Genomic DNA, 111,862 nt, shown 5'->3' with positions numbered 1-111,862 from the left:
TGGGTAGCAGATTGCTACAACTGGAATAAAAATGTGGGCTAGAAGGATGTGGAGTGGGGCAAGAGGTGACCAATAATGATATAAATAATTGAATAATAAATGGAGAACAGGCAACAGCTTTCCCTTGTAGAATTTCCAACAGTAGAATTCCAATGAATTAAATGTAAAGAAACAATGAAGTGGAAATAGAAAATTCCCAATAATAGGCAAATAGTACAAGAATCACTGTTGCAGAGAAGCAGCATCCATGGATGCTAAAATTAGTAAGTGAAACTGTGATGGGAAACAGAAAGTTTACATGGTCTGAAAGTATCTCCTCACAAGATTCTTTAAAAAAAAAATATATATATATATATATATATTTGACTGTGATGGGTCTTCAGTTGCAGCATGTGGGATCTAGTTCCCCGATCAGGGATTGAACCCAGGCCCCCTGCAATGGGAACATGAAGTCTTAGCACTAGACCACCAGGGAAGTCCCTCCTAACAAGATTCTTAACTGCAAAGGAGAAAATAGTAAACTTATGATGGAAAAACCTGGCAGGCATCCTCTTCACCGAAGGATCAAGGTTAACAACAATAATAAGACATACTGATGTCTTCCTGATAGGATGCACTGAGGCCATGGACATCACTTCTGCAGGATTCTAACAAAAATTCAGAACCTTAACCTAATCAGAAAAAAATATCAGGCCAACCTAAATGGAGGGCCATCTTATAAAATAACTACCAGTGTTCTTAAAAGATGTGAAGTTCATGAAAGAGAGACTAGGTGGTCACAGACTGCAGGAGATTAAGAAGACATGAAAATTAAATGAAACATGGGATCCTGGATTGAATCCTGGGCCAGAAAAAGGACAATAGTTGGAAAACCAACAAAATTCAGGTAAGGTCTGTAGATTACTTTATACTACTGTATCAATGTGAATTTCCCATTTTGAGCAATTACAGTTATGTAAGATGTAAATTAGGAGAAGCTGGGGGACGGAACTCTGTGTACTATTAATACTTTTAGAACTTTCCTGTAAGTCTACAATTATTTCAAAATAAAAGTTAAAAAACCAAGTACTAGAAATCAACTATACTTCATTTTTTTAAAAAAAAATTCTAAATACTAGGGAATTTTAGATTTTAAACAGATTCTGTTCCAGTAGATCTGGAGGGAGGCCTGCAGTGCAGTTTTTGTGAAAAGCACTCTGGTGACCCAGAGGCTGCTGGTCTCAATAGCATATCAGAGTAGCAAGACTTTTCCCCTTCTGCTGTATTAAGGTGAAACTGACATGCAATAAACTATGCATCAAGTCAGTAGTCTGATGATCTTAGACATGTGTATCCACTGAACCCACCTGGTTTGCCCTTCCTTTCTCTGTCAATCCTAAAGGAAATCAACAATGAATATTCCCTGGAAGGACTGATCCAGAAGCCGAAGCTCTAGTACTTTGGCCACCTTATGTGAAGAGGTGGCCACTCAGTGGAAAAGACCTGATGTTGGGAAAGTTTGAAGGCAAAAGGAGAAGGGGGCAACAGAGGAAGAGATGGTTAGATAGCATCACAGACTGAATGGACATGAATTTGAGCAAACTCTGAGAGATAGTGAAGGATGGAGGAGCCTGGCATGCTGCAATCAAAGAGTCAGACACAACTTAGTGACTAAACAACAACAACCTAGGTGGCACAGTGGTAAAGAATCTGCCTGCCAATTCGGGAGATGCAGGTTCGACCCGTGGGTCAGGAAGATCCCCTGGAGGAGAAAAATGGCAACTCGCTCCAGTACTCTTCCTGGGAAAATCCATGGACAGAGGAGCCTGGTGGGCTACAGTCCATGGGGTCCCAAAGAGTCAGACACTAATGAGCAACTCTCTAACACACACACATGATAATTGCCTTATATTTTCCACCTCTTAATGGGTTGTTTCTAAATAGAAAAACTCACTATTACTCCCTATCATTTTCATTAAATTTTTCCTACAATTTCTTTTACAGTCACATTCTTTAAAAATAATTTTATATTATTTAGTGTAATTTATAGTCACATGAATTTCAGAAAAGTCAGCTCCACGTATCTCCCCCTTCCTTGTCCTCTTTATCAAACAAATATGACTTGAATAACAAAAAACAAACCCCTTCCTTTCTTCTAATAACTAAATGTTTATCATCCTTCAAAATTCCTACTGCAGAATGAACCATGGCTCCACATCCATCAGGGAATAGAATCTAGATTTGTCTGATGAATCCTCTATCACCATCATCGGGATATCAGTATTTATGTGTACATATGTGAAGCAACAGAGAAACATTAAATAAAAATGGCTTTAATACACAATATGTTCAGATCATCACTCACTGTTTTATTGTAACTTTTGAAATAATCTTAATAATAATTTTCACAGTGGATTTTTAAGAGCTGCTAGGTTAATTCCATCATATTAGCCTTTGAAATTGTTTCCTCCAGTTATTTAAAAACTTCCTAAACATTTAAGTATACAGTATATTTTCACAAGAGACTGTATCATCTTTTTCCCACTACAAAAAAATTACATCTCTTCTCTAGCAATTTCCTTTGTGCAAGAAAGTAGAATATAGAGAAAGTCTAAACAGTATCTAAAGAGGCAGAGTTACAGAAAACCTTTCTTCTCTAACCATATTAAGCCCCAATTTTTCTTCTAGTTAAAAGGAAAACATGAGCCCAAACTTACCTTGAGTCACAACTGAAGTTAACACATGCTTATTCTTCTGTGACATACTTAATGTTCAGAAACCAAAACAGGAAATAATATTAAATAAGAATTTCCAGGTAAAATTTTTAAATGAATCCAAAGTTAAAAACAGACAAAAAGTTAAGGGGAAAATTCACATATATATGAAAAAGATTCCTTTTATTCTGCATTCTCAATTTCATCTATAGATCTTAACAATGATTTGTGAGGTTTTCAATGACTATTTAATAAAACTATGAAGTTCATAAAGAACATCAGAAAAATAAAATGATAAATTTACTGATGCAGATGAATTGGGGTATTACAATAACTGTCTTGCACAAACAGGAAAGTTCTAATTAATTTTCCACAAAATCATTCTGAAACATTTACACAAGTCAGCTTATTTAAAATAAAGACTATTTTAGCATTATGATAGCTATGTTCAAGACATGTATTTGTATACTTAACATTCTATCTGAAGGTATCTTTAAAACTATTTTGCTATTATACAGTATTAGTATCACATTGTATAATGAGTATGAAAAGAATATGAAAGTTCTTCTGCTCAGTACATTACAAAATCCTATTCAAATACTATGTACATTTTTGCCCAGGAGAATTTGAAAATGCTACTTAGTGACTTCTTAAGTCACTGGACTGATTTTTTGTTTTTTTAGTTTTTAAAAAAGATATTCCTTTAAAGATATGGCTCATTTAGCAAACAACCCAATTAGCAAATGGACACAGATATGGACAGACATTTCACTGGCGCATAAACAGATGGCAAAAGAGCACATAAAAGATATTCAATATTATTATTAATTAGGGAAATGCAAATTCAATCCACACTGAGTAAACCACATCCTCATCAAAGCAGCTGAAGTAAAAAATGGTGACAACGTCAAATGCTGGTGAGTAGAGAGAGTTGATCACTCATACATTTCTGGTGGGAGTGTAAAATGGTACAGCTACTCTGGAAAAGAGTTTGGCAGTTTCTTGTAAAGATACGGCTCATTTAAATTGGAAATCTTATCAGGTAGCTCCTTAACAATAGAGATATCTGTACAGACACAGCCATTTTAATAAACCAAATGTAAAGTGGGGAGTGAAAATAGAATAATAGCAAATTTTAGAAACATCTTATTTGGCAGGTTCCTGACTATCATTTCCATTCCCATGATAATCCTGCATCCCTCTAGGGGCAAGTGTTCCATGGGAGTATGGTGACAAAATGGCTCATGACTCACAATAGATGCTGGTGCCAAACTATTTACAGCTATGAGGATCCACAACTTTAAAAAACAACATGATTCTCGATGGCCTGTTTGGCTTCTTTGGGGCTATCCCTTTAGGATGGTTTAAACCAGATGACCTGGGTATGCAGGATGAGGACTATGGGACCAAATAGGTCCAGGGTGTGTTTCAGGCTTTTAATTCTAATTGAGAAACATGATATAAATTTCCCAAAGGGATTCAGAATCCTCCAGGGTAGATTCAAGCCTTCTAAGCTATCTCTGAGATTATTTAAAATCACTTAAAGTTGAGGAACCCCAGGGTTCAGGTATGGTCCCCCCCTCAAAGAGTTTTAAAATTACTGCCAAACTCCTGGACTAAATTATTTTTAATTAAGGACTGGTCCTCAGTATAAATGCCTTGCAAAAGGGACTATTTCTGAAGTTTCTTCCCTCTAACATGAGAGTGTTTGGCATTCCTCAGATTCTGTGTGTTAGTTGTCTGCAGTTAAATACACAAAACCTGTGAATAGAAAGACTTCAGTTAAAAAAAAAAAAAGGCTTCAGTTGTACCTTAGAAAGTTAGTGTATATTTATGGATGTGTATCCCTACACAAATAGATATGCAAAAATATAAACATAAGAAGAATTTAAAAATAAACAGTATGAAGATTCTAGTAATAGCTCTCATAATAAAGTAGTCCTTAATCCAAAAAAACATAGTTTACCGTATAAACAGAAGTTGCTCCCTGTCAATACACATATGTAACATCAGGGATAAAATGTATAGGTGAAAAAAAGTTGCACTTATAAACACAAAGTAAAAATTCACCCCAGGAATAGGAAGGCACAGAGTTTAAGTTCTGTGGAAGCAGACATGGGTTCTGCTTGCAGGGAACTTCTAGTTTGGCAGAGGCTTGCACAATAGCAGATAAAAGAGAATTCATCCCCTTTGTTCAGAGATGAAAAGGAAACAAAAAGGCAGATCAAATCAAAGATGATCTGGCGACTACACTAATTCTATACTGAAGTCATCAACACACTCATTAAGACCACGGAGAATACAGACATGGGGGTGATGGGGGTCCTGCTGCTGCTAAGTCGCTTCAGTCGTGTCCGACTCTGTGCAACCCCACAGACGGCAGCCCACCAGGGTCCCCCGTCCCTGGGATTCTCCAGGCAAGAATCCTGGAGTGGGTTGCCATGTCCTTCTCCAATGCATGAAAGTGAAAAGTGAAAGTGAAGTCACTCAGTCGTGTCCAACTCCCAGCAACCCCATGGACTGCAGCCTACCAGGCCCCTCTGTCCATGGGATTTTCCAGGCAAGAGTACTGGAGTGGGGTGATATTGCCTTCTCCGGGGGGTGAGGGTAGCTGGGTAAAAAGAGCAGAAAACGACTACAACATGACATTTTCCCCCACCTTATTAACCAGCAAAGAAGAACCACTATTTATCTTAAGATAGTATCACTTCTTTTTGCTAACAACTGTTTCCTAAGGTAACAATGAAGCAGAGAGAAAAGGAGTAGGACAGATATTCTGAATTCACTGAGTCTTCAATTTTCTTCCAACAACCTACCTTGGAGGTTCTCAGCTGGGGTAATTTGTCTCCCAGGCACATTTGGCAATGCTGGAGACATTTTGCCCTAGTAAGTAGAGAGATGCTAGAGGGTGAAGCTCAGGGATCCGCTACTAAACATCATATAATATACAGCACCCCAAAACAAAGAATTATTTGCCCTCAAATGTCAATGATGCTGAGGCTGAGAAGCCAAGGCGTGGATGGATCTTAAAAAATTTAAAAATCAGTAAGTCTAGAGTATAAAAGTGTTTAGAACCACTTTAAGAAGGACTGTACAGTAAGATTCTCCTCCTTGACAAGCTAGCTACAGCTCTCCTATGGATCTAGTAGATCCATAGTGAGGAAATAAAACATGCTGAGAAATATTAACACAGAAATAGTTTTAACTTCAATTATCAGCATACACATGAAAAATAAACTAGAAAGATAGGACAATATTTTTGCTCAATTGATTTTGATAATCAACAGTTTCTACAACCACAGAAACCAATATGGTCATGTTTGTGATTGAGATCAAATCTGACAAAAAATTAAATAAACTCCGTTCCTAAGAAAAAAGCCAGGAATACTAAAAATAAAACCTTCTAAACTAACAGAAGAAAAAACTTAGTGATTTTTGAGGAGATGCTAAACTCCAGTCAAAGATATTCAAAATTATTTTCCTGTACCCATTATTAAAATATACTTCTCCTTTATTTTGTGATTTTATGATAAGAAAGAATAATGTGGAAAATGAATAAACTAACAAACACTTAGGTGTTAATAATATTACAATGCATTATATCCTAATACAAAGGGAATGATTTCCCATGGAAATCATAATCTCTGAGAAGCAGTTAATAAGGAATAGCAGAACAACAGAGCAGCTTTCAAATGACTTCTATAAGAAAGCTTATAATTGGTCACTAAGTTTGTAAAAAAAAAAAAAGGATGTGAGAAACTGAAAGAATGAAAATATTATCTACATAAGGGAGCTGATTTATTATTGTAAACAAAACACCTTCGTTTAACAAAAATATTTCCAAATCCAATATCTGTGATCTTATCTGTCTCTGACTCTATTTTGGGCTTCCCTCGTGGCTCAGCTGCAAAAAGAATCCTCCTACGATGCAGGACACCTGGGTTTGATCCCTGAGTTGGGAAGTTTCCCTGGAGAAGGGAAAAGCTACCCACTGCAGTATTCTGGCCTGGAGAATTCCATGGACTGGATAGTCCATGGAGTTGCAAAGAGTCGGACACGACTGAGCGACTTTCACTTCACTATCTGTCTCTGAGATGGACATATGTGATAGCAACAGCAAAACTCTCTAAGAAAGTCACTTCATTACCATATGGAAAATAAACAGCCAATGGGAATTTGCTGTACAATTTGGAACTCAAACTGGGGCTCTATATCAACTTAGAGGGGTGGGATGGGGAGGGAGATGGGAGGGAGGTTCAAGAGGGAGGGGACATATGTCTATGGTTGATTCATGCTGATGTCTGGCAGAAACCAACACAATTCTGTAAAGCAATTATCCTTTAATTAAAAAATAGATGAATTTAAAATTTTAAAAAGAAAGAAAAATAGAGTCACTTCTTTGATTACATTATCTAGCAGCTAGCTCTGTAACTGTAGGACTTTATGGGATAAAGTCTGCTAAGAGGGAAATACATTATTGCTACAAATCTAAAAGGAACTCGGGATGGGGTGAGAAAGGAGGGAGGTCAAACAGGAAGGGGATATATGTATGTATGTATACAGACAGCTGATTCACTTCGTTGTACAGCAGAAACTAACAACACTGTAAATCAATCATACGCCAATTAAAAAAAAAAAAGAGGAACCCAGTCCACAAGTAGGGAGGGACAAATAACATGAGACGATGCCGGAAGGTGATCAACTCGTCTTAGGACGATTTTACACCTGGCCTGAAGCTTCTCACAACTCTCACCTCTCTACCTTGCTTCTATAAAGAGAGTATGACAATGGAGACCTCTCCCTAGCTCCTCCCTGTGACCTCTGGCTCAGTGTGTAAGGGGCAGTCACTAGCGCAACTGCATTCCCATCCCCTGTCAGCAGGGATCCTGGTGAGATGAGTAGACTGGACTAAAATAAGACATCAACACACAAGTAAAATACCCCAATGAAGGCAATTCTTGAGTCGCCAATCAACTAGGGCACGGTCTTCAAAGGAAGCTCTGTCAACTAGGCACTTAATAAAAACAAAAGATGTTTACACTAGCATCTCAACAAATAACAAACAGGAGAAGAAAGGCAAGATTTGTACTTACTACCTGCATTTTATAAAAAATGAGATGTTATACTTCAGGCAGAAATTTTTGAAAGAAATGCTATCTGAGAAGTATTGGGTTGGCCAAAAAGTTCATTCAGGTTTTTCCATAAAATGTTATGGAAACTTTTGGCCAACCTAGTACTTTCTTGTTCCTTATGAATTGATAATCTTTTTGGTTGTATTAACTAAAATTATTTTTTTCAGAGTTTCGCAATATATTAAAAAAGCTTAGATTTTAGTTAAACAAGGGAAAATTAAGGCAGTTCCTTTAAGCTCAATAAAGGAAACAACTGGCCATCAAGTAAGCCTATCTGAGAGAGACATACTGAGTTAACACTGGATACAACATTGAACAATTATGGCTTTCAACAAAAAATATTGATGTTTCAAAATTCCGTTTCCTCAGTCATTTTCTTTCTTTCTATCTATATGGATTTTGAGTAGCTCACTCAATTTTAAAGAATTAAGGGAACACTTTCCACATCATTTTGGAACAAACCTGGAATCATGAACTCAGACAATAAAAAATTACTTTCATTGTAATTAAAAGGAGGCCCAGTGTAAAAAGATGAGGGCCCGTGAGAGTCAAAACATAGTTGGAAATGGCTAATGTCCTTTGAAATTTGGTACAAAACGAAGATTTAGAAATTCTGAGGTATTGTTGCCTTACAATCTCTCACCAAGGTTTAGATTTTTTTTTTTAATGGATATTTTGTTTTGTTTTACAAAAAGCAGGGCTTTTTCTCTAGGGTTGCAAAGCTCAGTTTAAGCCTCCTCTCAGTCACGGTTGGTCTCATTGTTATTCCTGAGTTTTGGCTCAGCTGCACATCACGACGATCAGCCCTCCGTGGTTTCAGTCATTCCACCAGTGTTACGTCTTATACCAATTCATGGAGCGTTTCACGGCTTTGACCCAGTTCCCCATATTCATTTCATATTCTTGCCATTTCTTCTGGGGCTTGAAAACCATTTCACTTTGCCTCAGTTTCTTTAGCTCCTCCTTGTCACTCCAAAACCCTATAGATGAAAAAATTTATTCTCAAGTTTGAAGGTAAATAATGAGCCCAAAAGTTTACCTACAAACCTATGTGAACTGGTGCAAAGGTAAACAGTCACTACTTTAAAACACAATTCAAAATTTTTGTTGCTTTGAACTTTGTTAGACTGACTATCCCTGGGAATAATATACACTAGGATTTAACAAAAATCTTTTGGTTTCTAACTAGCAGAGTAATTTCTGTATAGAAAGGCACCAAATCATTTCTAGAACAACCATATCTTGCCATCATTTAATTTCATGACTAGCTATTAAGAAAGAAAAAAAAACCCAAGTAAGAAATAGTATACTTTCTTTTTATACAATTCTTAAAAAAAGATAAATTAAGATTTTTTTTTGGTCATGCTGCACAACTTGCACAGGAACTTAATTCCTTGACCAGGGATTGAATCCGGGCCCATGGCAATGAAAGCACTGAATACTAACCTCTCGACCACCAGGGAATTCCCTAAATTAAGATTTCTATCATATATCTTGGAAGTAAGAAGCAATTCCCTAGGATAAGCACAAAATTCAAAATTGGGAATTAATATAATAAATAGTTTCTTTTTAAAACTATCACATTTCATGCAAGGCTTTTAAATTTCAGTTCAAGGAAATCTTGTAGTTCTGGCATATGCTATTCTTTACAAAGAGGGACATGTGATTTATAATAAAAATCAGTAAAAAAACACATGACTATGATCATTCCTAGTCTTAAAAGGTAGGGATCTCTTGTTAATACACTTGATACATCCCACTCACTCTGAAGTATTAACATACTTGACAAGTCTCCAAAAGTATATTTTCCTTTTACCAATAAAGCTGACATATAAAATTCTTTCTTCTAACGTTTTCTGTCAGGTCACATTCTTCCTATTTACAAAGTCAGCATTTTAGATTGTATTTAAAGATATTAATTTATAGACGTTATTAAAAGACTAGAAATAGTTTTTATTAGTATACTACACAATTGGATTAATCTAGTCATGAAAATAAATATGTGCTTAAAATTCTTATTTTCAGAATTTATTATTTACACTTAAAGGCATATAAATTTTTATGAGTTATTTTATTAAATATGTATTGGAACACACCCAGTTTCTGGGTGAATTTTGAAAATACAGAGAATCTACATAGCCTTCATGTCTCAATTTTCTGAGAGAGAAATAATCCAATCAGAAATTTCAGATTTTCTAGGACTTATCTGGTGGTCCAGTGGCTAACACTCTGCCCTCCCAATGCAGCGGGCCTGCATTCGATCCCTGCTCAGGGAACTAGATCCTGTATGCAGCAACTAAGAGTTCACATGCCACAATTAAGACCTGACACAGCCAAATAAATATAAAATAATCATTATTTTAAAAAAAGAAAAGAAGAAATTTCAGATTTTCCAAGAAGGTAAAACTGCTCCCTATAGCTAGTAAAGTATCTTTGTTTTGAAATTAAATACAGATGAAGTAAATACAATCCAAGCTACTATGTTATGTGTGAAAATAATTTGCCTGTGTTTTTTATTTAGTAGTGTGTGCTCAGTCGTGTCCAACTCTTTGCTATACCACAGATTGTAGCCTGCTTCAAGAGAATCTGACATACTTAGTTTCATATGGTGATAAGTACAGAACAATTTGATTAACCTTATAAACAATATTGGAATGCTTATGAGCATTTGACTTACTGTAATGATAAGCTTAATTTATCCAATTTTCAAGAGTTGTTTACATACTTAGAACATTTGTCTTATTATAGTTCTAAGTTTGCTCAGTTAGGCATGTGAAATTATTAAAAGCAACATCAACTATATTAAACTTGAGTTGAAACATACAGAGGAACTTAAATTTTTGAATGAGAATGACAATTTAAGGGAAAGTTATTTTCTTCAACTTGAATTAGTCAAACATCAAAGAACAAATGAAAGTGACTGTTTCAATTTTATTCCAAGATAATAGATTTTTAGTAGAATAAAGATTAAGATGAACTTAATTTGATTTGATGCTTTTTGGGTCCATAACTTTAATTAATAAATAGCCTAAACTTTTAAGTGTAAGATATCTTGTTTTGTACAAACACTCCTCTCTTCCATATAGGAACACATGAAAAAACACTCCCAGAGTCTCAAGCATCATCCTGCTCTCTAGGGAACCCTCTAATTGGCCTCCCAACTAATTAGTGAAAACACTAATTGCCAAAGTGATCTGTTCAAATGTAGATCTATCCATATCCTTCTGCTTAAAATTCTTCAGTGGCTCGCCTATGCATTCAAGACCAATTCCAAACTCCTCTTTGTGAAGAGGCACCGTGCCCGGACGTATCTGTGCCTTCCCAGTGTCCCTCTGGCTCTCATTCTATCAGCACCAGGATGGGCCAGGACCTCTGCACCAACTGCCTTCACTGCTGGACCTCTCACCCTCTGTTCTCTCCTCACCTGGCTGTCTGCTAACCCCTTCAAAACCGAACTATACATTGTCTCCTCTGGGAAGACCTACACCTATTGCCTCATACTACGGCCGTTCACTGGGTTCTATCACACAATAATGGGTTGGCTTGCCTCAGTGCTCTCAATGGAGACTCCCATAACTGGGACTGTGTAATTTAAACTTTAGTCCCAGCAGTGACTGTGGTAGCAGGAGCTAGACAAATGTTCAACAAGTAGAAGAATAAAGTGGTTTCTAAGATGGCTTCCCTGGTGGCTCAGTGGTAAAGAACCTGCCTGCTAATGCAGGAGACACAAGTTTAATCCTTGCGTCAGGAAGACCCCCTTGAGAAGGAAACTGCAACCCACTCCAGTATTCTTGCTGGGGAAATTCCATGGATAGAGGAGCCGGCAGGCTACAGTCCATGGGGTTGCAAAAGAGTCGGATAGGACTTAGCAGCTAAACATTATCTAATCAGAAAGTTTACCCAGAGAGACTCCCATGCTAAAGACCAGAGCAGCTGAGAATTAATTTTCCTGGCCTCATACTTCTCACTGAGAGCAGCAAGAATGGAAGAGGTGCAGCTAGACCCCCCATAGAAGAGTATGGGTCATAGGAGTATTTTATGAGTGAAGGGCATGCATGTATGGAGTATATGGCTGCCAAGGCTTTCCAGATCTTTGGTGTAATTTTGTGCTTTGAGAGAAGAAATGCTATCTGCAAGAAATGGTTTTGCAAGACAGTTCTCATTTTCATAAAACCCACACATACCAACAGCAAGGCCAGCTAGAGAAGCTGCGCCTAAGCATGACATATCAACGTGGACGGGTCTGTCTATAGTCTCATTAATCAGGTCTGAAGTCATCTGCATAACAAAACTGTTCTTACAAACTCCTCCATCTGCCCTGTGGGGAGCAAGATATTGGAGATAAATTACTGTAACAAAAGCACAAAAACATTATTCTTTTTAAAAAATATCCACACATTTTTGTTTAGATCCTTGATTTTAAAGTTTAACTTTTTAATTCCAAATTTATATCACTTAGCATTGACCTGAAGATCACAATTTTAAAACATTTTCCTTGTCCCTGCCATCAGTTTTCCCACCTGCCCGGCTTGACCTGGGACTAGTGGCCAAGTGAATTAAGCTAACATAAAAATTCATTTGGACATTCTGGCAAAAAATACATGAAGCTTCCATGATAAAAGGATACCCACACACTCAAAAAAGAAACATTAAAGATTTTTATAATATACATCTAGGGGCTAAAAGCCTCTCAAATTCCATATTGGTCTATATTTTTCTTAAATCCAAAATTAGCTTTCCATCCTCTCCAATTCCTATGACCAAGAATTTCATTGCAAAGAAGGTAAGCATAAGTTCTTTTTGAAATCCTGAATAACCATAATGATGAAAATACCAATAGCAGCTAGCACTGATTTCTAATTTCTAATGAAATCTCTTAGAAACAAAGTGTACATACCGAATTTTTCTTACAGGAATATGGATCTCTTTCTGCATCATCTCATATAGCTGTTTGTTTCTAGTTAAAAAACAAAGAAACTACTTAGAGGCAATTCATATCATAATAATTTTCTATTTTTTCCAATCTAGAATAGTAAAAACTGTGGTTTTATTTACACGATATTTATAAAATATGCAAAAGAAAACATTATATTACGCTAACTAGACATCAAGAACTGATGCTCAAATAAGCAAGAGATTCAGGGCCTTCTGTTTTTCACTCTGATACAAGAGAACATACTTTTTCTTTCAGAACTGAATTTAATCTATTACTATTCTTGCAAATATAAATGTAAAGCAAGTATCCATTTAATAGGTATGGATGACACACCATAAATGGCCTTTTGTAAAAATCACAAAATATAAAAAATAATGATTTTATAATCAGAGAAAATGTAAACATTACAAGTGTTCCATTAGATCCATTCAAGACAGTTGCATTCTTAATTTTAATAAGCTATACCTGACCCATAACAAAAAGACCAAAGGGAATATACAGAAAGAATAATCTTGGTGAGTCAATCTTTGAGTATCACAGCAGCATTATTAGCTAGAATTCTCCTTCATGAATGAGAAAACAAAAACTTTTCAAAGTCCAAATTTTGAATTTTTTATTCATAATAAATTGTATTTTTAAAAATCGTTTAATTTTCAGATATCAAATCTAAAGTGGTACTATTAATTGTGGGAAAAAAGAGATACAAAAAAATAGCAAATAGCAATAAGAACAGTTTATATCATATAGTATGAACTAAGAGTCTCATGCTCTAATGACTGAGCTAGCTGGGCCATATACAGTATGAATGAAAACTAAAGGTATAAAGAGTTAAAATTAAGAAAAAAATTTAATTTAGTTTAGTAGAAATTAATAAAAGGAAATAGCAATACTGTGTAAGGAGGGGGTAGTTTAGGGCAGGTTCTGGTACCTGAAAGCTATAGACTCCAATATTGCTCGAACAAGGTGGTATTTATTGGTGGAAGGCTTCAAACCCATAAAAGAGGCACACGCACAGGGGTCATTTAATGGAGCCTAAAGTAAGAGACAATAAAAATATATAATTATTGCTCTAAATTATATCTATAGACTTGAAAGCATATTATAGTAAAACAATAAAAATTAGCCATTTTAGGAAAAAAAGAATGCTTAGAGACAGTTTTAACATAAATGACAGCCCCCAAATTATGCCAATTATTCAAATAACTTTTTGATAGGACTTAAGCAAGGTTGAGTCACAGATATTAGATTTGTGAGTCAGATCTTCTGTTTGTGCCTGTACAAAGAAAAGGGTTTGAAGTCCAGAGTAATAAATTATGAAATGCTTAGCTAGATACATGAGGAAAATGAAAAGCAATGCTAGTATTTCCCCTTTTCTCCAACTGCAAAGTGTTTACACTGAAATTGTCTACTAAGTAGAAAGGCTTTTTGAAGATACTAACTTAAGACTTCAAGAAAACTACAAGGCAAAAAATGTGTTTTTCAGTGTCATAATTTATATCCAATATAGTGTCAGGCTTTCAAACTAAACTCTATTTGTTAGTTTACATAGTATTATTAACTAACATCAGAAATTACTCAACCTAGCATGTGCCTTGAAAAGGCCATAATCTTGAGCTGGAATTATGCATTCATCAGATGAAGTTTGTATTCATCTTTGCATCGCCAGAAATGTGAGACGATTTTGAGACAGGAAACTGAACCAGAAAGTTCTCAGTCGGAGCGTGCCATCTCTGAAGGAAACAGGCAGAACAGTCCCAACACACCTATGCAAGGCCATGACGGAGGGACAGGCTGAGGCTGTCAGGAGATAGTGGTGCCCAGAAGCGCCTTCTAACTTCAGGGCCTGACACACCTTCACCTGGAAAACTTTCTACCACACCTTCTACTGGTTAATCCTACTCCGCTTCCATAATTTGGCTCAGCTTTCTCTGGGCTCTGGGAAAACTTCTCATCTCAGAGACTAGATCAGGTCCCCCACTATCCATTTTTTATGGGATCCTGTAACTCCTCATCATATCACGTGCCACAGTTTATCATCACAGTTTGTTGAAACTGCATCTTCCCCGCTACACTGTTAGCATCACAGGCAGAAACTCATCTGATGTGTTCACATGTATCTCTGGGGCCTGGCACTGCACCTGGCCCCCAGCAAGGGATCAGTACACATCTGCTGAATCCACGAACAAACAATACTTTTCCTAATGTCTCAATTGAAGAAATTCTGCTTTACGTCTTATCTTTACCATGACCTAGATGTTCTTCCTCCTGTGATTTTATTTTGATAATTTTCCACAATGATTAATACCTGTTGGTGATTTACACAGTAAAAGCTGACATACAGTAAAGCTGGTCTATATACCAAATGACAGAATACAGTAAAACAAAGATGGGTCAGACTCAACCAGTTCAATTAGTCCCTAGTAGTATGCTAGGGCTTTCCTGGTGGCTCAGATGGTAAAAAATCTGCCTTCAATGTGGGAGACCTGGGTTCGATCCCCGGGTTGGGAAGACCCCCTAGAGGAGGACATGGCAACCCACTCCAGTATTCTTGCCTGCAGAATCCCCATGGACAGAAGAGCCTGGTGGGCTACAGTCCATGGGGTCGCAAAGAGTTGGACATGACTGAGCGACCAAAAGTACAGCACAGTATGCTATTTTTTTGTTTTTATTTTTTGGGCACACCACGTAGCTTGTGGGATTTCAGCTCCTCCACCAGGGATTGAACTACCCCCTGACAGTGAAATTTCCCTGGACTGTCAGGGAATTCCTTTGCTATGGTTTTTTTCCTGCATAAAAATGACTTCTTCCAATATACCACATAAAATCTTGATAGAACTGGCTTGAAATCACTTTCGTACAAATAGCTATGAACATATTTTACCATTAGTAATAAGCCAACTTGAGGGGTTATAAATTCCATAGAAACCTAAAAATTTCTTTATAGGTTACAACATCCCTGCATTTGTTAATCCAAGTAAATCTCTCTTTGGGAGGATAAAACAGGAAAAACAATGTCCTTTTAAAAGGCCTGGTCACATCTTGCCAGGGCAGACAGCCTCCAGCCACACCTTCAATCTATCACTGCCAAGCCCATCAGGGGAGCTCTCCAGAATCATCAACAGACCAGAAACAACAGGACTCAGCAAAGTTTTGTGTGGTTCCCTGAGCAAAATCAGCAGACTCCTGCCTGGGGCACAGACTACCTGCCCCAGCAGGCCCTTGTCCCCAGCGGAACTTCAGCCTAATTTCCTGGGGGCTTGCAGGATGGTTCATGCCACCATGCCTCTTACCCTTGTCAATCTAGACCATAAAAGTAAGTTCCTCTGGCTCTAGTTGTCTTAGCATTGTAAGAATATTTTATGCTACACCATGAAACAGCCTGGCAGAGTGGTTAAGAACCTGGACTTCAGAGTCCTAAAAGCTAGCTGTGTCACTCACTGGCTGTGTGAGGCTGCCAGTCTGGGGCTTGAAAAATGGCTGCTTTAGACAAGGCTTCTTGTCCAAAGAATCTCTGTCTGCCAAGTGACAGAACGGCTCCAAACCTCAGTTTCCTCAGTTTCAGAATGGAATGATGCAAGTATTTTCTACCTTATTGAGTTACTGAGCATTAAATAAGACATCACATGTGAAGAATTTATGACAGTGCCCGAGACACAGTACATATTCACAGGTTAGCTGCCACTACAATTTTTAGTTTAAGATTTTTTTTTTTATGAGGACCATTTTTAAAGTCTTTATTGATGTGTTACAATATTGCTTCTAATATTTATGTCTTGGTTTTTTTCTGGCCAGTGGGCATGTAGCATCTTAGTTCCCTGATCAGGGTTCAAACCCACACAGTCTGCACAGGAAGGTGAAGTCCAAATCCCTGGAGCACCAGGGAAGTCCTCTCACAATCTGAATTTTAGTTGTCATTTCTCATTCAAACCCTTCCCACTACTACTCAATTTCTTCATAACTCTTTCACTATGCTTTCTCAAGATTTCCTTCCATTGTAAATCAACTCCCCTAACCCTTAAGTAACTCTGAGATGTGTCTTCCACTGATTTTGTGGTTGGTTGCTCTAACAAGCCTGGCTCTGGGCTAGACAAATGGCATTCAGTGGCAGGTCCTCAGGCTTCAACACTCCAGGACCAGGAGGACACTGTTCTAGTCTCCCATGACCACCATCGGCCACTGTACCTCTGCTGTCAGGGTTTGCTAAGGTCTGTATCAGCATCATGCTTTATCTCCCTTTACCTTTCCGTGGCTCAGACATCCCAGTCATTACAGAACTAGAGGGGGAGTTCACAGCCTCTGCTGGCCACAGGGAGAGGAGGTCTCAGCAAACCACCTGAATCCTTGTCTAAAGCAGCCGTGTTTCAAGCCCCAACCCCACTGCTGGCACCACAACTGCAGGGCATGAACACAACTGACTCAATGTCTACCAAGGCTTGAAAACACAAGGTAGCCCAATCAGAGTCCTCCCCTGGAAATGTGCGTGAGGAAACTCTTCAGAGGAAGCTGATGGGGAAAGGATGCACAAGGCGGAAGAAGGCTGTATTTATTTCCAAACTGTGAAAAGGCAGAAAGTTGAAGGATATGAATGACAATAAGCAGAAGCTATGAGGAAGAAAGGATACAGAGCAAAGCTGGTAAGGAGAAGAAAAAAGCAGAACCAGAGAGAGGCAGAAACCACAGAGAAGAACACTGAGAATTACCAAGTTAGCTGCTAACTCATCTCCATTCCCAATGCTCAGGAGTATGTGGATAGACAGCTCCTCTTGGGGGAGTGGAGGTAAGCAAGCCGGTTCCTTGCAAATCTAAGAACCCTCATTGGAGCGTGCCTACTCATCTGCTGAAGACTGGCACTTAGCTCAAGGTCCTGCCCACCCTGCTATGTACGGCCAATGTCACAGTAACTTCAGCATCAAGTAGACGATGACTGATGCTTGCCTCTGATACCTGTGAGGGGTGCTCTAGTTTAGCATGCACCTCCCTAGACAAAGCCACAGTGGCTGCACCAATCGATGCCACCCAGTGTACAACCCCAAGCTCTAGCCCCTCTGGCCCATTCCCTACTGTGGCTGTCCCACAAGTTCATCTGTCTGCGAAGTTCCTCCAATGCCCCTTTCTCAGCTGACACCCCTGAGGTTATTAGGAGCCTTTAATATCCTGCCTTCCACTATCTGCAGCTGTAACAGTTTTCTAAAATCAAAGGCAGTATCACAGATACATAACCCTTCCTTCCTTCCATTCTCCTAGCCCACATTTTCTCTAGTTGTTGATGCTGGCAGCTTATAAGTCATCTCCCCACTATTTTCTGAACAGCTTAGTATCAACACACTATTGTTGCTTGAATTAACTTTCAGTTTCCAATTGAGAGTTTCATTTTACATTAGGAAATAACTGTCCTGTGGTCCTCCCCCACCCCACCTCAGCACGTGGCCAGGTTACATGCATGGCAGGACAGGGATACTCTGTGAGTAACACAAAATTAAAACCCATATGAGTGATAGTGTCATCTAATCTTTAGGACTCTAGCATTACCTTGGGGTTTTAAATTATATATTTCATATTATTTTTACAGGGATATGAGTTGGTAGAGAAGTTAGAGACAGAGTTACCAAGACAGAGTCACAGTGAGGTCCCACAGCACGTTTTTCAAAAAGGGAAGGATCCACAGTCAACTAATTAAACCCTCCCTTAGAGAAGGCAATGGCAACCCACTCCAGTACTCTTGCCTGGAAAATCCCATGGGTGGAGGAGCCTGGTAGGCTGCAGTCCATGGGGTTGCTACGAGTCGGACACGACTGAGCGACTTCAATTTGCTGATGACAACTCTTCATCTAATCTTCCCCCTCAAACCTCAATCAGACAAATATTCTGTGTTCCCTGTCCTAGCATGGATGATCGTCAAGTGCCTCGCACTGCTCTGAAGAAGATACAATGCAATCTCTATATGTAGTCTATAACCTCTTAGTGTTTTAGGATAAAGTATACAGAAGGAAATTATCAGAGATATTAAAATAATGCTTGTTTAAAACTATAGTTTGAAAATATGGTCTATTTTTAGGGATTTAAAACTACCCTGACCTAATTCTATCTAATTCTTTTTCACGAGGTTCTACATTATATTATCCAAACTTTTATTTTGTTTTTGTTATGTTTTCTGGGCTATGATGCATGGCATCCAGGATATTAGTTTCCTAGTCAGGGATCGAACCTATGCCCCTCACACTGAAAGTGGGGAGTCTTAACCACTGGACTGCCAAGGGAGCCCCCATCCAAACTTTTAAATTTGGGGTTTCTTATAACTGATTGCTTGAGTATAGAATAGACTAGAAGGAGAAGAAATTTTTATTTTTAGAAAGAGGAAATATTTAGTGGAGAGATTTTGAGGAGTATTAACAGAACTAACTCCACCTCCCCACCCCCAAAAGGAATTTTGTTTATATAATACTACACCTGGAAACAGTTTTTAAAAGTCTTTGTAACAATATGCTAAAATTAGAGAGAGTATCACAGATCTTTCAGTTAAATACAAAATCAAATATTATAAAATCAAGCCTTTTACTGAGTTCACTTTTCAGTTAGGCAAAGTAAACATCATCCCACACTACAATTAACCAAAAGAAATTCTGATTTTTTTTTTTTAAAGTTAATGAAACTTATAAACAACAAAATATTGGTTGAAATATTGGTTGAAACTTATAAACAACAAAAATATTGGTGTAGTATATACCTTAATATTACTTTTCTAATTCTCAGTGGTAAACCTCATCTAAGTAAAGAATGCCAATTTACTGATCTATTTTCCCTCACTGAGAAACGGCTATTTTTAGTCATGATAAAGTAACCATGGGTCTTATGTAAAAGTTCTATAATAAACCTGCCAACTTTTAGTTTCCACAGAGATGGAGTTCTAAGCAGAAGCCAGGAGAATTTGCTCTTCCCTCTTGTGGAATTCATGCCAGATCAAAACACAACTTCTGGGATTTCCCTGATGGTCCAGTGATGTAGACTGTGCTTCCAGTGCAGGGGGCACAGGTTCAACCTTGGTTGGGCAACTAAGATCCTGCATGCAACATGGTGCAGCCAAAAATAAAAATGAAATAAAACACTGTTTTAAAAAAAAACACAAAACTGTAACAAACTTAAAGCTTGATAATCATTAAAGAAAAAACACAACTTCTCAGCCCTAGAAAGTACCTTTTCCCTCTTAGTTCTGTTCAGTGCTCACAGTTTCAGATAAGGGAATAGTAGTTATATAATATTAAGTGTGATTAAGAAGAGGGAAGGGGCTTCCCAGGTGGCTCAGCAATAAAGAATATGCCTGCAATGTAGGAAACACTGATACATGAGTTCAATCCCTGGGGTGGGAAGATCCCATGGGGGAAGAAATGGCAACCCACTCCAGTATTCTTGCAAAGATAATCCCATGGACTGAGGAGCCTAATGGGCTACAGTCCATGGGCTACAAAAGAGTCAGACGTGAATGAGCAACTAGACAGCAAAACAACAAGAAAAAGGAAATGTTTGTAATTGCAATTAACTTTTAAAAAAAATACCTGCAATCCACTAAAAGATGGAACAAAATAAACTCCTTCAGAATCTTCCAAGCTTTTGGCCATTTTTTCAGTTTCAGCAGCATCTGTGAACAGATCTGCAAAAACAAAAACAAACAACAACCAAAAAAAAAAAAAAACCCTAAAACAAAACGAAGAGGTTGGGGAGGGACAAACAGAATTATACTACATGACTAGTATTCATTGCATCAACATTTATTACAAATATTATGTGAAAGGTTGCTCACTTAAAAGGGTCAACAAAAAGGCAAGCAGCTCTAGTGTTATGTGGGTTCTCCCACTGCAAAGGTTTACAGCCCATGGAAGGAGTAAGGGAAACGAGAACCCTCATAGATGGGCTTTGTATGAGCAGGCCTTAGTTTTTTATTTAAATATATTTGGGCTGATTAAAAATCAATTCTATGTGTTTTTTGGCATTAAAAAAAATTCTCCTAAAGATAACACTCATTCTAGTTTTCTGATGAAAAGGTCAGCTACTGTAACAACTAGAACAGTCAAACATATTAACCTATAACAACTAAGAGAGTCAACTGAAAAACTATTCTAATGAGTTCTACAAAGGGCTGGTAATACATATACTAAAAGTCAGTCTTTATAAAACAAACAAAAATAAATCAAGATCCAATTTAGTATATTTTTTTACTGAAGTATATAATATAGGAAGATGAACACAGGAAGACAAACAGGTTCTAAGTATAAAGCTGGAAGAATTTTCAGTGTGGATACACTCAGGAAGCCAACACCAAGATCAAGATACCAATTGCTTTTGTTAAACAACACGCTTGTGAACTTCGTTCATTTTGTTACAAGCAGCTGTACTTCACTCATTCTCATAGCTGTATCATATTCCATTCTCACCAAACACAATTCATTCAACTGTTCTACAGCTGACATATATGTAGGGAGTTTCCAGTTTTTGGCTAATATAAACAGGCCACTTTAAATACACATGTATCTTCCTTTTGGTAAGTATCTGTACATATTTCTGGTTGTTATATACCAAGGGATGGAATTGCGAGTCCTAGGATTTTCACATTTACACTAGCTTTAGCAGACATTGCCAAATCATTTTCCAAAGTGGGTTTTTTTTTTTTAAAACCAATTTAAGGCTCCTGTCAGCCATATGAGAGTTCCAGTTACTCTATATTCTTACTAACAATTGATACTGTCTATGGTTTTCATTTTCACTATTAGTTGGAATTGCACAATAACTTGACTTCTTACTTCTCTGTTAGCTAACAAAATTGAAATATTTTTCACTGGCCATTCAGATACATTTGTTTGTAAAGTGACTCCTGAATAAGCATGTGAGAATGACAGCATAGATCAAGTGAAAAGGATCAACACTTGGTCATAATAAATATTGTTGGCCTTACACTGTAAAAATGAAAAATTTATTAAAGACAAGAGGATTATGGAACATTTATGATAAAACTACAATGCAGGAGATGCCAGAGATGCGTGTTCAATCCCTGGGTTGAGGAGATCCCCTAGAGAAGGAAATGGCAACCCACTCCAGTATTTTGGACTAGGAAAACCCATGCACAGAGGACCCCAGTGGGCTATGGTCCTTGGGGCCACAAAGAGTCGGACATGACTGAGCATTTATGCATGTGTGATAAAACTAACATTAATATGGATTGCTCAATAATTATTGCAAATTTTACTAAAAATGATAGTTATTTAAATCCATAAATCCATATTACATTCATTTGTTCAAAATGTCCAGATAACACTTCAAAAACTATTAAGAAAATACTGCTCTTAAAATCTATATATTTAAGAAATCATGTCCAAATGTCTAACTTTTAAAATCAAGATGTAGAAACTATACTAAATGGCAGGTTTGAGGAAAGATTCTGGTAACAGACAAGGAAACAGGGGGAAAAAAATCTAGTTTGTTCACATTCTTTACTGGTTATTCTGTTCTTGCTTGAGGAATTTCTCTAAATAATCTTCTACTTAAACTGTTCTCATATGAGCTTCTTGACAGCAAGTCTTTAGGAGTAAACAGACTTCACTCAATCTCTCCTACTGAATGCAACAAAGAAGCCTGGATGGAATCCTGGATGGATTACAGCAGAGCTATCTAAGGACGCAAAAGAATAAGCAGGCAGTCCAACCAGGGAACTGTCACTACCACCAAACCGGCAGTGAATTTCCTCTTCTTTATTTTCTCTGATATCTCCTGTCCTAGAACCAGGGACAGCGTGAAACCTGAAACTTGGGTCTGCACACTGGGAGTAATCATGAAGAGCTTCTGAGGAAGCCCTTTCTTTCTGATTTGAGGAGAAGGAGGAGTCAGGGGTCTCCTACAGAACAGAGAGTGGGGAAATAATCCCCTTGTTCTTGATTTTTGAATGATTTTTCATTCTACCTGAAAAAGAGAGAAAAAACATTGTATTTTCATGTTTTTGCAAAAAAAAAAAAGAGGAGAGATAAACCAAAAACCAATGAAGTGACTCTCTACAAGGGGAAGGAAGACAAGATGAAGGGATAGGAGAGGGAAGTCAATTGTTCCTTTTACGAATTTTACTTAGAAATCATATTAAAATTCCACACTAAAAAAAAGGTGCTCAAAAAGGATGCAGCAGGGAAAACTAAAAATGAATGATGACAAAAACAAATAAACCCAATTCTTTTCAAGTTAATAAACTCAGTGAAGGGAGAAGAAAAAGAATTAATCTAAGTAAATTTGAATAGCATGGTTTGACCATATACGCTTACTATAAAGAAAAAAAAAACTCTGCAAACAATCTTGAATGCTGTTTGTTGCAGTGGTATAGGTCTAGTAATTCAAATTCTTTGGTGTATATTTAAAGATTGAGCAAATGACTGAGCAAATAATATTGTGTTGGGGGCTAGGGTTCTCAGTGTGGAAAAAGGGAGATAAAAATATAAAACAGGGACCCTTCTCTCGTACACACACACACATTTCTACATTTCTAGCTCTAGTCATTGTTCTTATATATTTAAAAATTTTTTTTAATTTATGAAATTGTATATTTATTTATTTTGGGGGACTGCACCCCATGGCACGAGGGATCTTAGTTTCCCAACCATGGATTGAACCAGGTCCCCCCAGTAAAAGTGTGTTCTAACCACCGGACCACTAGAGAATTCCCTCCGTCATTGGTTTTAAATACCATTTCCCCCTAAAAGGAGGCAGGGCTCACTGGAAAACTTGATGGCAGATACGAAAAACACAAGATAAATTTATCATGTTGTGCCAGAAATTAAGCAAATGCTAAAAAAAAAAAGAATACAGATACGGAGAAGGCAATGGCGCCCCACTCCAGTACTCTTGCCTGGAAAATCCCATGGATGGAGGAGCCTGGTAGGCTGCGGTCCATGGGGTCGCTAAGAGTCGGATGACTGAGCGACTTCACTTTCACTTTTCACTTTCATGCATTGGAGAAGGACATGGCAACCCACTCCAGTATTCTTGCCTGGAGAATCCCAGGGATGGGGGAGCATGGTGGGCTGCCGTCTATGGGGTTACACAGAGTCGGATACGACTGAAGTGACTTAGCAGCAGCAGCAGAAGTCTTGTACAACAATGAAGAAAGATACTTGTTAAATTTGGATTTTAATGCCATTACTAAAGCATAATTTTCATTAAAAAAAAAGAAAGAATACAGATAGACATTTCTAAGCCAGTTTAAGGAGATTTTCACTGACCAAATCTGGGACTATTGAGAATTAAAACACATAAGTAAGAACTAGAAGTTATAACCTGCTGAATGAAATAAGAAACCATTAGTTTATATCAATAATAACAGAGGAAATGGAGGGCTCTTCCTAATATAACAACAGAATGTTAACTAATAAACAGAATGGAAAAATGGAACCAGAAAATACCATTTTTTGAGCCATCCCAGTAAAGACTGATCCAGGTATGAAACATCAATGAAACCTGAATTTAGGGGGTGGGGGAAGTTTGGTGAAAAAAGGGATATCACCTAATTGCAAATTATCTACCAACATATTACTTATGACAAAAAATAGTAATTATACAGCAGAGAAATCAGAAAATATCTTATTCATGTGAACAAAATTAACAGAACCAAAACAGGAATAAGGAACATTCTGCATCTACAGGTATGTATTCTGAGAAAGACACATTATCACTTATTTATAATTTCAACCCAAATACATTACCTAGATCTAGACATGAAAGGGCTTTCCAGGTGGCATTAGGAGTAAAGAGTCTGCCAGCCAATGCAGGAGACATAAGAGACATGGGTTTCAGGAGACAGGGTCAGGAAGATCCCCTGGAGGAAGGCATGGCAACCCACTCCAGTATTCTTACCTGGAGAGTCCCCATGGACAAACAAGCCTGGCGGGCTACAGTCCATGGGGTCGTAGAGACATGAAAAACCCACATTGAGAGACATTCTAGAAAATAACGGATATTCTTCAAAAATATCAGTGGCATGAAAAACAAAGCAAAGCTGAGGAAACTGTCCTAGATTATAGGAACTTATAAGCAATCATGGGCTTCCCTGGTGGCTCAGACACTAAAGAATCTGCCTGCAATGCAGGGGATGCATGTTCGATCCCTGGGTCAGGAAGAGCCCCTGGGGAATGGAATGGCTACCCATTCCACTGCTCTTGCCTGGCAAATCTCATAGACAAAGGAGACTGGAGGGCTACAGTCCATGGAGTCACAAAGAATCAGACACAACTGAGTGACTAACACACACACATATCCTGGACTGGATTCTGTAGTGGAAAAAGATTGCCATGAACGACAGGATTGGGACATATGACAAAATTGGAATGTAGACTGTAAATCTGATGAAAGTACAGGACCCAATGTTAAATTTTCTGAAGTTAATAATCTCACTTGAGGGATTCTTGTTCTTAGGAAGATAATATTCCTAAGAATATTAGGAAGAAGAGAATATTAGGTAAGAGGATATTCTTGTTCTTAGGAAATAACACAGTGAAATACTACAGGAAAAGGAGTAAGATACATGCAATCTATTACCAAAGAGCTGAGAAAATTACATAGATATTTATCTATTTTATAGCATATTGGGGGTTTTGCTGGTGGCTCAGTGGTAAAAAATGTGCCTGCCAATACTGGGTATGACAATTTGATCCCTGGGTAAGAAAAGCCCCTGGAGAAGGAAATGGAAACCCACTCCATTATTCTTGCCTGGAGAATTTCAAGGACAAAGGAGTATGGAGGGCTACAGCCCATGGAGTCACAAAGAGTCAGACATGACTGAGCAACTAAACAACAACAACAAGAGCATACTGGATGGAAAGATGAATGGGTGGATAATAGACAGATATAGTAGTCATGGCAAGATGTTGAAACATGGCAAATCTGGGATAAAAGGTATATAAGAATTTTTGCACTATTTTTATAATTTTGAAATTATTTCAAAACAAAAAGTTGAAACAGTTCTCATTGTCTCTTCCTTTCCTCTCTGTCTCTCCATATACATATTTATACCCTGGGTAACTTCAGTTCAGTTCAGTTGCTCAGTCGTGTCCGACTCTTTGTGACCCCATGAATCGCAGCACGCCAGGCCTCCCTGTCTATCACCAACTCCCAGAGTTTACTCAAACTCATGCCCATCGAGTCGGTGATGCCATCCAGCCATCTCATCCTCTGTCGTCCCCTTCTCCTCCTGCCCCCAATCCCTCCCAGCATCAGGGTCTTTTCCAATGAGTCAACTCTTCACATGAGGTGGCCAAAGTATTGGAGTTTCAGCTTCAGCATCAGTCCTTCTAATGAACACTCAGGACTTATCTCCTTTAGATGGACTGGTTGGATCTCCTTGCAGTCCAAGGGACTCTCAAGAGTCTTCTCCAACACCCCAGTTCAAAAGCATCAATTTTTCGGCGCTCAGCTTTCTTCACAGTCCAGCTCTCACATCCATACATGACCACTGGAAAAACCACAGCCTTGACTAGACGGACCTTTGTTGGCAAAGTAATGTCTCTGCTTTTTAATATGCTATCTAGGTTGGTCGTAACTTTCCTTCCAAGGAGTAAGCATCTTTTATTTTTTATTATTATTATTTTTTTTAGCATCTTTTAATTTCATGGCTGCAATCACCATCTTCAGTGATTTTGGAGCCCAAAAAAATAAAGTCTGACACTGTTTCCACTGTTTCCCCATCTATTTCCCATGAGGTGATGGGACCAGATGCCATGATCTTAGTTTTCTGAATGTTAAGCTTTAAGCCAACTTTTTCACTCTCCTCTTTCACTTTCATCAAGAGGCTTTTTAGTTCCTCTTTACTTTCTGCCATAAGGGTGGTGTCATCTGCATATCTGATGTTATTGATATTTCACCCAGCAATCTTGATTCCAGCTTTGCTTCCTCCAGCCCAGCGTTTCTCATGATGTACTCTGCATATAAGTTAAACAAGCAGGGTGACAATATACAGCCTTGACGTACTCCTTTTCCCATTTGGAACCAGTCTGTTGTTCCATGTCCAGTTCTAACTGTTGCTTCCTGACCTGCATACAGGTTTCTCAAGAGGTGGGTCAGGTGGTCTGGTATTCCCATCTCTTTCAGAATTTTCCACAGTTTATTGTGATCCACAGTCAAAGGCTTTGGCACAGTCAATAAAGCAGAAATAGATGTTTTTCTGGAACTCTCTTGCTTTTTCGATGATCCAGCGGATATTGGCAATTTGATCTCTGGTTCCTCTGCCTTTTTTTTTTTTTTTTTTTTGTGATTAAGGTTTTATTGCTTGTTACATCATTCCATACAACAGACTTTGGCAAAATAATATACTGGGAGTATTAACCAGATGATGGCAACCTTGATGAGGATGTTCGAGTGTTTTACGTAAGGTAGGAAGACGCACCGCTGCCACCATCGTCCCCCGGAATTTGTACATTTCATATAAAAAGAGTAAAAATAGTTCATTGGCATTTAACTAGCATCATTCTTTGTAATCTATGAACCATGACACACCTGAATAATTTCAGAACCTTCTGCATAAAACAAAGCATTTTTTTCCTACTAGCAGACGTAGCAATTTGTTTCTTCAAAAAACAAGCAAATTGGCACAACAGAAATTACGCACACAACACGAAAACAAAAGTTAGCGTATTCCAGTGGTCCTGAATTTTGATGTCTCCATCGTATTAATCCAAGCAATAAAAATGTGATTCAGCATTTAAAAATGAGACTGAGCTTCTTCACTGTAGTTATGCTTACGTTAGATTTCAATCGATTGAACTGACACCTATGTGAATCTAGCAAAAACCACGGCTACAACAATCTGCTCTCTTGCTAAGGAAACGTCTTTAAAAGTTTACTGTTCTTTAGAAACTCAGACCCAAGGTGCACATGTATAACTTGAGGGACCAACAGCTGACCTTTCCAGAAACCACGGCAGTAGTCGAAGTATTTTTGAAGCTGGGGAGCATATACTATCTCACATACATGTCAGTAACTTCCTGCTAAAACTGCACTAATAGTTTCCTCTATTAATGACTTAAAAAAAAATCTAGCAAGTACTACAGTTCAGCATTTGAAAGACTTCTATGTCTATTTGTACACGGATGCCTGGGTTGACACATACATTTGGGTACTGGAAAATGCACAAGGCTTAAAATGTAGTTTTATGTGAAACCACTTAGAACTCAGTTACCAAACAACTAAAAATACACAATGGATAAATAGGAATTTATTAAAACCACTGTCTTTAACAATATAAAAATTAAATATTAAGGCATCTTTTACTCCCATCTAGGTATATGCAGCAAAGAGAAATGGTTTAAATGGGAACAAGCACTTTTATTCAAATATTTTCTAAAGTATTTGGCAGATCTTTTTTTTTTTTCCTTTCTCTGATTCCACATATCATTGAAAGCTCTCAGGATCAAACATCATTACCCAAATCAAAAGTATTAACAGATATATATTTCTTAAAAAGCAGTTCACCCTTGAAAAATAAAAAGGACCTAGAAAGAATATTACATATAAAGTTCAAATACTAGTATTTAAATCTCTCTGAAGCAATTTATGCTTCAGTAATTAAAAGAAAGAAGGAACAAAGACTTAAAGATAAGAAGCCTATTAATACGGATCATACTGTGAACACATTGTTCATTCATATTCTCCAATGGGATAAGAATTTGAAAAGAGCTTAAAACTCCTTTAAAAAATATCATATCCACCGGAATAAGATCACATAAATTGACATTGATTATTTATAATTCCTCACATTTCTCCGTTTATAACTGGTTCCATAAAGTATTATACTAAACAGTAACATTTTCACCTTTTATTAAGGCAAGTTTGTGAAAATAATTTAATACAACCAGATTCCTTTTTCAACTTGAAACTTTTTTTTTAACATAAGAAACATACAAAACAATTGTTTTATAAAAAGCCACCTCAATACCAGAAAAGAGTAATGAAAGATTTTGAACCCCGTTTACTTATTAAAGGATGCTCTTCCTTCGTCTCAGATTCCAAGGGCTATTCATCGTCCTTAGAGCCAGTTTTGCTCAAATGCTTCACCACATCAACCCAGTTCCATCCTCGAGGAAGTTCTCCTTTGTGATCTGTTTTATCTGCCAGTTTACGTTTCTGGGCTTTTTAAAGTTGTTCCTTTTTATCTTTTTTCTTACTTGACGGGGCTGTGCTAGGAGTTTCAACTGAGATGATGTTGCTTATGGATGTAGCAGAATGAACGGGGTGATGGTTCTCCATGAACTGGTCCTTATGGTCCTTGGCGTACTCAAAGAGCGTGTAGGTCATGGCCGTCCCGAGGTGGACTTCCACCGCCTCCTGTAACTTGGCTAGTATGCTCTGTTTTACGTCTGATGATATGGTGTTGTTAAAAAAAGGCATTCATGGATATGGTGGGAGGTGTCTGCGGATAGGTTTCTGTCCAGGAAATCTCTATGAGGAAGGCTTTGGGATCTCCGTTTTCACCTATCTTGTATTGAAATGAAACTGGACTTAATTCCCGGAAACTTTCATCTCCTTCATAAATAGAGCGTAATGCCTCCAGTTCCATCTCCTGGTCCTCGTTGGCACCCATCGCCCCGGTCTCGGGGCGCACGGCGTTTCGCGACAATGAAAAGGAAGCAAGGGCCATGGCCCTGAGGCCAGGGCCGCTCCCTCTCCGGCGCCCTGGGCTGCTGAGACACACGCTTCGCGCGGCAGAAGAGTCTCGCGCCCCCGAGGTCCGGGCTGAGCAGAGCCGTGGGGCCGCGGGCGGGGGGACCGGGAGGCCGCGGCCGCCGGGGCGCCGGGGGACTCGGAGGAGCGGCAGCCGGGCGGTGACCGTAAAAGCCCCCTCCTCTGCCTTTTCTAAAACCAGCTTGAACATCTAGAAGTTCTCGGTTTACATATTGCTGAAGCCTGGCTTGGAGAATTTTGAGCATTACTTTACTAGCGTGTGAGATGAGTGCAATTCTGCGGTAGTTTGAGCGTTCTTTGGGATTGCCTTTCTTAGGGACTGTAATGAAAACTGATCTTTTCCAGTCCTGTGGCCACTGCTGAGTTTTCCAAATTTGCTGGCATACTGAGTGCAGCACTTTCACAGCATCATCTTTCAGGATTTGAAATAGCTCAACTGGAATTCCATCACATCCACTAGCTTTGTTCATAGTGATGCTTTCTAAGGCCCACTTGACTTCACATTCCAGGATGTCTGGCTCTAGGTGAGTGATCACACCACTGTGATTATCTGGGTCGTAAAGATCTTTTTTTTTTTTTACTGTTCTTCTGTGTATTCTTGCCACCTCTTCTTAATATCTTCTGCTTCTGTTAGGTCCATACCGTTTCTGTCCTTTACTGAGCCCATTTTTGTATGAAATGTTCCCTTGGTATCTCTAATTTTCTTGAAGAGATCTCTAGTCTTTCCCATTCTGTTGTTTTCCTCTATTTCTTTGCACTGATCACTGAGGAAGGCTTTCTTATCTCTCCTGGCTATTCTTTGGGACTCTGCATTCAATGGGAATATCTTTCCTTTTCTCCTTTGCTTTTCTCTTCTCTTCTTCTCACAGCTATTTGTAAGGCCTCCTCAGACAACCATTTTGCCTTTTTGTATTTCTTTTCCATGGGGATGGTCTTGATCCCTGTCTCCTGTACAATGTCACGAACCTCCGTCCATAGTTCATCAGGCTCTCTATCAGATCTAGTCTCTTAAATATATTTCTCACTTCCACTGTATAGTCATAAGGGGTTTGATTTAGGTTATACCTGAATGGTCTAGTGGTTATCCCTATAGCTTAAAGATGTTTTAAAAAAATAATAAAATAAAAGAGATCAGTTTACCAATTTACTTTTTATTATCTCTCTCAATTTCATGATTTGCATACCTTTGTCACTTTTGGCTTAGAAATTTAAAATGCTTCTCTTTATTTGCTTCTTAATAAGCATTCATCATTTTCCTCCAAGTATCATTAAGGAATCGATACCATTCACCATTGCAACCAAAAGAATAAAATACTTGGGAATATATCTACCTAAAGAAACAAAAGACCTATACATAGAAAACTATAAAACACTGATGAAAGAAATCAAAGAGGACACAAACAGATGGAGAAATATACCGTGTTCATGGATTGGAAGAATCAATATTGTCAAAATGGCTATTCTACCCAAAGCAATCTATAAATTCAATGCAATCCCTATCAAACTACCAAAGGTATTTTTTACAGAACTAGAACAAATAATATCACAGTTTGTATGGAAATACAAAAAACCTCGAATAGCCAAAGTAACCCTGAGAAAGAAGAATGGAACTGGAGGAATCAACCTGCCTGACTTCGGACTATACTACAAAGCCACAGTCATCAAGACAGTATGGTACTGGCACAAAGACAGAAATATAGATCAATGGAACAGAATAGAAAGCCCAGAGATAAATCCACGAACCTATGGTCACCTTATCTTCGACAAAGGAGGCAAGGATATACAATGGAAAAAAGACAACCTCTTTAACAAGTGGTGCTGGGAAAACTGGTCAACCACCTGTAAAAGAATGAGACTAGAACACTTTCTAACACCATACACAAAAATAAACTCAAAATGGATTAAAGATCTAAATGTAAGACCAGAAACTATAAAACTCCTGGAGGAGAACATAGGCAAAACACTCTCTGACATAAATCACAGCAGGATCCTCTATGACCCACACCCCAGAATTTTAGAAACAAAAGCAAAAATAAACAAATGGGACCTAATGAAACTTAAAAGCTTTTGCACAACAAAGGATACTATAAGCAAGGTGAAAAGACAGCCCTCAGATTGGGAGAAAATAATAGCAAATGAAGCAACAGACAAAGGATTAATCTCAAATATATACAAGCAACTCCTCCAGCTCAACTCCAGAAAAATAAATGACCCAATCAAAAAATGGGCCAAAGAACTAAACAGACATTTCTCCAAGGAAGACATACGGATGGCAAAAAAACACATGAAAAGATGCTCAACATCACTCATTATCAGAGAAATGCAAATCAAAACCACAATGAGGTACCATTATACACCAGTCAGGATGGCTGCTATCCAAAAGTCTACAAGCAATAAATGCTGGAGAGGGTGTGGAGAAAAGGGAACCCTCTTACACTGTTGGTGGGAATGCAAATTAGTACAGCCACTATGGAAAACAGTGTGGAGATTCCTTAAAAAGCTGGAAATAGATCTGCCATATGACCCAGCAATACCACTTCTAGGCATACACACTGAGGAAACCAGATCTGAAAGAGACACGTGCACCCCAATGTTCATCGCAGCACTGTTTATAATAGCCAGGTCATGGAAGCAACCTAGATGCCCATCAGCAGACGAATGGATGAGGAAGCTGTGGTACATATACACCATGGAATATTACTCAGCCATCAGAAAGAATTCATTTGAATCAGTTCTAATGAGATGGGTGAAACTGGAACCCATTATACAGAGCGAAGTAAGCCAGAAAGATAAAGACCATTACAGTATACTAACACATATATATGGAATCTAGAAAGATGGTAACGATAACCTTATATGCAAAAAAAAGAAAAAAGAGACTCAGATGTATAGAACAGACTTGTGGACTCTGTGGGAGAAGGCGAGGGCGGGATGTTTCAAGAGAACAGCATTGAAACATGTATATCTAGGGTGAAACAGATCACCAGCCCAGGTTGGATGCATGGGACAAGTGCTCAGGCCTGGTGCACTGGGAAGACCCAGAGGGATGGGGTGGAGAGGGAGGTGGGAGGGGGGACCGGGATGGGGAATACATGTAAATCCATGGCTAATCCATTTCAATGTATGACAAAAACCACTGCAATGTTGTAAATAATTAGCCTCCAACAAATAAAAAAAATAAATTAAAAAAAAAATAATAAAATTTTCTTTTTTATAGAATTACAGTCATTTTCTTTACTTTCTACTATTAAATTGTGTTTCCAATGCTTTTCCTTGGCCCTATGCTACCTTAGAAAAGATATTTTCAAATTTCCAAGTGGCTAAGTAGCATTTAAATACTGCTTTTACTGTTCATTTTACTATTCTAACTGTATTACATAATACTGTATTCTAACTGTATTACTTAACAAGCTGCAATGTTCCACTCTTGCTTTTCCAAGTATGGCACTGAGAAAAGGATTTGGTGGTGGTAGTTGTTGTGTGTGTCTCTGTGTGTGTGAGAGAGAGAAAAGGGATTTACACAGACTTGAAACAAAAATATAAATGAAACAGAAAGAAGAATGAAAAACAGAAAACAGGTACACTTTGTTGTCTATACTTGATTAACAATTTGTCCCACAAATGACACATCACAGAATTAAAAGCATTCATCAGTTCAGTTCAGTTCAGTCGCTCAGTTGTGTCCGACTCTTTGTGACCCCATGAACTGCAGCACACCATGCCTCCCTGTCCATCACTAACTCCCAGAGTTCACCCAAACCCATGTCCATCGAGTCAGTGATGCCATCCGACCATCTTATCCTCTGTTGTCCCCTTCTCCTCCTGCCCTCAGTCTTTCCCAACAACAGGGTCTTTTCAAATGAGTCAGCTCTTCACATGGGAAGGAAGAAAAAAAGAATACCATTTTGAAGCATCCAACAAAAATACTACTTTCTTTTGTAGACCAAGCATTAACACACATGAAATCTTAAAGCCTAGCTTAATTAGGGGCTCTTGGTATTAAGATCAATTCAATCTCCTAAAAGGATATCCAAATGTTCTTAATGTTCTTAATATATGAAAACAACGTGTTTACATTACAGTAAGAAAACTTAAGTCAGTTTGGTATAAGAGCAGCCCAAATAAAATAGAACAAAGAGAAGTCTGACCTGCTACCAGGAAAAAATATATTTTTATTTGGAATCACTTATTTGTATCCTTTGCTTTCTCCATTTTGAGATTTTCTGTTCTAGTTCTTTTGAGTAATTTCTTCACACAGAACTACTACAAGGCCAAGACATGTGCCTTCTGTACTTAATCTGAATGTCTTAGTCAGACCCTGGAAAACTGGCTATTTTTTTCTCTGTAACGCGTAGATGCAGTTCCACTTTCCAAACTTTACAACTAACTTACATGCTGATCTGATTCTCTCCTCTTTATAAACTATTCTATCTTGACTCTTTTCTTTATTCTTGAGATTCAGACAATTCATCTACCTATGACTGTCTTAGTTTGTACCCTTTTTAACTTGGTAAAGCCATTTCACTCTGAAAACTTAGGTCTTTTTTCAGTTCAGGAAAGTTTATTTTCAATTCTCTCTTCAATTTTTACATTTTCCTAATTCTGTTTCCATAATTCCATTTTCATACTCCAGAAAATAAAATATTGTTGGTCACATATTTTTTCCCCCTGATTTTTCCTCTATCAATATGTACCTCACATTTAGTTTGTTGTAGTTTATCGAACTTGGTCACCCTCCTTCAAGGGGCTGTGTATCCTTAAATATTTTGTGCTCTCTTTCAGGTCAGGCTTATTGGGGCTAGCAGGCAGTGGAAGGTAAGGGAAAGAACACCCTTGGCTCTGGGGTTTCTCAAACTATGAGAAAGATGAGACCTCTCCCTTCAGCCTGGAGAAGTAATCAGACAAATAAGTACTGGTGCCCATCTCTGTCAGGCTCTCCCAGGGTGATCAGGCCCAGCTCTTGCTTCTCTACAGCTGAGGGGATCTGCTCTTGACTCGGCCAGCTCAATCCATGGTGAGCATCTATAGCATCCCCAACAGCCTCCAGTATGTTCTCCAGTAACATTCTGTTGGTGTCCTCTACAGACCCTTTGCAGAGTCTCCTTGATAGCTCAAGGCTTCATTTATGGCTAGGCAGGCTCCACTCCAGCTATAGCCGTATTTATCTTACTGTTTGTCATTCCAGCAGGAAGCAAGAGGGATGCAAGACCATGAACAAAGACACTAGTCACTAGGAATAACATACAACCATTCACCATCACCTAATTAGTTCCTAGAGGAGAGAATGTTTATCTCATCTCCTCTAATGAGAAAGGCTATTATCTCTCTTGGGAAGATACCCAGAGAGAAGAAATCAGTTTTACTTTATTTCTAGTAAACAAGAGTCCTGGGTAACTTTCAATGTATGCTCAGTCTGAGGGGGATTTCCTGGAGCATGCAGATGTGACATGTAGCAATTAAAAATGAAACTGCTAGGGAAAAGATGTCTCCTGACCCACATCACTGGAGGACAACAGAGATGGGAACTGTCTCAGTTGTAGAAAAGAAATAGTGCATTCTTTCAGTTCCTTAAATGGCCCATGCTCCTCTCTCCTCAGGGCCTTCTTCACTGGTCTTCTCTGCTTGGGCTGCTCCTTGACCAGCTGCCTCCCTCATCTGTCCAATCACTCTTGTTCCTCCTTCAGGGCGCAGCTGAAATATCACTTCTTTAAAGAAGCCTTCTGGACTGGGAGTCTCATGCTCATCCGACGGGCTTTCCCTGCCTCTGATTTTAAGTTCCCGCTGTTGAGAACTTGTATTCCTACGTGTTTGACACTAGACTTGGGTCTGCAGGAATCATGACCTTTGAAAAGATCAAGGGATGTAGAGGTTTTTTTTCGTGGAAAAATTCTGCACAAGGCAGCAAATAGGTGTAACCTAAGACCTAAAGCTTCATGAAATTTGTTGATAATTCATGTTAACCCGCTGTTGAATGAGGACCTTAAACCGCAGGAACAATAGGAGTGCGACTTTATTGGTTAATACTAGTTTGGGCGTTTTGTTTTCCACATGGCAGACACAGACAAAGTGGGGGGTTTTCCTTGCCAGTGAATCGTGTAGAGTACACTGCCAGTCTCTTGTCTTCTCTTCACCATGGCTTCTTCTGATATCCAGGTGAAGGAACTGGAGAAGCGTGCCTCAGGCCAGGCTTTTGAGCTGATTCTCAGCCCTCGATCAAAAGAATCTGTCCCAGAATTTCCCTTTTTCCCTCCTAAGAAGAAGGATCTTTCCCTGGAGGAAATTCAGAAGAAATTAGAAGCTGCAGAAGAAAGATGCAAGTCCCATGAAGCTGAGGTCTTGAAGCAGCTTGCCAAGAAACGGGAGCACGAGAAAGAAGTGCTTCAGAAAGTGATAGAGAAGAATGACAACTTCAGTAAAATGGCAGAAGAGAAGCTGACCTACAAGATGGAAGCCAACAAAGAGAACCAGGAGGCACAAATGGCTGCCAAACTGGAGCGTTTGCGAGAGAAGGACAAGCACATTGAAGAAGTGCGGAAGAACAAAGAATCCAAAGACCCTGCTGACGAGACTGAAGCTGACTAATTTGATCTGAGAACTGACTTGCTCCCCCTCCCCTTCCTAAATATCCAAAGACTGTACTGGCCGGTGTCATTTTACTTTTGCCCTCCTGACAAATATTCTAGAAGCTGATGTAGGACTGTATAGGTAGATCCAGATGGTATGATGTTGTTCTAGGGGCTAAAGGGGAGAAACAAAAAGTGTTTTACTCTTTTTCTAAAGTGTTGAAGTCTTTCTAATGTAGCTATTTTTCTTGTTGCATCTTTTCTACCTCAGTACACCTGGTGTGCTGGGTTAATGGCTAGTACTGTATTGGCTCCATGAAAACATGTCTGTGAAAAGAGTATGTAGTGGCTTCTTTCAAATTGTTAGATGCTGAATATCTGTTCACTTTTAAATCCCAATTCTGTCCCAATCTTACAGACACTACTGTACTTGAATGGTTAATAAAGCTGCACAGTGCAAAAAAAAAAAGAAAATAAAGAAGCCTTCTGAGTCCCCATACCAGGCAAAGCCCTCCGTTTAGAAAAAGATCATTGATTCTATTTATACTTCTCCTTCCTGGTATTTTTTTTTTTCTGACACATTGTCTTATTTTATTCAAATAGCAGTCTGCTCACACATGGTCCAAGAACACTTGAATAATAAAGCAAATATAATCACATGTTAAAAATTGGTCTTCAAACCGCTTGCCTACGATCTCGCCAACATAAAACCACATCCACACCTCAGTGACCACCAAACCATTCAGGAGAGCTTCCTTAACAATGAGCTGTTTGAAGCTACGGGTTTTAGCACTGTTGATAATTGTTTTCAAGCTCTGAATTGCTGTAGGGATCTCAGCAGGGGTTGGAGGAACCAGTTCAACCTTGGCATAGTACCAAAACATGGCCAGTCGAGGCTTCGAGTAAGTCACAGCAGTGTTGACCAGCGCCGGGGCCTTCTCCTCGAGGTTACGGACAAACTGGGCCATGGTACTAGGACGGAGAGCCCGTTGCCCCGACTGGCTGGCTGAATGTCACCCGCCCGGAAGGTATACTTCTCCTTCCTGGTATCTAACACTATTTTTTTAGTTGTTTTTTCCCAAAATTATTCATTTAATATACATCTTTCCTAGACTACACCTTCCTAGACTCTCCTAGACTATGACCTTCATGAAGGCAAGAAGCATCTGTCTTACTCCTAGGTGTCTCCTAGCATGGAGTTCTGGGCTTGTACTTAGCACTCAATTACTTGTTAAGTGAATAAAAGCAGGAAGACATAAACATATTTCTAAGATTGATATACCAAAATAGAACAAAGAGTGATGGGGAGCAGAGATGGACCAGAAGAGAAGGAAAAAGAGATGATCCCACAGACTCAAATGGGGCAGTTAACAAAAGGAGTAAGGGGAAAAGTGAGAATTAGCCTGTGTAAAAAGATTAAGAAAACAAATCTAAAAAATGAAGATGGAACTGGCTTAGAAGAGCTTTTACACCTAAGCCTGAGTGTTAACCCAGAAAAGGGGTAGAAGGAAGCCACCATTCAGAGTGGAACAAATCCAGAACATCACACAGAGACATAAAGGCTCAGAATACACATCTCCAAGGAAATGACCAGGTTATTTATGCTCTGATACACTGCATTTCTCCTGAACATAATTTAGTTATTTTTTTGATGTTACAGTGAATTCTCAGAATAGAAAGAGATACATTAAAATAAAGGTCAACTTTTTGCATGAATTTCAGACAGGTATATACCAGTAATTTAATAAATACCACTGAGTAGCTCTGTCAATGATAAAACTTTTAAAGTAAATAATTCAACTCCGAATTCTCTCTCTCTTCAATCAGACCAAAGGTTTCTTATTTCCTGCCAGAGATGGGACGGGCCTTTGGGGGGCTCCTTATGCCTCCACTGGAAACACATCACTTTTCTAGGTCAGGGCCATTTTGCTCCATCTCCCAGAAAACAGTGTTCATCATTTGAGAGTCACAGTGACTGAGCCTCAAGCCAGCAAAGCAGCAGAAATGATTTCCACTGGCAACGTGTACATGCTGTCATAAGAAACTAGGGAATGATTTTTTTAAAATGAGGAATGTGAAGTTATTCTGCTTTTCCATTGCATCTTTTAGGAAGGAGCAAAATTAATAAAAGGAACAACTAAAAAAGAAAAAATATTGATATGTAACCTATACTTTCTATTTATTTTTGCTTGTTTTTTTTTTTTGGTCGCACTGTGCAGCTCGTGGGATCTTAGTTCTCTAACCAGGAATTGAACCCTCACCCTTGGCAGTGCAAGTGCAGAGGCTTACCTACTGGACCTCCAGAGAACTTCCCATATTTTCTATTTCTGATAAGTCTGAGTTGACTTAAAAACACTTAAAATTTGAAAGTAGTACATTTAAAGAAGAGATTTTAAGTGATAAAAACTTTTCAAGTAAACATTTGTTTTTTGGTAGCAAATATCTTAAGCTTATAACACAGGTTCAGGTTTATAGAGAAAGAGAAAGAAAGAAAGGAAGAAGCAGAGATTGGTATTTTCCTCCAGATTGTTTGTTTTCTGCCAACAGAACTATTTTTGTCTTTAAACAAAATCAGCTTAGTTCAAATCAACAAAGTAAAAAGCCAGACCCTCTCAAAATCTAATATAATTTTTAATATAAAATTTAATATAATAAAATGTAATATACAGGCTGTTCATGGTTCACAATAGCCAAAAAGTAGAAACAACCCAGATGCCCATCAACTGATGAGTGGATAAACTGTGGCACATGCATATAATGGAAAATTAATCAGCAATAAAAAGAAATGAAGTAATACATGCTAAAATATGGGTGAGTAAAAGAAGCCAGTTATAACAGACCACATATTGTTTGATTCCATCCATATGAAATTTCCAGAATACACAAATCTATTGAGACAGAAAGTAGATTAACAGTAGCTTAGGGCTGGGGGGCGGGGTGTGAAATGGGGAATCACCACCAATGGGTATGGGGGTTTCTTTCAGGGAGAACAAAGAAGTTCTAAATTTAGATTGTGGTGTGGATATAAAGATCAGACTTGTGGTTGCCAAGAGGGAGCAGGGGAAAAGAGAGAGAGGGCTGGGAATTTGGAGTTGGTAGATGTAAACCATGATATTTAGAATGGAGAAACAACAAAGTCCTACTGTATAGCACAGGGAACTATATCCAATCTCCTGAGATAAATCATAATGGAAAAGAATGTTAAAAGAAAGAATGTACTTATGTGTAAAAATAAGTCACTTTGCTGTGACTAGCCCAGAGATTGGCACAACAATGTAAATCAACTATACTTCAATCCCACCAGGCTCCTCTGTCCATGGAATTATCCAGGTAAGAATACTGGAATAGGCTGCCATTTCAATCTTCTCCAGGGGATTTTTCCAACCCAGGGATCGAACCTACATCTCCTGCATTGGCAGGGGGGTTCTTTACCACTGAATCACCTGTATACTCCAATATAAAGTAAAAATTAAAACAAACAAAAAAACAAGAGGCTGATGGAACCAGGGCCATATTCTTATCCATGACACTGCACAGCTCCTCCATAGTAGGTCATGACACTATTCATGACACTGAGAATATTATAAAGGCAACTTAAACTATTCTAAACAAAGAAATCAAAGACTTCTGAGCAGCCAGGGAAAAACAGGAGCATATTTTAAGTGGATAGAAAGGAGAATAAAAGGAGGGCTCTCCAGGGAAAGCCAGGACAGGTCACAACTGGAAGGGAGAGGAGGTTTCTAGAGATCACTGAAATCCAACTTTGCAGACTCAGAATTTTGATTAGACACAGTCACAGACTAACTAGACAGTGAAGAACAAAGATGACAGATAACAAATGCATCACAAAATAGTGGCTCTATCCATGGAATTCTCCAGGCAAGAATATCACAGTGGGTAGCCATTTCCTTCTCCAGGGGATCTTCCCAACCCAGGGATCAAACCCAGGTCTCCTGCATTGCAGGCACATTCTTTACCATTTGAGCCATCAGGGAGGCCCATATTTTCTTCTAGCATATGTAATTTTATTTTGAGTTTCATTCAAACAATCCATTCATTCCCTGCTGATTAGATCATATGGTTGTCTTGAGTTAGGACTGGCCTATCTATGAAAGCCATTTAGAAGACAACTTACCTAACTGTTGAGCCCACTCTATGGCAGTGCCTGTGTCTCCCGCATTGCCTTCAGCTAAGCACACCACTTCTTGTCCAATCTTCCACCCAATTAATGGATAAAAGCCTTAAAAACAAATAAACAATATATGTCACATAATAAAGAGTGAATTCATTACAGAGGTGTCTGCAGTGGAGCAATCTGATTATCTCAAAAACTAGCAACATGCCTGTGGAGACAGACTGCCTGAGTTCAAATCCCAGCCCTGTCTCATTTTCTAGATGTGGGTTTTACAAGTTTCTAACTTCTTAGCTTCAGTTTCCTTGACTATAAAATGGCCTACCTCAGAGAGCTCCTGTGAGAATAAACTGAGTTAATACAGAAAAAGAATTAGTACCTGGCATAGAATATGAACAATAAATATTAGCTTTTATTAGCTACAAGCATATCTATGTCTCTAGAAACACAGAAACAATATTTTAATTGAGAAAGTAATGGTTATTACCAGATTTGTTTGTTAGAGAACTAACCATGTTATTGCATTTATCTGCAGTTTCTAAATAGAAACAATGATCATTTTCCTTTTTTATTTCACTTAATTTTTATAAAGATCATTTTTCTAGCTTTCATTTTCCCAATTAAGGGAAAATGAAGAACAGTAGGGAGGATGAAAGACAGGAAAAAGATTTTAAAATTCACCTCTAAGTAACCATGTTAGAGAACCAGGGCTCAGACTAAAAGCCCCAAGTGCTCCCGAGTGTAGTTACACAATCTATATTTCTTGGATTCTGCATTCCAGGATTTCTTCGATTAGGGAGAACAAATTCTTAGCAGTTATTATTAAAATCCTAAATATACAGGAGTTTCCACTCCTGTATTCTTGCCTAAAGAATTCCATGGACAGAAGAGCCTAGCGGGCTAGAGTCCATATAGTCACAAAGAGTAGGACATGACTGAGTGACTAACACACTCCCTGGTAGTTCAGTGGTTAAGACTTCATGCTTTCACCACAGGGGCTAGGGGTTCCATCCCTGGTCAGGGAACTATTAATAAGATCCCACATGCCACACAGTGAGCCAAAAAACAAATTAGAATGAAACCCTGAATACACATGCATCACTAGTTGAGAAGTACCGATCCCAAAAATATTCACGAAAAGAATAAATCCCAACACATGAAAGAAATTTTAGAGACCTAGAAAGATGATTTAAATAAATATAATGAGTGTTAAAGGTAAATCTTTGAAAAACTGACCAAAATATCCTAATCTTTCTGAATTTTTCCATAAAATCCTCGTTATTTTTTAGTGCTTTTAATTAAAAGAAAAAAAGAAAATTTGGTATTGACTATCTCGAAGAACAATGAAAAATATCATAGAATATCCTTAATATAAAATAGGAAAGTAGTATCACAAAAGTTGAGTGGAAAAAAAGTGATATTTCATTAACAAATAAGATAAATTCTAACTCCTTACCTCCAACACTCTGTTGAGGCTTATTTCCAGTATTAATATCCAAAAACGTCCCAGTTCCCATAGTTAACTTCACATCTCCTGTCTGAAAGCAGCATTCTCCAAACATGGCAGATTGCTGGTCAGCGACCTGCCAAAGACAAACAAATATAAGATCTTTTTGCCTTTAGCAGTGTTCCATTTCACTGTATCCTACTGTCTTACTCACTACAGTCTCATGGTTCAATATTTTCTTTCCTTTTTTTCTTTTTCCTTTAAACAAACTCCCTGGTGAGAACATAGCAACAACTATATAACAGGAGTCTCCCTAGGACTATAACATTATGTGCAAAACTAACATGTCTTGGGAATTTTTAGTGGGCAATCTACTTGACCACTTTGAAGAATCATAAGAATAATCTTAATAACAAAAGTCAGAATAAAATACGTGCAGAAAAAACAGCTAAGGTTGGTCATTTGCAACTTGCAAGCACCTTCATTCATTAGTCAAAATAACAGACCACACAAATTTCCTTTTTAAGAAGTAGCATAGGTGAATAAGTAGATGTAGGTTAAAACCATATATTTCCCAACCATACATTTTTGTTAAAAAGAAAAATTATAACTTTTTTTTTTGGTCACAACACATGGTTTGTGGGATCTCAGTCCCCTAATCAGGAATTGAATTCCAGCCATGACAGTGAAAGTGTCAAATCCTAACTACCAGGCCACCAGGAAACTCCCTATAACATTTTGCTAATGTAACTACATGTAGATATATTTAATATATATACACAGCAATATTTTAAGAACCAAAACTCACCTGAAGAATGCTTTCTCACTAATCAATAAGTTTTCTAGCCATAACTTAATCTAAACCTGAGCCTACTCCGAGTTGAATAAGACTGATCTTCTCCAAGGAACTTGTAATTTGAGAATTAAATTCCCCTCCCCTCACTTGACTCCTCCACCTACTGGAGTGATTGTCTATCTAGGGTCAGATGTTCTATACCTCCTTCTTAAACTGTTACAGGAAATTAAAAGCAAGGCCTGCGTCTCTATAGTTAAGAAAGAAACCTCAGGGAGTTTACTGATGGTCCAGTGGCTAAGACTATGCTCGCAATGCAGTGGGCCTGGGTTTGATCCCTAATCAGGAAACTAGATCCCACATGTTACAACTAAGAGTTCACATGCCACAACTAAAGATCCCGAATGTATCAACTAAGATCTGGCACAGCCAAATTAATTAATTAATTGCTAATAAGAAACAAAGAACTTCAAAAACCAGAAACAGCTAATTTTTCACTCATCCACAGATTCTTTACTGTCTCAGTAGATGAAGGGTTTTATAAAATGTAACTACACTTTAAAAAATAATAAAAAATAAAATGCAAATATTTGTCTTCTTTATTTTAATTTCCCTCTCACAGTTTCTCATTATATTGAGTATAAATTAAGCATTGGCCTTATCACTGCTTTCTATCTCAGAATATCAAATATAAACCACATATTACTCAGAATACATTTTCTAAAAATTTAACATAGCACTTTTCTGAAAAACAACATATATAGAAGTCAGGAAAAGTTATAAAGAATTTCCATGATAGAACACTAGCCCATCAGTCCCCTTTGCAGAAAACAGAATCCTTCTGATTATATTCAGGGCCCTTTAACTTAAAAAGAAAAAAGACACTCTATTATGCAAGGATGTTTGTGTTTCTTAAACTAAACCCAACTATTCACAGATATTCATTTAGTTTATACTATACAAGGAAAAACCTCAAGTTTTCTACTTACCAAGGCCACTATTGGTATAGGCACACCAAATATCTCTTCATCCACTGATCCAAAATTGTGGCTTCAAGAAAATAGATTAAAAAGTAAGTTACAGCTCTAGAAATATTAATTCTAAAATTTAGCATAGCCCAAAAGTTACATAATGAATGTACAAGCACCTTGGAGGTGTAATAATGATAAAATGCTTTTCCCCACAAAGGCAAGGTGAATTCAGGGACAATTTTGCTGGTTTCTATATCTGATTTTCATTATTACCTCGTATCCTTCACAGGAGGCAGGAGAGAGAGCGGGATTGAAAGCAGGGAGGTAATGATCTTGCTCCAACTCATCTGGGCATAAAAATATGTCATCAGAATTCTAGCTAAATTACACAAAAACTGGTGATTCAAAAAGAAGGGGAAAAAATTTCACCTCATATGGATCAAAAAGCCCGGTTGTGCTGGCATTTGAAAAATCCGTGGCAAATTCAGAACCTAAATTTACATTGGAAATGATCTATTTATTATCAGGTAATGTGAATCTACACCCATATCCTTAGCAGTCTCAGTCTTGCCTGCTCTCAAATTCATTTCAAATGCGCATTTCCAGAGCAAAGTCTCCAAAGTAATTTCCTGTTTAATGCCTTTAGGCACATTGTCAGATCATGATTTCTAGTTTAAAGATGAGGAAAGGGGCTCAGAGAAGCAATGTGATTACCTACAGCTATATATACTCTAGGTATAGTTGCAAAGAAGCAGATTCGGTATTGAACTCAAGTCTTACCAGGGTTCTCAGTCTTATGTTTGAGGTGTCATCACAATTTAAAAATCACTCTTTTCTTAGAAAATATCTGAAATTAATCCAGCTTTACTGTAACAGGAAGTTACTAGGGTCCCCCAAAAAAACAGGATGTCTGGGATATGGGGGAAAAAGTTTAAAACTTTCACTTCTTTAAGATGAATGATTTCTATCGGTCAAATTCCAGTTACTTGAGCAGATCTATCAAATCACCTTTACCTTTTGTGAGCTTATGTAACAACCAGGTATCAACAGTCCCAAAGCAGCAATTTTCTTCTTCCACTGCCTTTCCCACCTTGAAAACACAACAGCACATGATCAGTTCTGTTAGGTAGTTAGAATAGGAAACAGGAGTCCAAAATGGCGGTGGCTAAAAGCCTGAGAAAATAGAACAAAGGAAGGTCGGAGGACCCGAGTGAGGACTTCAGGTAGAACAAAGAGCACTCCTGGGTAGCCCAATTTGCATAGGGTAGGCCCAGGGGGAGGGAAAAACAGATAAAAAGAGGAACCAAAGGGCTCTCCCCCTGCCCCCCACCACATGCGTGCACGCTCTCTCTCACGCGCTCTCTCTCTCTCTCCTCCTCCCTCTCTCTCTCTTCCCACGCACTGGCGTGCTCCCCCACTCTCTTCTCTTCATGTCTTTGGGTTGGCATGCCCTTATGCTTCGAGGATGGATTCTCCTTTTATCTTCTAAATAAAATAGAGCTGTAATACTGCTTTGTCTAAAAGCTGTAACACGTTTGTCCAAGACCCGAGAGCTGTGACGTGCTAAGGGCTTTAATGTCCGTCACTCCAAATCTTTGTTGTGATGAGACAGAACCGAGGAGCATACACTCCCACTGAGGAGCATACACTTGCCTGACACCTATGGTGCCATGGCTCAGATTTAACCTGACTGAGACAACCTCGGCGGGGGCCCCTCAAGCAGGAGGCCAAGCACAGCAGGAGCCCACCTCTGCCAAAGCTCCTGAGGTAGAAGCGGAATGCAAAGAAAACCTGCGCAAGGGAAGTGACAAGAGGCCCATCGTGCTGGAGACCAGGAGAACAAAAAACGAACTCAGCAGAAAGCTCAGCTTCAGATTCCAGAAGACTTCCGGTTAAGGTAGGAGGTCCTTGCTCCTATGGCTGGAGGGACATATGCCTAACGAAATCTTAATTCCTTTACAATCTCTCATTTCTTGTTTCCTTGAAACCCGCCCCCCCCCCCCCCCGAAAAGACGGGCGGCAGTGGGTGCAATTGAGGGACTCTGGAGAGGCTATTCTTCGGTATGTCCCAAAGGCACTATCTGCTGAGCCCCAATAGCTGTGACCCAAGCCGGTAGGGGTTCTTCTGTCCTTATTCTTCTCTGTGCCAAGGATCAGGCCAATGAAAACTGTGAGCATAGGTCAGAAATTTAGCAGATTTTCCAGCAGGCTATGAAGGGGATTCCTTGGCACGTTTTTCCCACTGCTTTTTCCTCCTGTCCTTCAGCTCTCTCCCGGGACTCGAGCCCAGCCAAAACCCAGGATGCCTGGCTTCAGGACCTAATGAAGCTCAGGCTCTGATGTCTCATTGCAAAAATTCATTGAGAGACAAAGTGTGCTCTTTCTCTCTCTCTTTCTCTCCCCCTCTCTCTCCCGAGTGCTGGCACGCTCCCCCACTCTCTTCTCTTAGTGTCTTTGGGTTGGCATGCCCTCACACTTCGAGCATGGATTCTCCTGCTATCTTCTAAATAAAATAGAGCTGTAACTGATTTGTCTAAGAGCTATAACACAGTTTGTCCAAGACCCGAGAGCTGTGATGCGCCGAGGGCTTTAATGTCCATTGCTCCAAATCTTTGTTGTGATGAGACAGAACCGAGGAGCATACACTCACTTGACAGTTCAAAAAGATAAATTATAAGTGCATGATCAAGTGCCAATCACTAAACACAGTATCATCCCATTTTTTATAAAATTAATATAGAGAGAAATAATTTCTAGAATTGACCCTCAACAATTCTAAGCAATTTCTATAGAGTACGAAAGGCTTTAGTTTTACACCAAGTATGCTTACTTTTGTGATGAAGAAAAAGTGTATCTATTTTTTAGTTTACATATACAAATATGTCTAAATATAGAAAGTCTAAAATGGGATATAGCACAATAAAGCTCACATGTCAAATCAAACCAGTTGCCTGTTTCTGTATCACAAGTTAAGAATGCTTTTATAATTTTATAATAGTTAAAAAAAAACAAAAAGAATACTTTGTGACACATAAAACATGAAATTCAACTTTTCATTTCCTTAAAGTTTTACCAAACACAGAACACAGCCACACTCATTTCTTTATATATTATTTATGGCTAGTTTCACACTACAGTGGTGGACTAGTTGTGAGGGAATCCTCACGATCTCTGAAAGTCTAAAACATTACTTACTTGGCACATCACAGAAGAAATCTGCCAAAGCAAAAAAAGAATCAAAACCTCCTTAAACTAGCTAACAGAGAAACTGCCATGCTTGTAAAGATATCGTTAACTTACTGGAAAACAATTCCCCAAATCCTACTTGGTTATCTCTCCAACTCTTATTTGTCCTTTAAGACTAGCATTTCCTGGATGTGCCCAACCCAGCATCCAAGGACATCTTCCCTACAGTCATTATCTCACAACACCATTCATTCCCTAAACTCCTTAAGAGCAGGAACTATATTACATTTATAACTCCAACACCTAGGAACATCCCTTTCAAATTACAGATGTTAAAAAAAAAAAAATTGCTAAATAAATGAAGTAAAAAAACAACAAATGAACACATTTAAGAATGAATTGTATTTTAATAGTAGAAGGGATCAATAGAAGAAGATGAATGGCATAAATTTTAAAAAGAGAAGTCATCTGTAGATTCCTTATAACAAGTATTTTGAAGAGTCAGGTATTATACCACTTAAATATGGAGTGTGTACATGCATGCTAAGCTGCTTCAGTCGTGTCCAACTCTTTGCAACCCCTTAGACTGTAGCCCCCCGGGTTCTTCTGTCCATGGGATTCTCCAGGCAAGAATATGGAGTGGGTTGCCATGCCCTCCTCCAGGGGATCTTCCAGACTCAGTGACTGAACCTGTAATCTCCTGTGACTCCTACACTGCAGGCGGATTCTTTACCGCTGAGCCACCCTGGAAACCCTAAATATGGAGTACTTAGAAACTTTAAATTTATAAATTGTGATTCTATAATTTGTTTCAAATTAGACGAAGGTTCATCTGCATCTTTCTTTTTTGCCATGCCATGTGTCATGATCCTAGTTCCCTGACCAGGGACTGAATCTGTGCCCCTGGCATTGGGAGTGCAGTCCTAACCACTAGACCAACAGGCAAGTCTCCAAAGGTTAGTCTGTATTTCAGCAAGTAGCAACAATGCCCACCAGGTAGTAAACTCACTTGTTCATTTAAAAACTACTTCAGGGCCAGCCCCTCTGATAGGCAGTAGGTCCTCATGAGGTTACTGAGGGACAGAGTAGTATCAGGGCTTCCTAAAGCAGGAGGACCAAGAGCAATCCTCTTTACATTGGGTTAAGACTCCAAATGACTCTACTCTAGAGTAGGGGTAAACTAAACTAAAAGTTTCTTATAGGAACTCCATCTCAGCTTTGAATCATTTCAATCAAGCTGGATTTAGAAAAGGCAGAGGAACCAGAGATCAAATTGCCAACATCCTCTGGATCACAGAAAAAGCAAGAGAATTCCAGAAAAATATCTACTTATGCTTCACTGACTATGCTAAAGCCTTTGATTCTGTGGATCACAACAAACTGTGGAAAATTCTTAGAGATGAGAATACCAGACCACCTTATCTGCTTTCTGAGAAACTTGTGTGCAGGTCAAGAAGCAACAGTTAGAACCAGACGTGAAACAATGGACTGCTTTAAAGTTGGGAAAGGAGTACTTCAAGGCTGTATATTGTCACCCTGCAATCAAACCAGTCAATCCTAAAGGAAATCAATCCTGATATTCATTAGAAGGACTGATGCTGAAGCTAAAACTCCAATACTTTGGCCACCTGATGTGAAGAGCTGATTCACTGGAAAAGACTCTGATGCTGGGAAAGACTGAAAGCAGGAGGAAAAGGGGCAACAGAGGCTGAGATAGTTGGACAGCATCACCTACTCAATGGACATGAGTTTGAGCAAACTCTGGGAGATGGTGAAGGACAGGGAAGCCTGGTGTACTGCAGCCCATGGCATCACAAGGAGTCAGACATGACTTAGTGACTGAATAACAACAAAGTAATCAGGCATATGAGGAAACAATAGAACATTACGGCAGGGGTAGCTGGTGAGGGTGGGAAGGAGAAAGAAACAAACCATAGGAGTTACAGATACTAGCCATGGACTTTTAAAATACCATGCTGATTTGGGGCATGAGGGTAGAAAGAAATCCTAAAACTAAAAAACTAAGAACTTAAGGGTTGGGTTTTAATAATAGTGTATTAGAAACAAAGACATAATAAAACAGTTGGAAGACAGGTTAGATGAAAATACCCAAAATAAGGCCCATAGAGACCAAAGAATGGAAAATATGTAATAAAGAGTAGGAGTCAAAAAGGATTTAGTAAAAAGATCTAACATACATGTAAGCAGACTTTTAGAAGGAGAATGGAGCAGAAATTTACACTTGAAGATAACAGTTGATAAGGTTTCCAAATCAACAAGATATCAAGCAATGAATTTAAAACATCCTACAAGGCCCAAGCTTCCCAGGTGGCACTAGTGGTAAAGGACCCACCTGCCAATGCAGGTGATGTAAGAGACATGAGTTCGAGCCCTGGGTTGGGAAGATCCTCTGGAGAAGGGAATGGTAACCCACTTCAGTTTTCTTGCCTGGAGAATCCCATGAACAGAGGAGCCTGGTGGGCTATAGTCCATGGGGTCAGACATGGTCGAATACGACTGAAGCAACTCAGCACACATGCACGCATGAGGCCCAAGCAGGTTCTGTGCTAAGTGCAGAAAATGTGTTTGATAAAGTCAGCATCCACACATAAGAAAATATCTTAGCAAACAGGAAAAGGAGAGTATTTCCTTAGATTTGATTAAAAAAAAAATCTAAAGAAAACCTATCATAGATTCATACTAAATGGTGAAATGTTGAAAGTTTTTGTTTCGAGATCAGGATGAGAAAAGGATCTTTGCAGTCATCCTTTCTAGTCAATATATCCTGCAGGTCCTTATCAACATAAAGAATAAGAAATACAAGTAGAGTCATATTTCTATATCACGTTACTAGGAAACTGTAAATTAAACCAATGAGATACTACTTCACAACTATTGTGTGTTAGTCACTCAGTGATGTCCAACTCTTTGCAACCCCATGAACTGTAATTGAATTCACCACTGTGAATTCCCTCAGTGGTGTCTGACTCTTTGCTACCCCACGGACTATAGCCTACCAGGCTCCTCCATCCATGGAATTCTCCAGGCAAGAGTACTGGAGTGGGTTGCCATTTCCTTCTCCAGGGGATCTTTCCAACCCAGGGATTGAACCCAGGTCTCCCACATTGCAGGCAGATGCTTTACCATCTGAGCCACCAGGGAAGCCCATGGACTGTAGCCCACCAGATTCCTCTGTCATGGGATTCTCCAGGCAAGAATAGTGGAGTGGGTTACCATTTCCTTCTACACTTCACAAACTCACAACTATTAGAATAGCTAAAATCCAAAGTACTGACGTCAAACATTAGCAAGGATATGAAGCAACTCCCATTCATCATAGGGATGAATGCAAAATGGTAGAACCACTTTGGAAGACAATTTGGCAGTTTAACAAATTTAAAACATACTCTTACCTTACCATCCAGCAATTGCATACCTAGGTATTTACCCAAATGAGGTGAAAATTTATGTTCATATAAAATCTGCACAGTGAAACCACTGTGAATGATACTGTAATTGTGGATATATCACAATAATACTTTATAATAATGTGTCACTATTGATTAATCAATTGTAACATGCAGCATATGAATGCAAAATGTTAATAATAGGAAAACTGTATTGGGGGAATATAGAAACTCTGTACTTTCTGCTCAAGGTTTCTGTAAACCTAAAACTCCTCTGAAATCAAAATGTATTAATTTCTTAATGGACAAATGATTTATTCAGCTTGCATATATCTTCTTGAATCAGTCTGGGTAGTTTGTGCATTTCTAAGAAATTTCCCCTTTTATTTAAGTTATCTAATTTGCTGGCATACACTTGTTCATAGTATTGTCTAATGCTTTTCACTTCAGCGAAGCTGGAATTAATATTAACTTTTTCATTCATAATTTTAGTTATCTGGATCTTCTTTTTTGTTTTTTTTTTCCTTTTTCTTTGTCAGTCTAGCTAATCTTTTCAAACCAACTTTTGATTCTGTTGATTTTTTTCAACTGTTTTTCTATTCTTTATTTCAACAGTTTTCACTCTAATCTTTATATTACTTTCCTTCTGCTTGTTTGAGTTTAGTTTGCTCATTTTTTTTTCAGTGTCTTAAGATAGAATATTAGATTTGTTTTAATGCAGTCTCTCTATGTAATATAGTCTTAATCAATATTTCCCTGTAAACACTATTCTTGTTACATCACATTTTGGTATACTATGTTTTCATTCATTTTCATTCATCTCAAAATATTTTCTAATTTCTCTTGGGATTTCTGTTTTTAACAGATTATTTAAATTGCTTTGTTTAATTTCCACATAGTTTTGAACTTCCCAACTTTCTATTATTTATTTCAAATTTCATTCTTTTGTAGTCATAGAAATACTTTGTATAATATCTGTACTGAGACTGTATTATGGTGTAGAATATAGTCTATCCTAGAGAAGCTTCCATACACATATAAGAAGAATGTATATCCTGTTGTTATTAGTTTTCCATAAAAGTCTATTAGGTCTAGTTAGTTTATGCTATTGTTCAAGTTTTCTGTTTCTTTATTGATCTTCTCTCCAGCTGTTCTACCAATTATTGAAGTGGGGTACTGACATCTCCAACTACCACTGATGGGAATTGTTTATTTTCACTTTTCGTTCTGCCAGTTTTTGTTCCTGTATTTTAGAACACTGTTATTAGGTGCATACAAGTTTGTAACTGTTGTATATTTCCAATGGATTGACTTATTATTATAAAATGCTCTTCTTTATCTTTAGTAAAATTTTTGTTTGTTTTTAAAGTCTGTTTTATCTAATATTAGCATAGTCACTTAGCTTATGGTTGCTGTTTACATGGACATCTTTTCTATCCATTGACTTTTTAAAAAAATAATTCACTGAGGTATAGCTGATTCACATTGTTGCATAAATTTCTGCTATATAGCAGAATGATTCAATTATATATATGTATATATACTTTTTCATATTTCTCCATTATAGTTTATCACAGAATATTGATTGTAGCTCTGTGTGCTACAGAGTAAGTCCTTGTCATCCTATATATCCTAATTTGCATCAGCTAATCTCAGACTCTCAATCCTTCCCTCAACAACTCCCTTTACCCCTTGGCAATCATAAGTCTGTCTTCTATATGTCTGTGAGTCTGTTCTGTATAGTAGATTCCACCCATTTACTCTTTTATTTAAGCATCATTTTGACTCATTTATTAGACTTTTGCATTTTCTTTTTTTGGGAGGGGCATGCTGATCAGGGACTGAATCTGGACCCCAGAAGTGAAAGCCCAGAACTCTAACTCCCTCTAGACCACAAGGGAACTCCCCATTTAATCTTAACTGATCTGTTTTTTTGGTCTGAAGTATGTCTCCTGTAATATAGCACACAGTTTGATTTCATTTTTTTAATCTAGTCTAAAACCACAATGAAATATCACCACCCCACCCACCAAAATGGCTAAAATTAGACTGAAAATATCAATTATGATGGTAAATGAAATTATAACCTCTCTCATTCACTGCTGAGGGGTGTGTAAACTGACAAAAAGTGGAAAAACGTTTAATATTATCCACTAAAGGTGAAAATATATATACACCTTTATGCCCTAAAAAATTCCATTCCCATGTATAGATACAATAGAAATACATTTACAGCAATAGAAATACACAGCATTATTCATAATGGACCCAGACTGGAAATAACACAAATGTACATGAACAGAATGGATGCATACACCATGGTAAAATCATATGCTGAATACTAAATAGCAATGAGAATATAAGAAAATTAATTTACACACAATGTGGGTATATTTCACAAATATAACGCTAAGCAAAAGGAGTCAGACACAAAAGAATAAACACTGTATGAATCCATTTACAAAGTTCGAAAATATTCCAGCAAAGAAGCTAAGTGTAGGGCCGAGGAATAAACATGTAAATTACAAAAATGGAAAGAAAATGTAACACACAGTGCCACAGTGTTCCATTTCTTGATTTAAGTAGTGTTAAACAGATGTTTGTGCCACAAAATATCACTGAATGGTAGGTACATTTTAGTTCATTTACTTTTCTATATGTGACATGATTCACCATAAAAATGGTTTAAAGAAATATTGAGTAAAGATTCGTTGTCTTCCATCCCAATGTGGTAGACACAATTTTCCCTCAAATCAAATTAATATCCTTATTCTTTCAATTTTTTTCATCCCTCAAACACACACACACACACACACACACACACACACACTCTCTCTTTCCTTACCTCAGTCAGGTTCTGCAAAATCCAGGCCAATCTCAAAGAAACTTGCTGAGTTGTGAAAGTGAACAAACTGGCTGCTAGAAATTGTTTACTTCTAGTGAAAAAGTGCAGTACTCGGCAGGAACTGTGTATGAGCTATTTTTTTAAAAAAAGATATTTTAGAAAAATGTGTTTAGTGGTGTTTGATGTTTCTACATCAATTCTATACACATGCAAACAAACTCAACAGCAAACAACTTCTTTAACTCTTTCTATAGTGTCCTCAGCACAAAGGAAATCAAGCAAAGCACCCTAAGAGGACAATTTGCAGTCTAAAATACGAAACGTGACACACCATGAATATCTTTAGAACATTAGAGGCTCAAGTACTTACAAAAACCTTTTAAAAAATAGTTTAAAAAATAGTTATTTTTTACCTCTTTACCTATTTTTTAACTATGGAAGTAAAGCAAGAGAGCCAAGGGAAAAGGCTATTTTTCTATTAGAAATATATTTTTAATCAACTTAGTATTAACCCAGAAGGGAAGTTTCCCTACACATTGTGTTTAAAATTTGGGATGGATTATTTTATTTAAATATACTATTTATGTTTCTCTAATGATTGAAGATGAAATATACAGTTTTACGTTTACTTCTTAGTATGCAAAATTTTTAATTGGAAAAAAAAAGCCTTATACAAAAAACTAGCATCGAGTTTTAAGGTTTGTAAGACATACTAAAAAAACGCCTCAAAACAACAAAATAAACACGTATCCTGCTACCTAATGACAAGGATGCAGATGGATGACTCAACTTCTGAAACTGATGTTTTACAAAAAACTCAATTATAGAGAATTTATCTACTTGCATATTTTCCTCTGTTACTCCTGCTCCTCCCCAAAAGACATTGAAAGATTTTGGTTTATTTAAAATAGAAATACAAATTTATTTTTCTTTCATTTTTAGCATAAGACATTAATCAATAAACATGTAGACTCAGTTCTCTCATTACAGTTTTGTTCTTCATTTTTTTGAACAAATAGACTTCAATTTTTTTCACCTTTTCTTGCTTTTTGATGAGAGCATTTAAGTTCTACTCCCTTAGCAAATTTCAGTTATACAATATAGAATTATTAACTATAGTCATCACATTACACGTTAGATTCCCAGACCTTATTCATCTTATAACTAGAAGTTGTACCCTCCTTTTCACCCTGTTCAGTACTCCAACCTTCCACACTCTGACCTTCTGCACTTTACATTACTTATTAAAGAGTTTTTTTAAAGTATTTAATAATCCTCTTTCTGATGTGTTATATGTTAAGAAATGCTTCAAACTGAAGTAAGTTCTTCCTCTACAAACAACTAGATTTTTCTCTATAAAAACTTAGATTTGGGATCCTTCAGGGATCTTCTGTTAAAATGTAGATACTTTGGTGGAGGCACACCAAAAATATTAAGACTTCTAACACCTGCACTTTTACTCAACATACAAACAATGAACACTTTTGTTCATATGAAAGTGAAAGTGAAGTTGCTCCGTCGTGTCCGACTCTTTCCGATCCCATGGACTGTAGCCTACCAGGCTCCTCTGTCCATGGGATTTTCCAGGCAAGAGTACTAGAGTGGGTTGCTATTTCCTTTGTTCATATACTTAACAACTATTTATTGAGTGCCTTCCAAGTCCCAAGAACAGTGCTAAGGCCCTGAGAAAATAGACCAAACAACAGGCAGAATCCCCGTCTTCTTGAAATTTACATTCTAGCAGGAAGAGACAGGTAAATAAGACAGGTAAGACAGGTAAATCAAATCAATAAATGAGATCATCCAAGAATACAATGGTTCTAAAATGAGCCCCTATTTAATGTACTACTAAATAAGAAAACATGCTGTAAGTTACATTATGACATAATGCTAAGATATAATTCACAGTTAAAATGACAAAAAAAATCCCTGATGATTAAAAATGCATCCTGTTTAAAAATCATCAGGCTTCCCTGATAGCTCAGTTGGTAAAGAATCCGCCTGCAATTCAGGAGACCCCAGTTTAATTCCTGGGTTGGGAAGATCCTCTGAAGAAGAGATAGGCTACCCACTCCAGTATTCTTGGGCTTCCCTTGAGGTTCAGCTGGTAAAGAATCCACCCGCAATGTGGGAGACCTGGATTTGATCCCTGGGTTGGGAAGATCCCCTGGAGAAGGGAAAGGCTACTCACTCCAGTATTCTGGTCTGGAGAATTTCATGGACTGTATAGTCCGTGGGGTAGCAAAGAGTCAGACATGACTGGGCAACTTTCACTTTAAAAGTCTTCTTTTCAAAATTAGAAAGAGATGTAAAGTAATTAGCCTCAAATTAACAAAAAAAAAAAAAAAAGAAAAAAAAAAAACCAAAATTAGAAAGAATACACATCTTATAACTCATACACTGCTGGTGGAAATGTAAATGGTACAACCACTCTGAAAAAAAGTACAGCACTTATTTTCTTATAAACAAAACACACAATTACCCTATATTCTAGCAGTCATCCTCTTGGGATACTTAGAGAAACGAAAACTTATGCTCGCAGAAAACCCCATAAGCAAATATTCATAACAGCTTTATCAGTAACAGCCCCAAACTGAATCTAGCACAGATGTCCCTCAACAGGTGGCACATGAATAAAACTCGGCAATAAAGCAGAAAGGAGCTACTGATACATGTGACAACTTGTGTTCTCCAGGGAATCATACTAAGCAAAAAATGACCCAGATTAAAAAAGGTTATACGGCATGATGCCACCTCTCACATTTTTGAAACAAGAAAAATTTGTAATGAAGGACAGATTAGTGGTTGCAATGAGCTAGGGACAGGAGAGGGTGGGGAAGAACGCAAGAGAGAGGAAGATGTGGTTATAAAAAAGCAGCATGAGGGATCCTTGTAGTGATGAAAGTATTCAGTGCCTTGACTGTGGTGTCAGGTAAATGAAGATACAGAAAAAACTATGGAAACTAAAACACATACACCTATAAACAGAAACGAGTACAAGTAAAACTGGGGAAATCTGAATAAGATCTATGGAATATATTAATGTCAATATTCTAGTTTAATATTATGCTATAGTTTTGTGAAATGTTACCACTTAAGAGAAACTGTAAAACATATAAGGGATCTCTGTATTATTTCTTACAACTGCATGTGAATCTACAATTGTCTCAATTAAGACTTCAATTAAGAAATGTGTGTTAGATCTTTGAAGTTTGATGACTATTGTGAAAGAAAGTACAGTAATAAACATTGGACTGGAGGCGGGGGATGCTGCTATAAATAAGATGGCAGAGAAGGGCTCCCACAGAGGAGGGGACGGTGAGCCGAGCCCTCAAGGATGAGAGGAGTCGCCGTGATGGTGGAGGGAGTCTTTTGCAGGTATGAGGGCTTTAGGGTAAGACAAGGCTCGAGGGACGGCAAAGCTGGAGCCTAACCCTTAGCAGCTTCAGGGAGAGCGGGGTCTGGAAAGAGGTCAGGGTCAAACTATGATAAGAAGTTAGGATTTTACGCTAAAAGCAAAGAAAAGCCTTAGCAGCCATTAGGCAAGAATCAGGACAACAGTGAGAAGAAGCATGGGTGTCTGGAGGGAAATGGTGCCAGGAGATGGCCACCATGCCTCAATGACTTCATCACTTTGCCTGGGGGCAGTGGTGGCTAAACTCATGACCTTGGTGCCAGCTCTGGCATATTCTCCCTAAACATTTCCAAGAACTTCCATCACTGTTGTCACCAGAAGCATCTGGAAAAGGACAATTACAGGGTAGGGTTCCTTCAGCAGGACCAGCTCTGCAATTTTGTGTGCTAAACTCTTAAGAATCTGTTTGTATGCATTTCTCTGCTAGGAGAGGCTGAAAGTTACATCATAGACATGTTCAATATCAAGTAGCTAAAGTCCTTTAAATGTTCAGTTTTGTGCTTGATGCCAATTTTATGTCATGACTTGAGATTTGGGGCTTATTCTACAGAAATAAAAGTTTTCACAATTTATTTTCAAAGGCATAAACATTTTAAACACTTCAGTGACCAACTTAAGGAATGTCTAATGAATTTACTGATTAAAAACTAAAATTATATGTTAAAATATAACATTGCACATTATAAACAGTACAATTTCAAATTATACCAAAGTTCACAACATTTTCTTCTAACCACTTTCAACACCCTTGCTCTGTCTTTCTGTAAATAGCATCTCTGATATTCAGCTTCACAAGCTATTAAGGGCAAATACCTTTTTATATATTAAACTAAAAAAAAAAAAAAACCAGTGTGGCTGAGATTATGGCAGATATGCTTCATTCATGTATTACTGCCATATTTATAATATGTTGGGTTGGCCAAAAAGTTGGTTTGGTTTTCCCACATGATGTTATGAAGAAGCCAAACAAACTTTTTGGCCAACCCAATATTTGGACTTGCTTTTCATATAAAATTCATGTCTTCAAACACCTATAAAGGAAACCTGATGTTCCAGACACTCCCCTATACATCACCTGGTAAGGGCAGCCTAGCTGAGAAAGCATTTAACTGTGTGGTATTAGAAGCATTAAAATAATCAATATTGCATACTTAGTCTTATACTTAATATTTGGTATAATATAACATAATAATATTTGGTCTTGGTTATAAGACCAAATGTTGCAGGTATCACCACGTTTGAGGAGCTGGAAAACTGCCTTCGTCTTTAACTCAGAAATCCCACACTTCTGAGGGATATATCACAACTGCTGCCACTGTCATGACCAGCGTTGTCACTGCCTTGCCACATGCCAGGCGTCATGCTGAAAGATTGCAGCAGTCAGGCAGTCAGCTAGTTATCTACCTCAATATCCATTCTCCACTTTTATAACTATGTCCAGATGATAAAATCTGGACATGGTCTGTACCTATTTCTGGACACAGTCTGTATTTTTTCTATTTCTCCAGGAATAAAAATGAATTCTCAATAACTTGTGAACCTCTGGCCCACCCCAAACCTCCTCAGGACTTCATGAAGAGCAGCTGTTAAGCACTTCAACCCACCACACGTACTTCTGGGTAACTTCTATTAAATTTCACTAGTATGGGAGTGTGCATGTGTGTATTCTCTTCTTAATGTCCTAAAACATCATCAGTAGATTATACAATTCAGCATACAGCTAAAGAATATACACAGGAAAAACAGTAACATCCAAATCATAGAACATAAGGAAAAGATTACCTTCATTAAAAGAGAATTATTCCAAGATTTTACAAGTTCAATAGCTCTTAGGTCTTGCCAACTAATGAAGTTGTGGAAATGCTTTCCTGTTTTCCTAAGAAAGATGGAAACAGTATTTTGAGACTCATTATAAATCAGTGACTACATTATATAAAAGATCTGCCGCCACAAGAGAAAACAAATTTAGAGGCCAAACTGTAATTTCAACATATGATTTAACTAGGTGGGGCTCTCTGAATGTCTCTTCTTTTTGATTTGACAAATTGAGCACACTTTGTAACAATTATGTGATATAAAGCAAAAAATTTTCAATCAGATTCTATCCAAAAAGCTATCCTTTTTGAAGCACAACAATGTGGGCACTTCCAAAAACAAAGCAAAACTGATGAAACATCTTTAAAGATGCTGATACAACTTTAAAAGCAAGAAAAAGAAGCCAATGCTTTTTCCTTTCATTGTACTTATCTTGATGTACACAATCAGATAAAAACTGTACCTACAGGAGATCAGTCCTGGGTGTTCACTGGAAGGACTGATGTTGAAGCTGAAACTCCAATACTTTGGCCACCTGATGTGAAGAGCTGACTCATTGGAAAAGACCCTGATGCTGGGAAAGATTGAGGGCAGGCGGAGAAGGGGACGAGAGAGGATGAGATGGTTGGATGGCATCACTGACTCAATGGACATGGGTTTGGGTAGACTCTGGGAGTTGGTGATGGACAGGGAGGCCTGGTGTGCTGCAGTTCATGGGGTTGCAAAGAGTCGGACACAACTGAGTGACTGAACTGAACTGAACAGGAGTGCTGAAATGTAGCTTTACCCTACTTTACGCTTCTCAACTTTAGGACTGGTTAGTCACTGGCAACCTACCAGGCTTCCCAAAATTTGTCCAAAAAAAATAAATCCAACAAACTGAGTCAACACTATAATAAAAGTATAGCTCTAAGAAATATAGTAGAAATAAATACTTTTTCCTTTGAGGCTCCTGCAAATCAATCACTGTCATCCACTCAGCTCCAGCATCCAGCCCTGGCTGGCCTGCTGTCTTTTCTCCGGGAGGAAACATTACCCCTATGTGACCATGAAAGTGAAAAGTCAGTGTTAGTCCCTCAGTCAAGTCCAACTCTTTGCGACCCCATGGACTATAGCCCATCAGGCTCTTCTGTCCATCGAACTCTCCAGGCAAGAATATTGGAGTAGGTTACCATTTGCTTCTCCAGGGGATCTTCCTGACCCAGGGATTGAACCCACGTCTCCCGACTGCAGGCAAACTCTTTACGGTCTGGATCACCAGACTACGTTCAATTCCCAAGACTGTCATTTCCAACGCTTCTTTAGCAGTCCTCACCCAGGGTCACATCCTCAACTTTACCACCTGGAAACATTCTACCACTGGTATTCTATCACTTTGTTGTAAACCTGAAACATTGTAAATCAAGTATACTTCAATTGAAAATACAAAGTAGCTTAATGAGAGGAAAATTCTCACAGTATAATATTAAAGGAAAAAATCAGGATTAAAAACTTTACATACATTGCAATTCCAACTTGTTAAAAAAATAAATAAGGTAAATTAACAACAACAACCAAAAAAAACACAAAACTTAACTTTGTAATATATCAGTAGGCACGTCTTGCTACTGGATTGGCCAAAATGTTTGTTTGGGTTTTTCTGTACCACTTTATGGAAAAACCTGAATGAACTTTTTGGCCAACTCAATATTATTTCAGTTCTCTTAATCTTACCCCCTAAATACCTTCTGTTCCTTTAATCCCTCAAACATTCCCTTTTCTTCCTGAGAACCGCACCTAGGTTTACTTTCCTACTAGGCTTATTTACATGTTCTTCCACTTTAATGGGGGCTTCCCAGGTGACTCAGCTGGTAAAGAAACCACCTGCCAATGCAGGAGACACAGGAGATGCAGTTCGATCCCTGGGTCGGGAAGATCCCTAGAGGAGGAAATGGCGACCCACTCCAGTACTCTTGCCTGGAAAATTCCATGGACAGAGAAGCCTGGTGGCTACAGTCCATAGGGTCACAGAGAGTTGGAAAGAAAAGAGTTAGACACAACTTAGCCGCTGAACAACAACAAATCACTTTAACAACTTGCCTTCACATGCTCTCTATCAATTCTTTTTTTAATTGTGGTAAAATATACATAACATAAAGTTTACCATTTTAACCATTTTTAAGTGCACAATACAATGGCATTAATGTTGTGTTAACATAGCCACTATCTCCAAACACTTGGGCTGTTTCCACCTTCTTGCTACTGTGAATAATGCTGCTATAAACACTGCTGTAAAGTATCTGTTTGAGTCCCTGTTTTCAATTCCTTTGTGTATATATCGAGGATTAGAATTGCTGGGTCATATAGTAATTCTACGTTTAGTTTCTGAGGAACTGCCGGACAGTTTTCCACAGTGGCTGCACCATTTGACATTTCAACAACCAGTATTTAAGAGTTCCAATTTTTCCATATTCTTACCAACACTTGTTATTTTACATTTAAAAACTTAAAGCCATCCTGGGAGGTGTGAAGTGGTACCTCATTGTGGTTTTGATTTGCATTTCCCCAACAAGAATTTTTCATGTGCTTATTGACCATTTGAATATTATTCAAGCCTTTGACCATTCATAAATTCATAACTGGGTCTAGGTTTTGGTGGTATGGTTGAGGTATAGGAGTTATTTATATATTCTTGATATTAATCCTTTATCAAATGTACAATTTGCAATATTTTCTACTATTTTGTGAGTTTTCACTCAAAATGTCCTTTTTTTTTTTCTGGTTTTCACTTTTATTAATGGATGACAGCATTCACCTACATCATGAACAGAGTACTTCTTTTTCCTTGAATGATCACCATTATTAATGGGGATCACCAGAGATGGTCACCATTATTACTACTACCAATCAGAAAAGTGATTCTCCATTTGTTTTAGTCCTCAGTCTTAAATGAAATTAGAAGCCAAACACAGCAAGGCACACATCTTCCATATTACATGCTTCAGTCAGTTTTCAGAAATCAAATTTAAGATATCAATGGCTATAAACTTTTTCAGACACATTTTTAAATTGCAAATTATACATTATGCCAAAATAATTTCAACACAACTTTATTTCTTATTATTTTGGATTAAATTAGGGTAATTCTGTTTCTATTTTGGAGAATTCTAATAGTTAAGAAAATTTTTTAAAATTACTCATCATAAATAGATAAAAACATCTTAATAGCATTCTTTGATGTACAGAAGTTTTAAATTTTCATGAAGTTCAACTTACCTATTTTTTTCATTTGTTAGCTGCACTTTGGATGTCATTTCAGAAATCATAATAAATCCACAGTGGTGAAGATTTCCTCTACATTTTCTTGTAAGAGTTTTCTAGATTTGTATTTTAAATTTATTCGTTGATCCATTTTTAATTACCTTTTCTTTAATAAGTTTTTATCTTTTAAAATTTTTTGGCTGCATGGCATGCAGGATTCCAGTTCCAAACCAGAGACTGAATTTGTGCCCCCCAGAGTGGGAGTGCAAAGTTCCAACCACAGGACCACCAGGGAAGTCCCCTGACTTAATTTTTATATTTGGTATATGGTAAGGGTCTTACTTCATTCTTTTGCATGTCGATGTCCAGTTTTCTCAGTATCCTTTGTTAAAAAAGACTCTTCTTTCCCCATTGCCTAGTCACGGCTCCCTAGTTTCTACGGATTGCCATAACAAAGTATCACAAACTGGGTGGCTAAAAGAACAGCAATTTATTGTCTCCCAGTTCTGGAGGCTAGAAGTCCAAAATTATGGTGTTGGTAGGGTCATGCTCCCTCTGGAACCATAAGAGAATCTGCCCTCATCTATCCCTAGTTTTGTAGTGTGTATTAGTCACTTGGTCATGGTCAACTCTTTCCAACCCCATGGATTGTAGACCACCAGGATCCTCTGTGCATGGAATTTTCCAGGCCAGAATACTGGAGTGGGTAGCCATTCCCTTCTCCAGGGGACCTTCCCAACCCAGGGATCTGGGGGTTTGCAGCAATCTCTGGCATCCCCTGGCTTATAGACACATCACTCCTATCCTCCTTCTTCAGATGGTGGTGTCCCTGTGTCTGTCTTCTCATGAGGAAATCAGTCATATTTGATGAAGAGTTCACCCTACTGCATTATGACCTCATCCTAATTAAAAAACTACATTTGCAATGACCCTGTTTCCAAAAGTGACTGCCAAGGCACTACTATTGCTTTTATTGGGCTATTCCCCCAAACCTCCCCCACTTTTAAGTGTGAGATTACTGAATCAAAGAGTAAGACAATTTTCCAGCTCCTTAAATGTGGCAAAACTTGCTATATTTGATCTTGTAATCAGTTCTGCATAATGACTATTCTAATGCCACACAGTCAAATGCCTTCTCAGTTAGGGTGTCCCTACCAGGTGGTACATGGAGAAGTGAAGAACATCAGTTTTCCTTGATAAGTGTTTGGAAGTGTCAATTTGATATAAAGCAAGCATGAATATATTATAGAATATGACAGCAATGCGTGAGTGAAACAAATTTGCCATATAATCTCACCCACACTGATTTTTTTGTTAGTTTTATATAAAAAAACACATCTTGCTTTAATAACTTGTGAGGCTGAATACAGAGGGGCTGTTTACAGGAAAGGCAGGGCAATTAAGGGAGTTGAAAGTGGTTTTAAGAAAAGGCATGAACTCTGAACTGTACGGTTTTATACTGTTTATAATGTGTAATTTTATACCTTCATATATAATTTCAGTTCGTAAAAGATAAATCTATCAAATATTCCTTATATCAACTAGTTTTTAACTCAGGTCAGTGAGATTCTTCTCTTTTTATATTTTTTTGAGTTTATTTATTTACGTATGTATGTATTTGGCTGTTTTGGTCTTAGTTGCAGCATGTGGGGTGTTCACTGCATCATACAGATCTTTCCTTGCAGCACGTGGGCTCAGTAGTTGCAACACTCAGGCTTAGCTGCCCCGAGCCATGTGGGATCTTAATTCCCCAACTAGAGCCAGAATCCACATCCCCTGCATTGGCAGGCGGATTCTTAACTACCAGACCACCAGGGAGGTCCCTCAGTGAGATACTGTAAATTTTCCTTCTTTTGAAAATAAACGTGGTAGCTCTGGAAATCTGTTCTTCCCACTCCTCGGTTATTGCCAATTCTTCCTTGCTGAGAGCTGCAGCTATCAGTTTCTCACTTTTCCAAACTGGTTTTGCATCCTGTGTATTCCTTGTTACGTGTGGCCACTGATGTTTCTGAAGCTTGTTATCTTTCCTATGTGATCTGACACACATTTTCTAAAATGTGCGACCCCCAAATCCCAAAAAAAGGTACTGGCCCTTTAAATCTTCCAAGAGATGTGCCAAAGGAAGCCACTGTAGCTGAGAGGGCCAGAGCCTAGGTAAGCATCTGTGCCAGTTCTGCAGGGCACTGCAAAATCCACCAGAGTATATAGGCCCAATTTTTTAAAGTTCAGTTTTAACTGGAGGATAATTGCTTTACATTGTGTTGGTTTCTGCTGTACAACAACGTGAATGAGCTGTAAGTATACATGTATCTCCTCTCTCTTGAGGCCCCCCTCAACTAGCCCCCCATCCCACCCCTCTAGGTTGTCACAAAGCACTGATCTGAGCTCCCTGTGCTATACAGCAGCTTCCACTAGCTATTTTACACATGGTAGTATACATATTGGAGAAGGAAATTCTCCAGTATTCTTGCCTAGAGAATCCCAGGGCCAGAGGAGCCTGGTGGGCTGCCATATATGGGGTCACGCAGAGTCGGACACGACTGAAGAGACTTAGCAGCAGTAGCAGCAGCAGTATACATATATGCCAATGCTACTCTCTCAATTTGCCCCACCTTCTCCTTCCCCCACTGTGTCCACATGTCTGTTCTCTACATCTACGTCTCTATTCCTGCCTTGCAAATAGGTTCATCAGTACCATTTTTCTAGATTCCATACGTAGGCATTAATATATTTGTTTTTCTCTTTCTGACTTACTTCAGTCTGTTCAATACATTCTGCATGTGTGCACACTAAGTCTCTTCAGTCACGTCCGACTCTTTGTGACCCTATGGACTATAGCCCACCAGGCTACTCTGTCCATGGGATTTTCCAGGCAAGAATACTGGAGTGGGTTGCCAAGCCCTCCTCCAGGGGATCTTCCTGACCCAGGGATCGAACTTGTGTCTCTTATGTCTGCTGCATTGGCAGGCAGGTTCTTTACCACTAGAGCCACTAGGGGCCCCAAATCTTTGTGGGACAAGATTCCCATGACCTGCCCTGGCATCTGCCCTCAGTTCTGGAAGGTGGGCTCCCTTCCCCAAATATGCAGTAGGGCTGAATGGAGCTGGTGACACATGCTGTCTCTTCCCCAAGGACAGGGGTCTCTACCTTCATCCAGCAGTCCATGAGTTAATATCAGGACAGGTCAGGTTCCAGAGTTTTGAAAGAGCTTGTTCCACTCCTTCCCAATCAGCAGTTGCTGTGGTGGAGGAACCAATCTCTACAGCTTCCCACTCCACTATTGTGGTGATGTCACTCTCTACCCCTAGACTTTCAAGTTACCTACCTGCCTTTTCAATACCTAACCTGGGATCACTCTTTCCTCTGGTTCACTTTCAATGTCAGAACCACTGAGAGAAGCTGCAAGAAAGTCATATAGCCTTGTTAACTGGTAGCAGCCCCTACTTATGAGATATAAGCTCATCTCCTCCCTCAGAGTCACTAAAACTGATGAATGTCTTTCTCCTATCACTAATCAGTTTCCTCTCCATTCCCCATCAAGGGCCCATTTAAGTGTTCACCAGATTTCTCCAGACCTAGGCCACCACTGGCTTCTTGTTTCTCAAAGGAAGTCAGGACAGAGGGAATGAACTTCTTCCACTCCCCACTCCTCCACCAGCTACACCTTCAGCCATTGTGGGTCTCTCTCTTGGTCCAGAGGAGAAGCTTTCTTTCTCCAAGTCTAAGGCTGGCACCTCCACTTGGACTCTCGGTATCCATGCCTTCCCCTCTTCTACTACTTTATTTCACAAACACTGCTTCAGCTGTCTTCTGTAAATCCCCAGCTAAGCCCTCTCAGTGTTTCCTCATCACCTCCCACTATCTCAACTACATACAATTCGAATGCAGTGTAGATTCCCAATCATTCATGAAAATTATATTCACCATGGCCACCAATATAATTCCTTTCTATTTTTCTGGCAGCATGGCTTGTGGGATCTTAGTTCCCCAACCAGGGATTAAACCCACACCCTTGGCAGTGAAAGTGCAGAGTCCTAATCACTGGACTGCCAGGAAATTAACCCTAATGTATTTCTAATTCCCAGATTTACAGGATCCTTTTCCATCATCTGACTTGACCTTTCTGCAGTACTGGCTTCAGATGATCACTTCCTCCTTCCTAGAACAGTCACTGTCCTAAGTTTCCATGGTACCACTGTACTGTTTCTCCTCCTGCCTTTCTAAGCCTGTATCTTGAGTTTTTTCTGCAGATTTTTCTTCCACTGACTGCCAGGTACACGCTGGTATTTGCTGAGGGCTGCATCTGTAGTCTCTCTCTTTTTAACTAGCTGCTCTCTTGGAAATCTGACCTACATTCATGGACTCTCCCAATCCCCATCTCTAGGGCAAGTCTCTCACTTAAGTTCCATCCCCTCACAAATAAATAACTGCTTTCCTCCTATCTCCCAAGACTGGACTTCCCTGGTGGTTCAGTGGTTAACACTCCATGCTTCCAATGCAGGGGGCCCAGGTTCAATCCCTGGTTGGGGAAGTTCTGCATGTCTTGCAGTGCAGCTGAAACAAAACAAAGACTGTTCACGCCATCTCAAATGCAACATGTCTAACCAAACCAGCCGCTCCTCTCCCTCCCTCCCACCTGAGCTAACGTATCTTTCCGCTGCTACAGCCAAAAACTTGGGCAGGGAAGGTTCATCCTAAGTCTTCAAAGAGATCCCTCAAATCCCGGGAGCTTACACTCTAGTAGGGGTTGAAAAACAAACGAGTTAATAAATAAAACATATAATTTCATACAATGAATATGCTTTGAAAACACTGGCATGGTAAAGGAACAGAGTAATTGGGGGTGAGGTGACTTTTTGATATGAGATCAAAGACCTGAATAGGCAATACCCTTCGAAGAGACTTCTTAGTCTCAGCCTTACTGACCTCAAAGCCACTGTTCTTGCTACTTGAGAGAGTGGCACTGAAATATATACATTATCATGTGTAAAACAGATAGTTACTGGGAAGTTGCTATATAACACAAGGATCTCAACCTGGTGCTCTGTGACAAACAAGATGGGTGGGTGGGATGCTCAAGACACACACACTATAGCTGATTCTCATTTTTATACAGCAGAAACCAACACAACATTGTTAAGCAATTATCCTGCAATTTTTTAAAAAAATGTATTCTTTCTAGGAAATTCCCTGGCAGTCCAGTGGTTAGGACTCTGTGTTTTCACTGTCAAGGGCATGGGTTTGATCCCTGGACAGGGAACTAGGAACCTATAAGCTGCATAGTATGGCCAAAAAGTAAAGGGAAAAAAAATTTTTTTAAAGAATATATTTTCAAAATATAAAATTGGTAACATTACTCTCTGGCCTAAGAGCTTTTGATAGCTTCCCACTGCTTATAAGGGGCAAACTCTTTACCACAGCCAATGGCCTTCTCTGGTCCAGAACCCTGCCTTCCTTTCCAGGTTCATCTCAGTCAAAGCTCTGAGTAACTACATATGCCAAGTTCTGTTCTAGGTGTAAGGGACCCAGGCAGGACATGACAGACAAAAGTCCCAACACTCATGGAAATTCTTCTATGAGAGAGATGTACTTTTAAAATGTAAATAAGTAAGTAAAGTTTTTAGATATGAAGTGATTGTAGATATGAAAATTTTTAGTGATGAACAATATGAAGAAAATAAAATGGTCAAGTTATAGGGAGGCATTAGGTTGGTGCAAAAGTTAACTGCACTTTTTGCCATTTGATATTGGAATACATTCTACATAAATGTGGTTATGTTATATATCAGTTCTATGTGCATTTCTCACTTATTTCTTTTGCTAATGACATCACTTTCTGTTTATTTTATATTTATTTTAGACTAGTGAAACGCTGACAGACAAAAAGGAAATTCTAGAGATTTTCTTGAGTTCAAAAATGGGTCATAAAGCAGTGGAGATAACTCACAACATCAACAACACATTTGGCCCAGAAACTGCTAAAGAATGTACTGTCAGTGGTGGTTCAGGAAGTCTTGCAAAGGAGACGAGACACCTTGAAGATGCAGAGGATAGAGGCTGGCCATTGGAAGTTAACAACAGACAAATTGAGAGCAATCTTTGAAGCTGATCCTTGTACAACTACGTGAGAAGCTGCTGAAGAACTCAGTGTCAACCTTTCTAAGGTTGTTCAGCATTTGAAACAAATTTGAAAGGTGAAAAAGCTCAGTAAGTGGGTGCCTTGTGAGTTGACTGAAAAAAAAAAATCATCCTTTTGAAGTATCATCTTTTCTTATTCTACACAACAACAATGAACTATTTCTCTATCAGACTGTGACATGTGATGAAAAGGGGATTGTATCTGTCAACTGGCTGTGACCAGCTCAGTGGCTGGACTGAGGAGCTCCAAAGAACTTCCCACAACCAAATCAAACTTGCACCAAACATAGGTTACGGTCACTGTTTGGTGGTCGTCTGCCCATCTAAACCACTACAGCTTTCCAAATCCTGGAGAAATCATTACATCTGCGAAGTATGTTCAGCAAATCAATGAGATGCACCAAAAACTAAACACCTGCAGCCAGGACTGGTCAACAGAAAGGACCAATTCTTCTCCACAACAATGCCCAATGGCACACTGTACAACCAACACTTCAAAAGTTGAACAAACTGGGCTTCATATTCATCTGAATATTCATCCTTCACATTTACCTGTTCTCTTGCCAACCAACTACCACTTCTTCAAGCACCTCGACAACTTTTTGCAGAAAAAACACTTCCACAACCAGCAGGATGCAGAAAATGCTTTCCAAGAGTTCGTCCAACCCCAAAGCACAGCTTTTTATGCTACAGGAATAAACAAACTTACTTTTTATTGGCAAATAGTGTTGACTACAATGATTCCTATTTTGATTAATGTGTTTGAACCTAGTTATAATGATTTAAAATTCACAGTCCGAAACCATAATTACATTTGCACCAACCTAATAAAACAGTCAGGGAAGTTTCCTTAGAAATGCTCTTTGAGGTGAGGTCCAAGTGAAAAGAAAGGTAATTTCTTGGGTAAGATAGCTGCAGGCAGGGGGAGGAGCAAGTGCAAAGCCTGCAGCTAGGAAAGTGTTCAAGAAACATTAGCAGGCAGATGCGGCTGTAGCACATGTAATATTAACTCATGTTTCGACATTCACTTAGTAGTGACTTAGGTTTGCTTTCACTCTATCTGTGGAGAAAAGGAGGGAAAGCAGAAAAGGCAATATTGTAAACGAATTGCCCCAGACCTCTCAACACAGTATACCATTCTGTGGCTCTAAATATATTTTGTATCATAAATAATTAGTGAGAGCCATTATAAGTAGCAAGTGCCACAATAAAAGATGTATGCGGTACTGGAGGAACACAGAGCAATTGCAATACTTGTATCACCAGAATATAAATTCCTAGAGTGCTGCTGTTCTGATTCATTTTTATATTCAATTCAGTAGTCAGCACAATGCTTTACTTTCAATGAGCCAGTTACTGAGTGAACTGTGATGCAATGATTCATGGTTTATATTACTAATTGGCACACACCCTGGTCCAAGGTTAGTTGGTAGAAGCTTCCCTGAGAGACACAGTGACAGAAGAAAGAAAACAACTCAGGATTTTTTTTTTAGAGCAATCAAAATGGAAGAGATATTTACAGTTGTTTTAGAAAACAGGCTAACCACAAACACTGATCAAACATATTGAAAAAATGTTTAACCTGAAGCATATGATGAAAACAAGGACTGAAAAAAAAAGTAACAAATGAGTTTCTTGGCATCTGAAGGGGGGAAAAATGAGGAGGAAAAAATAAAAAGAGCGTTCAAAGTTTTAGACTTCCTAACATCAATCCTAAGGAAAATGACATTTCTATGGCCACAACGGAATACACTATGGACACAGAAGGGGAAAACAATGAGCTGTGAAGAGGAGGTGCTGGTTGTGACTGGAATGAACAACAGGTGGTTCCACAGGGTCAAACCTGCCTCTCTCTTTCTCTCAAAAATGAAGAAGTACTTCCGGTTGGCTCACGGCTGGGCCCGTTCCTGTGTTGTGTCTCAGCTGTTTGTTGGGAAGGTATAGAACCTCAGCATTCTACGTCACCATGGCTCATGGGAACCAGGCAACAGAATAAAACCCCATAATTTTAAGGATATTATAAAAGATGCAGGAAGCCTTATGTGTCCGGGTCTTGGGGGAAAATATCCAGTGTTTCAGTTCCCATGAAGTTTTCAAAACACATGAAAGAATACAGATATCTCACAAAAAGACGGCAAAGAAGAAAATCCATAATTAACTGCTTTAGGAAAACAATACAACAGCAGCCCCAGTAAGGGGAATGAACTGTCTTGGAATCTGACTCTATTTCTCCTAAAAGTGAGGCAGCATGGTTCTACTGCTGCATAAAATCTTTGCCTCCAACTAGGGTAAACTTGCTGCCACAAATGACCCTGCTTTGCAGGTTCTGATGAAAGCAATCTCTGTGGCCAATAACCCAATTTCCAAATCCAACTAAATGTGACACTTGCAATTAGCTATCCTTAGGGATGCTCTCCTGCCCCCACTTCCACACCATCGACTTCACCAATCTGCCTAGGTCCTGAATTGCCAGCATTGACATTCTGATTCCCTTTAAATTGGGGGGGGGGGGGGGCGTCAGTGGGACTTCCTTGGTGTTTCATGCGGGGAGCCAGCCTGACTGCTCAGGCTCCTTCTTGGCTCTGAGAGAGATCAAGAGGTCCCTCTCTGTCCCGCCACCCCTGATTTATTAAAGCACAGGTTGGCCTTTCTCACCTCCCTCAAGGAAATTGCTGTAGTGATCTTTCACCTGTTTTCCTGGTGCTGATAAACTCGTCATGATTGAAGCCTGTTTTCTATCTAGTTAATGTTCTATTGATCTTAATCATGTTGGGCGCTAGGGTGAGGCTTTATTGATCTTAAGTGGAGGAATTTAAAACATCTGTGCCTGTAGCTCTGCACATATGCAAACATTTGATCTATTAGTAACTCCTGTTAGCATATATATAGGTGTGGTATTCTTCAATAAAGTTGGCAGAGTCAGATGCAAGCTGACTCTGTCCCTCTCAACCCCATCTTTCTAAGTCTGTCTAAGTCTTTCTAAGTCTGTCTAAGTCTTATTTTTCTCAGGTACTCTGGTAATTGCGTTCTCGACCAGTTCGTTTGCCGGCAGGCTCCGGCAAGAGTGGCGCCCGAACAGGGACGTGGACGGATTCCAGCGTACAGCCACCCGAAGACCGAAGGTTCTCCCCCGGGAGGTATTTGCGAGTTCAGGCATTGTGGATGATTGCGGGTGGAGAGGGTATAGTTGAGAGTAAAACTCATGGGGCAAAATAGTAGTAGATAGTTCTTTGTTTCTATGTTAAAAATTATGTTAAAAGTTAGAGGAGTTTTTGGTGTCTAAACGGAAACTGGAAAGATTTCTTGCTTTCATAGAGGAAACTTGTCCTTGGTTCCTGGAGGAAGGAACTGTTAACTTGGAAACTTGGGCAAAGGTGAGAGAACAAATTCAAACTGCTTATACTCTCCATGGGCCAGATAGGGTTCCTCTTGATGCTTATTCCCTATGGACTTTGTTTGAACCCAGAACACGAAAGCAAGAAACTTGAAACAGCTTTGAAACTTATAACACCCAAATGTTCGAATATTCCCCAGAGGGTAGCAGAGCACATATATGACTCCCCAATAATTCCAGGTCCTAGAAAAAATGATGAGACTATTGTTCTCGAGCAAGATTCTGATTCAGAACTCTCCCCTGAAGACCGAGATGATTTAGAAGAGCAGGCTTTTGAGTATGAGGGTTTAACAGATTATATAAGAATTTGTGCTGACATTGGCCCTTTCTATCTTCAGGGATTGTCTATGGCTGCTGCTATCCAGGGAAAAACTGTCAAGGAAGTTCTATATCAACAGACTAAGAACAAGGATAGTGTGAAAAAGGGAGGGCCTCCCAGCAGTTGTTTTTCATATGGACAACTGGGACATCGTATGGCCCAATGTCCTAAGAAAAATAATTTAGATAGTACAAAGAATCCTGATGTATGCCCCAGATGCAAAAAAAAAAAAAAAAAAAAAAAAGGAAAACATTGGGCCAGGGACTGTAGATCAAAAATGGATATAGAAGGCAAACCTCTTCCTCCACAGTCGGGAAACTGGGTGAGGGGCCAGCCTCAGGCCCCAGAGCAATGTTCCAAAAGGATGAATCAAGGGTTACTTCCCCAGCAGGGGTTAGGAAGAAATAATCAAGGTATTACCCAACCAGTTATGCCTATTTCTAAACCTTCCAGATCTGGATTAGGTTGTTTTTAACGGGGGCTATTGATTCTCCTGTAATCGATGCAGACCCAATCAGTTGGAAAACTGATAAACCTGTCTGGGTTGATCAGTGGCCCCTGACTAAAGAAGAAAATTTCTGCAGCTGAGCAATTGATACAGGAGCAGTTGCAATTAGGACATATTGAGCCATCCAACTCCCCTTGGAATTCCCACATATTTCTTATTAAAAAGAAGTTTGGCAGGTGGAGGTTGTTACAAGACCTTTGCAAAGTTAATGAAACTATGGTGGTTATGGGACCACTCCAGGCCAGCTTGCCCTCACCTGCTGGGATACCACGTGCAACCTATAAAATAATTATAGATTTAAAAGATTGTTTTTACACGATACTTCTACATCCTAACGATTGTCATCACTTTGCTTTTAGTATTCCCTCCACAAATTTTAAACAGCCTGCACGAAGATATCATTGGAAAGTCCTTCCAAAGGAAGACGTCTTTCCAGAGAAATGCTGGGGGCCGATCCTACTTACATTTGTGCGCCTTATACTAAAGAACAGCGGGAATGGTTTTTTCAGTTTAATGATTCATGGGCTTTGGCTTTCGATTCTTTTACAGGACAGATTATCAATCATTTACTGATGGATCTTCTAATGGAATTGCTGCTTTTGTGGTTAATAATACTTCTTTTTCCTGGCAGACTGGATATACCTTCGCTCAAGAAGTCGAACTTTCAGTGGCTCACAAAGTCTGTTCTCAATATCTCTTACAGCCTTTTAATTTGTTTACGGATAGTAAATATATTGTTCATGCCTTACAATATATAGAAACTGTTCCTTTCATTTCCACTACTGATTCTAATATTCAGTATTTACTGCGCTCAATTCAATCTCTTCTTCAGCAGTGTGCCTTACCTTTCTTTTTTGGGCATTTATGCACCCATACCGGGCTTCCTGGACCTTTATCTATGGGAAATCAAATAGCCGATTCTCATACTTGAGTCCTTCTTTCACAGGTAGATGCAGCACAACAATCACATGCCTTACATCATCAAAATAGCAATGCCCTTCGTCTGCAATTTCAAATCCCTCGAGAAACTGCCCGACAAATTGTTAAATCTTGTTCTGTTTGTCCTCAATTTCTTCCAGTCCCTCATCTAGGTGTCAACCCTCATGGACTCTTACCTAATCACCTTTGGCAGATGGATGTATGGAAAGACCCATTAGACAATTCATGGCATGGTCCGGATCCAGTGTTAATTTGGGGGAGGGGTTATGTATGTGTTTTTCCACAGGATGCCAAAACACCGCGCTGGCTCCCGGAAAGGCTGGTACGCCAGACGGAGAAGATCACTGAACCAGCAGATGAGTCTGCTGTCTCTACAGCAGAGAAATGCATTCCCAACAGCTCAGCAGATGCATGAGTTCATCTTACAAGCAAGAAGGATGGCCGCTGACACTGCTCAACCTCGATCTGCTCTGGCCTATATTGTTCTTACATTAGCATGTGCAGTAATTAATCAAGCTTTCCCCCAGTGCTCTTGATCGATTTGAAGGTGATTATTATCAAGTTTGGGATGAATATTTCTGGATGACCCCTGAAAAAGGACAGCTACTGACCCCTGCCGACATTTGCTGGGAGCAAAAGACTCATATACCAACATTTGAAGGCTGAACACTCCCAGGAAACCTGATGAAACATATGGGACTATTGCCTACCCAAAAATGTAAGACTGTAATGGATGCCAACAAGTCTGTTAAATGGCCAGGGACAAATTGGGAAAATAGTCCTAGTATAAGATGCGTAGCCCCAAATAACACTTGATGGATTTGTGAATACAACCTTTGGTTCTTGCATTTGTCAATGCCTATCTGAAATGATATATAAAAGATTGTTGATGTTTTCCCATTTGCAAACGCAGCCATTTCCTTTGAAGGAGATATAAAGGCCATTAGTCAAAAGAAAAGGGGGAGATGCGGGGAGCCAGCCTGACTGCTCAGGCTCCTTCTTGGCTCTGAGAGAGATCAAGAGGTCCCTCTCTGTCCCGCCACCCCTGATTTATTAAAGCACAGGTTGGCCTTTCTCACCTCCCTCAAGGAAATTGCTGTAGCGATCTTTCACCTGTTTTCCTGGTGCTGATAAACTCGTCATGATTGAAGCCTGTTTTCTATCTAGTTAATGTTCTATTGATCTTAATCATGTTGGGCGCTAGGGTGATGCTTTATTGATCTTAAGTGGAGGAATTTAAAACATCTGTGCCTGTAGCTCTGCACATATGCAAACATTTGATCTATTAGTAACTCCTGTTAGCATATATATAGGTGTGGTATTCTTCAATAAAGTTGGCAGAGTCAGATGCAAGCTGACTCTGTCCCTCTCAACCCCATCTTTCTAAGTCTGTCTAAGTCTTTCTAAGTCTGTCTAAGTCTTATCTTTCTCAGGTACTCTGGTAATTGCGTTCTCGACCAGTTCGTTTGCCGGCAGGCTCCGGCATTTCAGGGCTTAAGACTCCACATTTCCACTGCAGGAGGCCTGGGTTTGATCCCTGGTCCTAGAACTAATATCCTGCATGCCACTCAATGTATCCAAAAATAAATTAAAAAATCAGTTGGGGGGTTGGGAAGGGGGAAGAAACTCATTGTACAAATCCTCAGCCTTCTTCTCTTCTATCTATATAATCTCTACCAGAGAACACACGTTAATTCTTCACACTTCATCTACATCAGTGGTTCTCAACTGGGAGTTCTCTGTCTCCCAGGCACATGTGGTAATGTGTGGAGACATTTTTAGTTGTGAAACTTAGGAAGCAGGGTGCTAATGGTATCTAAAGGGTAGAGGCCAGGGAGGCTGCTAAACACACTACAATGCCCAGGATGTCCCCCAAGAACAAAGAATTATCTGGCCTAAAATGGCAACAGTGCCACTGGTTAGAAACACTGAGCCCCACAGAAGACTTTAATTCACTTACTCCTTCATCTGACTAATGTACTACTTTGTGTCCAAGACACTAGGTGGAGAGTAGGGGTGAGGAGGAGGGTATGGGGCAACTGCAGATGCAGGCATCAACCTGTAATTCAGATTATGCTCTTAAAGAAAGAGTATCTATCTGGAGGAAATGAACCACCTAGCTGGGGAAAATTCACATCCCAAATCAAATACTTTATCGTGTTTCCTTCCACTCACCCTCATCACCACCTAACTCATTCCTTCTCTTATATTCTCTATAATTTCTATCATATCCTCCCAAAGATCAAAAACAGTAATACTGGGAAATTTTTAAAATTAAACAATTTTTTCCTGAAGTACATGTGACTTGCAATATTATATTAGTTTCAGGTAGATAACACATTAATTCAATATTTTGATAGAATAAAATCCATAGAAAGATATTATCAAATATGGTCTCTATACCCTGTGCTGCACATAACATCCTTGTAACTTGGTTTTTTTTTTTTTTTTCTGTCCTTATGACTAAATTAGGGAGAAAAATCCCATTCTAGATTCTTCTCTAAGATTTCTCAATGTCCTTAGGGGAAAAAAAAGGTAGGAGACCCAACCTCAGAAGCTCTAGAACAGTATTCAGGTAAGCTTGTTTTTTTTTGTTTTTTTTGTTTTTTTCCATTTATTTTTATTAGTTGGAGGCTAATTACTTCACATCATTACAGTAGTTTTTGTTATACATTGAAATGAATTAGCCATGGATTTACATGTATTCCCCAATAACTTGGTATTTTTTAACTGGCACTTTGTACCTTAATCTCCTTCACCTATTTTTGGCTGAACCCTCACACCTCTCCCCTCTGGTAACCACTTGTTTATTCTCTGTATTGGTGAGCCTGTTTCTGTCTTGTTATATTTGCTCATTCGCTTGCATATTTGATTGATTTGTTCTGCATAGTAAGTGAAAACACAGTACTTGTCTTTTTCTAACTTTATTTCACCAAGTATAATACATAATATTGTATAATTTTATGCAAACAGTTCTCTATGTATATTTGCTGATGTTCAGTCACTAAGCTGTGTCCACCTTTTTGCGACCCCATGGAGTGCAGCATGCCAGGCTCCTCTGTCCTCCACTCTCTCCTGGAGTTTGCTCAAATTCATGTTTATTGAGTCAGCATTATCTAGCCATCTCATCCTCTGCCGCGCCCTTCTCCTTTTGCCTTTAATCTTTCTCAGCATCAGAATCTTTTCCAGTGAGTGAGCATTTCACATCATATGACCACAGTACTGGCGCTTCAACTCTGGAATTTGTCCTTCCAATAAATATTCAAAGTTGATTCATATATTATAACTTATTTATCCATACATCTGTTAACGGACATTTAGGGTGCTTCCATGTCTTGGCCACTGTAAATAATGCTGCCATAAGCACTGAGGTGACTATCTTTTCAAATCAGTGTTTTCATTAGATAAATAAATACCCAGAAGTGGGACTGCTGAACCATATTCATTGCTGTTGTTGTTCCATCGCTAAGTTGTGTCCAACTCTTTGTGACCCCAGGGACTGTCGCCCACCAGGCTTCTCCAACCATGGGAAATCCTAAGCAAGAATATATTGGTGACTTCAGACTATACTACAAAGCCACAGTCATCAAGACAGTATCGTACTGGCACAAAGACAGAAATATAGATCAATGGAACAGAATAGAAAGCCCAGAGATAAATCCACGAACCTGTGGACACCTTATCTTCGACAAAGGAGGCAAGGAATATACAATGGAAAAAGGACAACCTCTTTAACAAGTGGTGCTGGGAAAACTGGTCAACCACCTGTAAAAGAATGAAACTAGAACACTTTCTAACACCATACACAAAAATAAACTCAAAATGGATTAAAGATCTAAATGTAAGACCAGAAACTATCAAACTCCTAGAGGAGAACATAGGCAAAACACTCTCCGACATAAATCACAGCAGGATCCTCTATGACCCACCTCCCAGAATACTGGAAATAAAAGCAAAAATAAACATATGGGATCTAATGAAACTTAAAAGCTTTTGCACAGCAAAGGAAACTATAGGTGAAAAGACAGCCCTCAGATTGGGAGAAAATAATAGCAAAGGAAACAACAGACAAAGGATTAATCTCAAAAATATACAAGCAACTCCTCCAGCTCAACTCCAGAAAAATAAATGACCCAATCAAAAAATGGGCCAAAGAACTAAACAGACATTTCTCCAAAGAAGACATACAGATGGTTAAAAAACACATGAAAAGATGCTCAACATCACTCATTATCAGAGAAATGCAAATCAAAACCACAATGAGGTACCATTACACGCCAGTCAGCATGGCTGCTATCCAAAAGTCTACAAGCAATAAATGCTGGAGAGGATGTGGAGAAAAGGGAACCCTCTTACACTGTTGGTGGGAATGTAAACTAGTACAGCCACTATGGAGAACAGTGTGGAGATTCCTTAAAAAACTGGAAATAGAACTGCCATATGACCCAGCAATCCCACTCCTAGGCATACACACCGAAGAAACCAGATCTGAAAGAGACACATGCACCCCAATGTTCATCACAGCACTGTTTATAATAGCCAGGACATGGAAGCAACCTAGATGCCCATCAACAGACGAATGGATAAGGAAGCTGTGGTACATATACACAATGGAATATTACTTAGCCATTAAAAAGAATTCATTTCAATCAGTTCTAATGAGATGGATGAAGCTGGAGCCCATTATACAGAGTGAAGTAAGCCAGAAAGTTAAAGACCGTTACAGTATACTAACACATATATATGGAATTTAGAAAGATGGTAATGATAACCCTATATGCAAAACAGAAAAAGAGATACAGATATACAGAACAGACTTTGGGACTCTGTGGGAGAAGGCGAGGGTGGGATGTTTCAAGAGAACAGCATCGAAACATGTATATTATTTAGGGTGAAACAGATCACCAGCCCAGGTTGGATGCATGAGACAAGTGCTTGGGCCTAGTGCACTGGGAAGACCCAGAGGGATCGGGTAGAGAGGGAGGTGGGAGGGGGGATCGGGATGGGGAATACATGTAAATCCATGGCTGATTTATGTCAATGTATGACAAAAACCACTACAATAATGTAAAGTATTTAGCCTCCAACTAATAAAGATAAATGGAAAAAAAAAAAAGAATATATTGGAAGTGGTTGCCATTTCCTTCTCCAGGGGATATTCCCAACCCAGGGATTGAACCCACATCTCCTGCTTGGCAGGCAGATTCTTTACCACTGTACTATCTGGGAAGTCTGCTGAATCATATGGTAGTTCTTAATTTTTTTTAGTTCTTAATTTTTAAAGAACTTCCATACTGATTTTCATAGTGGCTGCACCAATTTACATTCTAACCAACAGTACACAAGGGTTCCCTTTTCTCCACATCATTGCCAACAATTATTACTTTTATCTTTTTGATAACAATCATTCTAATACATGTGAAGTGACATCTTGTGATTCTGAATTGCATTTCCCTGATAGGTGATGTTGAGCATCTTTTCACGTGTATGTTAGACACGTCTTCTTTAAAAAAATGTATGTTAAGATTTTCTGCCCATTTTTAAATTGGATTGGCTATTTTTTTCATATTGTGGTGTATGAAGTGAAATGAAAACTACTCAGTCATGTCAGACTTTTTGCGACCCCATGGACTGTACAGTCCATAGAATTCCCCAGGCAAGAATATACTGGAGTGGGTAGCCATTACCTTCTCCAGGGGATCTTCCCAAGCCAGGGATCAAATCCACATCTCCCACATTGCAGGTAGATTCTTTACCGTCTGAACCACCAGCAAATATATTGTGTTGTATGAGTCCTTTTTACATTTTGGATATTAAACCCTTACCAGACTATCATTTGCAACTATCTTCTCCCATTTGGTGGGTTCCTTGTTTCGTGATGGTTTTTCCTTCACTGTGCAGAAGGTTTTGAGTTTGATTAGCTCCCATTTATTTTTCCTTTTTTTCCCCCTCGCCTGAAGAAACAGAACCAAAGAAACAAAGCCTTAGCCAGTGTCAAAGAGTGAATTGCCTGTGTTTTCTTCCAGTTTTATGATTTTACGCCTTTTATTTAGGTCTTTAATTCATTTTGAGTTAATTTTTTTAAATGAGGTGAGAAAATGTTCTAATTTCATTCTTTTATGTGTATCTGTCTAGTTTTCCCAATAGCACTTATTGAAGAGTCTTTTTTAAAAAAATTATATATTTTTGCCTCCTTTACTATAGATTAATTGAGCATGTGTGCATAGGTTTATTTCTGGGCTCTTTGTTCTATGTGTCTGTTTTTGTGCTGGTACCACATTGCTTTGATTACTTTAGCCTTGTAGTATAGTCTGAGGTCAGAGACCATGACCCGCAACTTTGCTCTTTATGCTAAAGACTGCTTTACTATTCAGGGTCTTTTTGGTTTCATACAAATTTTAGGATTATTTGTTTTAGTTCTGTGAAAAATGTCATAAGTATTTTGATAGGGACTGCATTAGATCTGTAGACTGTTTTGGGTAGTATGGGTATTTTAATAGTATTAATTCTTCTAACTCAGAAACATGAACTATTTTTCCATTTATTTATATCGTCTTCAATTTCCTTCATCAATGTCTTATAGGTTTCAGAATACAGGTCTTTCACTTCCTTCATTAAATCTATTCCTAGATATTTTATTCTTTTTGATTTGATTATAAATTGAATTCTTTTCTTATTAGTGTATAGAAATGCAACAAATTTCTGTACATTAATCTGGTATTCTGAAACTTTACTGAATTCATTTATTAGTCAAACAGGTTTTTTTTTTTTTTGGTGGAGTCCAAGATTTTCCTTTATATAGTATTATATCATCTGCAAACAGTGGTAGTTTTACTTCTTTCCTTCCAATCTAAATGCCTTTTATTTCTTTTTCTGGTATGATTGCTGTGGCTAGGACTTCCAATACTATATTAAATAGAAATTGCATGAGTGGTCATCCTCATCTGTTCCTGATCTTAGAGGAAACACTTCCAGCTTTTCACCACTGAGTATGAGGCCAGGTGTTGATAGGTCATATGGCCTTTATTATGTTGATGTTTGTTCCTTTTATATGAACTTCGTTCAGAGTTTTTATCATGAATGCATATTGAGTTTTGCCAAATGCTTTTTCTGAATCTATTGAGATGACCATGTGATTTTTATCCTTGATTTTGTTAATCATGTTATTTGCAAATATTAAACCACCTTTGCATTCCTAGAATAAATACTACTTGATCATGATGTATGATTTTTTTAATATATTGCTGATTTGGTTTGCTCATATTTTGTTGTGTATTCTTGCATCTATTTCATCAGAGATATAGGCCTGTAACTTTTTTTATAGTATCTTTATCTGATTTTGGTATCAGCGTAATGCTGGCCTCATAGGATGAGGTGGGAAGTGTTCTCTCCTCTTTAATTTTTTAAAACTGTTTGTTTGAGAAGGCTATAGATAATAACTCTTCTTAAAATTTTGGTAGAATCACCCCATGAAGTCATCTAGTCCCAGACTTTTGTTTGTTGGGAGTCCTTTGATTGCTGATTCAATACTAATAAACAATCTATTCAGATTTTCTATTTATTCCTGATGTTGTCTTGGAAAATGTGTTTCTAGTAACTTATTCACTTACTCTAGGTTATCCAGTTTGTTGGCATATTACTGTTTGCTGTATTCTCTTATGATTGTATTTCTGTGATGTTAGTTGCAATTTCTTTCTCATTTCTTATTTTCTTTACATTTGAGCACTCTTTTGATTTATAAGTCTGACTAAAGTTTATCAATTTTGTTTATCTTTTCAAAAACTACAGCTCTTGGTTTATCTTTTCTTTTTTTTTTTTTTTGGTCTCTATTCTATTTCCACTCTGATCTTTATTATTTTCTTCTTTCTACTGCTTTTGTGCTGTTCTTTTTTTGTGTATTGCTTTAGATGGAAAGTTAGGTTATTAATTTGAGATTTTTCTTATTTCTTGAGGGAGGCTTCTATCACTATAAATTTCCCTCTTAGAATCATTTTTGCTGTGTCCTATAGATTTTAGAAGGTTGTATTTCTACATTTTTCATTCATCCCAAGGTATTTTTTTAACTTCTTTCTTTATTGACCCAATGGCTTTTGGGTAGCATGTTTTCAGTCACCACTTGTTTGTGTTTTTACCAGTTTTATTCATGCAATTGATTTCTAGTTTCTTATTGTTGTGGTCAGAAAAGAGGCTGGACTTAATTTCAATCTTCTTAAATTTACTGAGATTTTTCTTGTGGCCTAGCATGTGATCTATCCTGGAGAATGTTCCATATGCCCTTAAGAAGAATGGGTATTGTGCTGTTTTTGAATGGAATGTTCTATAGATATTTATAACTCCATCTGGCCTAATATGTCATTTAAGCCCATTGTTTCCTTATTGGTTTTTTGCCTGATCTATTCATTAATGTGACTGGGGTATTAAAGTTCTCTATTATTATTTTATTAATGTCAATTTCTCCCTTTATGTCTGTTAATATTTACTCTATATATTTAGGTGCTCCTGTGTTGGATGTATAAATATTAACAAGTCTAATATCTTCCTCTTAGATTGAGGATCCTCCCTTTATCATTATTTAATGCCCTAAATAATGTCTTGGTATATATTTTGTTTTAAAGTCTATATGAGTCTGTCTGATATGAGTACTGTTACCCAGGCTTCCCATTTCCACTTGCATGAAATATCTTTTTCTAATCTCTTCACTCTCAATGTGTGTCTTAAGCTCTGAAGTAAGTCTTGTGTAGGTTGCATATACATGGACCTTGTTTTTTCATCCTGTCAGGTACCCTATGTCTTTTGATTGGAGTATTTAGTCTATTTACATTAGAAGTGATAATTAATAGGCACATACCTTTTGCCATTTCGTTACATGTCTTCTGGTTGTTTTGTAGTTCTTTGTTCTTATCTTCTTTTTCTAATCTCTTCTCTTTTGGTTTGATAATTTTTTAAATTATGTTTGGGTTCCTTTGTCTTTGTTTTTGTGTATCTATTGGAGAACTTTGATCTGCAGTTACTACAAGGTTTTATATATATATATATATATATATATATATCAGTCTCTAAATATATCTGCTTGTTTTAGAATGACTTCCCTGGTGGCTCAGACGGTAAAGCATTTGCTTACAATGCAGGAGACCCAGGTTCAATCCCTGGGTTGGGAAGATCCACTGGAGAAGGAAATGGCAACCCACTCCAGTACTCTTGCCTGGAAAACCCCATGGACGGAGGAACCTAGTAGGCTACAGTCCATGGCGTCGCAAAGAGTCGGACACAACTGAGTGACTTCACTTTTCACTTTCTTTAGAATGATAGTCATTTAAGTTCAAACACATTCTAAAAGCTCTACTTTTTTAACTAGCCAGCCCACAACATTTTTATGTTTTGGTGTTATATTTTATATTTTCATGAATATCCATTAACTGTTCCCTGGTGGCTCAGATGGTAAAGAATTAGCCTGCAATGCAGAAGAACTGGGTTTGATCCCTGGGTCAGGAAGATCCCCTGGAGAAAAGAATGGCTACTCACTCCAGTATTCTTACCTGGAGAATTCCATGGACAGAGAAGCCAGGCGGGCTACGGTACATGGGGTCACAAAGAGTTGGACACTACTGAGTGACTAACATTTTCACATTAACTGTTTATTACAGTTATAGTTGATTAATAGTAAACTTTGCAATTTTGTTTTTCAACCTTCATTGCTGCTTATTTAAGTGGTTCATCAACTGTCTTTACAGTATATTTACATATGTCAGTGAGATTTCTTTCCCTTCAAATATATTTTCTTATTTTTTGTTATAGGCTTTTCTTTTTCACTTAAAGATCCTTTAACATTTCTTGTAAGGCCAGTTTAGTGGTGATTAACTTAAGTTTTTGCTTGTCTGGGAAACTGTTTTTCCTTCCTTTCTGAACGATAACATTGCTGGGTAGAGTATCTTAGGTTGCAGGTTTTTCCCTTTCAGCATTTTAAGTATATCATGCCACTTCATTTTGGCTTACAAAGTTTCCGCTGAAAAAATCAGCAGGTAGCCCAATGGGGGTTCCTTTGCATGTGATTTTGCTTTTCTTTTGCTGCCTTTAGAATTCTCTTTAATGTTTGCCATTTCAATTATGATATGTCTTCATGTGAGTCTCTTTGGGTTTATCTTGTTTGGGACTCTCTGTGCTTCCTAGATCTGGATATCTGTTTCCTTCTTCAAGTTAGGGAAATTTTCAGCCATAATTTCATCAAATATGTGATGAAATATTTTTATCTCTGTCTCCTTCCAAGAGCCCTATAACCTGAATGTTAGTATGCTTGATGTTATCTTACAAATCCCTTAAAGTTTCCTTTAAAAATTGTTTTTTCTTTTTGTTGTTTTGATTGGGTGGTTTCCAATATTTTGTCTTCCAAGTCGCTTATGCAGTCTTCTGTATTACTTAATCTGCTGGCAATTCTTTCTAGTGAAATTTTCATTTCAATTATTGTATTCTTCAGCTCTGACTGGTTTTTATATTTTCCAGTTCTTTGCTGAAGTTCTCACTTGGTTCCTCTATTCTTTTCCTGAGTTTGTGAGCATTTTTATTATTGTTGTTTTAAACTTTTTATCAAGTAAATTACTATCTCTGTTTCATTAGGGGTACTTTTGTTTGTGGGGAAGTTATTCTTTTGTTTGGAATATAGTCATTTGTCTTCTCCCTTTTTGTTTCGAGTTATGTGAAACAGTTACCTATCCCAGTCTTTAAAGACATGTCCTTGTGTGGGAGCATCCCTGTGCAATCTGCATGTACCCAGTTTTTGGTGAAAGACCTGGACCTGAAGTAAGCAGTAACTGTGTCTTCATTTGGGGTGCATGGGAAGCTGTCATCTTAGCAGGGTATAGAGTTGGAATAGGAATGGTTAGAAGTGGAGCCAGATGTGAGTTGGGGCCTCTCCCAGGGTTAGGGCAGGCCCATAAGCAAAGGGGTTAGAGCTGTAAATCTGAGCCAGCACCTCTTCTCTCCAGTGTGATGGTGGTCACTCCTTTGGCCAGAGGCATGGCTGAGGCCCAAGGGGCTGGAACCTTAAATCTGAGCTAACTCATCTTCTCCCTGGTACAGTGGTTATTTGTACTTGGTTGGGAGCAGTGCTGGAGCAGGCAAGGCTGGAGCAGCAACCCAGTGCAGGGTGGGATGTGTGCTGGAGCAGTCCTGGAAAGGCAACCCCAGACCGTGAGGTGTTTTCAATCCACTCCTTCTGCACTGGAACTGGGAGCAGGTGAGTCTGTGGCATGCTCTTTAAGTCTGGAGTCTCGGTTTCTACAGCTCTCTGATAAGCCCTACTGGTTTTCAAACCAAGCAGGCTTGTATTCTTGGTGCTGGACTTCAGGGTTAGGGTGCCCAATATGGGACTAAACCCCTTGTTTCTTAGGGACAATGCACAAGCCTGTATCCCCCTCCTCTTCTGGGTCACCCACTAGGGGTGTAGATCCTGATTAGACTGCTTATCTTTCCTTCTTCCCAGACTCCACATGGTCCCTCCTTTAATAACCTTGGTTGTAGAAGAGCCTTTCTGATAGTCTTCAGAAAGTACTCAGAAAGTACTCAGAAAGTACTTCAGTTCTCAGAAAGTACTCAATAAGTAGTTGTAGTTTTGATATGTTTGTTAGGGAAGTTCAAGGTCTACCTATTTCACCATCTTAATCCCATACAATCAAATATTTAAAAATTTAAACTTCTTTCTCTTTCCCAACACTGAATTAAAGGTAAAATTCTTGTGAACTCAGCTTGATTATAGTTCTTAGACTTACCCTTACCCCTTACATCCACCACTTTTCAGCCCCACTGCCCCAAGCTCAAGATGCCCTTTGGAACCTAGAGCTCTGTAACAAAGAAATATTTTATAGTGATTTTGTTGTTTTTCTTAAAAAAACAAGAAATACATGTTGAAGGCAATACAGGAGTCATGGAAAGAGTATATTTTCTGGAACCAAAAAGATAATTTTGAATTTGGCTTGATTTATTAATGAGTGACTGTGAATAACATAGTTATTTCTCTGAGCTTCAGTTTCTTTCTTTGTAAAATAGATGTAACAACTAACAGGTTTGTTTCTAAGGATACTGAAACCTGAAGAAAATATTATAAGTATTCACTGTATGGTATCCATTATACTATTATAATCATGTTTAATTCATACATACCTCATATGCTGTAAGTATTTAAAATTAAATTTGAAATAGACTAAAATATAAATCATATCATAGTCTTGTGTATCCAAAATTTGTCAGGTTCTCCTGAATCTTTTTAGGTATAAGCTAATTTTTTAGAACTTCAATCCACGCTTTATCTGAATTGTATTGAAAGCAACAGTCTTTTTACTACTATTACTTTATATAAGTTAAGCCCAGGTGACATGCAGGGAGCTTGTATAATAAGCCAGAAAGTAGACCCAATCTCTTCTCTCTTAATCAAGCAACACTGTTCTTTCTTCACAAACTTTAAAACTCCCCAAACAGGTTTCAAAGCAATCTGCTCACCATGGCATGAACTTAGCAATAAAGTTCTTATCACACAATGCACTTACTTGTCCCATGTGATAAAAGTTGCTCTCTGTGTTGAAATGCCAAGACCAACAATTTGTTTCATTTCTATTCCTGCAGCTAAAAATGAAGATAGATAAAACACATTTAAAAGCCAAGGAAGTTTTTCTTTATAATAGTATCATATGGAAAAGAAATTATTTAATATAATCTATGAGAAAAGCAACTGGGTTCAGGATTTTAATAACACAATTGGAGCTAATAAATAAAACATTACTAGGATGATTTTGTAGTATTTTTTTTTAGTTAAAGGGAAAAGAAGTTATAATCTAATAATAATAAAATGGACTTTTTGCTTGAAAGATTAGAAAGAAAACAAATACCACTTAAAGTAAGTTAGATGCTATTTTCTTCTTGATAACACTAAAAAATAGGATCTTCATTTAAGCAATGATCAGCTATAACAGAAGCTGGTTGATGGCAACAAAGGAAACCCTCATGGAAAGTAGCATAAATACTGAAGCACAGATCTTATTTACTACACAAACTCATGCTAGGATGCAAATAAAAACATGGATTTTGCAAAGTCCAAATTTCTTGAAATACAGCAGCTCACATGTTTCTGTGACATTCTTTTAAAAAAGCAATTTGTCCCACTGAATAAATTAGGGACAGCTTCAATTTGAGCTGTGTTTAATTTAAGGATGACACACCACCTCTTGTATAGTACTCCTTCCTAGCCTGAAAATAGGAAATAACAGACAATCCCCAAATGCAGGATAGTCTATTAAACTGATCTGTACTTTGGAAAATTGTCAGTGTCATGAGGTACGTGATCTATATTAAAGGAGACTAGACTGACTACTAAAGGCAGTGCCTCATCTTTGTTGGATTCCGGATTGAAAAAAAAAATTATTCAAGACTGAGATAAGAAGGGAATACTGAGGATCAAGTATTAGAAAATATCACTGGGTTAATGTTAAATTTCCTGTGTGATGATTACAACATGTTTACGTAAGGGAATACTCCTTATCTTTGGAGATAATGCTTAAGTATTTGAGGATGACAGGTTATTACATCATAACCAACTATCACCTAGGGAAGCTAATGTGAGTCTAGGAGAAAGCACACAAGTATTCTTCCAACTTTTTAAAAATAGGGTTTGAAACACTTCAAACCAGAAAAGTTATGAGAAGCAATTTAGTCAGAGAAATGAAGTGAAAGACCTTTTTGAAATTACAAGTCCTCTTTCACCATGTTCTTAAAGAAGGCTGTACTGAGACTGTTCTTAAAAAGCTAAGATTCCAGACCCTGACTGCAGCCAGGAGAACACTTGCCCTAAGAGGTTGCAGAGGAAAAAAACAAAAGGAAAACTTATTTTACAATAAAGGTAACTCAAATGTAAACTCCTGAGAGCAGGAACTGAGCATTGTAATTTTGTTTACAACTCTCTGGTATTTTGTACGAATCAGGAAATGGAATGGGCACTGGAATAAACAGTAAGGTGAGCCTTTGATACTGCAGCTCAAAAAGACTTCAAGCAGAGGAGAGAGTAGCTGCTACCCTCCCTTGACAAAGTGGGTTCACTATAAACCACAAATGTCCTTCCTCCCCAAACTACTGGGAAACTGCGACTCCAATAAAATATTGTATGTATAATTTAGGAAACCCACAAAATTCTTATTATATACAAAATACACGTTACCATCTCTACTTTTATAAATCCAATTACCTTTGACAGATTCTTTTATTACAGCAACAAACTGAAGCCAGAGAACATCAGGGTCAATTTCAACCCAGCCAGCATGAGGATAAAGACTTTCTACCTATTAAGGAAAAGAGAAAATTTAGTAAAAACAAATTAGAACAAGTCAATAGCATCCAGGCTGTAAGGGTACCAGTTAAAATAATTAAAAACAAGATTTTATTTATTACCTAATTCACTTTTATTGTTAAGATGGAAAAAGATATGAAATAAAAAAGGATGATACACCAAAATAGCAGTTTTATTCAGTTCATGAATTTACAGAAAATTTATCTTTATTTCCCAGGCTTTCTACAATGAAAATGCATTATTTCTGTAATAAAAAAAATGTCAAACTTAAAAAAAAAAAACCTGAACAGGATGCATGGAGCAGCTATTTGTAACCTCCAAAACATATATAGTGGCAGGCAGGGAAAGAAGATAAGAATTAGAGTACCACCAAAGTGGTAGTGAGTTTCCCATTTTTCTTCTAATATCACCTGGCCTAGACTCAAGGCAGCCTGAAAACCCAGAAGCAGGTACCAAGGTGCACTGGAAAAGCCAGGAGAACGTTGGTTACCAGAGAGGAATAGAACAAATCTCTCACTTTTCTTTTTTATCCACCATCTTCATCCTTTTATATGCTGGCTATCTCACAGTGGCAGCTACAGCAGTATACACAAGCACCCCAAATACTGAGGGAGGTAAAACTTCCTCTCTCAGAATAGGTGCTGGAGACCCACCAGGGTAAGGTGAACCCCCTATGGCTTTTTCCTCTTTGTGTCCTCCTGATGCCTAGCCTTGGATGTGGGCATAGGAAGTGCCCTGCAGAATGGGATAGCGAAAGCTCCAGCTTCAGGTAAGAGGACCCAAATGAGGAGGCTCAGGGAACCAAAAAGTCCCAGGAAGATCTCAGAGAGGGAAGAGCTTGGAAAAGCTACTCCAGAAAGACGTGGATGAACTCCCAGGCTCTCCTGGAAGCTGCACATGTATGAATACACACCTAGACAGCATTTTGTTGTTTAAGTCGCTAAGTGTCCAATTCTTTTGCAACCCCATGGGCTTGTAGCCCAGGGCTTCCCAGGTGGCGCTAGGGGTAAAGAACCTGCCTGTCAATGCAGGAGTCTTAAGAGATGCAGTTTCAATCCCTGAGTTGGGAAGATCCCCAGAGGAGGAAATGGCAACCAGCCCAGTGTTCCTGCCTGGGAAATCCCATGGACAGGGGAGCCCGGCCGGCTACAGTCCATAGGGTTGCAAGAGTCAGAGACAACTGAAGCAACGTAACACACGTGGACTGTAGCTGGCCAGGCTCCTCTGTCCAAGGGATTTCCCAGGCAGGAACACTGGGTTGGGTTGTCATTTCTTTCTCCAGGATCTTCCCGACCCAGAGTTCAAACCTGCGTCTCCTTCATTGGAAGGCAGATTCTTTACCACTGAGCCACCAGGGAAGCCCTCCTAGAGAGCATAGCAAAGATGCGAAAAGCAGAACTTAAAACAAAAAAAGAAAAAAACAGATCACTGCCCAAGTCCTGGGGCTTCCCAGATGGTGCAGCTGGTAAAGAATCTGCTTGCCAATGCAGGAGACACAGGAGACACAGGTTTGATCCCTGGGTGGGGAAGATGGCAACCCACTCCAGTATTCTTGCTTGGAGAATCCCATGGACAGAGAAGCCTGGTGGGCTGCAATCCATGGTGTCACAAAGTCAGACACAACTGAGCACGCACGCACTCCCAGGTCCCAGACTGACCTCTAGGTGGCACAGGACATATCTAAATAGCACTTCCAAGATCTTAAAAACAGAATTAACATTGAAATCAAAATCCAAGGAAGGCTGGTCAGACTGTGTAGCTCGAACACAACTGCATTAACTGCCTATTAAAGAAAAATATCAACATTTGTCATAGGCCTTATATAAGACTCAGAGGTTTATAATATGATATTCAAAATGTCCAGGATACAATCCAAAATTACAAGGTACATTAAGAATCAGAAAAATTTCAGCTCATATAGCAAAAGATAATAGATACCAGTATCAACATAACAGATAATTTTGACCAAAAAAAACCCAAAACTGGAGAAGGAAATGGCAACCCACTCCAGTATTCTTGCCTGGAGAATCCCATGGACAGAGGGCCCTGGCGGGCTACAGTTCATGGGATCACAAAGAGTCAGACACGACTGAGTGACTAAACTCAACTCAACTTATTATAAAAATGCTCCAAGAAGTAAGGGTGAATTCTTTTGAAACAAATAAGAACATAGAAAGTTTTAGCAAAGAAATAAAAGACATAAGGAAAAACAAAAATCTCACCATTCTGAAATTAAAAATACAATAATTAAGTGGGGGAAATGGAGAGATGCTGGTCAAAGGATACAAACTTTCAGTTATAAGATGAATAAGGTCTAGGGACTTAATGTACAGTATGGTAACTAGAGTTAATAATAATGTATTATACACTCAAAATTTTCAGAGATTAGTTAAGTGCTCTCAACATACACACATACACAGATACAAATGATAATCTTGTGAGATGAAGTGGTTTAATTAACATTAATTATGTTATTTCATTAACAATGCATATGTATGCCAAAAGATCAATTTGCACACCTTAAATTCATACAACTTTTGTCAACTGTACCTTAATAAAACTGGAAAAAATTAATTAGAAAAAGAAAATGATTAAAACACATACTTGATCAGCTCGATGGTAGAATGGAGATAACCAAAGAAAGTCAATAAGCTTAAAGACAGATCAATAGAAATTCTCTAATCTGAACAACAGAAAAAAAAAAAAAAAAGAAGAAAACCTCAGGGATCTGTGGGACAGAGAAAATGGTCTAATATTCATATCAGCAGAGGCCTCAAAGAAGAAAAGAAAGACTTCAGTGCCTAAACAAATTACTTAAGGGAAGTAATAGTGCTGAGAATTCCCAAGCCCAGTAAAAGATTTAAAATCTATATATTCAGGAAGCTTAGAAAATCCCCACCAGGATAAGTCCAAAGTCCAGTTCACAGCCACGTCCAACATAATTCAAATGCTAAAAACTGAAAGCAAAACAAAACAAAACTGAAAGCAACCAGACAGAATAAATACACAGAATAATAATTCAAATGACTGTGGACTTCTCATCAAAATGAAGGCCAGGAGGAAGCGGCTCGACATTTTTAGAGTGCAAAAACTTTCATCTACAATTCCATATCAAAATCCTAGGATTTTTAATAGATATAGATATGATCATTCTAAAATTTACATGGAAAGGTAAAAGAACTAAAAGAGCCAAAACTAAAAAAGAATAAAATTGGAGGACTCACACTACACAATTTGAAGACTTACTCTAAAGCCATAGTAATCAAAATAGTGTAATTATAAAAACAGACAAACAGATCATGGAGCACAAGAGAATCCAGAAGTAGACCAACATGAATATGGCTAGTTGATTTCTGACAAATACACAAGGCAATTCAATGGAGAAAAATAGCTTTTTCAACAGAGTTGGAATAATTTGACATCCATAAGGAAAAAAATTAACCTCAATCTTAAAACACCTCACTTCTTACACAAAAAACTAACTCAAAATAGATCCCAGATGTAAATGTAAAACTGTAAAATGCTTATAGGAAATCACAGCAAAAAATCTTCGTGACTTAGGATTAGGTGAAGAGTTCTTAGACATGACACCAAAAGTATGATTAACAAAACAATAAAAACTGATAAAGTGAGTTTCATCAGAATTAAAAATGTACGCTCTGCAAATGATATTGTTAAGAAAATGAAAAAGCCAAGTACAGACTAGTTGAAAATACCTGAAAATCATGTATTCAACACAGGATTTATATCCAGAATATATTTTTAAAAATCGCAAAACAACAGTTAGAAAACAATTCAATTAAAAAAATGGCCAAATAACTTGAACCAGCACTTTATCAAAGAGTACATATGGATAGAAAATATGCACATGGAAATATTCAACATCATTAGGTAAATGCAAATCAAAACCACAGTGAGATAACACTACATCTAAAATAAAAAAAATACTAACAATATCAAGTGTTGATGAAAAACAGAATTCATAGACATTGCTGGTGGGAATGCAAAATGGTAAGAGTCACTCTGGAAAAGTTGGGCAATTTCTTGTTAAGTTAAATATTCACTTACCATGTGACACAACAATCCCACTCCTACATATTTATCCCAGAGAAATGAAAATTTACATTCACATTAAAATCTGTACACAAATGTTTACAGCTGTTCTATTCAAGATCACCAGAAACTGAAAACAATGCAAATATACTTCAACAGGTGAATGAATGTGGTATATTCATATAATGGATTACTACTCAGAAATAAAAAGGAATGAATTACTGACACACATAATATATATGACTCTCAAAGGCATTATGTTGAAAAAAAGTCAGTCTCCATAGGTTACTTACTGTATTTTTCCACTTATAAGATATTTTCAGAAGGACAGAAAAAAAAAAAAAACCATAGTCATGCAAAACAGATCAGTGGTTTTCAGAGATTAGGTGTGGGAGGAAAGTGACTATAAACGGCTTGCACAAGGGTTTTTCGGTTACTTCCACACATGTGCTAAAACTCACAGAACTTGGTAACCGAAGAAATCTCATCTTACTCTGCTAATTTAAAAAATAAGATAAAAAAGAATCTTTGGCTTCAGGTTAAAACAATGGCTTGAACATAAGTGTTTTACTTCCAATTCCTCTCAAGACTCCCATCAAACTAAAAACATGAAAAAGGTTTATGCAGAAGAGAGCAAGGAAGCTCTGACCAGGTTTTAACAAATGTCTTTAACACTATCAGTGAGTGGGTAGGTGGTACAGAGCTAAGTACAGAGGAGACAACTGAACACCTCACTACCCACTCAGATTATACATCTCTGTTCAACCCCTGGCAGAATCTCAGGTAGAACTCTGAAAATTAGAGAAACCTCAGAAGACTGGGATGCCAGATGCTGCTGAACAGAGAAGTGATTCAATCTTTATAAGGACGCTCAAACTCCTTGTCCAGTCAGATCCACTGTCCCTCCCTAACACAGCAGAAGGTACGAGATTTACTCTCTGGAGAAGCTAAACCAGAGACATTCTTTACTTGCAAATACTAGATATAGCTCAGAAAAGTAAGACATGGTACTGAAAATATGAATGGATAAACAACCAAAGATCATCATTTAAGGGAAACCTCTAACATAAGAAAAGGCCAAAATAAACAGAAAAAAGGGAGCTGTGAGAAAACACTGACAATGTGGGGAGTGTGAGGGTGACACAGAGATGATACGAAAAAAGAATCTATATTATCAATCAATCAATATTATTCCCCAGTGAGCCCACTGTAAATAAACAGATTTAACAAAATCTATTCTCATTCTTTCGGTACTTCCCCGGTGGCAAGTCAATCCTAAAGGAAATCAACCCTGAATATTCATTAGAAGGACTGATGCTGAAGCTGATGCTCCAATACTTTGGCCATCTGATGCAAAGAGCCAACTCATTGGAAAAGACCCTGATGCTGGGAAAGACTGAAGACAGAAGGAGAAAAGGATGACAGATGAGATGGTTGGATGGCATCACTGACTTAATGGACATGAGTTTGAGCAAGCTCCGGGAGATAGTGAAGGACAGGGAAGCCTGACACATTGCAGTCCATGAAGCTGCAGAGTCAGACATGACTTAGTGACTGAACAACAATTCCCCTTCTATCAAATAGCATTTCTCTTCTTTCCATGCAAAACTTTCATGACCACAGACTGTATGTAATGACTCAACTGTAATAAATACTTCCGCATCCTAAAAAATTCAATATGGCCATCATCGTGTCAAGTCAACAACTTAAACTTGGCAGTGGCACTCCAGGGTCACGTCCCCCAACTTCACCAACCCAGACAGCTCACCATCACCAAACATGTCACAACAGTTTAGAAGATCAAACTGAAATACAAGATCAAGAATATATTCAAAGCTAAGAAGAAAATGTGTTCTGTTGATTAAAAACAAAAGACAACAACTAGTTCTTTTCAAGAATGTACAGAGGGAACACAGTATTGGAAAGTCCAGTGTTCTTCGGAGTGGTCTTTCTGTCCTGTTCTTCCAACCAAAATCTTATTATCTTTTAGTTTCTCACAATGGCATGATGTTCCAATGGGGAACATGATGAACTTTCTTTATTTTGAAAAACTAAAAATATCAAACATTCACATGTAGGATTCCCAAAACTCTGAACACTACTCTCGTATATAACACCAATATTTAAGAGTTCACAGAAAGATTTTTTTAACTTATGGGGACTTTCCTAGCGGTCCAGTAGCTAAGACTCTGTGCTCCCAATGCAGGGGGCCCAGGTTCAATCTTAGGTCAGGGAACTAGATCCCACATGCTACAACTAAGAGTTCACATGTTGCAACTTAAAAAAAAAAATATCCCACATGTTGCAAGGAAGACTGAGGATCCTCAGTGCTGCAACTAAGAACAGTAGAGTCAAATGAATAAATAAAAATAAATATTAAAAAAGAAAGAAAAAAATACAACTTATAGAAAAAGGCTACAAATGTGGGTCTCTGCTATTAAAAAATGAATACCATAAGAGATAAAATTAAAGTCTTCTGAGAGGCCTTAGTACTAGCCTTCTCAAGTAAAAGTTCCTGTTTGGGATTTCTATTTTAATGAAAAGACCAATAAAGCCTATTTTGTTCATATCTCTAAAGAGTGATTTCTTCAGTTTTTCTCTCTCAAGCTATTTATTTGGCAGTACCAATCAAATCCTATGCTAAGTGTGGGTTTCTATTATATATCCTTTCCAACATAATTTAGCAGAGGTGTGATTTTCATTTGAGAAAACAAATACAAGTTCTGTGTCTAATCTATAGAGTCCCATGAAGGAAACTGATTTCCTAATATTTTCCTAATATGACTAAATGTAATTCAATTATTTATTCTGTACCCAGGAAATAACAAACTAGGTGCTAAGAAGCTGAATTTAGAAAAGGCCAAGGAGTGCTCGCTTCGGCAGCATATATACTAAAATTAGAAAAGGCCAAGGAACCAGAGATCAAATTGCCAATATCTGTTGGATCATAGAAAAAGCAAGAGAATTCCAGAAAAACACCTACTTATGCTTTACTGACTACACCAAAGCCTTTGACTGTGTGGGTCACAACAAACTGTGGAAAATTCTGAAAGAAATGGGAATACCAGACCACCTGACCTGCCTCCTGAGAAATCTGTATGGAAGTCAAGAAGCAACAGTTAGAACCAGGCATGGAACAACAGACTGGTTCCTAGTTGGGAAAGGAGTACATCAAGGCTATATATTGTCATCCTGCTTATTTAAGTTATATGCAGAGTACATCATGCGAAATGCCAGGATGGATGAAGCACAAGCTGGAATCAATATTGCCAGAAGAAATATCAATAACCTCAGACACCCAGATAATAACACCTCTATGGCAGAAAATGAAGAGGACCTAAAGAGTCTCTTAAGGAAAGTGAAAGAGGAGAGTGAAAAAGCTGGCTTAAAACTCAACATTCAGAAAATGAAGATCATGGCATCTGGTCCCATCACTTCATGGCAAATAGATGGGGCAACAATGGAAACAGTGAGAGATTTTCTTTTCTTGGGCTCCAAAATCACTGCAAACGGTGATTGCAGCCATGAAATTAAAAGATGCTTGCTCCTCGGAAGAAAAGCTATGACCAACCTAGACAGCATATTAAAAAGCGGAGACATTACTTTGCCGACAAAGGTCTGTCTAGTTAAAGCTATGGTTTTTCCAGCAGTCAGGTATGGATGTGACAGTTGGACCATAAAGAAAACTGAGCGCCGAAGAATTGATGCTTTTGAACTGTGGTGTTGGAGAAGACTCTCAAGCATCCCTTGGACTGCACGGAGATCAAACCAGTCAATCTTAAAGGAAATCAGTCCTGAATATTCACTGGGAGGACTGATGCTGAAGCTGAAACTCCAATACTTCCGGCCACCTGATGTGAAGAACTGAGTCACTGGAAAAGACCCTGATGCTAGGAAAGATTGAAGGCAGGAGAAGGGGACAGCAGAGGATGAGATGGTTGGATGGCATCACTGACTCAATGGACATGAGTTTGAGCAAGCTCCCGGAGTGTGTGATGGATGGGGAAGCCTAGCGTGCAGCAGTCCATTGTGTGCAAAGAATTGGACATGACTGAGCAACTGACCTGAATTGAAGAAGCAGTGGAGGCCAAGAAGACCATTTTTCCCAAAGAAATCAAGATATCTGAAGCAAAGGACCAGTTGCTGTTGGGTTTTTTCTGATTTCTAATTCATTGTAGACCAACAATTTTTAAGACATAATTAAAACAACTTTCTAGGGAAAAAATGACATACAAAGTAAAATCCCAAATGTTTTATTACTACGGTCAACAAATATAAAATGACTTTGCTAAACTGCTACACAAATTTCTCAATCTTAGTTTCTCTCTTTCAACCCCCACAGCCTGCAAACCACGCTTTCAAGAAGCACTGCTGTAAACTCGTATCAGTTTGAGAGGCATTGCTTTCAACTCCTTAATTTAAGATACAATGATTCACCCTTGAAGGACAAGGAATTTTTGTATTTTTATTTACTTACATACCTTTCCAGACACCAGTTTCAAGTCTGGGCAAACAATTCTAGTCTCCTGCTACTTAACAGCAATCTTGATTCATCTTTGAGATTCTTACCTCATTTCTAAAAAGAAAATAATGATTTTTCCCAAATTACATAGCAACTATGAAATTTGTTATCTTCTTACATTTCTGTATCCCTTTGGTTCTATACACTTCAACTTCTTAAAAAAAAATCACTGCTTAAAACAAAGTACTTTGTGTCTAGAATTATAAGGGAGACTATGAAAAGTATCATTGTGTTCTGATTAAGACTCATAAAAGAGATAAGAAGCACATAGTGGCTGAAGGAGAAAATCCACCTTTCATCTGTCCTTTCAGGTGGGGTTAGGGGTGGGGTATGGGGTGGGGTATGTGGTGGAGAGGTGGGCAATGTTCATGCACAGGTGAACAGGTCTCTGTTCCGGTCCTAAAACCAGAATGAGGAAGTCCTCAAACCAAAAAAAAATGCTCAAAGCATTCTTTTGGCTGGACCTGCTCCTGGGCAACCCCTGCGGCTGAAAAACACTTCTAAGGGGATGGGAAGAGGTGTAGGAACCAAGCAAATGAGGGAGTCCAGTGCTGCTGGGAATGGATTAGGTAACTAACAGCTTCTGTACCCCTGAAATTACTAACATAAATATGTTGAGGGTCTTCCCTGGTGAGCCAGTGGTTAAGAGTCAACACTCCCAGTGCTAGGGGCCTGGTTGGGGAACTAGATACTGCATGCTGCAACTAAGACTTGGCATAGCCAAATAAGCTTTTTTTTTTTTTTTTTTAAGATGTTGGTGTTGGAAAGAAGAGTAAATAAAAACATCATATGGAATTCACATTATTTTTTGTTTCCTGGCAACTGTCAGAAATCAACACTTCATGGAAACAAGATCAGAGGAATACCAATCTGTTCCTTGCCTTACTAGTAACAACTAATGACTTGGTAGGTTTCTCAAACCGGAAAAAGATCTTTTCATGAACTGTCAAAGACGGAAAGGAGAAAGGTAATGACAACACAGCCTTCAAAATTTGTGCAATACTTATATTCCTGGAAATCAGTTGCTCTGCACTTTGAGAAGCAGTTCATGATGACAACTGAATGACAAACATAAAGTTAAATTCCATTAAGTCTTGAAAATCTCAAATGTAAATAAAGACAGGGTTGGAGGTCTATCAAGGAAGTGCAGGAAAAACCAAGCAAATCAAAAATCATCCTCTCTGGCTGGATTCGCGTAGCCAGCCCTGCCCCGCCCTGCCACTCACCGCAGTGCCACCCAGGTAAGGCCAGAGAGCCGAATCCTCAGGTGAGCGGAAGCGAGTGAGTGATCCGAGATCACAATCCGAGCCCCTAATGTCTTCAGCCAGGACTGAAAGAGCGCGCAGGTTTAAGGCTGGCCCGGGGAGGGAAGGCGGGGATCTGGCCAGTCCAGGCTCGCCGCTCAGGACTGAGGGCCCGCGGTGCCGCAGGTGGCCGCGTCCAGGCTAGATAGGCGGTCCAGACCTCTCGCCCCCCCCCAGCGACCAGATCCCGGGTGCCCTGCGCGACCTAGACCCGCTGCCCCGACGCCCGCTCCCCGGTCACCTTCTGCGAGCTGGAGCCGCAGATCCGTGCCGCGCGGTCATAGACGTGGCAGCGAATCACCGAGCTGCCTACGTCCATCCCCAGCACGAAGCCTGCGCGCCGCCAGTCCGGCGCGCTCTGCTCCGGGATCGTAGGCTGTTCTGACATCCCGACCCGCACACCTCTCTGCCGTAGCCGCCAGCTAAGCCGACGCGCTCTAAACTCCCGCACCTCAGGGTCCGAGCGCGCCCCGCCGGCCACAGCCCCGGGTCCGCCCGGGTCCACAAGATCCGGCAGCGGCCCCGCCCCTGCCGCGGGCCCCGCCCCGACGCCGTGACGTCACGACTGCGCAATGACTCTTTGCTGGAGAGCCCGCGGGCGACGCGGCCGCGCGGGTAGTGTGAACGGGAGGTGAACGGGAAGGTGGTGGGTCCCCGGAGTCCTGGCCACCCGGCTCCGCCCCGTTTTCCAAACACTAGCCTTTGTCAAAGTTACCTTGGCCCGTAATTTTAATGATTTCCCTCCTAACTCTAAGCGCCCTGCGACAGTGCCCGCATTTCTTTTAACTGGTTACATATTATGAATCTATTAAGAAAAATAGTAACCTGAAAAGAAAAAAATTCGGCCGAAGGTATTTATTCATAAACTGAAAGTTTCTCCCAGGACTTATCCCCCAGAAAACCTGGTCAGGTTTGCTAAATGAAATAACACTCTACAACTTCCCCAGCCCTCTGGTGGGGCAAAAGGGACAAAGTGCTGGGTGGCTGTTTTTACAATGAACCTCCACCCCCAATGACTGCTTTTTCAGGAGTCTGAAGGTCCCTCGGGGTTCCTTTACCTTTCACTCGGGCTTTAAGTGCGTGGGCTCTTTAACGCATGGGGCAGGAAGGAGGCCTGTGGAAATTTCCAGTTTCCTGCAGCTCTGGTCACCAGCCTGGAGCCCAGGGGGATTACCATGTGGCGGTCCAGCTCCCAGTTACTTATCTGTGGACAGTGAGGCAGTGTTCATGTCTTCTTCAGCTACTTTTCCACCAGCACTACAAAAAACCCAGTGCCTGAACATATTCAATGTCTTTTAATAAAATTATGAAAGTAATATGGATATGTGCTCTTGGTGAAAAAGTTTTAAGAGTGTAAAGTGGTATATTGATTAAAAAGCAAAAGATACTCGTTTTGAACCAAACAGTTCTTTTGACCAACTTGTCATGTTAACCCACTTGCTTTCAGCCCATTTGACCAAATTGGGGTCTTTGGCCATATTACTTGAAACTTGGAACAAGCACCTGGAAGAGTATGGTTTGGGTTTTTGTCTTTGTATCCTGTTCTTGTCTAGAAAGGAGAAAGCTTAGTCGCTCAGTCGTGTCCGACCCGTTGCAACCCATGGACTGTAGCCCTCCAGGCTCCTCTGTTCATGGGATTTTCCAGGTGAGAATACTTAAGTGGGTTGCCATTTCCTCTTCCAGGAACCCTGTTCCTGCCTAATAGTACTAATGTGTTCCAAATGGTCCCGGGTCTGCTTTCACCAGTGCTGGCCATTTGGTGAGTCATCTACTATGTTAATCCCCATATTGTAATTTGAAATAAATGACTAATGGGTCATGGAGTCCGGCCAGAGTTCAATTAGAAACAGAGCTAATAGGATAAAGATTGAGAAAAAGATTGAGACATATTTTAAGGAACTGGCTCACATGCTTCTGAGGACTGGCAAGTCCTAGAACTCTTTAGGGCAGGCTGAAAGTCTAGAACTTCAGATAAGAGTTGATGTTACAATTTGAGTCTAACGTCTGCTGACAGTAAGCTGGAAACTCAGGTGGTTTTCCTACCTTGCAGTTTTAAGGACAGTTCTTCTTTGGGAATGCTCAATCTTTGCTCTTAAGGCCTTCAACTAATTGGATGAGACCAACCAACATCATGAAGGGTCATTTGCTTTACTCAAAGTTTATTGATTTATTTTTTTAATTTATATTTATTTTTGACTGTGCTGAGTCTTCATTGCCGTGCAGTCTTTTCTGTAGTAGCAGTGAGCAGGGTCTACTCTAGTTGCAGTGTGTGGACTTCTCATTGCAGTGGCTTCTTTTGTTGTGGACCACAGGGCTTCCCTGGTGGCTCAGACAGTGAAGAATCTGTCCGCAATGCAGGAGACCTGGATTCAATCCCTGGCTTGGGGAGATCCCCTGGAAAAGGGAATGGCTACCCACTCCAGTTTTCTAGCCTGGAGATTTCCATGACAGAGGAGCCTGGCAGCCTACCGTCCATGGGGTGGCAGAGTGGGACATGACTGAGTGATCTTTCACTCACTTCAGGGACCCTAGGGGCCGCAGGCTTCAGTAGTCGAGGTTCCTAGACTCTAGAGCTCAGGCTCAGTAGTTGTGCTGCACAGGCTTAGTTGCTCCACAGCATGTAGGATCTTCCTAGATCAGGGGCCGAAGCTGTGTCTCCTGCATTGGCAGGTAGATTCTTTATCACCCAGCCACCAGGGAGGCCCTCAGAATTCATTAATTTAAATGTTAATCACATCTAGAAAATATCTGACATCTAGGTTGATGCTTGTCCAAACAATTGGGCACCCACACAGTGTGCCCACTAGCCTGGTCTATATGAAGTTAACCACCACAGATACCCTTTCACAAGAGAAAGCTGTTTTGTATTCCCTGATATGAATATTTAGTATATTTCTCAAAGTGATAATTCTTGGGCTTCTTGGACACCTGCACTTTACTGTGTGATCATTTTTATACATTCACATCAAATATCTTGAGTATTATCAAAGAATCACAGACTATGAAAATAGGGGGATGCACACGTGATCTCAGAAACATGGTTTCTGGGAAGCTACTGCTTTTCTAAGAAGCCGTGGTGGTGGGGTGCAATGCACAGGAGGGAGGAGAAAGGAACTAGAAGTCCCGAGTCCATTTGCTGATCTGGCCTAGTTAGAGCTGAGAGTGGGAGAAGAGAGAGCTCGGCTTCCTTCAAAAGGGACGAACTTACCTTGAGAAGATGACAGTAGTGAAGAGCGCGTTTATCTTCCACGTGGCAAGGGCTCCTCTGTCTATGAGTTTAAAGGCCATAGGGTCTGCAGTGAGGCCTGCTGTGCTAGTAGTGGTCACTGGGATGGTCCTTTACTCCTGGATGAGGAACACTGAAAGATCATGCTCTAAGAGGTCTTAGGTTGACCACAGGTAAAAATGAACAAGAACCCTAAAATGTATTGAAAGAAATCCTCTCCTAGGCCCCTGTAGATTGGAGAGTCCACCTTCCTGGGGTCAGGAATTCTTTGAAGCAACGTTTTATCTTTGGGGTTTGAAGAAAATCAACTTGTGGGCAAAAAAATAAATTCGTTGAAAACACACACATACACAAAATAGGGGGCTTAGAAACCACTTAGTCTTATGTTTCTTAGTCTGTTTCTGATCTTGAACAACTTTAAAAAAATTTTTTAAATACTTAGCTGCACTGGATCTTAGTTGCAGCATGAGGATCTTTAGTTGTTTCATGAGGAATCTACTTCCACAACCAGGAACTGAACCCGGGCCCCCTGCATTGGGAGCTTGAAATCTTAGCCACTGGACCACCAGGGAAGTCCCTTGAACAACTTCAAGACCCTGGTGTATGCTGTCTTCTCAAGAACTTGCTTATATACACAATATTTGGCATGCGGTTTCAAGCAGGTGTGGGATAAACAAAATGTGAAGATCTCAGATTAAAAATCCAGAGCCAGTTCCTTAATCTTGACAGACCATTGTGTAGGAGAAGACTAGGCGGACAAAGGGTTGCTGTATTCTTTCCAAGTTCCTTGTTCTCTGCTGTCTGTTCTATCCCTGCTCTGTCCTCAGGGAAAGGAGCAAGTGGCTACAGGGCTCAGAAACTCTGAAAGTCCCTTTGCTAGTGGATTGGTTTATTGTTCTTCATTAACTGTGCGGAGTGGCATATGGAATCTTAGTTCCCTGACCAGGGATGGAACCCATCCCCCTGTATTGGGAGCTTGGAATCTTAGCCACTGGACTTCCAGGGAAGCCCCTTGGTTCATTGTTCTTGATTCAGAGAATTGCTCTGAACTCTGTCACATGGTGGTGTGCATCTGACTCGGTTGCCGCTTCCCCTCCATTCTGGGCTCTGGCCCCAGAGGTGGCCACTAAGGCTTTCTTCCAGGCTCATTCCCAGCCACTGTCTGTCCTTACACTTTCTCGTCTGGCGGCAGGTCCAGCATTAAAACTTGCAGCAGCCTCCCACACTCTTGAGAAATGTGGATTCATTCCTCAGGGCTGGACCAGAAAGTCTATGAGGCCACCATTCCCTGCCACTCCCTGAAGGGAAATGAATGGGGCTTTAGGGCTAAGCCCAGGGACACCACCCTGCCTACCCCCCACCACCACCCAATGCCCTCCTCCCTCCAAGGAAACTTGTCACTGTCCTTCCCTCCTAGGGTGACCAACTGTCCCTATTTGCCTGGTCTGAGGGGTTTCTTGAAACATGGGGCTTTTGATGCTAAAACCAGAACAGTTTTCCTCACTACTCAGAGACTTTTGGGGTCCACAGGTGACTTCCTTTGGGATCCTGGTTACTTCGCACTTAGGTGTCAGCCACTGCTTTTAGACAGTGAGCACCCTGAGCACAGAAACATGTCCTTAGTCTTTTCCCCTCCAAGACGCACAAAGTAACTGCTGAATGAATAAGTGAACAAGTTAATATTTGCAAGTCTTTATCAGACCTTACCTTCTGCCTGATGTGGTCACAAGATGCAGAGGGCAGTGCGACCTTCCTAACGTCTGCACTTCATCTGGGCATGTTGTCATCTGACCACAGATGCAGCCCTTCTCATGTGGAGGGGGGCTCTGGAGCTGCCAGACCTGAGCCTGGTATCTGGAACACCAGGACTATGTTCCAGAACCCCACCTGAGCCTCCTTTCTCTTCACTCTTGTTCATGAACTCAGTCTAACTTGGGTTGGGCTCCTACCTCAGTACCTCCGCTCATGACTGTGTCTGCAGTCCTGGCTGCAACACCTCTATCAGACATGGGTAGACTTGGGTGGTATGGCTTCATGTCCCCCACTTTGCAGAGGCCCCTGCCAAGGCCCTGAGCAGAGCCCTAGCAGACAGTTCAGTGTCCTGTGCTAAGTTATGGCATCTGCAAAAGTGGATTCTTTTTGTATTATTTTCTTAATCGGTGCCCTCCAAATTGTACAGGCTTCAATTCCCAGAGAACCATAATCCTCCCACTAGGGGAAAAATGGGGGAAGGGAGAGATAAATTGGGAGATTGAGACTAACATATACACACTGCTATTTATACAATAGGTAGCTAATAAGGACCTACTGTACAGCACAGGGAACTCTACCCAATACTCTGTAATGACCTATATATGGCAAAAGAATCCAAAAAAGAGTGGATATGTGTATATGCATACCTGAGTCACATTACTGTACACTGAAAACTAACACAATCTTGTAAAACAACTATACTCCAATAAAAACTGTAAAAAATGCCATAATCCTCCCCATCTTTGCAGAGCCCTCAAAGCCTAGACACCCTCATCTGGACCCCCAGGTGGTCTGGAAAGCTGCCTGCACACACTCTGACTACCACAGTCCCCAATTCACCATTCAGAAATCCCTGAATACTGACATCAGCAAGGATGAAGGCTGTCCACCCTATACAGACTACTCACAACTGGCTTCCTCCATCTGGGCCAATTTAAGATCCAGCCCCTGACAATTCTCCCCATTGTTCTGCTGAGGTCCTTGCTTGCCTGCTTGTTAAGCCCATTCACTCCCCAAAGCAGTCAAACTGGAAAGGGGAGGGGGGGAGGAATCCAGAAATTCAAGTTCTCAGGCTAGATGTCCATCAAGAGCTGAAAATAATAGAGGACTTCGGGTCAGACCAAAATCTAGGGAAGAATTGGAAACTGAAATTGAAAAACTATACCAAAAAACACAGACTAAAAGAAGTTAATTTTTTAATAAATAAAGGAAAGCTTAGTTCCTTGCTTCCTAGCAAACAAAGCATAAAGGGAAACATGAGTTTCATATCTGTGCAGAGAGAAAGAAGTCACGTGAGCAACAGTTGTGCCAGTTGCTATGACCTTACATGTACAATCCTGAACTAATTCTCTCCAGAACCCAGGGAGGCACACTTTGCTGTTACTGTGGGGAAAAAACCACCCCCTCAAGCCTGCACGGCTAGTTCGTAAAGAAAGCAGACTTCTTCCCCTATACAGCAGGCCTTCAGAGAGCCTGAAATATCAACTTGTTTCCAGAAGTAAGCAACAAGAATATATCCTGCCACCTGATAGGTCTGTACAAACTCCATGGCATAGTTGCCACCGTGTGAAAGGTGTCTCCTGTCCTTAGCTGAGAGGGAGCTAAAAAGGTCCATGTCATGTCTAGACCTTGTGGGGGCCCTGGTGAAAACAGTGGCCTCTACATGACTGAGCTGCTGGGAGCCTCAGAAAAGATTGCCATCTAATCTCTGGGAAACCAGAGCCACAGCTGCCTCACCTGCCCAGGTATCTGCCCATCTCCATGCCCTTCTGAGGCATTCAGTGTAAGAAACATGAGCTGACCCATTTTTCTGTGTCTTACATTCTTCCCTCCTGAAGGGGATTAAGTGCCAGGAAATCTTTTCATTCACTCACCTGTCTGTATACCTTGTGGGAGGGGAAGGAGACTTCTGTGACCAGGTTTATTTTTTTTTTTTTCCTGTTTTAAAAAGTGTTCTGTTTATTTATTTATTTATTTTTTCATTTATTTTTATTAGTTGGAGGCTAATTACTTTACAATATTGTAGTGGTTTTTGACATATATTGACATGAATCAGCCATTGCAACAAAAAGAATAAAATACTTAGGAGTATATCTAGCTAAAGAAACAAAAGACCTATACATAGAAAACTATAAAACACTGATGAAAGAAATCAAAGAGGACACAAATAAAGGGAGAAATATACCGTGTTCATGGATTGGAAGAACCATTATGAAAATGAGTATATTACTCAAAGCAATCTATAGAGTCAGTGCAATCTCTATCAAGCTTCCAACGGTATTCTTCACAGAACTAGAACAAATAATTTCACAATTTGTATGAAAATGCAAAAAACCTCAAATAGTCAAAGCAATATTGAGAAATAAGAATGGAACTGGAGGAATCAACCTGCCTGACTTCAGGCTCTACTACAAAGCCACAGTCATCAAGACAATATGGTACTGGCACAAAGACAGAAATATAGATCAATGGAACAAAATAGAAAGCCCAGAGATAAATCCACGAGCCTATGGACACCTTATCTTTGACAAGGGAGGCAAGGATATACAATGGAAAAAAGACAACCTCTTTAACAAGTGGTGCTGGGAAAACTGGTCAACCACCTGTAAAAGAATGAAACTAGAACACTGTCTAACACCATACACAAAAATAAACTCAAAATGGATTAAAGATCTAAATGTAAGACCAGAAACTATAAAACTCTTAGAGGAGAACATAGGCAAAACACTCTCCAACATAAATCACAGGAAGATCGTATATGACCAACCTCCCAGTGTATTGGGAAAAAAAGCCAAAATAGTGCTCGCTTCGGCAGCACATATACTAAAATTGGAATGATACAGAGAAGATTAGCATGGCCCCTGCACAAGGATGACACGCAAATTCATGAAGCGTTCCATATTAAAAAAAAAAAAGCCAAAATAAACAAAAAGGACCTAATTAAACTTAAAAGCTTTTGCACAACAAAGGAAATTATAAGCAAGGTGTGACCAGGTTTTTAAACACAACTTTCATGTTTGTGAACACCCAGGGGCCAGAAAATTCTGAAGCAAGGCCACTGCTTTAAAAGGAGCATTCTGCCTCCCTTCCTCACCCAACTCATCCTGTTACACTCATGGTCAGAATCCTTTATTCAATGAGTTGTTGTTGTTGTTATTTAGTCACTCAGTCACGTCTGACTCTTTGTGACCCCATGGACTGTAGCATGCCAGGCTCCTCAGTCCATGAGATTTTTGAAGCAAGAACACTGGAGTGCGTTGCCATTTCTTTTTCCAGGAGATCTGCCCAACCCAGGGAACGAACCTGGTTCTCTGCATCTCCTGCATTGGTAGACAGATTCTTTACTGCTGAGCCACTGCAGAAGCCCTTCTTCAACTAGGGACATTATAAAATATCAGATAAATGAGTTCTGTGAGTTAAGATCTAAACCACATTCAAGAATGGCTGAAAACTCTTGGATACAAATAAAACTTTGTTTTTTGAGGAAAATTTTGAATTTTTGGTAGAAGGCAATTTTAATTCCAAAATAAAGGATGGTACTGTGGAAGAAAATGTGGAAAACAAGCTGTTACTAGATTTAAGGTAAGTTTTCAAAAATAAAACTATCTCAGCCTTTTGACTAAGAATAAGCCAAACTAAAGAAGGAAACTCCTCTCTATATATTGCTTAGCTTCTGTTGGCATTATTTTCTTCCCAAATTCCACAGGATTCTTTTTTTTTTGAAGTCATATTTATTGAGATGTACAGTTCGATGAATTTTGACAAACATATGCAGCCACTTAACCACAACCACCACCATTAAGATAGAAAATGTCTCCATCACCCTAAAAAGTCCCTTTTGTACACAGTACTCCAAATCCTTTACTATAAGGTGATGTCATTTACATATATAACTCAGAACTCTTTAATTTAGCTGATTGATCTCAGTCATTTTAGATGCACCCCATCCCAGAAAGAAGTTGCCAGTTCATAAGAGCCAGATGTTTGAACCTAGGGGTTTTGGAGCTTCCTAGGTTGCTGTAGTGGTAAAGAAACTGCCTGACAATGCAGGAGACATAAGAGACACCAGTTCAATCCCGGGGTCGGGAAGATCCCCTGGAGGAGGGCATGGCAACCCACTCCAGTATTCTTGCCTGGAGAATCCCATGGTCAGAGGAGGCTGGCGGGCTACAGTCCATAGGGTTACACAGAGTTAGACATGACTGAAGCAACTTAGCACAGGCACGGATTTTTTTTTTTTTTCAGACACAGATTTTTACCAAATGAAATGTTTATGTAAAATTAAACATAATAGCTTGAAAATTCCTGATTAATTCCTATAACTTGAGTGAATCCACACTGCTTGATATGATTCTTAGGAATGAACATTCAGTAGGTATGCTTACACTTTATCCTGTCAAGGAAGGAAAAGCCCTCTTTTGTAAATTCTAGATATTATGCTTTAATAAACTATTATGCTTAAATATTAAGATAGATCCTTTAACTATAAAGGGGATGAAACTCAGAATAAAATCTAATTAATTCAGAACACAAAGTAAAGAAAGTAGAAATAAAACATCATAAAGAGTAAACAGTAGATACTGGGTTAACTGAAAAATAATTATAGTAGACTCTCATAATTTGCAGTAGTTATGTTCTGTAAAGTTATGGCCAACACTGAATTGGCCAATACTGAATCATTTCTCCCAGAGGAAATACAGGGTTAGGCTCCTGCATTTTCTGGTCACATTTGCAACGGCTTGTCAATATGGGACCTTGTTCAATGTGTGTTTCCATTTGTGTGTGTGTGCTCAGCTGCTCGGTTTTTAAAGACATGTTATTTAATATTGTCAATTCATTACCATTGAACTTAGAGTCAACAACACTATAATTGATGCCTGAGTGAAGTTTATCTAACACAAGTATTCTCCCTGCAGGGCGTATTGTGGCCTGTCTGGGCTGAAGAGAACCTCAGAGCATTTCAGTACTATACTTGGGGCCATTTTAAACATAAAATCACCAACAAAAAGCACAAGCATGTGAAAAAATGTGGCACTGAATAGACTATAGGAAGGGCATCTGTTTACAGTATGAAGGCTGAAACAAGAAGGCAGAATGTCTTATTTTAGCTCAGCTAGAATGTGCACTCACTGTCTCTAAGTCTCTCCATATTTAGATTTAGTAACACGTTTATTGGGCTTCCCTGGTGGCTCAGATTGTAAAAAATCTGCCTGTAGTTTGATCCTTAGTTCGGGAAGATCCCCTGAACAAAGGCATGGCAACACACTCCAATATTCTTGCCTGGAGAGTTTCATGGACAGAGGAGCCTGGCAGGCTACATTCTGTGGAGTCACAAAGAGCTGGACACGACTGAGCAACTAACACTTTCACTATCTTATTTTCCCAGCAATGCTTTTCATATCTCAGTCAATTTTCATCTTTCTAGGCCAGTTTCCTTTTTCTCAGATTATACCAGTAAGTAGTGTCATGGTCCATGAGCAGCTTGGAAAAGAATTTCCAGACATGAGACAGAATGAGAGGAGAATAAAGTTTATTAGAGAGGGAGACATGGTTAGAACAGCAGGCTGGCTCAAGGGAGAGCTGAACCTTTTTGCAGACTAGTAGCCAATTGTTATAGCCTCAAGACAGAGAAAATTCCTACTAGAATGCTGGCATCAGGCGGTTGATTAGGATGCTATAGGCCTTGGACTGCAAAGAGATCCAACCAGTCCATCCTAAAGGAGATCAGTCCTGGGTGTTCATTGGAAGGACTGATGGTGAAGCTGAAACTCCAATACTTTGGCCACCTGATGTGAAGAGCTGACTCATTTGAAAAGACCCTGATGCTGGGAAAGATTGAGGGCAGGAGGAGAAGGGGATGCCAGAGGATGAGATGGTTGGATGATATCACTGACTCAATGGACATGAGTTTGGGTAGGCTCCGGGAGTTGGTGATTGACAGGGAGGCCTGGCGTGCTGCGATTCATGGGGTCGCAAAGAGTCGGACACGACTGAACTACTGAACTGAACTGAACTGATTTGAACTGAACAGGGTGGGTAATGAGTGAGTGTTAGTAGTTCAGTCATATCTGACTCTTCGGGACCCCATTTACTGAAACCTGCCAGATTCCTCTGTCCATGGAATTCTTCAGACAAGAATACTGGAGTGGGTTGCTGTTCTTTCTCCAGGGGATCTTCCTGACCCAGGTCTTCTGCATTGCAGGTAGGTTGTTTACTATCTGAGCCACCAGGGAAGCCCAGGGTGGGTAATAGTGTGGGTATTTTGCTTAATACGGAGTCAGGGAACTTGCTGGTTTAGATCTGGCTCATGGCCACAGTTGTTATGGGGCTTGATCAATTCCAGAAATTTTTATCCTGTGACCCTTTTGCGGGGCTCCACACCTGTGACCCTGATATAGGGCTCAACAAGTAGTTCTTTCAGTGAGGATCTTAGAGGAATAACCCACATTAGTTTCTGAATATCTAAACATATATCTTCACTCTTAAAAGATAGTTTGACATAGTAGAGAATACTAGTTTCACACTGTTGGCACTCTGAAAATATTGTTTAATTGGCTTCTAACTGTAATTACTAATAAGAAGTCTGCTGCCAGTTTAATTCTCATTCTTTTGTGGGGACTCCATCTTTTCTCTCTGGGGCCTTTAAGATTTTCTATTAAAACTCAATGTTCTGGTCTTCTTATGTGTGGTCTTCTTAGGTGTGATCCTTCAGATTGAGGCCCCGGCCTTTAGTCCTGGAAAATGTACTGCTTCTTTGTACATGTTGCCTCCTCCTATTCTCCCTAATTTCTCCTATTTGAGATTTGGTTTTTAAAATTATTTTGACACAGCTTCAGACTTACAGAAAAGTTACAAGATAGCACAAAGAATTCCCATATACCCTCTACCCAGATTTCTGAAACACTAACATTTTACCATATTAAACTTATCTTTTTCTATTTATCTATTTACCCATATTTTTTTCTGAACTATTTGAAAGTAAGTTGCTGGTGTGATGCCCACTTGTGTCAGACCTTTCTAAAAATAAGTATATTCTCTTGCATAATCATCGAACACAAAGCCATTAGCTAATCTAGTGTTCTTATTCAGATTTCACCAATTGTCACAACAGTGTCCCTCATGGAAAATGAAAATCCTACATTGTGTGTTGCATTCAGTGTCATATATTTTAGTCTTCTTTCGCTTGGGACGATTGCTATGCTTTTGTCTTTAGAGATACTGACATATTTGAAAAGTATAAGGCAGTCATTTTGTAGATAGTCCTTCATTTTAAAAATAAGTTAAAAATTTTATTTATAATATTTATTTGGCAGCCCCTGGTCTTAATTGTGGCATGTAAAATCTGTTCCCTGACCAGGGGATCAAACAGGAGTATGTGAATGTGTATGTTAGTCATTCAGTCATGTCCAACTCTTTACGACCCCATGGGCTGTAGCCCACCATACTCCTCTGTCCATGGAATTCTCCAGGCAAGAATACTGGAGTGGGTTGCCATTCCCTTCTTCAGGGGATCTTCCCAATCCAGAGATCAAACCTGTGTCTCCTGCATTGCAGGCAGATTCTTTACCATCTGAGCCACCAGGGAAGCCTGGATCAAACCAGGGCCCCCTGCATTCAGAGCTCAGAGTCTTAGCCAGTGGACCACCAGGGAAGTCCCAAAAGTCCTTCATTTTGAGTTCATCTGATGTTTCTTTGTGATTTGATTCGGGTTATGCACTTTGGGCCAGAGCAACACAAAAGCAACTTCTCTTCTTAAACAGAGCTGGGACTTGGATAAAGCAGAGGAGGTACCCAGTGCACAACATTTAAGGAGATATTCTTTCTTAGCTACATGCAAATACAAGGTCAGCCCTAAATGCTTCATTTCTCCCACCTGAGTCCAATCCTGCTTGCCAGTACATCATCTTAAGAAGTATGTGGTATCTATTAGTCTAATATGATGTTTGTTGGTCTTTTGATAATGTGGTGCCAGATTTCTTCATTATACAGAAATCTGAAATTAATGAATGTCTTTTGCAGTTAATAAACATCTGATATGGAGATACTTTGAGACTATATCCTATCACTCCTCCAACTTTCACCCAGTAAGTTTAACATCCATTGATGATCCTTGCTTTAATCAGTGAAAAAAAAAGTGAAAGTGTTTGTCACTCAGTCGTATTCAACTCTTGGTAACCTTGTAGCCTTTCAGGCTCCTTTGTCCATGGTATTTGCCAGGCAAGAATACTGGAGTGGGTTGCCATTCCCTCCTCCAGGGGAACTTCCCAACCCAGGGAGCAAACTTGGGTTTCCTGAGTTGCAGGCAGATTCTTTACTGTTTGAGCCTCCAGGGAAGCTCTAATAAATTATTAAGATGGTTGCCAAATGGTGATATTTTAAAATTCCATCATTCTTTCTGCACTTATTGATTGACATTTTTATTTGTGTGTGTGTGTGTAATAAAATTTTATTAAAGTATAAAGGAGATAGAAAAAGCTTCTGATATAAACATCAGAAGGTACAGAAAGAGTACCTGCTTGCTAGTGTTAGCAATGGAGTTATATACTCTCCAATGAATCCAAAGAATGTCTAGAGGTTGTAAAGACCTCACCAGACCTACTCTCATGATTTACATTTTAAGATAACAGGATTAGCCAGAAGGTTTAATCCAGAGACTGTGCTAAGGCATGATACATTATTGTTATATAATCCTAAGGAATGTAGAGGGGGCAAAAGTTTGTCCTTTCTTCCTCTTTGAGAATTCCAGACCCTCCTCTCCTTGGGAACCCATAGACTTTTTATCAACCTACCTAGGAAATTACTTCCTCATTCCCCCCTTTTCTTTTAGGAGAATTATGTTGCCAAGGGAAAGGGGTGTTGTTTTCATTCCATAACTACTTCCTGCTGTTTAGGGGCTTGGTCCCTAAATGGTTGAGGCAACATATTCTCCTAACCCCCATATTGAGGGTCTCTGATCCAGGGGCCCCATGTAATAGTTGAAGGAGGCTGTGGCACTCGTAGGAGCTTGGACAACCTTTTGTAACTTAAAAGCTTTTAGACTGTTAGAAAACCCCATTATACAGTTACAAACGTAAGGCAAAATAGTCATTAAGCCAAGTAAAAATCAAAATGAAAAGTCACATTATGTCCATAGTTAAATCAGTCCATCTTAGGGCTGTTAGATGTCATCAGTTTAAGGAGAGGCATCATATGCGATTGTTGTTGAAGGTGTTTGCAGATTTGAAGAAAGTCTTTTCCTTGAAGTGGAGATGTCCACCACGGGAAGCCTTTCACTGATGAAGAGGGGAGTGCTCCGCAGATCCAGCAGTTAGACTGATTATGAAATGCAGCGTAGGAATGAGCCCAGGACAGGAAGGCGTTGTCTTGAGGATCAAACAGCAGACTCAGGATTTTTGGAGTCATCAGAGGTAGGCTCACATAGATTATCTGGCCCATCTTTTGACTCATCCAGACAGTCCCATTACGGAAGTGGATCGGGAAGAAAGTGGGCCAGGGGCTTCAGTAAGCATGGAGTAAGTTGCCTCAGTATCTAAAAGGAAATCGGCGGATTGGCCCCCCACAGCCAATACCAATGGTTCCTCAGGTGTAATTAGGATGGGAGCTTGTGTGGGGACCCCCAGGAACCTTCAGTCCTGATTGTCTTGAGAGTCTGACCCCTGAAACCTATGCCTCTGGGGACAGTCTCTCTTCCAGTGTGGTCCTTTGCAGACCGGACATGGAGCTGGGGGCGGCTTAGATGACTGAGGGCAATCCCGCTTGAGGCGCCCCTCCTTTCCACAGTAATAGCAAGCCCATCACTTTTCACCTGCGTCCCTCTGGGCATTTTTCTCAGGCTGTTTAAGAACCGGTTTTCAAAGCCATTGCGAGGGCTTCCGCTTGTTCCTGTGTCTTTTCCTGCCTTTCTTTCTTTTCCTCATATTCCCTACCATAATAGACTGTCTGAGCCAGTTGTAACAGATTATCTAAAGGCTGATTTGGTCTATATGCCCGTTTTAATAGCTTGTGAGAGGCTTCTCTCAGTCTATCTAGGAATTTACCAGGAGCTTCCTTCTCCTCCTGTTCTATGTTTGCCAATTTGCCATAGTTTAAAGGCTTAGCATGCGCCTGC

General features: G+C 39.1%; 3 protein-coding genes, 1 non-coding gene and 1 pseudogene across 7 annotated transcripts; 2 read left to right on the top strand and 3 right to left on the bottom strand.

The window, feature by feature from the left end:
- Positions 1 to 2,857: 2,857 nt before the first annotated feature.
- On the bottom strand, positions 2,858 to 97,305 carry GK5 (glycerol kinase 5). 4 transcript variants are annotated; one of them, XM_070466644.1, is made up of 16 exons: positions 97,018 to 97,305; positions 86,796 to 86,889; positions 85,108 to 85,183; positions 58,001 to 58,094; positions 52,804 to 52,935; positions 44,380 to 44,455; positions 43,795 to 43,856; positions 43,639 to 43,712; positions 43,384 to 43,444; positions 41,611 to 41,737; positions 40,158 to 40,262; positions 20,312 to 20,406; positions 13,690 to 13,793; positions 12,723 to 12,782; positions 12,010 to 12,143; positions 2,858 to 8,805 (listed from the first exon to the last, which is right to left on the bottom strand). In XM_070466644.1, the coding sequence occupies exons 1-16, from the start codon at positions 97,162 to 97,164 to the stop codon at positions 8,660 to 8,662; spliced, it is 1,587 nt and encodes a 528-aa protein (XP_070322745.1). In that variant the 5' UTR covers positions 97,165 to 97,305; the 3' UTR covers positions 2,858 to 8,659. The 4 variants fall into 4 exon arrangements, with proteins under 4 accessions (XP_070322745.1, XP_070322746.1, XP_070322747.1 ...); XM_070466645.1 differs by having other exon boundaries at positions 2,858 to 4,454; XM_070466646.1 differs by lacking the exon at positions 97,018 to 97,305 and adding an exon at positions 96,699 to 96,969.
- LOC110126722 (RWD domain-containing protein 4) lies at positions 27,974 to 29,806 on the bottom strand. Its single transcript, XM_020876569.2, is given in 2 exon segments — positions 27,974 to 29,159; positions 29,161 to 29,806. Coding segments are annotated over 2 exon segments (858 nt in total). The 5' UTR covers positions 29,650 to 29,806; the 3' UTR covers positions 27,974 to 28,790.
- LOC110133326 (ATP synthase subunit g, mitochondrial pseudogene) lies at positions 35,452 to 40,146 on the bottom strand (annotated as a pseudogene).
- On the top strand, positions 35,592 to 36,097 carry LOC110133325 (stathmin-like). The gene has a single exon (XM_070466648.1). It carries the CDS (start codon positions 35,592 to 35,594, stop codon positions 36,039 to 36,041), a length of 450 nt encoding a protein of 149 aa, XP_070322749.1. The 3' UTR covers positions 36,042 to 36,097.
- Positions 97,306 to 104,553: 7,248 nt separating the features above from the next.
- Positions 104,554 to 104,660, top strand: LOC139034973 (U6 spliceosomal RNA). The gene has a single exon (XR_011487534.1). It is a non-coding gene; the product is annotated as a U6 spliceosomal RNA (small nuclear RNA).
- The last annotated feature ends 7,202 nt before the right edge of the window (positions 104,661 to 111,862 follow it).

The sequence above is a fragment of the Odocoileus virginianus genome, chromosome 4 (genome assembly GCF_023699985.2).
Source record: "Odocoileus virginianus isolate 20LAN1187 ecotype Illinois chromosome 4, Ovbor_1.2, whole genome shotgun sequence".
NCBI lineage: Eukaryota > Metazoa > Chordata > Mammalia > Artiodactyla > Cervidae > Odocoileus > Odocoileus virginianus.
Note: the sequence above shows the minus strand (reverse complement) of the source record. Positions and strands in the feature narration are given on the sequence as shown.

What these genes read in the sequence shown, in the direction of transcription:
- LOC110133325 (XM_070466648.1), top strand. Translation starts at nt 35,592, where the DNA reads ATGGCTTCTTCTGATATCCAGGTGAAGGAACTGGAGAAGCGTGCCTCA.
- GK5 (XM_070466644.1), bottom strand. Translation starts at nt 97,164, where the DNA reads ATGTCAGAACAGCCTACGATCCCGGAGCAGAGCGCGCCGGACTGGCGG. An exon ending in ATAATTCTCTTTTAATGAAG is followed by an intron (nt 52,936 to 58,000) that starts GTAATCTTTTCC and finishes TTAAAAAAATAG; the next exon opens with CTCATACACAGTTCCTGCCG. An exon ending in GCCTCAACAGAGTGTTGGAG is followed by an intron (nt 40,263 to 41,610) that starts GTAAGGAGTTAG and finishes TTTGTTTTTAAG; the next exon opens with GCTTTTATCCATTAATTGGG.